The sequence below is a fragment of the Gavia stellata genome, chromosome 8, assembly GCF_030936135.1.
Source record: "Gavia stellata isolate bGavSte3 chromosome 8, bGavSte3.hap2, whole genome shotgun sequence".
NCBI classification, from domain to species: domain Eukaryota; kingdom Metazoa; phylum Chordata; class Aves; order Gaviiformes; family Gaviidae; genus Gavia; species Gavia stellata.
In genome coordinates this window covers 24695568-24839746 of record NC_082601.1, presented here as the reverse complement: position 1 = coordinate 24839746, position 144179 = coordinate 24695568, and the positions used below count along the sequence as shown (strand labels likewise).

Below are 144179 nucleotides of genomic sequence, written 5' to 3'. Positions count from 1 at the left end.
ACCTTAACTTACGTGTGAGTGAAATGTTAACTCAACATTTTAAATATCTTTTACATATATACTGACTTCCACAAAGTGCATCAGAAATTTAAAATAATAATAATAAAAAAAGAACCAAAACCCCAAAACCTCCCTGAATTTCAGGAATTCACCAATTAAAAAAAAAAAAGGAAATCCCCCAACCCCTTATCAGATCAACATTTACAAGAAAAATAAGCGAACACGATCTGGTTTTCTTCCTTTTTTTTTTTCTTTTTTGAACCCTATTTATACAGATGTTTATGAGATACAGAGGAACCGTCTCGGACTTGCAGTTTGATTTCTCACCTTAAGCCTCTCCTAGGATGCTCTCCTCCCAACAGAAGGGGAAGAGAAAAAGGAAACGGAAGAAAGTGTCACTCGGTACCCACTGGCCGGGCGGGACGGGGACGGGGCGGGGGGGGGCCGCGCCTCTCCGGCCCCGCCACCCGCCGTCCGGCCCGCTACCGCTGCGGCCCCGGGCGCCGTCCGCGGCGGGGCGGCTCGCGTCCCTCCGGCCGGCGCGGAGCAGAGTCCGGGCGGCTCCCCGGGGGCTCGCCGGCGGCGCCGGGCCGGGCCGGGCCGCGCTGCCCCTAGGAGTCGCCGGGCCCCGCGGTAGGTTCCTTGCCCGGTCCGCGGGCGGCGGCGCCCACCCCCTCGTGCAAGATGAGGTCGGGGGACTCGGAGCGCGGCGTCTCCAGGTTGCTGGCGTCCGTGTCGCTGTCGCTGCCCTTTTTGCCCCCGCCGCCCCCGTTGTGCGTTTTGATGTGCTTGCTGAGGTGGTCGCTGCGCATGAAGCGCTTGTTGCAGACGGGGCAGGCGAAGCGCTTCTCGCCCGTGTGAGTCCGCAGGTGCCGCTGCAGCTCGTCGGAGCGGGTGAAGCGCTTCCCGCAGAAGAGCCAGTTGCAGACGAAGGGCCGCTCGCCCGTGTGCCAGCGCAGGTGCGCCTTCAGGTGCGAGGTCTTGCCGTACACCTTGCCGCAGCCGGGGATGTGGCAGCTGTGCAGCCCCTTGCGCCGCAGGCTGGCCCCCGCCGGCCCCAGCCGCTCGGCCTCCTGGCAGTTGGGGCAGTCGCAGGTGGCGCGGCCCGAGTAGCGGCGGGCGGAGCGGGCCGAGCCGCCCCCGGCGGCGGCGCCGGAGATCATGGCGCTGGCCGCCGCCACCGCCGCGCTGGAGTCCGTGTAGGAGGGCAGCACGGGCTTGAAGCCCTCCTGGGTGAGCAGGTGCTGGCTGGTGGAGAGCAGGTGCGAGGCGGCCGTGGAGCCCAGGCCGGTGGAGCTGAAGGCGGAGTGGGTGAGGGAGCTGAAGTCGGGGTTGTAGGTGCCCAGCTGGGAGTGCAGCGAGGCCTGGGGGGCGCCCGAGTGCAGCGAGCTCTGCAGCCCCCCCGCCGGGTTCTGCACCTCCAGCCAGGAGCCCGGGTTGGTGTGCACGTCCCACCAGGAGGAGGCCGCCCCGTTGGCCACCTCGCCCGCCGAGAGCGTGGAGTGGAAGCCCGACTTGTACCAGGACTCGTAGGGGTGCGCCATGCCCACCCGCGGGTAGAGGCTCTCGGCCGCCGAGCTGTGCACTTTGGAGATGAAGGCCGACTGCCCGCCGGGCTCCTGCGGGGACACGCCCGCCGCCGCCGCCGAGTTGGAGAAGAGGCCGCCGTAGTCGCTGCTGAAGGCCGAGGAGGTGGGCGAGGTGGAGGCCAGGCAGAAGGCGCTGTTGGCGGTGCCCGTGCCGCTGGCCAGTCCGCTGGAGCCCCTGCTCGTGGCCACCGTGAAGCCCGAGAGGCTGGAGCCCAGGTTGCAGCTGGAGGTGGAGCGTTTCCAGGGGTGGAAGCCCCCTTTGGCGAAGGCGCTGGACTCGGGCAGGGTGGTCAGGGGGCTGGTGTTGCCGATCTTGTTGCAGGTGGCGGCCAGCATGGCCAGGGGAGTAGTTCCAAATCTCGGCTCTTCCTGCGGGAGAGACAAAGCCGGCCCGTCAGCCTCACCCCTGCCGTCTGGCCAGACTCCCGCGGGGACGCGGGTGGAACCGCGGCGCGACGAGCGGCACCGCGGAAAAGTTTTCTCTTATTTTGGAGGGAAGCTCCAGCCCTGCCCCGCTCGGCACAACTCGTTTTCCGCCGGGGACCGGTCTCGGCGCCCGAGCGATTTACATCGGAAGCGGATCCCGGCGGGGACGAGCGACACGCGTGTTCCGAGAGGGCGGCTCGGGACGCCCCGCGCAGCGCCGGGCTGCTGGAGCCTACCGCCGTTAAACCAAAAATCCCGTGGGAACGAAATGCGGCGTCTCCTCGAGCCACCGTGCAGGAGCGGCGGAAAAAGGAGATGGCAGAGAGGCAGGCGGGGTGCAGAGCCTTCCGAGCGGCGCCACTCGCAAAGCCGAGCTCGCAAAAACCTTTGGAAATTTACCGTAGCACTTCGAGTTAAAAAAAAAAAAAAATTAGAAAAGCAAACAAAGCACAAGCAGCCCGACTTCTCTCCGGCCAAGCGAGTTCTCAGACTCAACTCTTTGCGAGCGACCCGACGGGAGACCCGCAGGGCAGCCCCCCGAGGCGGGTCGGGATCACCTCTCGCCCGCGGGTCAGCGCGATTTGCACGAGGGCCAGCCGCGACGCGGCGGCGGCAGCAACAGTTTCCCCGGAGGGCAGAGAAGCCGCCGGGCAGCGCGCGGTGCCGACTTACCCCGAGGATAGACGTAGCCATAGCACGTCGCTGGGCTGGGCGGTGGGGCGGAGGGGGACGGCGCTCGGTGTGCGCCCCGCGCTGCCCGGCGGCACTGAGGACACTCCGGCTCGGCGGGGCTAAACTCTGCCTAAGTGCGGGCAGCGCCCGCTTTGAAGTACCGCTGGCGGCGGCGCTCGCCCAATGAGGGCGCGGGCGGAGCGGGCCGGAGCGGGCCGGCAGCCAATCAGGCTGCGCGGAGGTGCCGGCGCCGGGGCTCGGGGAGCGTGCCACTCAGCGCGCGGGGAGAAAACTCCCCGCTCCGGGCTGCGGCGATTGCGCTGCAATTAACTACCCACCCCGGCTGCCCGCCGGGTTGTGACTCCCGCCGACAGAAGCCGGGAGGCGTGCGGCCGGGGTGGCGCTGCCCCGGCACCGGCCGGCTGCGGGAGGAGCGGGGGGAGCCGCAGAGGGCAGGAGTCGAGAGCGGGGGTCAGCGTCGGCGGAGGGCTGGCGTCACGCCTGCCGCCGCTCCGCCGCCGCCGGTAAACGGCGCAGGAGGTGTTTGATCCCCCGCTGCTTATTCAGTCACCTGCGATCCTCGCGTCCAGTAACCCATACCTGCATTCGCTTCATTCAACAGGCCCTTTGCTTCCTCGACAGGCCACTGGGCAGCTGTCCCTGTTGGACACAAATAACCCAACAGCGCCCAATGACGTTTTATGAAAAGAGGTTAATTTTTTGGTTTTCCTTCGCTAAATACTAGAAGCGATTCCGGGCACGACGTATTTCATACTTTCTTCGCCAAAGGAGCTGAGGAGGCTTTTTAGTTACATAAAGCGGCCAAAAATCCAAAGGCAGGGAACCGACAGGCATCCCTTTGCTCTCGGACCGGGGCGGGAGGGGGGACGAGGGGCATGCGACATCCTGTCTCTTAAGAGAGAAGATTTTATTCTACAGGGTAATCCCGGGCAAAATACTTTGAAAGTCAGATTCGCAGCCTGCAGCACGTTTTTGAAGCCTCACATAGCCCCGTGGAAACAGTGCTGCTGATGGCAGAAGGCTTGCTCCCTGCTAGCAGTGCTAGGGCGCTGCTGGAATAAGCCTCCCCAGCACTTGCCTGTGGCCTCTGCACTGTGCACACTCCACACGCCCAGTGAGCGACAGAGACTTTACCTGCTCTCTGCATGTGCGGAATGTAAGTCCAAACCTCGGCTCCTCAATGTCTTGCGAGCTAGTCCGTTTGATTTGTAATTATTGGAGGCTTCTTAAGTAACTGGCTAGAACTTGCCCGTACCGTGTCCGCGGAAGATCAATAGGCGTGCAACTTTTCATCATTGCGATCGTCTCTGGAAGGTTGGGAAGAGGAGCTTTCTCCCTCAGCTCCTGCCGTCCCCAGTGCAGCTGGGTACAGTTCTGAACCAGAAACACGAGTGCGTTCAAGCAACGCCGGGTGCTTGCTCTGCAGTTGAGTCAATATCTCCTTCTCCTCGGTGCCGCCTCAGCCACCCAGGGTAAAACCTCCTAGCAGATGCAAAATAGGCATCGCTAAGGAGCGAGATGGAGAAACCGCGAATTTGAGGGGATTTCGCTTTTCTGTACTTGTTTTGATATGTTATTTTCGTGCTTAAATAAGGCGGGCACTGCGTTTTGTGGTACGTTGTGTCATGCAATCTGCAGGACGCCTGCATCGCTAGGGAAGGATGTCCCTGGAGATTATCTTTTATTTAAACGTCTAAGGGTATTTTCAAAGGGCGCTCGCCTTTTTGTCGCCGCGTATTAAACAGAGTCGGGGCCGTGGGAGGAAATACTGTTCTGCGCTTAATTCTTTCCACATTGACTCGCAGCCAGCGCAGGGCTCCGGGGAGCGCACTGCAAACCCTTTCTCGGAAAGGTCTGCCTGCAGCAGATCATAAGCGGCGGCTTTACCCAGGGGGGCTGTAGCGCTCGACGGGTGGAGGCGATTGAAAGGCGGTGGCGGGGGGAGCGACGTAACCCCGCGGGCGAGGCGAGGAGTCCGACAGGGGCACCCGGGAGCAATCGCCCAACAGGTGACTCTTCCTTCCTTCCTTCCTTCCTTCCTTCCTTCCTTCCTTCCTTCCTTCCTTCCTTCCTTCCTTCCTTCCTTCCTTCCTTCCTTCCTTCCTTCCTTCCTTCCTTCCTTCCTTCCTTCCCTCCTTCCCTCCTTCTTCCCTCCCTTCTTCCTTCCTTCCCTCCCTCCTTCCTTCCTCCGGGGGGAACCCGCTCCTTCCCAGGAGCCTGCCGAGGTGGTCGTCAAGTGGCAGCGAGGCGCCTCTGGCCAACCCCGGGGCGGCGGGGGGAGAGGGTCTTTCCCCTCTCCTCGGGGAAAGTCATAAATAAAATAAGGCTGGAAGGCAGACCGAGAGCGTGACGTTTAAAAATGTTGCCTCTACATCAGCGAGTAAAGGCATCCGCTGCCCGCTTGCGCTCCCACAGCAAAGTAGGGTTTCTGTTGTGCCTGACGGCAGGCGGATGGCTCTGCCTGCCTTACATCTATCTCCTCGCCCCCTTTGTAACGGGAAAAGTAACTAAAATCCGCAGGAACGAGGCAGGCGGCGGAAAGGCTGAGCGAATGGCGGCGAAAGGGGGAACGCTGCTCAAATCTTTAGGGGGTCAAGTATTTTCTGACAGATTTTTTCAGACTCCAAAAATCGAGTTTTTAAACAAAGATCAATGTGTTATGCTAAAGTGTTGAGCTGACTGTTAAAACATTTGGGGGGATAATGACATTGTAAAAAAGGCCTGGTTTGGAGTGAATCATCACCCTTTTAAAAGTTAAAGCAATTTTCAGGAGAATAGCTTTCAGCAAATGCTTTACATTATTCAAAACGGCCAAATAATGCTCTATTATAGCGCCTGAATGCTGCCAGTCAGCCCATAAGTGCAATTTGTGCAAAGGCTCCGTGCCTTATCTCCACTTCTTTATAAAGAGGTGAATATAAAACAATTTCTTCTAAACCCAGACAGAGAGCACGAAAATTGCTTCCCTTTCTGCAATCAGGGCAATTTAACTGGAGTGCAATTAGCACTATTAAATGTCGATTCTGCATAAACAAATCTGACTAAGAAGCGAAAGTGGGGTGAGAACCTCATATAAACTGAAACTGATTTTTTAAAATTATGTATCCGGGTCCTTTACAATTGATCCGTGACGTTTTCATCTCGGAATATATTTACATCATAAATACATTACGGTTAAATAAACATAAATCTTAAAAAAAAAATCTCAGTGTGAATACTGATAAAGAAGAATAGCCTAATTAAATGCAACAGTTCACTTCCTTTGAACAGTATTGTTTCCCCATCTTCCCTTTACGCCTGTCTTTTGATCTGTGCAACTACTAAAGTTGCTGTCTTTAGGAGGTAAAGCTGGGAAACAATTCGTTCATTCAAGCTGATTGGGAGGCTCCTGGGTTCATACTCAAGAGCCTCAGATGAAATGGCTCTTCTGTTCAAACAGAGCTCTGGGAAAGAGCTGCCAAATATTTTCCAAATAAATCGATTTAACAGCGGTTAAATGTAAGGTTGCTGTACAATTTCCCGTGAATCCTAGGAAGGGCACGGGGTTTTACACATGGATGTTGCGGGTGGGAAAGGGGCAAACCCTTCCAAGTTCCGGAGAAGCAGCCTCATTTTCTGCCAAACAGAAGGGACGTGGGCAGGAATCAGGCAAACTGCTCATCGCCGAGATAAATAATTGCGTCCTGCCAGATTATTTTTTTTTTTTAGCAACAGGACTTCCGTGCGACACCCCCACCCCCCCCCACCCCCCCCGCCCCATTACACTTTTCATTTGCGTGATCTAGCAACCACCATTGATTATCAGAGCAACGCAGAGGGGGACCTGGTGATAAATTAATAACTTCAGTTAAGAAAAGGCTTCCCCACTCTTCTGCCCAAGAGTAGATATTAAAAGGGGGAAGGGTATATAGAGATGGTGCTAAAATACAGACCTTGGTGCCTGTTGAGTCCACTGAATTCTTTCTGACTTTTTCATTTGTGGGTAAAGATGAAGTGCAGCTTTGGCTTAGAAGGCAATCTTTTGTAGTTAATAAAAAGGGAATGAGCACTGGGATCAAATAGATCATGGAAATTAAATGAAAATTATGGCACTCTCCAACAATTTCTGCTTGAGCTTTCACATGATGTTTGTTACAGAATGCGCTCCCCTCTCCTCCTGCCCCCTGCACAGAGCCCCGAGGTGGAGCATCAGACTGGGCTTTCATCCTTTCCTCGGTCTTTAAGGTGACACTGCTCAGGAGTAACACATTACCCCCCGTTTAAAAAATCTGCACGGTTAGTTTTGGAAATCCTCTCGTCTACTGAGCGCAGTCAAAAACGGGTGTGTGGAACTAATTCTCTCCCGGTAAATTTATTTGGACCGTGTATTTTAAACCTCCCTTGTTCTGTTTATCTCAGCCGAAGACACGTTAACAATTCGAGGGAAGACTAGCGTCAAAGGAAGGAAGGTGACTGCAGACTGTATGATGATTTTAATTACTACAATTATTGGAAGCTTATTCAACAGCATCATAGATTTGTTTTCTGCCTTGGTAGGAAAGTCTGAGGAACATTGTACGAGGATTTTCTCTCTCGGTTCACAGGCTTTCCAGTGCTGTCATGATATATAGGTTAGACACGACAAGCTCAGGCTGCAGCAGGGTTTGAAATTCAGCCCGTGCTAGCGTTCATAAAGCTTTCTTGAAGTGAAGGTGTTTCTAAACAGAAGGAGTTTAATTAGTAAACGGTTGGACCCGCGTTTATAGAGCGTAAAACCACCTCTCCAGACAAGCCTATTAAAGCAGCTCTGATGAGTTGGTAATTGGGTCTGTATTTTAAGCAGAGGCGCAGTGGCCGCGGCCGGGCAGCCCCCGGAGCCGTCCCGCCCCGGCAGGTCGCTGCCTGCCCGGCGCCTCAGCTGCCTCCGCTTCCCCCGGCGGGGCCGGCCCGGCCCGGGGCGGAGGCGAGCGGCAGCACCCCGCGGCGGGACAGGAGGGCAGGCGTGTGCCCCGCCGGGGCATCCCGGCGGCGGCGGAGTCCTGGCCCCACCTTGCTCCTAGCAGCCCGCTTCTGGTGCCGTCCTAGCTTTTTAGATCACGTTTTTAGCCAGGCGTGACTCAGAATGTTGGTTGCGGTTAAGCGAGCTGTCTGTCTGCAGATGGAGAGATGTGGGAGCGTAACAGGCAGGATGATTGACGTTACGAAGTTCTCTTCGCTCCACAATGACCAGTAAGTCCTCCTGCGGGTTTCGCCCGTTAATGAGTTGCTGGTTTGGACGAGGAAAAAACGCTGGCCCCCCCATTCGTATGTGCCCCCCTCCCCCTGTCCTGGGATTAGGGCGAGGAAAGACTGGGAGCCGTTCATTGTGCTCCTTCTGTGTTCTGTAATTACTGGAGCTCAGGCTTAAGGTGAATTTCAGCTCAGATCATGAACCATTTCACGTTCAAATGCAAGCTTGCAGTACTTTCCTAGTGGCAATTAGGAGCCTATTACAAGCCATTAGATTGATCAATGTACCTTAAACAATGTGAATGATTTATATGGCAAAGAAAAAAACCTTCTTACATCCATTGTACTGTTCCAGCGACCAACCTGGCCCTGTGTCTCCATTCATCACAGCCTTAAACAACAAAAGCGATTTATTTAGAAAACTTACATGCAAAGAAACAGGCTCAATTCCTTCATCTGGAAGGGCATCCGAGCTTTATCTGCCTTTATTGTCAGGAGATGTAGGCTGGAAGAATTCAGGCATATGGGGGGGGGGGGAGAAGGGGGGGTGGATTTGCTGGTTTCCAAACGGATTAATTCACCTTGTACCTGAAAGAAGGAAACAAAGAGATTCCTGATTGCTTCCTAAACAAGCCCCTAATCTGCTGTGCATATGCAACGCAAGGAGGAAAGCAGTGGTTTACACGTGTGTTTAACAAAGTCTTTGGCTAGCTTTTTGTAGCCTGTTAATGACATCGGGGACACACAACCAGGAGCCCTGGAAGTTCTGAGGCCGTTATGGAGTGGGGAGCAGGCTGGGACGTGCTAGGCGGTGGAGGAAGGGGGTACGCGCAGCCTTCTTCACCATGGATAATTATTCTAACCCTTCTACAATGAAGAAATTGCAAAGTATCAGCTGCTATCAAAGCCAGAGCAGCCACCCTGTAGGCCTTGGGTCTGACTGTGTTGCCTTTTGGAAGACCCTGGGAATCTCTCACGCCTGGGAAATTCCTCCCAGCTCCTGGCAGCCCCGAAGTGAGGGGCTGGGAGAGGCTGGTGGCTTTGCACTTGCCAACGATTTGTTAGGGGTATAGAAATTCAGGTCGGAAGGAACAGGACCATGCTTTGCCATTCATTCAATGGACAGCCTCTGTTTCTCGCATTTTCCTTACCTTTTTGCTAGCCTTATTTACCTTGCTACTTAGCACTGCAAAATTACTGTCTTCTTTATAGCTACAAAGTGAAGGAACGAATCTTTGGCTTAGTGTTAAACAGTGCTGACGTGTTCCAAATTAAAATTACTGAGAAAAAAGCCCATACATGTCAACTAACTGAGTCATTCTTTAAAATGGGGCTTTGATGGGACCAGTGTAACTGGTGACAGTGTTTGTTAGAAAAAAACCCAAAACATTTGTAAGCCTTAGTTCATCTGGAAATTTATTCTGAGATATCACACGAGGGAGAGTGTTATTAATTTAAGATCCCAATTATCATTTGTATTTCAGTAACAATCTGGTCTACTATTTTCTACATTCTGGTCTCTGGAAATCACTGCAACGCTTGTCAAAAGTCACCATTTTATCACGTCATCTTCTGCGAGGAGGTAAGCATGCGGCACATCAATATCTGTACAAAGAAAAGAAACAAGGGATGGTTGTCAAGTCCTAACAAGAGATACGTCCCTTTTGTTAAAAGCGCGGATACAGCCACTTCAGAATCTGATCTTCCAAGTTGTCCATATGGGATTGAGACTGTTCACTTAGTTCTCTAGTTATCAGCTGCTTGCTTTCTTGATAAAAAGGGATTAGTAAAACGCAATGTCTACCATGTAAACGGAATGATAGATGCAATAGGAATAAGAGCTGTCCTCCCCCTTCCCTATAGGGGATCCCATAAGGAGAGGAGGAGTGTTTCTATTGAGCCTGTCACGTACTAAAACCAGTTCTGCCCTTTCTTATAGACCCTACGCCATGAAGAGCTTAACCCATAGAATCAGCAGTGTGTCCTGCTTGCCTTGAACTTGTTCTTTCTCATAGAGGAGACGTGAAAGAAGAATAAAAGATGTGGAGGCATCTTTCAAAGGTTTTGTAGAGATTGTCCCTTTAGTCACATTGTGCTTTAGTCTTTTTCCTTTTCCAGACCTTTGTATTTGTCACTTTGCCCAGGAGAATTGCGGGGCCAGCCTTCTCAGGACAGGTTCTGGCCTTCCTCTACTTTAAGTATCTCTACAAAAACTGTCTACTTGAAGGGCTTTCTGCAAGCCTTAACCTACAGATGTATACCCTCTTGTACAAAAGCAGCCTATGCTTCCTAACATGCTGCTTCAGGCACTCACATTCCATCTGGGTTGCATTGCCCTTTAATTATCAGTCTTCTTATTGTGATCAAGTGAACTTTTACATTTATTGTTAAGGTAAATAGATGCTGCTTTTAATCAATATGGAGGGCCACACCAATGCAGTTCGAAGTAACTTAAGTCAACTGTAAAGAGTTCAATGCGTGTATAATTACAGAGGACGTCAACTATTCACTCCAGCCTAATTCAGTGTCTCTTTAGAGACAGACCTCTTCCTTTTCCCCGGTCCCACTCTCACCTCCTCTGCTCCCCCCCCCCGCCCCACAAAGCAGGCAAGAGGAATACAGCGGAGGCCAAGCAAGCAGCAGCCCTGCTGAACTTCTGGCTGCTAGGCGAATTGAAACTGCTAGGTGAATATAAGCATATGAGTACAATACAACACCTTCTTCCAACAAAAAAGATTGATTGCATCTTGGCCTTGGTATTAAATGTGCTATTATCAGAAGAAGCTGAAATAATGCATACAGTCACTTTAAAAGAAAGCAGGTTTCCTTTGCGAACATACCTATTATTTCAATAGTACTTGAGAACTATTTCAATAGTGGCCAGGTTGTTGCTTACTAAAATACATTTGAATTGAATACGTATGTATCAAGGTTTTTTCTTAATTTTAGTTTGAATTATTCCTGAAGTTCTCATTAAATTTACCATTTGTAAAGGACAGATTAAATGAAAATGGCTTTTAGAAAAATAGAGCTGGAAATTATTTTGGCCTTTCTGACCTGGAAGAGGTGATAATTTGCAGCAGCACTAGATACTGGACATGTCTGACATTTTAGGTATTCCCTCACCGTTTCAGACCTTGGTACAGAAGAACTCCGTCTGGGACAACCCAGCAGTCAACTTTTTGTTACCTTAATGTAAATGAGGAGACTACTGCTGTCTCAAGCAATCTAGCAGACAACACCAATGGAAAATGAAACTCGGGCAAGGGCAATGCGAAGAAAAGAATGTCTATTATGCACAATAATGCTCCTAACATTTTCTAAACAGCTATTACCTGTGTCTGTCCGTAATTGTCCTTGTTACAGTAACGGTGCAATCTTTCTTTCAGAACACTTACAGAAATCTCTCTCCACTGACTTTTCCAAATGTAAACAACCTATACGGCATTTTCTAATGTAAAACAAATGGGGTAAGTAGGTCCCACATTAAAGAATCACTTTGACTGGAATGTCTGAAATGCTCAAGGGATTTTTGGGTGGGTTAGAAAATACCGCCATTCGCATTCAGTTTCCAAACGCAGTCCCATATACACATATGAGTGTTAGTAGTACCCATATTGCACATTGTTGCTGTATTTGTATGGTCGCAGAGGACAGATAGCTCACTTTCTCTTTTGCAAAGTGATGTGAAATAAGCTGTTGTGGATTTTTGCTATCTAATATTTCTCAGGGCTTTTATTGCACCCGAACGTGACCAATTTTCAGCGTTGACACTAATAAACATTTGCCTATTTAGAGAACAACATGACTACAAAATTCCCAGTAACAGCAAAACAACCAGAAGCCAACATCCATATCGCCCCACCCCCCCGTTCGTAATCCTGTTAGATAAACTGTGTTCGCTACTCTCATTAAAATGGGACACTCTGTAAATGCAGACCGTTAAACACCTCTGTGTTTAAAATCATCTCTGTGATTGAAAGCAGTGAAACAAGATGCCAGTTTCACATTTCTAAAATCTCATCTCCGTATTAAGAAATACGATGCTCACAATTCCTATGCAGTACTTATACAGTGTAACTTGATCCGCCATTATGCAGTCTGGAGGAAATTTAGCAAAGCTCCTAGGTTTGTTCAGCCTGAGACAAGTACCACAAAAATGTGTGCTGTTTGTTTTTTTGTAAAGATGATGGCTGAAAGCACAGGTCTAAGAAGAAGAGCTGGCAGTGTCCTCCAGCTCTTTCATATTATCACTGCACATACATCCGTATCTAAAATCAAGTAGCCAGACCTTTCAGTCATTACCCAGGTCATTATGCACTAACTTTAACAGAAGCTTTATCTGAGTGAGGACTACATGTTCCTATTCAAAGTAAGACGTTGAAATGAGTGCATGTAAAAACTTGTGCTCATTCAAAGAAAATTTTCTGAAAAATTGTAAAGTGCAAAATCCGATTGCAGGCTTTGGAAAGGTATGTTGCTGCATTCTGCTTTAACTCCTGAGACTGCTTTGGAACACTGTTTTCCCAGCAGTTGGGAAGGTGCTGATTCCCAGACCGCAGAGACGCGATACTGCACTTTTCCAGGGAGTAGCTGCGGTACCTGCAAAGAGACTAGCCAGATCCTATGAAGCAACAGGAGCGCAGGAACACCTACCTCTTTGTGCCGAATGTGCAGACTGGAAGTGCTACAAAATGTGGTTTTATTGCCACGTGAGGGAGGGACTCAGCCCATATAACACTGGATGTTCTAGTGGACTGGATGTGTAAAAGTCTGTGGTATCTGGAGTTTTGCAGCTTCCAGACTGAAATTCTACAAACACAAACTATTTGCAGGTGGTGCCTTACCTGAGCATGCACACTCACACTTGTGGCTGCATAAGGAAGAGGGAGGGGATCTCTGTAGATAAACTGCTTAAAAAGAAAACCAAATAGTCAAACTAGCAGCTTGGTAGTTTGATATTTGATTGCCTTTTGTTACAGTATTTTTCAAATAGCTGTTACCATAACAACCTAACATATTTTTCTTTTAATTTTTTTTTAGCTGTTTGGAAAAAAAAAATTCTTGCCAGAATTCTTCCATAATAGCTTCCATTAACTGCAGTGACTTCTATTGGGGAGGCCAGTGCTGATGTCTCCTGCTGTCACAAGTCACTCACAAATCTAGCAGATGTTTTGTTTGATAAGGCCAATTTGAGCTTTATAAAACATGTTGTGTTTTTTTTCCCCATCCTCAAAGAGCAAATATCAGTTGGGATGGGATTCAGAACTGGTCATTTGCCAGAAGACACGGCGCTTGATACCTGTCAGCAGAATGTGTCCCACACTTGAAAAACTAGATCAGACTGAACTGTAAAGATTCTTCTTTAACATAGAGATGGAGTACCAAATACCAAGAGATAGACCTTAGAGACACGTGTAACAACAACAACAAAAAAAAAGAGAAGGAGGAAGAAAGGAGGTACAAATCCTTTAGGAGGCCAGTATGTTTTCCCCTATTCTATAGTACGTGTTTTGCTAAACTCTTAAGGTAAATGCTGTAGATGACAGTGGTTTATCACAATCAAACAAAAGTTACTATAAAAACAATTGGAAAAAGCGAAAGAAAAGGCATCCGCTTTAAACATTGATGCTGCCCCAGAAATACTGGCGATTTTATTTTGGATTCAAGTAATTTGCATGACTAAGAAATAATCACTTTTCCAGGCCCTCCACACACTTGACAGTTGCAAACATGTCCAGATTATTATATTTAATAATTTGTCTCCTAATACCATCTTGCTTCTGGAAACAGGGACAAAACTATTTATTTTTGCAAGGCTTATTTTATAATCAGCTTTTTCTTATTATATAATCAGCTAGAACCATGTTTTAGTGTAAGTTGTTTTATTTATTTAAGCAGTTAACATAGAATAAGTAAAGGTTCCATGAATTACTTCAATGCCATTAACTAAAATTTCTCAGAGGAGAAGAAAATTTAACTATTTGTTATTTTTATGTTGATTACCTGGATCAAAATGACTAGCAGCTAGCCAGCCAACACTGGCATACTACTTTTCTAGGGGAGGTGTGCAAGTGTGTACATCCATATGTATGCAAGTGTGCCCATGCTTTCTTTGTACTAGCTAAAAAGAATATTTTTAAATCTTTAAAAGTAAAAAGTGTTGGTAAACAATGTGCTTTAATTTCCATACTCTTTTCTGTATATCTGCATTCACAAGAGTAGTTTAAATTAATTCCAGAGAGGATATTCCAGATTTGCACATGTGTAAATGACATCGTAAAATGAAGTGGTTATCTGGTCATTAAGTCTTCAGTGAGACTACTGCCATAAGATCGAATCTTCTGTTTAGTTTGTGAAGGTATCAAACATTGCAGTGAACCTGAAAACAGCAGTGTTGAAAACAGCATCACAAATCCTGTCGCTCTATTTAAAATTCAGAATAGATAGCATTTTTTCCTGTGTAGTTCAGATTGTTTTTCTAATGTGTAGCTGAAAACATTTCTGTAAGTAAATTAATTTCCCCCTCATTTCAATGTATTTAAAAGCGTACACACATTGATGTATTTCTGCTTTTAAGAATGCTAATTCCACTTTTAAGAATGCAGCAGGTCCAGCATTGGACTGTCTACAGATGCCTGCAGTTTGATTGATAATGTTAAGAATGTTCATCCACAGAACTGTCCACTAGATTTTATTTGCTGCAATGAGGTTGCTCAGTCTGAGATCATTTCATACAGGCAACAAATCCGCAGTTTTGCAATCAAGCGACAAGTACTGCATGCTCCTTTTTTATGCTCCATGTTAGTTATATGTGCATGTAAAAAATGTTAATGAGATGTATTAAATTTATTAACAACTAAAATCTCTTGCATTCACACCACTCTGCTGTAACTGGGATTGAGAAGACAAGCTTTAAACAAAAAGAGCTTTCATACCCCGTTCTGGTGTGACCAGTCATTGTAGGTTGCTCTAGGACTCATAACTACCGAGGGGACTTTTGAAATGGGCACTATTTGAACTTCTGAGCATGGTCTATAATCTTGCTTAATAATTACATCAACTGTGACAGTTTAATTCAGTGTAGGTATCTAAAACTATTTCTGAAATTAATAATAGGCATGCTTTATAGCTTATGCATGTCAAAAGTTGTAAGACAAGTCTCATCATGGAACTTAACTATTTTAACATGACTTCTTAAATAGCCCAACAATTTAGAACAATTACATAACATTTTTTCTTTCCAACTTTTAAAACAAAAAATGTTTCATTGCATTTATAGGGTTGAATATAGTTAAGTGACCTCTACAAAAGGCTTCCTCTTTGAAGTGTTCTCTGAAGAGAGCTTCAAGGCAGCTGAATGTCTCACATTGTGATTTTGCAAGGTTTTGATGCTAGAAAATTGTTTAACAAACAGCTCCAAAATATTTAGATTTTGATTAATAACACACAGTGCTGTGGTATTTAACTAATATAAAGTATGAAATCTAACATATGGCAGAAGAGTATGTGTTCCACATGGTTAGGAGAATAGGAATGGAGGCATACCAATATCTAAGCAGGAGGGAAATAGTTATACAAAGCCAATTAAACTATTCTTTAGGAGTATATTAAATTGTCTCTACTTGTGTCAAAACTTTTTCTCTAACTTTGTGGTTGGAAAGGATGCTCCTTCAGCAGTGTAGGGAGTTCTGGTTACCATTGCTTTGTTCTTCAGATGTCCACATTGTGTATGAGTCTGCAGAACCCTGGGTTTGGTTAACATTGACTTCTCAGCAGAGAACAGTTTGGGGATATTAGCCAAATTTCTTAATACAGTAATATCTGAATAGTACTAAGTGAACTCAGGGAAATTAGTTGTGTACAACCGTCTTGAAGAGCAATGCTCACGCTGAAATCAGTCATAGGGCCTCAGAACCTTTGACTGTAGTTAAATTCCTGTATAGTTTCACAATCTTCTCAAATGTTGAAACTTCACTGATAAAAGAAGCTTTACTCTGCCAAAAGAAGTTTTACTCTGTCTAAGAAAGTAAAATACTCCTGTATTTGGAGTCTTTCCAATGAAAGGACTTGAACTGGCCTACACTGAAGGGTTCATTTAAATATCCCACCTCACTTACACCCTAATTACTACTAGATTAGGATCACATCTAATCTCATAGTAATTATATATTAGCTGTATATATTAGCTCTAGGATGAGATCTGATGTTTGCATACAAGTATTTATTTTATTAAACGAAAAGGAGAAAAGACCTACCCAACTCTGGCATCATCGTCTATACCTCATTTGCATATATATCTTTTAAATTCCAAAACAGGAAAAACTTGTAACTTTAATTTCTATTTGGGGACAAGCCAAAAGGAAAAAAAAAAAATCCAAAAGCATGGATTTTTTAAAAATCAATTTTTCTATGGCGGAAGCAAAATGCAAACTAATTAGCTATTTGCTGTGAATACATTAACATTGTGAATATGCAAGTTGTCATTTAACATGCCAGTGCAATGCTGCAACTGTCCAGACATAACGCTGTCAGAAGATGAGGTTGTACCTGTAATTCTTATTGAGGTCAACATTTTTTTTCATTTATAATGGCTGGAAGTAGTATGTAGCCACAGAGATATATACAACAGAAAAGACTCATAACCTGCATTTGTGAGCAGTTTCACATTTGATCTATCAGTTTGAGGAAAATCCTTCCAAACGTAGTGCTCTATTAGTGATGGGTAGTGGTTACAATATGAATGTGCTTTCAGCGAAGCACTACTATCTGAAATGGACATTGACACTAAAGTGATTCTGTCTTCAGATCAAGATAGCCATGACTGTTAAAAATGTGAAGAAAAGAGCTCATTCAGCAAGCCGTACTAATTATATCTAGCCCACATTTGCAAATTGTTTAACGGTAAGTATTCCTGGATTCGTATTACTAAATCTGAAGGATTATTTTGCAGTTGTTGGTATCAAAATTAAAAACAGTCTCCATTTAATCTCTTTCAGAAGAGCTGAAGCTGGATGTTGTGAAAACAAAATGTAAATAATAAATAAAAGCCTTATAATCAAATGTCTTGATACCTAACCAAATTATTATCTAATGACTGGAATTTAACTTCAGAATCAATTACAGAACTTCTTTTTTTGGTGTTCATTCACCCCACCACAGAGATAATATAACAAAGATTTTAATAGAACATTTTTATAAGCAGGAATGTGACAAATTTTTGTGATTCAAGGTTTTGAGACTTTAGATTACCATCTTCGATCTCAGCTAAACGAAAGAGTCTCTCAAGCTTCTTAAGCACAAACAGATTTTAGTGAGTATCCACAAGAAACAGTATTTAGGGCTTTTTAAATCATGAGATTTTTTTTTTCCAGGTGCTTTCCCTGGGTGAACTCCCAGTCTGTAGATGCACATACCTACCACAGCTCACAATCTATCGCAATTTCACATTTCAAAATTAAGTAGGCTGGTATTTCTCCAGGTAATAATGCTGAAAGGTACATACTGAAAAAGGGAGAAAGACCTTAAAGCCTTAAGATATCAAGTATTTTGAAAATGCTTAACTCTTGCAGTCTCCAGGAATTACAGGAATATAAAACTGCAGTACTGAAGTTGCTGACAAAATGCTAGTGGGCTCTTTGTCAGGTACGGGAAGATGAATCAAAGCCTGAGGCGGCCTCATTGTTGTTGTAATTTCTTCTTTCCAAGAAGGCTGGTCTCTGAGATACTGGAGCATCAGTTTTTCACCTGATGGATTGTTGACTTAACTGACCAGACTTCACAACCAAATCCTTCTTACGGTGCGTGATTTACAGAGTTGGCTCTAGACAACTTCAAGTTAAGCTATTCATATCCATGTCACTTTGGACGTGTCTTGTTTTGTGAGCAATTAAAAAAACAGGTCATGTTTTGTACTCTGGAGATACTGCTGTTTGTGCTTCTCCCCAAATTTAAACATTTTGTATGCCTTGGACCACTTCAGAAAGCTTGCAGGGTAAATGTAGTCCCCTGCTGAGCAGCTAATAGGGGAACTCACACTTTCGGGAAAAGTGTGTCTAATAGCAGGGGATTACTATAAATCTCCTGGTTTCATGTACACCCTCGCTTAAATGTTATGGGAGTGGCTTCAGTATCCTGTGGTTTCTGCATCCCACTTGTAGCTGCAGCCAGGCGTATTTACAAATTTACTGAAGGCTGAAGTTTTTAAAGAGGAGTTATGAGCTCTCCTTAGAGATGCAAAAATCAAAACTTAAGTCATCGGTTTACCTTTCTTCCCTCCTTCAAAATGCTACACGTTCTTATTATATTCAGGTCAAAGTCACAACTTTGGGGGATTTCTGAGTTCTGTGGGGGTTGAACATTGACTGCATACATATTTATTCGACCTTAAGTAGAGAAAATAAAAGAAGTAAAACTACTTTTGAAACTTCTATAAACAATCTCAGTGCATAGCATATAATAGTATGTTGTGTACTAGATAATATTGATATGAAATTGACCTCTGAAGTAAGAAAAAAAGCAAACCAGAAAATATTTATTTTGTAAATGTAATGATTACATTTGTTCACTCTTAGACATATCATCTCCCAGGCAGTGTTTGTGAGTCACAGACTGCTGGGACCTTTGGATTATTTCTAAAGGAATCTGTGGAAAATGGCGAGAAACTAAGTTCATCCACAGAACATCTCCTGTAATTGTGCAATTAATGGTTTTAACCCATCTTGCAGTTTCCTGAAACACTAGAGAAGCTTTCTAGATTTTCTTTTCTAAGCCCTGAGGGTGCCAAAGAGTCCTTGAGCTTTGGCTGTTTCCCAAAAGCCCTTGCTTGGATGTTTCTAAAACAGCTTGATGTTTCTCAGCTGGGCAGAAGGCATTCAAGCAAGTGCTAAGCATAACAAGGCTAGATAAGAGGCCAGTTCAGGATTTTAATTGCCTTATTTCTCTCCTAGCTTTGAGAAGTGGACACTGGATCATGACTGCTCTGTCATTTGTACTTCCAGGTACAGACTGGAGAGGTGGCTGGGATTTGTATATGATCTATATAAACAATGTGGTTTTTTTATCAAGTGCTTTACCAAATTGGGCCATTAAAGATTTTTTTTTGTGGCTAGCACAGCTGATGATCTGACAGCAGACATAACTTCAGCTTCCATGCTGTGGAGGTCATCTAGCCCCTCATGTTATCACATCAGTGAGATGAATTCTGGCACTAGTGATCATCATCTCTTTCCTGACTGAATGCTGTTCTTAGGCATTTTGTGCTTGACAGTACACCTCTCCAGAGAAGTGGGAATCTTAAGCTCAAAAGAATCCTGAGGCAAATGGTATTTCAGTCTCATCTAATTCCAGTGATACACCAAGTGCTGAACAAAAAAACCCAGAAATGACAGAAGAAATAACGGGAGAAACTCAAGATCACCTTTGGCCTGAATCAATTACTCTACCTTGCAGATGAGTTCGCAAGTGTTGCTGCTGTTGTTGCTAATTCCCTTGAATATATGACCCGTGAGATTGGAAGTGAGCTCATAGGAGATCTCCTGTGTTGCCACATGCTAACAGTGCAAAAATATGCAGAAGATATAGGCAGAATGTCATCCCCGACTTCTTACAAGAAAATGTTGTGAGGTGTTAAGTGCATTGAGATTTGCATTGGGGTGGACTTTCAATGACTCGAAATCTTTCTTGATTGTTGAATGCCTTTAAAAGTACCTTGTGTTTCTGCTGGGAACATGCAGAAAGCATTAGCCAACATGGAAAGTATCACAGATAATTGCTGTGAAATTGGTTAACTTTACCTAAGATTCACCTGTGAAGTCATCTGGATTCCCAGTTTTATGCAATGAAATAAGCAATGAACTTGTGGGCTCCTGTTTTTGTTCTAAAGTATAGTGGCTATTGAGGCAAAATTCTTAATAACTTATTTTCTTCATTTTTAACTGCAGTATTTTATACTGTGAGCCTTTTTCTCTTCTGTGTATTTTGATTATCATTTTGCTTTGAAAACAAGATATGACTTTGCTTGGCTCTTTGCGTAACAAAATCAAGACCTTCATCATGAAGTTTCATCCCTGAGTCTGCTGGGTTAGAAAAAATAACTTAAATACATTTGAAACCTTTTATAACTTTGGTGAAATATGTATTGAGATTGATAGGGATAGTAGTCAAATACTAGTTTTGCTAGTACTTCTCTGAAACAAAGAATGATTAGGACTTGCAGATTCAGACTGTGCAAGTATGTTTCCAATCTAAGGGTTAAAAAAGAGGGGCAGTCATTCAAGTTATTATTCAATGATGGACTGAAACTTGCATTTGAGAAGCGACTTCATAACTTACCCCAGCTAAAATGAAAAGGGAAATACCCTTACCTGGAAGATAAAAAATAGTAATATTGTTCTCAACCATCTACTTAGGAAAATTGGGTACAAATTGATGTAAATTGGGTGTTGAAGCAGAAGTATTGCTAAAACTGTGACTGTTTCTATTAAGTCTTCTCCCACTTTGTGCTGCCAAGCAATCTCTATCTTCTTGTTAGAATGGTTGGACTCAGCCCTGTAAGTGACTGTAGATTTCTTTTCCGGAGGCTGTAAATGTTTCAGATGTGTCTGTCAGGCCGTACACCAGTTATGCTTTAGCATTAGCCAAAAATAATGACACTTCATTGTTACTGAACTAACATAACACAGCTATTCAAATTTGTCCACCTACCTACACATTCCAACCTACAGAACACTGTGAGGGAAGAAAATTGGAGTGAGATCATCATTTGGCAGATACATATCATAAATTAGCGATCTTCCCAAGGCTTTTCACTGAACCAGCAGCGCAGATAAATAGCTGTCATTGAGGCACCAAGCTCGCATTGTAAGGGAATGTAGTAAGAAGAAATCATTAATACAAACATTATTAAACAGTCACTGATTCTTTGGAATATAAACTGAATGGGATATATAAACATTCTCAGCTGTGTGTTTCAGGCTAAATCAAGGCACCAAAGGAAGGAGCATCAATTACTGAAAGCTGCTTGAGTCAGGGCCCCAAGTGAAGTGTAAAGGCACTGCAACCTCTTCCCGCTGGCCTGGGGGCTCGGCTGCCCGTGCTCGGGGCAGCTCTCATGCGGTGCAGAGGTGTGACCTGGGCTCGGGGTGCTGAGACTAGAGCTATGACAGAGAGTCTGGCTGGGGGCTTGTTGCCTGTGCTCGAGAGCTACGTTTATGCTCAGGTGTGAGGTTGTAAGTGTGCCTGCCTCTAGTTCTGTGACCTTTCGTAAAGGTCTCGTGATCCAATCTCCAACCTATTTTTATTTGGCTACCTGGCTCGACCACAGAACTGCTTTGTAACTATGGGCTTTTCTGGCAATTACGGGACTTTTGGCTGATCCTGGTTACTGTTACCAAACCTGCTTTGCTCTTCTTGCTCAGGTATTGTGGGGATGCTGCTCCCGCTGGCCTTGCTGTCATGCTGAGTGCCTGGCTGGAGTGCTGCATGTGGCTCACCTGCTCCAGGCCACCAGCTGCCCTGGTGGGAAGGGGCCAGTGTCTCCAGTTTCACGCCCTTAGTTCAAGGCATTTGGAGACTTGTAATTCAAATGGAAGAGAACAGGGTGCATAGGAACCAGGTTTTCTCTAATTAAAACCAAAAGACCCATTTATTTTGGTGGGAAAGACTGTAGCCAACTGTAAATACCATTACAAACTTTTTTGGAAACAATGGTTTACTTCTGCAAACCGCTCCAGATCTTCAAAACCTTTGAGCTTTCCATCTGTCATCTAAAATAAAACATTAATGGACATAATTTAATGAAGGATATTAAAAAAAAAAAACAAAAACCAAACCACCCAAACAAAACAAACAAACAAAAAAAAAAAACCCAAACCACCACAACAAAAAAATACCCCAAACCTCAAAAGTAATGCTAATGTCATTGACATACTGGGTTAATGGTTTGTAATTAACTTTTTTTCCCTTTACAATCAGTAAAGGACATTGAGGACTAAGTTACTGTGCCACTACTATCAAATAAGGTAGGCAATATTTTATCATATTTTGATCCCTATTTTTACCCCAATTTACATTACAGCTTGTTAAAGATTTCCATTCTTCACTCTAAATGTTTTCACACTTTTGGTTTCCATCATGTATTTGACATAACTCAAACATAACTACTTAGTACTGAAGTACAGCTTTTCATTTATCACATTTTTGCAGATAGATTTTTAGAGCATTTATTCTGATTACTTGTTTATTATGATACACTGCTTCAAATTAGAACCTTTACTTATTTTAATAAGGATTCTGAAATCTATTAATACATCCTGCATGTAAAAGAACTAACAAGAATCCTGTTATTTCCATAACATAGTGGTATTGCTGTAAAAAACACAAAGTGATTATGTTTTCAACATTTTATTCAAAGATGCGCAGTACTAATACTTATTCCTCAACTCCAATACAATTTTGGAACCACTATCCTGAGAAGTAGATAACGTTAGAAAGAAGGCGAATTATTAATGCAGAGTGGCATAGTCATCAGTAGGCTACAAAATACACATTTAAAATCATGCTTTTACAAACATGGCACAGACTCTGCTGTAGCACTGTATGCTCTAAAAGCCGCAGATATATTTTAGAAAACACTGATGAAGCCATTACTGCTCCATCCATTTGTTCATAGTATATATCATTATTCAAGAAATTTAAGAACTGTAATGATGGAAAATCACACAGAAAGAAAAGAAAAGGAACATGGACTTTGTCAGAAACAAGGGCTACATTTTTATTCAAGAGGCCCATAATGATGGAAAATCACAGTGAAAGGCAGAGACGAAACAGGGATCCCATAAAGGACTGACACACCACAGTGGCACAAGTAGTAGAACAGTCATAGCAAGTGGATAAAAATAAAGAAAACAAAATTAACTAGAGAAGAGCTGGACTTGGGGATGAAGCACAACACAGGAACAAATCACAGCAAATGCTGAAGATTAATTTCAAAGAATCTGCTGAGAATGAGTGGAGAGACAAGTTGCATCAATATTAATGAAGCTGAAATAGAACTCCAAACGACCACGAGTACAAAATGGCACACAAAGCATTTTCTTTTAAATAGGATGAAGGTTGGATCACGAGACCTTGACAAAAAAGGACAGAATTCACAAAAGACGTTATTATGGGAAATGTGATAAACAATCACAACATAAATCTTAAAAAAGAACTATAGAAATATTAATTACCAGCGCATACATTTATTTTAAAACAATGGTTTATAGATGAGATATTGAAGAAAGTAAGAGAAGAAGAGTATTTTCTGATATCCAATGATCTATAAATGTCTTAAAGGGATCTTATATATCTTCAGGTACCAGTCTTTGATATTTTTTTTTTTCAATCAGTCTAAGAGAGCTAGGCACCTTAAATCCTTAGTAATATATTCCACTTTAAGTTCATATGGTGTGCCCACCTTGAAATGAGAAAGGAATAAATATATGTTATAGAGAGGTTGGCAGTCAGAGCTCTGTGCAGGCAGGAAATAAACTTTTCTTCCCAAATTACTTAAGCTACCCACTCATATTAGACAGCCATGACTACAGGCTATGGAGCTTTCAGGGATTCTCAGATTCTGGATGTTAAAAATTTCTGCCCCACCAGCTGACAACCGTATTCAATTCTCATCAGATAGCCTATGGTTAGAAACAAGGGGTCACACTTTAAGAACCTGATTTCTAAAAAAGACCAACACAAATGTGTAATTTCTCAGATGATGTTGTCAGGAGTCCTGTAAATTGTAACTGGCATGTCAAACATCGTAAGATCTCCCTTAGCGAGAAAGCAGAGCAAGTGAGTACCTTTCCCGATAAAGATCACTCTTCCCTACGAAAATTCCTCTTGACAGGCAAAATTTCGGTGTCGCGGAGATACAATCAATTGATCTGTTTCACTTACGTAACAAATTAAGCTATTAAAGGTTTTGCATCTGACACAAGAGTGGCCGCACGTTTTTCCTTCCTCTCATAGCAGGTCACTGACGTTATTTCAGTGCCTTCCCACAGCTTATCAGCAGTAGTCTTCTCCACTTCAGGGTTCCCATTGTGCTGGCTGTAAGTGCACTAACCTTTCTTTTACATTGTAGTAAAGACGTAATGATCTAAGTAAAGCTATTGAGAGGAATAAAAATACTTTGTAAGTCAAAGTTTTGGTTTAAAAGGGAGATGGGGATATAAAATATTGGCATAAATGTATATAAAGATGTAGATTAGATTTGGCAGAAGAATAGTTATTTGTGGCAGGCCACACTCTTGTGTTTCTTCACGGGGGCAGGAATTACACAGTGGCAGCCCGTAGTTAAACTCTGGCTGAAAATCCCTGTGCAGAATTTATTTGGGTTCTGAAATCCGTATTAGCAAAATCTGTATCGAAGCATCCACACTGTTAAGTCATACTTTGGTTGTACTCACAAAAATATTAGGATTGTGAGGCAACAGGATTTCTGCGATCATGTTTTATTTCTTAACATGGTGATAGTAAACTTTACCACTTGATAAGTAATTTCTCAGTGTTTGGTAATAGGATTTGCCTTTCCAGAACTCCTCCGGGGAGGTGTTCTCAGGCTGTCGGCTGATCAGCGAGCACTTCTGGCGTGCCCCGCTCTGTCCTGCTGTGTGCATCCTCCATCCCAGCCACCAGCAGGGCAGGAGAGTCATCTTTTCCTATTACTGACGTGAATGTAATTCTCATTTTGGGAAAACAGGGCATGGGATACAATGGGAAGGTGACTGCTAAACATAGGTTTGTATTTGGCTGCATTGGCACCTTAACAGTTGTTGCCGGATGATGGTGCTTGCAAGGCTGTGACTGTTACTGACCTGTAGAGAGGTAAGGACTGTTAGGATCTCTGCAATTGCTGTGGACTCTTGGCTTATGCTGGCACCACAGATAGTGTGCATATACAAGTTGTTTCCTAAGTCACAATGTGGCAAATCCCACGTTTACAGATCAGAGTACTGCAGAGTTTGGAATAGAAAGTTAGGAACAACTTTGTAAGTAAATTATGGGGAAAACATTGGTGTTGAGTGAAGCTTTGCTGAGCTGCTAAGCTTTTCCAAGAAGAGAATTATGAAGTTACAAAGTAAGTAAGAGGTCCTCTCCTGAATGCTTAAATAAGGCATAATTGTATTGTGACTTTTTCTTACAAATAAGAACACTACCATGAAATTAAAGAAAAATAATATATCTATGATCCAAGGTTTAAATTGTTTTTTTATTGGACTTTTATAAAATAGTAGCTGAATTACTAGGAATTAATAATTGGTTTCTTGTCATAACCACAAGAATACAATACCAGCAGTTTGCTGTTAGCATTTACAGGTAAACTGAAGCATTCTACAAAATACATCTCCTTTGTATTTACAGAGGTCACTGTAATCTTAATGTTGAACAGAAACTGTCATCCCACCTTCTCTAGGGGTGCGGTGGTACCACAGTATTTCTGAACTGGACTGAGATATACACCCATCTGATCATCCTAACAATGTACGTTCATGAAGCAAAACTTCTAGATGATTGCTGTTGTAAACTCTTGAAATTTTATACATTTTCATATGCAATCTCATCTTGAAGGTGTAGACTATATCCCTGTTATCATCTTTTCTACTTCTGTAGGTATGATGCGCTTCGGTGCTTTAATGAATAAGCCCAGAGGAACACACAGCCCCTCAGCATCCAGCCAGTCACTCTCCATCGTTACTGTAGCTATTGCAATTTCTGGAAGAACTCCAGCTGACCTGATAAAGGTTGCAGATTTTCCAGCGCTTAAAGAATTCTTTGCCATTTTGCAAATGGTGTCCTAACTACTGCCCACTAGTAACTCTTTTTCCCAGCCTCTGGAAATGTAGATGAATAGTATTAATCAGTTTAATCTGAACTCTTCAGGTTATAAAATACTGTATAACCTGAAGTTATAAAGTAAAATAAATAAAATTTAAAACACTTCAAGAATTGCTGTATGATGTCCTCCGAAGTTTTGTTTGCTTTTCATTTTACAGTAATTTTGCAAATTATAGGTAGTGTATAAAAAGTAGAGTTTTAATTTTACTTATGTAGTTCATTAGGTAACTCACAGACTATTCCAATGGAAGAACAAGATATCTTATCAGGCTAGAAAATAACTAGCTTAATGTGCATTAGGCTAGGCCCAGAATGAGGTTTGTGGCTTTTGCTCTGAGAACGCATTTTGGAGTTCAGTTATCCAGATCTCTCAATACATTTTTGTACTGTGTTCAATACAGGAAACAAAATTAAGTCATTGAATCTATCATAAAGATATTACATCACAAACATTTTTGTGCCCTAGAAGAGAAACAAGAAATGTCTTTGAAAGCTAGCAGGAGTCTACTATTTTTGCATGGACATTTAACTGCAGACAGTTAAAAAATCTAGACTAAATGCCAAATACTATCTTATTTTAGCTTGCTGTGTTGTAACTTCAAACTCACGCCTCACACAAACTCTAGGGCTTAGAGACAAGTTATAGAAAAAAAAATACAATTTTCCCTGAAGTTTCTTCCTTGCAGGTATCTTCCAGGCTGCTGAACATGCCCAAAGATTTGTAGAAAACAAGATTCCAGAATAAGTCCTCCTGTGGGCTTATTCCTAGTCAGAATTCTTGCAGGTTTTGTGGTTTTTTAAATAGGTATACAGGCATAGCCCAAATTCAGAGACAGAAGTCTCCCTACTTGTAGGTTAGAGCACCTCCTTCCATGTTCAATAACACTCTTCAAGGCACAAAAAATATTTTACACTCACATTCCTTTCTCATACTTAGTTGTTCACCTGTCAAGCATCTTGATTAATCCTCTCTGCAGTGCTACCATACCCAGCACTAAATAAAATGAAATCGAAACCTTTTTCTTAGACCACTACCATTTCTTTCTTCTAACAGTCCTTTCATGTCTTAGAGTTTCATTTGTAGAAAAAAACCATGTGGTCATGCCAGAATGGTCCTAGCATCTTTGAAGCCTAGAAAAAGCCTAGTATTGCCCACTCCATGATCAGTCCCAATTTAAGATATTTTTCTCTGTTTTTATTAGTAGTAATCATAGGAGTATTTTTATTTTAGATTGGTACTTGCTTTTACACTGTCATTTTGCTAGGCTACTGAAAAGTTCAAAGTAGACCTGTCATTTTTGAACTAAAATTTCATTAATTCCCAGGTAATTTCTCCTACTATAGTACCTCTCTCTTCTTGGCTTTCTCTTTCTTTCAGTGAGTGAATCTGTCTTTCACTATTCTCACTATGAAAATCTCAGTAGGCATTATGCCTGTTAGTGACATCATCCACGTTAAGGTTATGAAATTCAGCTGAAATTTCCAGACTCGTGATCTAGAAATATTATTAACATGTGGCAGATCAGACTGTTCTGTATTATATGTTTCTAGACTGCCAAAGTCTGGGGTATTGCAGAAATGGGTTAGAGATGCTTTATGTACCACAGCAATCCTGACCGACTTTGGAGCAGCACTAACATCATTAACAACCTGTTACCATTCTTAGAACAAGGATAGTTAGAACAACACAAAAGCATGAAAATGAGTAAATACAAAACACAAAGTATAGTCTGAATTTAAGCATATAAAGAGCGGTATAAGGTTAGATTATCTATGAAACTGGATGAATCCACAGTTCGAAGGACAAATCCTATTGAACCCTACCAAACATAACATTTAAAAATACCGTATTAAAGCACAGTTCTGCTGGGTGATGACTGCCTTTAAACTTCACAGAACTCAATGAACACCTTTTAGTTTAGACCGTGCCCTTGAGTAGTGTTTCTTTTTAGCACTGAGTGTATTTATTACTGGGAGCCATCCAGTTCCCTCCAAGTGGCACGGACCCAGGCAATTCGGGAGCGGTGGTGTGCAAAAGCAGCTGTGTTCTTCTCACCCCCTGGGTTGCGCTGAACATTGCCTGGTCACAGCAAGGATCAGGGGCTCTGTCTTTATTCTTTCAGTTCTACAAAACCACTTATTTTTGCAGTTAACGGTGACTTTGCAATAAATATATGTTCTGGGCAGCAAAAAGCAAAGAGTATGTTGGTGGCACAAACCACAAGGTGTGTGTTTTATTACTCTCCCTTAAACATTGTTTTTAATCAGGTAGAGTTGCTCCAGGGCTGTTTGACTTCTGCACGTGTTCCAGCTGTACAATAAGCTGTATTTGTGCAGTACTTCTGTGTTGGAGAGTTGACATTGAGATGACTGCTCTCTAGGTGTCTTTTTCCACTAAACTTATAAAACATTTTGAACGTAATACGGTTAAGATTGTTATGGTTTAAACTATGTATGCCAGTTTAAAATGAGGTTTTCACCTTTATGACAGATTTGGATAGAAACATTCAACCAAAGAAGGCAAACCGTGACTCTAAAAGCGACTTGTAAGTGTTACCTTGCCAAGAGACGATTTCTAGCTGAAAGACTCAAGTGCTTTAAAGTCCTGTATCTGTATTTAGTGAAGTGGCCATGCTAACAGTAAATTAGATATAGAGATTAATGGGGGGAGGCATTACTACAGTATGTTGTATAGAGAGCATAAATTAAAACAATATATTCAAACTTGCAAATTTTTGCACACACAGCACTGACTTTTGTACCATATGTAGACACACTGAAGTGCAGCAACAGAAGTAGTCAGGATCTCAGCAATTTCTTTTTCTCTTCCAGAGTTCAGCTGTTTTCCCAGATAGCTAAAATCAGAATTATACCTATTGCAGGCTCTATTATTTTTATATATATATACACACACGCTCCTTTATTTCATGTAGCAAACTGCTTATGCCTGTATTGTGCTTATGAACTGGTGATAAAAAAAAAGTTAAACTTAACTGGCTGCTAGATAAATACCAACTTTCTGGTCACAGACAAATATTCAGCAGAGTTAAATATTTTTATTTTACGAAGACAGTAATAAAGTTTATCTTCTGAGAGCTCTCATGCCTGCACTAAGAAGATGGACAACAAAATTGTCTGACAAAATGTTAGGATGGTGAGAAAATTTAATGAATGGAAAAGCTCCCCAAAAGTAGCCTTTCAGAAAGTTTGTGGTCTTATTAACAGAGCTAGGCAAATTTTGCTGTTATTGTTGCTGTGAAATAGTCTTGCACAACCCTACTTTCAGGACAAGTTTGGAAAAGGTGGGCTGTCTTGAACTTTAGAAGGGTGGAAAACTAAGATGTTTTTATTCCATTCATGAAAAGAAAACTAATTTTGGTTACTGAAGTTTGTAATTTAGGGATGTGAAGGACGCAGGGGCTGCTCTGCAGTTATTTACAAATATTTTTGGTTAATTTCAATATTTCTGAATGTTTGTTGTAGTGATCCATTAGCTTCATTCAACAGCCAAGTAACTATATTTTAATCTGAATTAGTTGGTTGATATTAATTTTTTTCAGCTTTAAATGTGTAGCGCTAGATTTTAAGACAGTAGAAAGACCATGTAAGCATGTTACCAGCAAGAACTGACTATTATTGATTATCACTATACTAATAGAAAAGCTCTGAACAGATATGGTATTCTTTTCCTCAACCATATTGTTGCAAAAATCTCATGTCACTGAAAAAAAGCCGTTTTTGATGTGTAATTCCAAATTAGGCTTAGTAAAAGTGTTCTTTCTTAGAAAAAAGAAAAAGAAGATTTTTTATTTAATGTTCAAGACTGTATTCCTTTTATTGTGACAGAGATGATATATAATCTGATGATACTCTCACCTTGACTCCTTCACTCTGGTGTTTTTCAAGTTTTGAGAATTTTATTTTATGGACTTAAAATAGGACATGCTATAAGAACAGTTTTTACTGCCTTCTCTCCTTCAATTTTCTTAGCAGGCAAACACTTGACGGTGCCTGCCTTTAATGGTTCAGAGTAGCGGAGCCTGAGTTAAAGAAAATGTCTTTAATTTTTTGAAGAGTCCTCGTCTGAATTCTATAACATTCCGCAATTAATTTTTCATAGATTGTAAATGTTTCAACTTTTCTTCTTGAAATCTCTATTTTATTCCCAGATCATCCTCTCAAGAGGATGATTACTTTACTATTTATTAAATTGCATGTGAATTGTTATAAATAAATCCCAATGTGTTTACAAGGGGCTCCTCTTGACCATACGCCACCTTTATAAATATCTAGACAAGCATGAACAAAAATCTAGTAGTGTGCCCAATCACCAGCGCTCCTTTGAATCCAAAAAGCCTACGGATGCTCAGGGCACTTCTCTGGGCGCTGGGTATTTCACTTTTCCATTGCTTCCCACTCTGATGCAGGATTGCTGGGTCGGGAAACAGAAGACCAGGAAATTTGAGCCCACATCTCTACTTGCAGTGAACAGCGTTACTCTTTGTGCCTTGATGTTTCCCTTTCATTTATGTTATTATTTCCACAAGGGTCCAGGTTCTTGTTCACAGTTTCCTTGCAAGCCATAATCATCTCAGAAAGCTTTTGGAGCTCACGTTCACTAAAAAAGCCTACAGAGAAGGACATCCTAAATAATAGCACCACATATTTTGACAGGGCCAATTTAGGTTGAGAGAATTGTTGTTTTCTTGCTGAAGACTTATTTATTTTTTTTTGGCAAGTTCTTTTAACAGAACTTAGGTGAAGATAGACAAAAAAGGAATTCTTTTTCAGTTAAAATACTTTAAAATGCTCACAAAAGGAAATTGCATGTACAACTAGAGGTAAGTATTTTCATGCTTGGTAGTTTCTGAAGATAACGTTAGCACAGATTTATGACAGAAGAAAAAATTGATCTAGATACAGAATGCAGACAAGGTGTAATGATTATTGACTCAATTTAAAATCTTTTTTTCTGTACAAATTATATAATCAAAATAACGCTACGCAGGGGAATTGGGGATCTTAATGACTCTTACAGCTGGTTAACTATCTTCCTTCTGTTTACAGATTAAAATTATATACCTGTTTGTTTGAGACAGCAAATGGAAAAAAAATCTTTATTCTGAGAACTGTCAGTGTAGCCCTAAATTTACATGCTGTGTTGCCTAATACTGCCCAGAAATACTCACTTCTGAAACCGGTCACTTCTTCCCAGAACTGACCCAAGGGTCAAATCGAGCCTTGCATCTGAAGACTGAATAAACAGGCTTTGCATTCCTGCGTTCTTCTTAGGGAAAGGAAAATTGATTTTGTAGAGCCATTGCTGAAGCAGCAAAAATGCAGGTTATTATAAAAATGATCGCTTATTACGCTAAATGCCTATTTACAGGTTAAATGGAACCCCTGCATGGAGATAATTTTTCTAGCACAATTGTAAACTCTTGCAGACCCCTTTTACTTCCTCCTGCCCATTTTGGCAGATTCTGCTGGACAGAAGAACCACGGGAGGGTTTACTGCTCCTCTTCCAGAGGTGGAGATTAGACTCCTCACCTGCAGCAACTGTCTCTGGGGTTCTGCTCTTGCCTCCAGCTCTGGGTCGCTGGGCCTGGGAAATTAAACGTCTTTTCCTCACATTCCAGTTTTCTGTATAGAAAGGATGCAAATATTCACTTTTGTAAAGTAGCTGGGAGTCCTGACAGCAGGTAACTGGGTAACTCTTACAAGCTGCTACGGGAAACCCCCGACGGCTCATTGCGCCACACGCTTGGGGCTGCAGCGTGCTGCTGCCTGTCCTGGCTGTGGCTTATTCCCACGCCGTGTGCCTGCCGGGGAACTGCGAGGGAACCACCCTTTGGAGAAAGGGTTACATGCAATGGCTAGAGGAGTAAACCTAGGTGAGTTTCGTTGCCCGCAGTCTGGAGATAACCAGCCAGGGAAGACCTTGTCCTACTCCTAGGGCAGGAGAGGGTGAGGAACCCTGGGAGGATGCTTCTTTTCTGCGTGGATTCCTCAGACTGGTTTTGCACCTCACGCAGCCCCAATTTGGGGGTTTTTTTTGCCTCATCGCCTTTCTTTGACTAATTTCACCACTTGGCACTTCTTCCCAGAGGCGTGGCTCTGTGCCTCACTGATTTTTGGGAGGGGTGGATGGAGAGGGGGAACAACTGCTTCTTCCAGGAACGAAGCTCTGGGTGGGTGGTGTTCTTCTCAGGGCTCGCTGCCGTGGCCACCAGCCCTCCCACCGGCCGCAGGCTTTGGGAGCCCAACAGTCGCCAGCGCCGGCCTTGTCCTGAGCCCCGGAGCCGCACGGCACCGAGCTGGGAGCCCGGGGAGGAACCGGCACAGCTCGGGCTTTGGGCCTCTGCAATCACAGCAGACATTGATGTCAGTTCCTACCGCTCCTCTTTCGTACGTCTGTGTTGAGGCTTCTGGTTTTTTAGCCAAGAAGGTAAAATAATAATTTATTATTGATGATGGAAAGATTAACGTTTAAATTACGTTACATTAAGGGATTTGCGTGTATCTTGTGGCACACCGCCGTCTTATCTCTACGTGACTTCTGCAAGTCGCTTTATAGTACACGAGCTGCTGTTCCGTAAGCACTGTCATTTATTAAGTAGCTGCAATTACACTGGGCCGTAGTGCACCTGAATGACGTTTACTCACTTCTTGCAATGACGATCTTCCATGCCCTCAGCCCCAGACCTTGCGTTAAGCCTGTGGATGTCTGGGAATGGGTTTGGAGGAGTTACGGGAGGGAGGGCGGCGCTGGCGAGACGCGGCGGCGCGGAGCGTCCGCTCCGCGCCGCCGCGTCTCGCCAGCGCCGCCCTCCCGGCGCGACCTTTCCCCTCTCGCGCCGCTCCCGACCAATGGGCGGCCTCGGCCCCGCCTGTTCCGCCGGCGTGTCCGCGTGCGAGGGGCCGCTCGCGCCTCTTCCTCTCCGGCGGGGTCCGCGCAGCCCGAGCTCCGCCAGCTGAGGTGAGCCGAGCCCGCCCCTCTCTCCCTCCTCACGTCGCTACCGCCGGGCCGGGCTTGGGGGAGCCGCCGGGGGCCTGGGAGCCGCCGCGCCTCCGTCTGGCAGCGCGGGGCGGGGTGGGGGTGGTGTTTCTCCTCGGCCTTTTCGAGGCGGAGGCCTGGGCTCGGCCGCCGCGCTCTGCCGGCAGCGTCCCTCGCCGGGGTGGAGGGTGCGCGGCGGGACCCGGGGCTGTCGCGGGGCCTTCAGCGCGCCCTGCTCTGTGCTTTCAGATGCCCCCGAAAAAGGGAGGCGACGGGGTTAAATCGCACCCGATCATCGGAAGGTTTGGGACGTCCCTGAAGATCGGGATCGTCGGGCTGCCAAACGTTGGGTAGGTGCTGAGGAGAGCGCGGGGCTGGGGGCCGGCGGAGGGGCGGGCCGGGGCTCTCCGCCCTCCGGGTCTGCTTCCGCTGCAGGTAGAGCGACCTGACACAGTTTCTGGGTGAAGGTAAGTGCCCATAGATGCGTATAGGAGCTGAGGGGTACAACCGAAGTCTTTTTGCTGAGTGATAGACTTACAGCTTTAGCTCGAGCTACTTACAGATGGAGCGGTGCAAAACACTCAGGTAGTGTGAGGCTGGTATGTACGAGCCTGGACATGACAATAGTGAAGAACTAAAAGAACAAAAAGTCTTAGCAACTGCTGAGTTTTATGAAATACTATGTCTTTTGCACTTCCTTACTTCCACTGTTGTGTACGTGTAGTGCATGTTTTTATGCAAATACATACATGCACATGCATACAAATTCCTTTTATGTTTTAAATTTTTGGAGAGGATGATGTGCCCAGGAAGGGGTTAACGATACCATAAGTGTCATTAGCAGTGAAGAGGACTTCTGTTCTTGAAACTTCTTCAGAGTTTGTAATGAAGAAAGTTGTGTAAGTTATAGTTTGGGACACATGATGGAAGATGAATCGTTCTCTGTCATGCTTCTCATCTGTAGTTGTTATGGCTCCTTGAAGGAGCTATACTTAAGGCACTTAAAAAGGATGATGAATTACCTGTAGAATATCTGTGTGGAACTATTGGTATTAATTTGTGTATCATATTTACTAAAAGAAGTTCTCAGCATTCTCAAACTTTATATCTTTAAAATAGAGGAAAAGTCTCTGAGCATGTCTCAGAACCATAGGTACTGCTTTCTTGTCTTCATTATCCTTTATTTTATTTTTCAGGATGTAGGTAAGTTGCACACCAGGAAGGAAATGATTAGCAGTAACATTGTATAACGTGTCAATGGAGAAAAATAGCATTTGCAATTATGTTACGATGTAACTTTTAGAGAAAATTGTGACGACTCTTGAGAGTGTTGGCTTTCAGATTATTTTTCCAATGGCTGAGAAGTTATGTGAAACTCAAAAAACAAAACCAAACCCAGAATATTTATGGTAGAAGATTCAGGAGTTCATTAAGACCCTTCTTTTAGCAATAACTCAAGAATTGCTCTCTTTTGGTTTAATAAATTCCAGCTAACAAAAAAATACGCTCTTTGGTTTGAGTGAAAATATTCTTTTTTCCCTGATACTACTTGCAGTTTTTTTCCATTGATGTTTAACAAGGATGAAAAAGGTAGAACTGTATCTTGGTATGCACAAAAGATTACTTGTAATTGATTAACTGATGGGGTTTGCTTTCTGTGCCCCTTTTTTCTCTTTTGATTGTTGACTTTTATTGCTTAGATACTGAAATTGTATTAATATGTAAATAAATCTGAAGAAACAAGACAGTTGTGGAAAGAGCTGATGAGTCTTGGCAAAACTAGTTCACTCAGAATAAGTTTCAAGCATCCTTACCGGTTTCTCACTTTGTGCTTGAGGAAAATGAGTAGTGGCCAGTAGAGCTGTGCTTTGCTTTTGACTTGAAATTTATTTGCAAACTGACATGTGCAATATAGTCACTTAGGGGAATTTTCAAGAGCAGGGAAGAGAGCCAAACATCGTTGGGTTTCAATGGGTCACTCCGTATGTGTATTTGAAAATGTCTTGTACTAGAATCAGGGCAATGGTCACTGTTGTTGAAGTAAAGGGAAACCAGTATTGTTTTTGGGTTGGAATAAGACCTGTTTCTATCCAGCCCTTTTAAATGCTTCTAATTTGAACTTCCTTAAGAATGTGTGTATTTCGTTTACAGGAAATCTACATTTTTCAATGTGTTAACAAAGAGTCAAGCGGCAGCAGAAAATTTTCCTTTCTGTACTATTGATCCAAATGAGAGTCGAGTACCTGTGCCAGATGACAGATTTGACTTCCTATGCCAGTATCACAAACCTCCAAGGTAACTCAAATTCTTAATCTTTTCTTTTAGTTAAGCAGCTGAAATAGTATTACTGAACCCAAAGTTTTCATAGAAGTTTAATGCAACTATAAAGTCTTTAACCAAGTTTTTACTGACATCTGTTTTAGAATGGGAAATTATGTATGTACCTGGATTATATCTTCCCCCCCGCGCCCCAACATGACCTTTGCGGTATGAGAATGAGAAATCTAGGAGCTGCTAGTCATTGCTCAGCACCATTTGGTGCTTGGTGTTCCTGTCTTTGAAGGTAGTGGTTCCCAGGTGTCTTGGAGGATCTTCTGAAGAGATTTGAAAAATGAACATTAGTAGACATACCTAATGTGTCATGAGGTTGCTCATTTGTAAAATTTCCACCCTGTGTTTTGTATCATTCAGAATATTGTATATGCTGCAGGTAGCCAAACAAATACCTATCAACATCCCTGTGCCCTCAGTCTTTTGACAGTAAGCTTTATGGGCAGCCTTTTTTCCCCTAACTCTTTCTCTCCTTTTTATAGGCTGTGCTGCTTATTACCTGGTATATTCAGGGATGTTCCTACAATAGGTCTCTTCTAATTGTTTCCTTATTCTACGAGTGTATTAATTTTGTCACATCAATGGTTTTTGCTATTGACTGTTTCTGTAATCTGCTCTGTATGTTCAGTGTGGGGACTGGATTTTTGCTTGAACAGCAAAACTTAAGGTGCTTTCAGAAAACAGAAACTTTAAAATAGACACCTGTGACTTGTTAATTTCAGTTTGCAGTTACTTGCAGAGGCATCTTGAATAAAGTGAGTGTACATAAATCATAGGGCAAATTAGCATGCGCGTCTGCTTTTGTTCAGCACTTGGGCCTCAGTTTTAGAGCCAGATCACACCCACAATTAAAAAAAGATTGATTAGTCACTGATCAAAAATCCATCTGTTAACTTAATTTTCAGGTCCAAACAAGTTGCTTCCATCTAATTCCTGTGTACTTCTTAAATACTGAAAAATGCATTGATATGGGGCTGTTTGTTTAGGTGGATTGTTATAACATGTTATCTTGTTTTTCCTGCTCAAGTGAGTATTAAGCATACTCTTTTACTGGATGGATCATAAAACAAAACTGCTGAATTGGAGACTAAACTTTCTGGATGTTGATTGTGCAGAGATAATGGTGTGGCTTTTAAGTTCTGTTGACAAATTTGTTCTAAATTGTAGTCTTACTGCTGCTTTGGCCACATCAATAATATTTTTTTTTTCTTCTCACTTAGCTATGACTGGCTACTTCTAAGTTAATAGTTGAAGTGACACAGAGGTTATTACCTCTTGCCTCATCCATCCCTCATCTATCTTTACACGGAGTGCTAAGATTATAAATACCTGTATGCGCGTTCTCCGACTTGCAAACTCTCTCTCTCTGGAAAAAAGTCACCCTTAAATATTAACGAAAATAGTATATTTACTGACTCTGTATTCAGTAAATGTACTAAATTGGGTAATAAGCTGGATGTAAATAGTAAATCAGCTTTCATTTGAATGGTCTTGACGTTTTTTTAGAGAGTGTTTGTTACTTAAAATCAATGGATATGGGGATTAGTGGGTAGTTACAGCTCCTGAGTTCACTTATGCTGCTTATGATTTTAATATTTCACTGTAACAGTAATAAAGCAGTGATAATTAGTGATAATTCAGTAGCACAGTAGACTGAGGTAACTCTTCTTGGGCTGTTTGTGCTTGTCTGCCTGAGACTAACTCGGGAAAAGAAGGCTATGGTCATGAAGATATACAACGGAATTGTGATTTAAATTCCGTAATTTATCTTGTATAGTCTTGATTTTGTTCTTCATCTTTATGTAATACATTCTGTGTTAATTTTCAGCTTGTTTGGATTAGTAGACATATAATCAATCTGTGCATGCAGAATGTTTTATAAACAGTGAGTTCTCTTTAAATGAGACTCTTGTCTAGCCTCAAGATTTTGTCTTTTAAAATCTAAAGCATTCAGGTTTTTATTTCCCATATGTTACACTTAGTCATCACATAACTGCAGTCATTGTTGGGAGGTGGGAAAAAAAAAAAAAAAGAGGACTTTGTCTTAACTAAAACAATGTATGACAGGCCAAAGTGATCTTTCCTTGATGCCTGCTGTGAGCGAGGGAAGGCAAAAGTGGGACCGGGCCGGGCTGGCAGTGGCTCTCTGTGATGCTGAGCTGAGATTGCTGCTGCTGCAGGGAGACTGACCCTATTGCTGACAATATTGCTGGTATGAGTTTGCGGCTCTTCTGTCATCAGAGGAAGAGTTAGGCTCTTCAGGTACCGTTTATTGCTTGAAGGTCCGTTTCTATCTCCAAAAGAAGAAAGCATCAGCTTGGATGGGACTGGTGTGCAGTTACTGGCTAGCCCATGCTGAAAGCTGACTGGTATTACTTAATTGGAAATGTAGATGTTTGTAAATGAAATCATGTAGGCAACGATTTAGAGACTATTACGTAAAGGTAAGTCTGGATTAAGGTACGCTGCCACTACTTACAACCTGTGCTTTTTTCTTTCTGCAGCGGTGGATGATGTATATGACTGTTTTACAATAAATAGGTTCAGTGATATAGACTGTACACAGAAGGTGGGCTCCAGGAAGTTCCAGTAAAAACTTCTATGTCGCTGCCAAATCGATTAGATGAGCAAATTTCCTTGAGCTTTAATGTTACTTATTGCTCGTTTTCTGGTGTGAATGAAATTGTGGGTATTGAAAAAGGAAGAGACCTTAATATATTAAAAATATTTCTGAATGCTTGTTAATTTAAGATCTTAGTTTATATTCTGTTACTAACTTATTTTATGTATTTAAACTACTTGTTTGTTTGTTTTAAATTTTATACAATATTCAGTGAAAACTCACATTTGTTACATTGTGCCAACATGTAGCTTTTTCAGAAAGGAAGAACTGTTGACTTTTTTTTTTTCCTTTTAACCCTGTTCCCCCAACAGAGGTACTTTCAGGCATGGTTTGACAGACTAATGATTGAATTATTTCCAGTTTAGGAATTGGAAAGAGAGTATTTGCTTTGGACTGATTCACTTCATCAGGAACTAAAGCAGAAAGGTGTATTTCTTCTCCTCCCCCCCCCCCCCCCCCTATGATTCTTAAGCAGCTAGCAGAGGATGAGATCTGCTAACTCTAAAATGAAAAAGAGATGTTCTTCATCTCAGCAGGTAGCTCCTGCCTTGAAAATGGGTACTTAGAAGCCAGAAACAGTTGACCTGTTAACTACAGTTAATATTTTAATGCAACATTTTGTGTTTAGAAGTGATGGGTTTCTTACACAAGAAAAGAACTGTGTGTGTAGCACTTCTAAAGCAATTTTAGTAACTTAGTAAAAGCCTTAATAAAGCTACTCTCGTGCATTTTTTGTTCTAAATTTCATTAAGATGCTGCTTAATCACCTTAAGTCTAAAAATATTTTTTTAGTGCAAGTATGTCAAACTGATGTCACTTGGACAAGCAATTTGTGTCATAACTCACAAATATCTTGAAAGCCTCTGAGTATATATACCCACCAGGCTTAGCCTGTATGGTCCTGCCTGCTGCCGCAGCTGTAGTGTACTGTGCCTGACCACGCGATGTGTCTCAGTGGTGGCATTTGATTCAAGCCTCAAGTGATTGTGAGTGAGGGGGTGGAAGAAACTGCTATTTCCTCTTTTTTTTTTTATTTTGTGCCCCAAATAATCTCCCCACTGCAGTTATTTTTATTCTTTCTTCTTTACTTTGAAATATATGATTAACTAAAAGAAATACTCAGGTAGAAGCAATGTAAGCCTAAGCTGTGTTTTAACTGTAAATAGTTAAAACTGAAGGACTGTATTGGCTGATAGCAATCAACCTGTGTGAAAACTTTAATAAAAAACGTGATTTAAAAGTCTATGTTTCTGCTTCCTCCTCTGGTTAAAATCAAATGAGATTATAAGCAGGGATGAATAAAATGTAAGTAGTTTTGTTCATCCTTTTCTCAAGTTATCAGTATTCATTTAATTCCTTGTTTGCACCTGTAAGCGGGTGTGTTACCTTCCACATACATGTTTACAAAACACAATGCTTACTGCAACAACAGACATTTCTATTTCACTTAGACTGCTTTTAATCTATCTTGGATGTCCTTTTCAAACTTAAATTTTAAGGCAATCCTGGTTATCTCGCAGGAGGCTAATACGTAAAGTGCAACTACTCCTCTTCAGCTCTAGCACTGTCCAGTGTACTTCAGGATCTCTGTCCTTTTTGTCAGCAAATGGCTTTGGTTTGTTCTGTTGCATTGTAGATTGTTAAAATTAATGCATTCAGATCTTTAGTGCTCAAGCACTAAGTTACTGAACTAAATCTGAGTAATTTCCATTCTTGTCTAGGTCATGAAAGTCCTGTGCAATATTAAATAAAAGTTCTATTGAACTTACTGTAGGATAGCATACTCAGATACTTGATGAAATTTTGAAGTCAAAATTATGTAATGAGTTGGTGGAAAGTACTACTTAGAAACCAGATAAGCAGTGGGACTTTTTGAATGACATTATGTGGGACTTACTCTAGGTTTAAAAAGAGCATTTATGTAAATGAAAACCACCTGTAATTCCAGAGTGAAACACAAATATCTTAGCTGGATGTAACTCTGGCATATCAGCATTTGTAAGAGAATCCCATTTTTTACAGGAAACAACTGAAAACTGGCAAGTACATCCTGTTGTTAATGTGCTTCTTCCTTTGGTGTTACTGAGTTTGCCTGCTCTTCAGTTAGTTCTGAGCCTGTGTGAATCAACTTGGCTGTGATGCTTGTTCAAGCATTGCAAAGGAATAATTTGCCAGCAGTGAATGAAAGACCTGAAGTAGTGGTGACTTGAGCCATCTTTTCTGCCTGGTGGGAGAAGGCAAAATTTAATTCATTGTATTTTATTGGTGTAATAACTAACTGAATAGTTTGAGAATGCAGGCATTTGATATACATGGGACATTGAGTATGTGTCTTACTCCACATTGAATCTTTTACCTTTTTATAATTCATGTAAGTGAAATTTAATTAGCAGATTTTTCACTTCAGGTTCATGTGCTATTAGGTTCAAGTCTTGTTTGTCAGTACCATGGATAAAATACTATTAATGAAACTGTTCTTGCATAGAAATGACCAGAGTTCATCTGCAGTACCTAGTTCTTCAGAAGCAGATTCCTTTAATTACCCTGTGAGATATTTTGCTTACATTGGTCAAAACCGCTTGCAAGATTGACTGCAGAAGTTGTAATAGGCAGTATAGTCTCCTGGAAGAAGGCGGGACTGTGAACTGTTCTTTTCTGTTTGGAAACGAGCCAAAAAGAGCATGCAGGGCAGACTGAGAGTTGAATGGCTTTCTAAGAAGTTGTCAAAATATACATGTTCTCCTTTTATGTTGCAACTTTTACTTCAGGTAATTTGTGAACTCTTAACGGATGACTCCTACTTAGGTTATATGAATTTTTGGGAAGGAAGAAGCGTTTCCCTTTTCTAACAGGTTTCAAGTAACAGCTTTTAAAGGAAGAAGAGCCTGTGCTGGAACCAGGAGATGAGTAGCACATTTGGCTTTACCAAGGAGAAAAGGGGAGCTGGACATTTTACCTTATTACTGAAGAATCTGGCCTTTTTGGTATGTGGGACCTAGGATCAGATAGGGTTTGAGTTGAGAGAAGTTTCTTGAACTATTCAAGAAATCAATAAAATGCTACTGTGTTATGAGGGTTATCAGGCAGGCTTACTGGAAAATATCTGCATTTTGAACTTGGTTGAAGCTGTCATGTGGCTTTCCGGGTCTCCTGGTGGATGTGAGATTTCAGTAAACTGTAGTAAATGCTGCAGAGAATTATTGGGGTGTTGTTTTCATTGGAGAAGAGAGATTGTGGAAATGTAGAAGACTAAAAACTGAGGGAGAGGAGCAGCATTTTGGTTATGAAGTTTCAATCTAAGTCGGAGTTTCAGGTGTATGCTGCCTGCAAGGTTTCTCAACTAAACAATTACTTGGGGAAACTTCGAAAAATAAATCTATGCTTCTTCCCCTCAAATCCTGGAAAAAAATATATGCACAACAAATTGCAGATATTGTATGTATGTGCATTTTAAAAGAAGAAAAGGTAACTAGTTGCATTGGACTGTTCAGTACTCCTGTACTGAACAAACAGATCAGGTAAAGAAACTCCTCTTGCCTGTTTAAATAACTGTTTTGGATGGAAGTTTGAAGCAAAGTTGGTGAGAAATAGGCCTCCTTCCCTGCAAAATGTGTAACCCTATGGATGCATAAGTCTCTTATTCCTGAATAAATAACCCTAACCACTACAAAACTGTGCTTTCTTTGGCCCAGTGAGTCTTGTGCTCTTTGTTGCACAGTAGTTTGTTCAGTGAAGGTAGTATGCTAACACAAAACCACTGTTGCTGTATTTCTAAGTGAGGTAAAGAATCCTTGCTCAAGGATTATACCTATGCTTAAAATATAGAGATACTTCTGGATTTGGTAATCTGTTTCATATTATAAATTCCTGTGACATGCTTTATGGTAGATTGGTGTTGCACTGATTTGTACAAATGTTCAGTTGATGCCACCTGTTCCTGATGATCATTTGAGGCTCAGTGACATTATGCTAATGCTGACTAACGAATCTTAAGAAATGGAAATTAATCTGTTTAGAGGAGGGGAAAAAAAAGAACAATCCAGTTAAGTCTTCTACCTTTACAAAGAACCAAACCACATTGGGATATATGGTACTTTTCCCCCATTCTTTGTTTTCTGTTTGTTTAGTTTCATTATGTTTACTCTTTGCCCTTCAGAGCACAGGCAAGTGTGTCTAGTTTGTGCCTTTTTCTGCTTTTCTCTGTATTCATCTTTCTATCATAAAACAGAGATTTAGGCTTAGGAAAGGGGCTGCCAAGAATGGGGATGGTTTTATTTTGCTTGGAATGTTAGCTTTGTGGTACCCAAGGTGAAGGTGAGGAAACATCCTGGAAACCCGGATACTCCTCTTCAAAGGTTTCTTGCTCCTATTAGTCAATTGTGAAATAAATGTGCTGGGATTTTCTTTCCATTGTCTAGCAAATGCGGTTGATTCTGGTGATAGAGTGGTCATCTGCATATGAAGGTATCTGTCTTGCTCTAATGTGGCATCTTTGTAGTGAAAGTGTGAATTCTTCTGATGGCTGGCCAGGAAGTTAATCCTACCAGAATGATGAGAGGGGAGCATAGATGAGAACGTTTCTAACACCACCTTTGTTTTTTTTAAAACACAGTTTAAAATGACAATGGAGAAGTGCTTTAAAGAGTGGCATTTTTCTACCTTGCTGTTGACTTAGTTATGTGTCAAAAAGCAAGGAATTATAACAATTCTGACTGGGAATTGCTGCTGTTTCTTCTGAGGTATGTATTAGCTCTGAGGTTCTGTCAGGCAAAAGGAGTTACTGGGTTAATGTTTTAATAGAGTTACTGGTTTCTGTCTTCTGTCACTTCTGTCTAATGGAGTGTGCATTACTCTTGGTAGTGTGTTAAACTTAAGGATTTGCTGTTTCCATTTGAGTTTGTGTACTGGTAGTTAAAAAAAAGGATAGTTTGCTAAGAAGACTATACTGGGACAAAAATGTGACACTTTCAAAGTTTGTTTACTTCAGAATGTACTTATATTCATGTTCTTTCTACTGCATTCAACAGCATTAACTTGCAGTACACAACAGCTGTCTTCCCAAGGATGGGTCCTTCTTTTCATGGTCCTTGTGAAGTTTAAAGCTAAAAGTCAACATATTGTGTACCTGAATTCAAGTGACTCCTGCTACATTGTAAATATTTTCTTGAATATTTTTTAAACTCACCCTTCTGGGTATTGTGTTCTATTCATGCTTGTTTCTAAGCGCATCACAAAGGTACTAATGACATGAAACTTGTCATTAAGTTCCTAATTTATTACACCTGACAGGTTTAAGTGGTACTTTGAACTTCACCTTGGTAAAGAAAAAGATTTTGTCCAGATCTTGTATTGTGAAACCAGTTTACTTGAAAGAAATATTTTTTCTTGGGAAGTGTTAGAAAAAGATCAAAACCAGGATAAGATCTTTTGCTTTTAGGTCACCACACTTCCAGAAATATTGATGTTGCATACTAAGACAGACTCTAATGGATCATCTCTTCCCACATTACGGAGTTCATTTCAAGTCAGGCAGCGCATCTGCTAATATTAAACTATGTGTTGTGTTATTTGCAGTCAAATGGAAGTGGGATAGCACTAAAAAAAAAAGTTGGAAACTTGTTTTGTTCTCTGTAAGTCCATTGCTCTGAGCAGAGACAATGATCCATAGATTTCCATAACTACAGCTTTTTCTGTCTGGGCCATAGCTGCCATGCCAGGCATCGGGATAAGAAGAGAAGGGTGGTTTTCTGACGGTAATGGAGTTTTCTGCTGTTACAGATTTGACAGCTGTCATGCTGTCAAATATTTCAATATTTGAAAAAACAAATATATTTATCAGCAAGATGTCACACTAATAAAAATAGAGCTCAGTTTGGGTTGTGGACAATAAATACTTCAGAAGTGTAATGCCGTTCAGAGAAGGTTTCTGTATAGGGTTGGCTAGGACGCCACTGGCTAGGTCATCGTTAGCACTCATTCACACCTATGTGGTTGCCTACATCTTTGAGCAGCACTGCAATGGTAGATCTTTGGGAAAGACATCTTAAGGTATATCACAGAATTTATATCTTTAGATTTGAATCTCATGCTGAAGAACACTCACCGTAAAAGAAAGCTTTTCACCGCTTTACAGATTGGCACTGTATGCTCACGCAGCATAGCATAAATCACACGCTTCTCTCACCGTTGTTATTAAAGCTATGGATTTGGGTGTTTTCCGTTATACTTACTGTCAGTAAAATAGTGAACTGTTATATTAATCTTAGCAGAGTGCTAATGAAATATAATGGTGATAATTTAAAGCATTTGATGGAAATTAAGTAGTGTTCCAGTTATTTATTTTGAAGTCATCAAGTTGGAGATCTTGATGACTGTGGTGTGCGGTTTCTGGTCTTTTGCAAGTCAGGAATTTGCAGTATTTCAGCATGGTTCTGTCTCTGCCACTGTTTATGATGGTGTTGTCATTCTCACAGACCATATGAAGGTGCTTTTAGTCAACGCCTTATCACAAATTTTTAGGTTTTTTTTTCTGACTCAGCTGGATTTTGAGAAGTGATTTGGTTTAGAATATACCTGAAAAGATTAATGCCCATTAAGTTATTTGCTCATTTGAAAACAACTTGAGAATCTGCAGAGGATAAAGGCTTGCAGTTTATAAATTGCCATATGCATTTCCCATAGCTCTAAAAGCTTTTTTCCATTTTTTCTAAGCTAATTTGAACTTCATGACTATTCTGTTGTTGCTATGCAATATGTTGTGTAGATACGTTTGCTAACCCTTTGCCGTTAACTATGGTGGAAAACATCACAGCTGTTTACATTATAATGCTAGCTTCATCTTAACTTGTTTTCTACTTGCTTTCAAATCGTTTGCACAATCCTAATTGCTGATAGTTTTAACCACCACTGTATTAAAAAAAAAAAAAGCCCTTGTCTTCTGAGAAAGTTGCTTAACGTACTGAACTAAATGGTAACCTTAGATGTGTGTGATAGCGGAGTGCAATGCCCATTTATGTGTCTCATTCCTTTGGTACTATGAAAACTGCTCATTGCAGATGACTGACTTCATGCCTCAGTGTTCCAGGCCTGGTTGATTATTCATATAGTTGTCAGTATGATTCCACACTTAGAAACTAGTTTACTTCATTTCATGTGACTAATGACAGAGGAATTAAAAAATGTTTGATGTTTTACATGGGAGGGCGGAGTCTTGTCCTTGCACGTCCATTGCACGTTAAGGACAAAAGCTACTGTCATGTAAGACTTGTTCTAGAAAAAAGAAATGTTGGATTTTCATGTTCTGAATTTATTTCTGTGCCAAAAGTTTTGGCTAATATGCTTCAGTAATGAAACTTTAACTTTTATATTTCAGCAAAATTCCAGCCTTTCTGAATGTGGTGGATATTGCTGGCCTTGTGAAAGGAGCCCACACTGGTCAAGGCTTAGGAAATTCCTTCTTGTCTCATATTAACGCCTGTGATGGGATCTTTCATCTGATGCGTATGTAAACTTATTTATGTGTTCTCCCTATAGCTTAAGGGCAGCATTGTTGTACTGTAATTAAGAACTATGGAACAAATATCCGTCACAATTGTTAACCTTTACCATTCAATTCAAAGTCATCAGGTTTTGGGATTTTCCAACCAAGAAAATCCCCGTCCTCTGCTGTATAACAGGTACGTCTGTCTTCATTGGCATTGTGCTGAAGACTTAAAAAGGAACTGTCTGCAGTAATGGTTTGTGGTTTTCTTTTGCCAGCAGTGCATGGCAGTTGATTTGTTTACTTTTATAAAGGAGGAGTGGAATGTGATAATAAAATGCTGAAATGGAAGTAGAAAATTAAAATACGGAGTTAGTAGCAGACTCTGGGATTCTGTTCCTCACAGGGCAAGCCTCACTTCTTTCCTTTTCTTGATTTCTGTGTGACTTATATTGAGTCTTGAACACACCCCTCACCCCCATCTCTGTGAATTCTGAACATTTCTCAATTAGACCAAGGGCTTTGATTCTCTCTTTCATCACTTATTATCACAATACAGAACTGGCCTTCAGAATATTAACAGCACTTACAAACTTGGTACTTAAAAGCTTGTTGAAAGTGTATGTTGGTTTGCAGTACACTTTGAGTGCTGAAAAAGGCTTTGGGTCTGAAAAGATTGAGCTTTATAATGTTAGTGCAGATTTGAGGAAACTGGATACCTTTGTTGCTGTCTTTTGGTTGGCCATTATTATACAGTGAGTGATGAAACAATAGAACAAAATAAAAAAATTAGAAATACTTTTTATTTGGTGATTGGAGCAAAAATTTTTTTGGTGGGCAGAGTACATCTAAAACAAAACTCAAAGGCATGGAATATTACTATCTTATAGTACTGATTTAGATGCTTAGAATCCTTGTTTCCATGAGCTTGTTTTTTGAAGCATATTTATACAGAGCAGTGAACTGATGTGCCTCTACAGTCTGCTTGCTTGGTGAATAGGTAAATAGGCTACCGCAGTCAAATGCAGTTTATCATGCATCAAGAATTACCTAGGCACTGATTTGGCGCAGAGTGCTGGTACTGTGTTTTCAGTTGAGTGAGATGAACTTTGTGGGGAAAGGTATTATGTTCTTGGGCTTATACTGTTGAAAAACAGGACATGCTTTTGGGAACATTGGCCTTTTTTAAGGTTGTCTAGTACCTGGAAGCCATCTATAACTGTTTGTGGAGCATTATTTCTCCTTTGAAAACTTGGCCTTATCTATATTTTATATCCAGTACTATTATTGTCTGTTAAAGTTGTTTGACGCATACTTTCAGTAGAGTAGAAAACTATGGGCTATTGATCGTAGCTAAGCAGTTAATAATATTTAAAACTAAGACATTTTGAAAAGGTGAGGACAGATCCTTACTGGGTAGGGTGAAGTAAGTCTTTTGAACTTGTGCATCATTTTAGGAAATAGTTTGATATCTGAAGGCTGTATATTTTTATATCTGAAGGCGGTATATTTTAAATATTTGTAACTACCCAACAACCATTGCTACAGTATCCTCAGAAAAAGGGGGGATCAGTTTCCCCAAATCCATTGCTATCCTGGGATTGTAATTACTGTTTTGCCTGGTGTCAACTGAGAAGCGATATACTTGCTGTTTTGATACTTGTATCACAAATGCTTGTTAAGGAACAGATTGACAGAATAGCCAGTGGAGGGGATGCTTTTTAATCTATATGTTGAATAATCCTAAGCATTTGTTTCAGGTAGCTATTATAAGGGTTAACAACATTTGTGTTTTTCTTTGGGGATTGAAAGAGGAATGAGACTATTGTGGGTTTTTAAACCATTTGGATACTTAATTTGTATTAACATCTATTTCTTCTAATCTAGTCTTGCATTTACTTGTTACATATTTCAGTTTCTTTCAAGGTTTCTGAAATGTAGTGGTTATGAAATGATTGTTGCTGTTTTTCTTTGGGAGCATAAAAGATAATGGAATCACTTTTTAAATAGCACTTTTTCCTTTTTTCTTTTTAAAATCTTAACCCTGCCTCTTATGCTACTCTTGCTAGATGTTTTAGCTAGAATGCAACCTAGTGATGAACTGAAGCAGAAATTCTGTGTCTTGATTGCCCAATAAACACAAAGCTCTTTCAAAATATTACTTAGGGATAATAATAATAAGCTAATGCAGAATTTTGTAGTTGAGAGATATAAACCTACCTTTTTTTCCCTGCAAAGTGCATATTAGTTCTACTTTCCTTTCCCTGCAGTAGTATAAAAATGAAGATTGGCACTAAAAGCTAGTAATAGCCCCCTAGTAAATTAAAAAAAATAAATAAATCTACTGGTTACACAGCACAAACTCTAGGTAAAACCCGTAACTCACTGAAGTTTTCAACATACCATGCCAACTTATGAAAATGTATAAACCTTTTTTTATATGCTGTAATGTTTTTACACCCACCCACCTGTCAAAATTATTTCCAATCTAAAAATTCCTTTTTATGAGTCTGTGGCATACCTGGAGTTTGCATGGTTTCTATCAGATTACAGAAACTACCTAAACTGTTTTTGTAAATCCTTAAAGTGTGTCTTTAGGAACCAGTGCCCTGAGCCCGGCCATCGGTTTTCAGCTTGGCAGGTAGGCACTGAATCTCTGCAGTTGTGTAGAAGCTGACTTAAAAGGAACCCAGACAAGTTGCTCCTATTAAAGGGGAATAGGTAGTGGACTGGAGGGTGAGGCTTTGTATGCCAGCAAGCTGGAAAGGAGGTGTTGCTGAAGATGAAGAGAAGATGAGAATAAAATCTTAAGAAGAGATGCAGTAGGAAGTGATCTGGGGACCATGCTTTTTCAAAGCATGTAGTATTTAGCGTTTGTTTTTACTCAGGTTTTGAGTTGATCTGGAACAAATTTTCACCTTTGAGCACTGAAACCGTTGCTCCCTGTCTTTATACTGTTGTAGTATGCACTACTGCTGCCCATGTTAATGGCTAGCATGCAAAGCAGAGCCCTTCGGAGAATTGGTCTTTTCTTATTTCTGAATGGCAGGCAGAAAGTCAGAAGCAGGTCATTGTGGGGTTTGTGCTGCAGACTTTGGTCTGCATGCCTGAGTATATTGAAGAAAGGCTTGTTAGGTTTTGACTAAGCTTGGTTCAGTTCAAAAACTATTTTTGCAAAAAGCAGTTTGAGAATTAACTTACTCACGTTGTATTAATTAAGGTAATGATAGGCTAGGAATGGAGAGCTTTTGTTGCGTACGATGAGACAAACTTTGGGAATCTCACTGAACGTATATTATAGTCCTAGGCTAAAGGTTTTGATCCTGTTTTCTTTATTCATTGAGAATGTGTTGAACTGTGTTTTCTTTATGACAAAAGGTTTGTTTGTGTGTTGTTTTTTTTTTCCTGTGCCATAACAGAATTCACTGTTGTTACCTCTTTGTGTTATTAGATGGTTTTTGAAGAAGGTTGTTGCCTATCAGTTTATCCACCACAGGGCACATAGGTGAGCTGCAGCTGTAGTACTCTCAAAGTAATTATAACTACATTTCAGTTGGAACTGTGGAAGTTCTGTGTGGTGGTTATTTCTTACATCACATAAAGGTGAGGAGAAATGAGATTTATTTCTGTCTGGCTAATTCTCTACTTTCCTTACTTCATTTAAAAAAGGAAAGTACCCCCAACTTGAAATGGTTATGGATTTCAGCCTTCAAATTTCCATATCCTAGATACACTGTTACTTTCCGTGGGAGACACAGTGTTCACTAAATAAATGAAAACATTGTTTTTTATGTCTAGGGTATATTTTAATATATCTAAAGAAACAGCAACATGTGTGAGAACAGCATGTGGTAGGGTGGGTAATAGGACAAGTAAAAGGAGAGGTAAGTTTTGTGTTGAGCACCATTGTATTTTTGTACATGATTAGTAACACTATGAAGTAGATTCTCTTAGCTCGGCAAACAAGGTGAATAAGTTTTCCTATACAGAATAGAGCAATACATTCTTGGGTTTTGATACTTCCTATATATTTTTTTTCCTATTGAAGTGCACAAACTGAAAATTAATTACTGATATTTAAAATAAACCATTTGCTCTCAATACACTTAAAAAAAATTATTTCAGAGGTTATCCCAGTTTCTTAGGGATAGGGGTGTATTTTATTTTTGGCCAAATCCAATTATGAAAACCTCAAACAGATATACTTGCTTACTTATTGGCTGAGTGAATGGGGAATTTAATTTTAAAACTCTCTTCTGTCCTGTGCAGGGGTGTCTACAGCATTAGTACCATAGTAACCTGACACATGCTTTAAAGTAGTTACAGCTTTGTTCGTCTTCCAGGTTTCACTGTTTAATTTGAAACATTTCTGACAGTTCTATTTTCCATGTTTCAGGCGTATTATGGTTTTAACTGAGGCAGCAATGTTTTCGTGGTGGCAGAAGGCAGGATGTTTGAAGATTGTAATAGTGTTTCTTCCCAAGTTGCACAGCTTTAACCACCTTTCAACTTTTATGGCAGATCAGTCACAAGTACTTGTAGAAAATTACTTTCTTTGTATGGTGGACTAAAAATGGCAACCTTGTTGCAAGTGTAAATTTACAAATTACTCTTAAATAATGCTTCAGTGAAGAAAATGGTAGATGTCAGTATTTAGTCCCTGCTACAGCTTTGTTGAGTTTTTGAATGTACTGGATGTTAAACAGCCAGAGCTCTTCATGTTTTTGAGTTTCTCTTCCCACTGATATCCCGCAGTCCTAGTGTTCTAGAAAATACGTTCCACGTTTTTCTCTTATTTTTAGTTTCTTTAATGAAATCCAGTCTTTCTCTTCAAAGTTACAGAAATTGGATGGAAGTTTGTCTGTAAAAGTACTTGCTACCAAATGCTCCTTTTTAATAAATAAAAAAACTTAGGGTTCAATGCCCAGTGCTTGAAGTAGGGCAGGCAACATTGGCTTTTGTGGAAGAACTTGAGAGCTCACCTGTGTGCCATTGCCTGGTCTTCCAGTCCTGCAGAGGAACGTGTGAGCCGCCTGCCGTAACACAGTGCTGGAGGAGCGCAGGCAGGTAGGGGTGGGGAGCTCCTGCTTTGCTCCTCTGCCTGGAAGTGCTCTGACTCCATAGCAAAGGAGCTGTAGCTGTCTTTTAGGGGCAGGATGGGGAGTTTGGTAACTGATAATCCATGAAATGTGATTCTTTGTCAAGAGTGAAAGAACCATGAAGCTAGGTAAACATCCCCTGCGGTCTTATAGAAGTGACTGGTGTCACCAATGTGAATTAGTTCCTAAAAAGCTTTAATTGCTTTTACTCCAGTTTTATGTCTGTTATAACTGGAAATGTTTAGTACACCCCCTGGTTCTTCCTCCTTCTGGGTTTTAGGTAACTTTTAAACCAATTTGCCATCATTTAAATCTTGGATAGATAGGAATCATGTGAGCTGAGCGTAGTTTATTCTTGTTTGAGATAAACACTGATCAAAACTGAGTTTGACGATATTCATATTATTTTTTCTCAGCATTTAAAATCAACTTGACTTAGTTTTATTTTTTATCATCATGAGGGTTATTTGGAACGCGCAGTAATGCTGCCAGTGTTTTGATTTGCCTGTAAAAATAAAAGTGGTGATAACAAAGTTATTTAACTGAATAAGATGCATCCTCTGTTCTGACTTAATTTTTTGACTTTCTATAAAAATGTGTGTATTTTCTGTATAAAGATGCTAATCTTTCTGTAGCTTTTATGTACTTGAGGCACTATGCATTTTTTCCCCCCCTCATGTTTTCTAAGAAGAAATCATACCTGCTGATTGCTGCTCTTGGAAGCTGACTGCTACAGAAAGGAGGCATATGATGATATCACTTAGCCACACTCCACTGCACTAGCATTTCAGTGAACAAAGTATAAGTCACAACTCATCCCTTCAGCATGTGTATTCTGTGCATTGGGAATCATAGTGGCTCTGTTTATGCAGCTGTAGCTTGGCTGTGTCACTTCTAATATCTGAAACTGGTTTTTCATCTTCATAATGTGTCAAAATTCACCTCGAAATGATGTAAACATAGCTAACAAAATTTTACTGTCTTCAACATATTTTGTTTCAATTTTTTGAGATGCTTTGTTTTTGTTTTGTATTACTAAATGTAGTTGCCACCTGTTGAAAATGTTAGGGTTCCTCCTTTACAAATACAAACCTTTCACTGCTAAGTTACCAAAGTTTGAAAGTAGTTTGTACATATCAAGCTTGTTAGTGTTACACAATCAAGATGCGTTTGTGTGCTATTGAGTAGATAATAGTTCTTACTGAGATTTTATCTTCCTTCTTATTTGTTGTCAGAGTAACTAATTTAATGTTTAATAAAATATTTGGAGTAGCTTACAGTTCAGCTGAACTTTCAGTTAGCTTTCAGTGACTTCTCCGTATTAAAACCAAAAATTGTGAAAGCTTTCAAATTAAAGTGTGAGACTGTGTGAAACGCTCTATTGTATTAACTAATGCTTGTGTTAAGGCTTTGCATAGGAGATTTTTTGATCACAAAGTTGTGAAAATGGCATTCCTCTACCCCTTTTAGCAAATATTTTTGTATTAGCAAGACTATTTTTGCATTGTATATTGTAATTGCAGAATATCAGGTCACAAAAAACCCCAAACAACCCAGGGTAATTAATCTTAGGCCATGTGTTATCTGTCTTTGAATTTTACCTCTCAGCATTCAGATACTAAGCCCACCACCTTGAAAGGGAAGGGAAGCTAATAACGATATTCCCAGAGATGCATACAAATTTGCTTATCAATAGTTTTTCCTCATATAAAAAGAAAATGCTTTTGCTGCAGGAGAGGAGGATTTTTCAGAGGCTGTTTAGCTTTGTTTTACTTCAGACATTTTGTTTGTGTAGCTGATACGAGCAGAAGCAGTAGAGTACTAGATTTCTCCCTCTTCCTTACAGCATTTGTGTACCTGCAAGCAGAAACAGAATGCACATGTAACGACCACTAGCTGAATCTAGTAAGGCCTTTGGAACCCTCTTGATACTGTACCACATTCTGTGTGGTAATGAACAAGACTGGGGAAAGTGCCTTCTGAAAATAAGTGAAGCTACCTTTTGAAGCAAACAACAATGATGTATAGAGGAATTCTATATGCATACAAGTCGTCTTTCTCCTTTTAAATAATGAGAAGCAGCCAAAAGGATGCACATTTGAATAAAGCTTTTTTTTTTACTTCAGGGCACAGAAGTCAGTTTGAGGCAAACTCCCCACCCCCAAAATGCCCAATAAAAAAGGGATTGGAAGAGGCAATGAGCCATGGAAGACTGATTTTCAAGAAGTGCTGCCTTGACAAAAGATTTGTTGCAGGGAAACACATGCAGTTGTCATTAGTGTTATGTACTAACCTTAAGCCATCTTGGAGAGCTAGTGCTGTCTAGTGTGGTTGGATTTTTCTCTCTGGATCCAAGGATTGGAAGCACAGCAGTCTTTTTGCTCAGAAAAGGTGTTGTAGAGAGAAGAAACATTCATACAGATGTATGCTCAAAGAAGCTCCTTGAGAAATAACCACGTAGGATTGGAGTAAAGCATTTGTGCAGCATCCAGCAGCAGAGACAGTGGTTGTAAGTGAAATTGGGAGTAGATTAGGGGCAAGACCAGGCATCCCATTGTGTGGTACAATGGCTGTTATCTTTCTCATGTGCCTACTCTTCAATATAGTGATATGGGAAGAGGCCCCAGGATGAAGGCTGATACTGCAAAGCAGTTGTCTGTTGATGTAGTCTACTTTGCAGCAGCATCTGAAGAGCAGAAGAGAACCTTGTGTGTGTTTTGGATAGTAGTACATTATTGACCAAGATGTTGGTAGTGGAATTAAAGGACCAGGTTGGAATCCTTGTGAATCTTCTGACATGCAGCTTCAACTAGTGCTACCACGAAACCTAAATCTGTGAGAGGGAGACATTTTGTACACCCGCGCCCCGTTCAACAGATCAGTGTCAGTGCAGGATCAACTAGCTTAGTTTGGCCAGCTGTGGAAAACTTTTAACTACTCAGATTTTTCACTTAGGCAAATAAGATAAATAGAGGAAGGACAATAACCTCCTAAGCTAAACTATTTCAGAAGAATTTTGCAAGACCTATTGTTGTTCTTACTTGAGCATAACATTAGTGTCTCTTGAGATCTAGGAAGTCATACTGTAAAATCACCCTCATGTCCTGTTTTATTGCTGGTGTTTCTTTCCTTTTGGTGTGCATATATGAACAAAACGTACAAGTTTGTACCTCAAAACTGTTTGCAGTATGCTCTTTGCAGCTTTGTCTCCCACAGAGGAGTGGATTTATTTTCCTGGGCACATGGGTGCAGATTGTGGAAATGCTGCTGGTAAATTGTCAGCACTCTAGTGAGTTATCCTTTGTCTTTATTGAACAGTAAATTACATCGCCAGGCTGAGTGAAAGTGATACCTGAGCTTTAATCCATATTCCTCTAAGGTCAGGTGACTACAGTTTAAAGCACAAATAAACTCAGGTAAGGGTTTAAATAGGCTTTATTCTTAAATTTGTCACAAGTAATTGTTATTCTGAGAGCTGAATAAGCCTCCCCAAATGTACGGGTATGAGGAGCAAAAATTTATACGTTTCAGGGTGGTATCATTTTAATCCCTGAAAATTGAATAAATGTCTCTCAAGGATATACTTTACTTCTTCAGAAAGAGTAAGATGAGAGCTGTGAATGTTCAAACGTCTTTATTACTAATCAAAACCTCCAAATTTTGTTTTACATTGAGGTTGCCTTGTGATGTCACAACTTGAATTTTTACATTGAGGTTGCCTCTTGATGTCACAAGTCGAATTTTGATTGTACACTACCTAAGAGGTTTCTTTTCAGTCTCAAATATTCTAAAGTCTGTAATTTTAGTTAATTACTTATGCTCATTGGGAAGGAAAATTATTGTTCTTGCATTATTCTTTAGTGTTTATTGTAGTTTGATAATGCTAGAATTCTAAGTCTGATGCTAATTGAAGTTACAATGGATTTTGGAGCCCACTTTGTCATACATCTTAGAGAGGCACAGGATATTAGCCTATGTCCAATTTCTTTTTCTTATCAGAACAGATCAAAACATAAAATTTCGTGTCTAAAGGCCACCACCCTTGCTAGAGTAGCAGCATCTAATGCCATTCTATTTATAGATGGTACTTGTTAAGTTTCCTCAGCAGGGACTTAAAGCTATGACCTCGTAGGCCAGAAACAGGAGAGCTACCTACTGAGCTACAAGGGCAATGTCTCAATTCTAAAGAAAACACAGAAAATTTCTAATATACTGTACTGTGAGTCATAAAGTACTTGACCAGTAAACCCCCCCCCTCCCCTGAGAATAAAGACCAGGCAGGTTATCTTTACTGAGTCATTGCTATCATTTGACCTGCAACTACTTTTATTATAGTTCTGTGTGTCATATGGCAGTGTATAATTCCTATTTAGGCAATACAGATGAGACTTAAGTTTTTCTCTGTAATACTTTAAAGAAATTATCAGGATGTGTATCAGGATGTGATAGTGTTGGAGGGTGTTCAGGTGACTATTTTTGAAACATGTTTACCTGTTTGAGTGGGTTTCTTTACTGAGGGTGTAGGGTATCCTGGCTTTAAGACAGTGATAGTTTAATACTTCAAAAGTAATTTCTTCTTTGCTATACCATGGACTTTCTTGAAAGCTTGAAGGGAAAAATACTGCAGGTTTTTTTTTTTTTTCCTGGTTGTAATATGAAACGTGAAAGCCTGTTTTCCTTTGGTTGGAGGAAGACTACCTCAGAAAAGGTAAAATCAACAATTCTTCGCAAGAATTTGGGAACAGAAAAAGATAAGTGCCTGACTGTTTGTCAGCACCACTTAAATTAGCTGCAGTGATTGCATCAGAAAGGTGAGTGGTCTGTAGATTGAGAATATTATAGCTTTCCTTTCAGAAAGTTGCTTTCTCAAAAGTGCATTCCTCAAAAAAGACAGGGAGTTAGGTTTTTTTGGTTTGTTGTTGGGTTGATTGTTTTTTTTTTTTTAAATGAAGTATTTTAATGAAAACTTTGAAATAGGCTCTTAGAAGCACTTCTCTGTTTTCTAATTTACACATAGATGGCCATGCTCCCTAGCACAGCTGAGGGCATAGACCTGTGGTGGGTTTGGAAATAGCAGTAGGTGTTAACTGTTAGTGCTCAGGGGCTCTTCATCACTGTCCCTCATTGCTCCAGAGTTGAGTATGGCAAGCAAGTATGTAAGTGTGTCAGTATCAAATTCTTTAATTATTGCTGAGGCTGATGTGAAATCAGGTGACTTCATACTAAAATAGACAAGGAGCACTCACAAAAGTGATTGTGGTGCATCATCTGTGGGAGTGGTGGTCACTTGGAACCAATGCTTCAGCTCCTGCTAGAGGTACAAATAGTATAGCTTTTAGTGCCTTGAGGCAAGAGACCCAGTTACTCTGAAGATTTTTCTCTTCCTCTCTTTAAATAGGAACTAAAGTCTAAGAATTTTAAGTAAAAAATCTGGAATGACAGTAATCTAGTTGAAGAAGGGATAAAATATACTTGAAGTGCTTGTGAAGAAGAGCAGTGGTGAGCACTGTGAGTACTCTTTTGTGCTGGCTTATTTTATTTTGTTAAAAAGAACTTGGCCATGTCATGGGCTTATGTTCAATTCATATTCCTAAAACAAATGTGCACACATCATTGGACATATGTTTGTTGTATTTACAATTATAGTAAGCTTTAAGCTTGCAAGTTATTTTCAATATACTTTATGCGCTGCTAGGTCTTCTGGCCCTCAAAATGTATGAATTGAATTTGTCCCTAATTGTCTGGATTTCTTGTATTGGTATTTCCGCGATGTATGTATGTGATACTTCTGTGTACTGAACAGTGGAGTTAATACTGCAAATGAAGACCAGGAGGTAGCTGGCTCTGGGTTTGGGTTTCTTATTCTTATCCTAGACAAGTTAAGATATGTAATTGTAAGGCTTAATTAAAATATAATTACTTTTTTGTGTGTGTCAAGGAAATCTGCCTGTGATCCTTGGGGTGTCAGAGTACTTCCTTTTTCTTTGCCCATAGTCCCACAAGTGCTTAAAAGTCGCTGGCAGCAGTTACTGCATGTTAGAAAGCCAAAGAGTATATTTACCTGTACCAAAGGAGCTGCTTTAGGAGTCACACCCAAGCAAAAGCTCTGTTCAGTAATCCAATTCAGATGCAACCTTTTTCAGTCTATGAGATTGTTTAATAAACTGACAGAAAAACCTTTGGTTCAGTTTTCTTTCAGAATTGCTATTTATTGGAAGCAGTCCTGGTTTCCACAATGACCAAAATGCCACTTCTAGAAAAATAGGTGTCTGCCCCTTCCCAAGTCATACTTTGTGCCTAACTTGTACTTGGATAAGTATGTCTTTTGGCAGCTGAAGCAGATCCGTGCTCCAACACCTTTTCTCATCTATATGCTGCCGCTTTCTCCTGTGCTGTTGGAACTGATTGTAGAACCATGTAGTAAAAGGGCTTTTGGTTTTTAAAAATAACCATATACTTGCTGGGTTATTTTAAAAACAGGTAATTTCTCTAATCAGATTTAACATGTAATCCAGCAATCAGTTGTGCTGTTCTAGCTGAGGGAGCATTAAGCTGATACAGTAAGTTGAAAAATGTTTGTAAAAAGGCAGCCATAGGAAATATGTGATGCAAATTGCACTCTCTTTTTTTTTTCCTTCCAAGTCTCAAGGCTTAGAGATGTTTTCTTTCAAACAATGCATGTTGTCCACTGGAGTCTGAGGCACACTGACTTTTTCATGACTGTTATGTATGCTGGAGATGTTACTGAGATGCAGGGTTTGGCTGCAGATGTACCTTTATGCTGTTGTTGTAATGATAAAGTATTAATGTGGAAATCGGCTGAATTCTTTTGGTAAGCCTTCAACAAAGGTAGTTGGTATTTTTCTAGTATGCTTTCCAAAACTTCTCTTCCATCCTGATGAAGCCCAGCTTCACATTGGCTAAGGACGAAGTTTTCTTTTCTGCTTGGGTTTACAGGTGATCATTTATTAATCAGTTATCAACGGCATCTGAGCAGAAATTCTGATGGTCTGGGTTTTTTTTCTGTTTGGAAGTTGTCACTCGTGCATTTGCTACTCCCAGGTTTTTCCCAGCTATTTTTTAGTGTATTTCAGGATGTATTTTTATCCTGAAATCTTAGGTGGGAGAACAAAATTAGCATTGGGCTGGATTTAAGTGCTGGATATTTATGTCAGCAGTAGTTACTAGAGATGCTTTGAAAGCTGTTGTTTTAATATTGGTGCCAAGGGGTCTCTAGCCTCAAATGACATCCTGAAGCCTCAGTGCCTGGAGGCAATTAACAAAATGCATTAATTACCAATCCAACCATTTGTTCTTGTGGAATACCTCAGAAATGCTACTTTCAGTCCCTATTTTGAGTTTTGCAGTTAATGTGGGGCTTCATCTGTTGTTGGATACAACAGCAACAAGATTCTTCAGAACCTCAGTGTTTATCCTTAGATGTAGAATTAATTTTCTGAGTATTGAAGCATTACATGATTAATTTCTTTTCTGTTAAAGTTAGTTTAAAAGGCTTTCTTTCTAAAATCAAACACACCACCCCTTTTTCCTTCCTCCTCTCTAACTTCTTCCTTCCCTCCCCCCCTCAACCCCGTCACACAGGTTTTTCTCCCAATAACGGTGATGGCAGATAAGCTTCCATACCTCAAGCTCACTTTTCTAGTTAAACTTTTAAAATATGTTTGAGCATAGGTTTGCATTTCAGTACTTACTGAGATAGCTGTTACTGAGATAACAGTTCCCTGAGGCTTATTGAATATTTTTATGCACCAAGCTTTGGTAATTTGATGTGAAAATTGATGTCTCAAAACTAAATAGCAGTAGGAATGGGAAGTCAAGTGTGTCAAACAGTTGCAAAAGGGGGGAAATTTATAGCTACAAGAATGTAGGCTACCTGAGAGGGATTGCATGCTTTCAGAGAAAATATAGAAAGAAGCAGAGGGACTCTGAAAGATAGGCAGTCTAAGACTCTGGGTTGAGCTGCTCTGCACTGCTCTGAAGTGTCATAAAGCAAACAGATTAATCTAGCGAACATCCCCATAGAAATTCTGTGTGTGTGTATATATATATATCTGTAGTATACAAGACAAAAATACTGATGTGTCGTATTTTTTAATTGTTGGGGATGGTATGGTAAAGTTGCCATGCAGAGGAAGAAGTCTAATATCTTGGTATGTGCGTTTAATCTATCCAAAACAGCAAACACTAAAATGTTTTAATCATAAGCAGATGGTTATTTCATGGTTTAATTACAAGGCAGAATATAAAGATTGTTTTGGTATACTTACTGCATTTTTGCCTTCTCAACTTATCTTCCAATTTTTTTTCAATGTAACTAAATCAGTCAATACCACTCTAACTTATTTTTTTATTATTAAATTTTAACCTGAATTATCTGTGTGTTTATGGTGTCTTTTATTTTGCCTGGAAGTCTTTTGCACTCAAATGTAAGTGTGAAGTATTATTCTGCATTCTGTGTAATGTAGATGTTTTAATTATTTTTTATAATTCTCTGTGTGCTTAAAGAAAACAAAACTGTTCATTGGACTTTGCAGTATTTAGAAGAAAAACAATGCGTTTCTACACTTCATCAAGCAATAAACTACATCAAGCAACAACTGAAACACATCACTCTTTCAGTTGGTTTAAAGACCCAAAGTAAAAACTTCCTTCCAACTGTGCTACAATATACAGCTATTGTTTGAGATGGTTATAGAAAAGACAGTCAGCGAGAAAATAAAAAATTTCTTGTCTTAAATTGATTTAATTTATATATCACAGGGTACAGTTTAAATATCGAGTGCTTTGTGCAATTACAAAACGTTGTGAGTGTAGGCAGAGTTCAAGTCAACGGGACCCAGAACCTTACCTCAGTTTCTGCTTTTATCAAAATAATGCATAATTTTCCCTAAGCCGTAGTTCATCTTTGTAGTTAGTATGTCAAGCTTTTATTTGTAGAGATTGTTTAGTCATTATGATAAAACATATTTAAAAATTTTGATAATCAAGAGTTAAAAAGCTCTCAGTGTTTTCTTTTTATAAGCCACCTGTTGCCTTAGATGCGTAAGTATATAAATTCGAACAAAGTGCTCATCACTTGTCAGCCATCAGTGGCAGCATAAAAATTACTTGTGGTGCTTGCTCTGCAAGAAGTTCTTTTGTGTTTGTGACATCAGCTTTGTTTTATACAATTAAAGTATTACACGCTAGAATAATCTAAATTGCAACCACTAAATGGTGATGTAGTTCTTTTTTCATAGAGCTGAATTTGTTTACTGGTTGTATACAGCTATTGACTACTGTTTAACATGACATGTCCCTTTTGCCTTGAACAATCTTTGGAAAAGGTGTTTTTTTTGTGTCCTGTTCTTCTCTCCCACCCCCTCCATTCCTCCTCCCTCTCCATTATGGAAGGCTTTTCTCACACTTTTTTTAACAAGTTGATATAAATACATGTTAGGCTTCAGTATTTTTTTTTCCAACTAGCAAATTAACGGCACATGATGATATTGCAAGAGAGAAAAAAGCCTTGCAGTAAAATGATCTGGACTGCAGGAGATGTTTTGTTCCATATGAACACATTTTGACATGAATGGAATAGTTTTAGTTTGCATCATTTAAAATAAAACCCAAAAGCAAACCCTGGTTTTGATAACACACACAGGGTTTTCTGATTCTGACCCTACTGTAGTAATGACTGTACAGATACCTACTGAGTGGCTTTCTCTGTCGGAAATACCCAATCTGTGATGTTCTGTTCCTCTGTTATTGCTGTATTTGTCTTTTATTCACATGTCTTTCCACTTCAAAGTGAATGGGAAGAATTTGCATGTGAGTAGGTTATGATTTCTTAATATTAAGTTGTTTTCCTTGTGTTAAAACAGATATTCAGTGCTACAGAAATTCGTGGAAAATACTGCTGTGTCCTCCTCAAATTCTGTAGTCTTGAATAAAGGATGATTTTTGTGGAAAGTTCAATACGGCAGGTAAAATTAGTATAGTTTTTTGTATGTTGGTTGTGTTAAGTATGCAGTAGGCCTGTCTTGTTCCACGTAACATTAGTAAAGGAATAACCTCTTCAAAATTTCCATATACTTTAAGTTATCTGAGGCATAGTTCCCATTTGAAGAAATTAGGCTATAATAAAGCTATATCGTTACTGATTTTTATATTAAATTGCTTTATTTTTGTAGGGAATATATGACAACTGTGTAATTCTGTAGTAATTTGCATGCAGGCATTACTGGCTCTACTGAATCTGTGATAAAATCTCTGTGGCTGCTTTAGAGCAGTAAAGACTGCCTTTAGCAGTCACCCCTCCTGCTTGGGCCAGAAGAACTGAGTCAGGAGCGTATAAGCTCAACTTTCCTATTCTTTCACATAACATTGATCTAGTATCTTACCCTTCTGAAGAATACTGCAATTTAGGGACTACTTGTCCTAGCAACTCCATTTTTTTTCTCAAACCTCCTGCCCCTTGTGCTGATGGTGAAGTGAAATAAATCCAACTCCGTTTGCTCGTGTGTTCTAACCTCTTTGTATGGCCCTGGTGGAGCAAGGAGTCTGTTCATACTGGTTACAACTAGAACAAAAATTACTGAAGCTTGATACTGAATTTCTTAAAAGCAGGTATCATGATGTTGGCAGGTTTCTTGTTTTACTAGTTAAAGCTTTTACAAGGGAAGGGGAAAAATATGCAATGGTATTTCTAGGTAATCCCCCAATCCACAAGTAAAAATAAAGTTAAAAGTAGCTTACAGTCGAATAATGATTACAGCACTGTTCCAACACTAATCCTGTAGTGATGGGATATGAAAAGGATAGAAATGCAAGCTAAAGACCGTCCAAAACAGTATTAAAAAATGCAGTTATACTCTCATAGTCTCTTTTCTTATGCAGTAGCTTTGGTAAGAATATGATTATTTTAATGCTCAAATTTCAGAGTTATGTTTAAACTGTGATAAACCATTAACAACAATCACTTTACCAAGATGATATTTTTTATTTTGTTATTCCAACAGCATTCTAAGCTGCTAACTGGTAAATTACTGATTGTTGCTCTCATCCTTTCACATGTTTTCTTGTTGTTGTTTTTCTTGGAATGTGTATGTAAGCAAGTATGAAGAGAGAACAAAAGTGAATTTTAAAGTACTTCTATATTCTTTCCAAAGGGCGGAATTCTTTATTTAGTCATACTGTGTGATTTAAATTCCGTGAATTGCAGTCAAGTTCTGCTCAGCGTGAATAAAGATGGCTTGGTCTGAACCTAAACTAATCAGTGTATATTTATTAAAAACAACAATAAACACCCTCCCCTCTCCTGTATTGATGACATTTGCAGACTGACATTAACGTGTCTGTGCCACATAGAATGAATAATTTAATGTATGAGTTAATTGATCATTTACAAATACACATTCTTCTTGTGTGGAAAGAGAGAAAATGTTTCCTTGTAGTTGATTTGTCCCATACTGAAATAAAATAATGACATTGGTATGCTAGTTTAAATTAATTTTTTTTTCCTCTCCGTATATTTTCACTCTGAGTAGTTTTGAGTATTAGTGGATGCAGTTGCACTCTCTGAGTAAATAAGTGGGGAGGTGCCTTATGTATGTATATTTTCCTTTATGTGGAAGCGTTACAGTGTCACTGTTGGACTTGCCTTAACCATTGTTAGAACCAGGGAGTGCAGCGTGAGTATGCCTAGCAGAGCAAAAGTACCTGCCAGCTGAATCGGCTACTCAACTTTTCAGGTGTCTTGCTCACTAAACCTCAGCAGGGTTTCAGTTATTAACACAAGAAAAAAACATTCAGAATTATTTAAAATTTGTTTCTAATGAAGCCCTATACTTTTTTTAAAGTGTTAGATATTATTAAGTTTTCATTTTCCTCCCGTGCAGTCAGTGTAATGTTGTCATGCTAAGATATTTTAACTACCTCATTTAAGCATTGTTGTTGAACAATATGATGGACTAGACACTTCAAAAGATAAGTACATCGTAATTCTGATCTTCCTAATCAGCTGCTGTTTCAGACAAATATTTTGCAGCTTTTCCTGGTCTTGCTGCAGATGGGAATGTACAGCTTGCTGCTTAATGAACTAAGGGAACCAATTAGGTCCAGGAGCACAGTGTATACTAGTGGGGTCTGGGTATGTAAACTGTGGTTTTCACACTTGTGCCGCGCAGATGTCTCTGTATCCCCTATAGTAAGGATGATCAGCTTACAGCTTACAAGCCTGTTCTTGTCTGCCCTGCACTTGGTCCTCGCTATTGCAGGCCGGACAGCTTACTCAATTTCTGCTTTGTTGTCGTGTGTCAGGAGCACGTCATGCCATATTCGGGAGAGGGAGAGTGGGGTTCCCACGAAGGGTGATGCTGAGAGCCCGCAGGGGTAGCAGGTGCTACCTGCCTGGAAAGTGCCTTCAGGCTGCCTGAGCTGGCTGCATACCGACAGGTTGTTGCAGACCGCCATCATTTCCAGCTTGTGTGTCGCAGTCACACAGGGAGTCCTTACTTCTTGGTGTCCCTTCATCTGGTTCTCCAAATTACCTCTGTGCTGGAAAGAAACACTGCCTTTGTCAGCTAAAAACCTCGTTACACTTTTCTCTCATCCCTTTCTGTTTCTGGAGGTGGGGTTTTTTTTCAGAATTCCTCAGCACGTGGTAGTAGTTGCTGGTTTGGGGTTTTTTGCCTTCCTACTTTTTGTTTTCTTGCTATGTAACAGCAGGGTGACACTGGTTAACAGGATTTTGTATCTCGGTGATGCTATTTACTAGAATGTTATTAATTTATTGTAGTAGAGCAGGGAAAATATGAGAAACAATAATTTGTTTGCAGTCTCAAAGAGCTAAAAGCTTCTTGACTAGAAAGATATCTTTGGGACCACTGCAGCTATAGGGAAATTGTTTTAAATTGAAGTGTTGAATTTGGTGAAATTTGATAGGTTGAGCCCCAGTTTAACATAAAGAAACTTCAAATCTCACCCATAAAACCAGTGTGAAGTTACTTTTTTTTTTTGTGTTTTAAACTTCGCCTTGGAGAACAAATAGCTGTTCTTTGTTTCAGAACAAGCATAATTATGCAGAAGTGCATTATTTTTGTATTATACAAGCACTGCATAGAAATATTTCCACATAACTAGAATGAAATATTCAGTATGTTTAAGAAGAAAGAGCCTTTTGGAAATCTTTGGTAAGGGAAAAGATTACTCATATGATGCAGTTCGAATACATAAATCAGTTTCATATGTATGGTTTGCCACCAGTTTTAATATCTTGGTGGATTGATGGGTAAGCTGGGCTTACGGATGGCAGTGTGGGGGAGGAAGGCAGATGGAGCTGCATCCTAGAGCAAGGCAGCGTCTTCCAGTGGAATGCAAACAGGCTCTAAAGGCCTCTCTTAGGAGGAGGGGATATTGTAATATTATCAGCAATGTTGTTTGAAAATTGGAAACTGGTAACTGAAAGCACATTGTAAGGAAACAGATGATTTTAATGACTCAGAAAACATTTTTAAGGTTAGTAATCAGCAAACCACAAAGAAAATTATCTTGTGATCAGAGTTCTGATTTTTCACCAAAATCGAGAGCCTAGTCAAAGGTAATCCATCTTCTATTCACTTAACATGTTTTTTCTTAGCTATACTGCCTACCAATTTATTTAAAGAAAAAGATTTTATATATGTATGTACTATTAAATAAATGACAGAACAGAAACTTAACAGCTTTATAGCTCTTTGAAAGTTCCTCTCTTCGGCAATAACATCTCATAAAACTTCAGAAAACTATTGCATAGAAATAAATTGTTCGAAAAATCAGCATTGAGTAAACACTAGCTTGCTGGTAGTAAAATGCAGCCTGTTTTCATACCATTGCAGCAGCTATGCTTTCTTCGAAATTTTTTTTCTAGCAGAAAAGTCTCTTGTTGATTTGTGGTGCGTTTCTACCCTTTTTGAAGTTTCTGCATGATATTTTCATAAGCTCTGAATGTCAGGGTTTTCCTGCCAAATGAAAGGGAAAGAATCTTAGATGGGTAACATTTTCTTTCTGTGTTATGTGATACGGAATTTTTTTATCCCTGATCCAATTTAGGTTAGAACATTTCATTATGTAAAAAGGTATGTATAATATTCTTTGTCAGGGTTGTTACAAAAAGGGAAAAATTGCACAGTGAACTGTGTCTTCATAACAAAGTTAAACTGGTTTGAAATCGTAAGGTTACTGAAAAATAGGATGTAACTTGTAAGAGATCTTCTTTTCTGTCATATTCTCCTCTTATAACTAGCAGGTGATGTGAAGTCTGCTAGGACAGTTCTTCTGGCCTCTGTCTTGCTCTTGTCAGCCCTCTTTCCTGTGGACGAATGGCAAGCAGGCTGCAAGTTGAGTGAAACTTCATGAAGTGATGGTGGTGCTTCACTTGCTGTTCTGCGGAGCTATCTATAGCAGTAGTGTTAGAGGGGTCTGTGTAAATGCTTAAATATTGTATATGCCTTTTTCATGTCCTTTGAAATTTGGGTGTTCTTTTTGTCATCTATCTTTCACCTAATGTGAAAAAGTATAAGTATTGTGGCTCAGCATCTACAGAGAGTCTACTAGTTTTAGAAACCCTAAAATAATGCCGTATATTTTTATAAAAATGATAGCCTCTTCAGGATAGACAAGGTCCAGGACAAATGCTACATGATAGCTTTTGGGGAAAGAATTGCAGGAACCTTGCTACAATAATTCGCTGAAGATTTTTTATAGATTTAAGTGCTGATGAACAAGGACTTTCTTCAGGGACTTAAAAAATTGCCAGAAGTATGATGGCCAGTATGGTCCTTTTCTTCTGGAGAGTTTCTTTGAAAGTGGAATGTTTTGAGATGGAGAGAATCTTCATTCTGTCTAAGAATGATTTTTAGGCTTATTTTATCAGGAAAATAAGACCAATGTCAAACCAGACCTTGAACAAAAGATGTTGCATGCTGGAATTAGCAATTGAGATCGTCTTTTTCAGAGTCCCTTCTGACTGCCTGTGAGTTTGACAGTTTGTATCGCAACCTGTTAAAAAATTTGTGGTAGCCGTAATGTTTAGAAAGGCAGTGGTCAAGTGAAAGATGACAACATTAGTATTGATTATTTTTCATTCTGAAACATTTGAATGTTTGGATTTCAAATGCCTTTTTTTTTTTTTTAATCGGCGAGGGAATGTTTTAAGATAAAGGCAATTTCTGGTGGTCTGCTTGACTTTTTTGCTGCATGATACAAATGTTCATACTGACATTCATATGCAGAGAACTGTGGATATTTACTTTGAGAATTCGAGAGTACCTTTATATAAGCACTTCTTCTAGATTTCAAAATTAAAAAAACGCTGCAAAGACGTACATACTATTGCCAACTTAGAGTAACTAGGAAACAAAGGCAATACTGCTGAGACAGGCAGTCTGCTGTCCGTTCGGTGGTGACCACATGTTTTTGCTTGTGCACTGCCCTGTGCCTATACGTGAGCACAAAACTAATTGTGGTTGTGTGCCAAACTTTATGGAAGGCCTGATCTTGTTTATTACTAACCAACAACTAATTTGCAGCTGTAATCCTTGTGTTTGCTCATCTAGTAATCATGAAACTGGGGGGGAAAGCTAATACACCTTCATACACACTGTGTTTGGAAAGCTTAGCAAAGAATGTGAATGACACAAAGTAATTCCTGATGTTGAAAAATTATGTTAAATAATAAAAACAAATAATAAGAGATAAGCACATATAGAAGCTGGTGAATAATGGTGGGATACAAATAGTGGGGAAAAAATACCAGAAGGTATTTTCGTATGAAAGTGTTTGTCTCCAAAGAGACTACTTGCTAGGGCTGTGTGCGCGCACACAGTTTTACCTAGCAAGCATTTTTAGGTGTTGCTGTTAATACAGACAAATATGAAATACAAAATATGATGTGATAAATAGACAGGTTTAAAAATAGCATGTAAAGATAAAATATTGCCACTATTTTAAATTTAATTGCAAAACATAAAACAATTATCTAACGAAGTACGCTGCTGAACTGACGTTGTAAACCAGTGCATTTAAAAGAACACAGCGGCGGTCTTGGCAGCCGTCCCCTAACTCCAGCTCAGGGTGCCATCGTCACAGCTCGAGTTGTTCTTTGCTGTTTGTCCCTAGCTGCAGTTCAGGTGCTGTGATGATGGCAAAATAAGTCTTGACTGCCATGAAAATATTGAAACTGTATTAGTTCTTTAACTCTGCATGAATAAGGATAATACAGAGGTTGGGTGTGTTTGCAAATGCTGAGCCGTCCTGAGGGTTGCAGCAATTTGTATTAATGGCGCTTACCCTACATGAACCACGTGGTGAAGGGGTAGTCCCTAAACCATGTACATAACCGTGCATAACTTGGGTTGACATTTTTAATTCATTAAGTACTGTAATTTCAGATTCCTAAGTTGAAGTTTTTTATCTTTTAAACAAAAAGGTTTCTAACAAACTGTTCCTTATGCTACAGTACTTTATAACATCTTTGTCTTTTTCTATCATTAAGAAAAGTGTTTCTGTAATGTTAATTAGCTAGTAACTGCTGTTTTCAGTGTGCTTTAATTACCGTATGTTGCTTGATTATATGTTATGAAATAAACTTAAGGTTATTCTAGATTGTTAAACGGTGAGCTAATATATAACTACTGTGCTTAAGACGAGGTTTTTCAGATACGGTGGCGGGGATACTGGGAGGAGGAAAAGCTAAAAATGCAGTCTCAGTATATGAAGACAATTTTAAGAATTGCCTCATAGATTTTAAAATTACTATTTACAAGAAATATCTGGTAAAATACCATGAAAATACTTTGAATCATAACTATGCATAATCATAGAATAGATTGTAAAGATGTAACTCTCGGATGATTTGCGTGTGTGTTACTAATAGGCATCCTTTGCTGACAGTCTAATTGTACAATGCAAGATACTTATCATTTACTATCACTTAAGAATTTTTTAAAAATGCTCCTGTTCAAATTACATTTAGTAATAGCTACGTGACTAATAGAAAAATTACATGTAGTTCTGTCTGTGCATGTAAGTAAGCATTGCTGCAGTGACAGTGGTACTTTTAAATCAGCAAAATGTTTAAATAACTTGGTGCTCATGGGCAGTTTTATTTTCAATTTCAGCTAGAACAATGCTAAATAAAAGGTTGTGCTTAATTGTTATGTTTGGTCAACACACAAAAAAAAGTAAGCTAAGCTTTATAGATGAGTTAAAGCTTCTGATAACAAATATATTTGATTACCTTCCATCAAAAAAGTTGAAAAAGTGTTTTGAGCAAAATTTTTGAGTATTGTAAAATGTATCCTGTAGCTTCTTTGTCTTATTTAGGAAGATATTTGCAGTAGTTTTTATATTAGCTATTGATGTAACTGATCTAACACTGGAAACCACTAAGAATTTTAATATTGTTCATGTATAATTGCCTTCATCTCTGGTCTTTGCAGGAGATGTTGCTTTAAATACTCAAGAGGTTTTTTCCATGGTGTTTCTTTCTCAGATTGCTAGCATAAAGTCCGCATTTGTTTTAGTTGATTGTACATAGAAATAAACAGTTTACATTTTCAGCTGATGCATAACTTTTTCATTTGCTTTACTATATTTTAAATTCTAGCTTCATCCCTAGTTAAATTTTGTGGTTATATTCACATACCTCCCCTCAGATCTTCAAGAAGTTCAGTGTAAGCAGCTGTATAGCTCTGATCATGAGCTAACTTTGTAAAATGGTGCAAAATATATGGAGAGAAATCCTGTATTGTGCCAGTTTATTCCCCCAAAGATTTTCGTCATCATTTCTTTTACAGAAATGTTTTCAAAATGACTTCACCAAAAATATTAACTCTCAATAAACCACCAGTCAATAAATCATTGTAGTCAAGATCTTTTAGTTTTGTGAGGTTTTTTTAATAAGTTTCTCTTTTTAAAGAGTTTTTCTTTGAAGTAGAGCAAGAGTATGGCTGAACAATGTCGATACCTAGAAGGATAAGGTCAGCTGGGGGGTTGGTTGGTTGTTTTTTCCCTGTAGCCTAATAAAATGTGGCATTTTAAGTGCTATAGAGAGGGTCGCAATTGTGGCCACTCTCGCGGTTAAGTAACTGCTTAGGGACACTGAAGACACATTTTTTTCATTCAAAGAAAATAAAACAATTAAGTGTTCCTGCCTCTACAAATGTTATAAAATGTAACATACCTGTTAATTTCCCTTATTTCACTATTCATAGTGGACACTGGGGCTTTGGTACAGATCGGTCCTGTTTCTTTTAAGTTTGATACATTTTACAGCAGTTGTTGTTTTAAGTTTTTTAACTTAAAACTTAAGTTGTTTAAGTCTCACTGTCAAGTCTTCAAATGGTAGTATTTTTTTCTTGTTTTTTACTAAACTTACTGTTGATAGTGTTAAATGCTATTGGTGGCATTTTTTTATGGAAAGTTGCAAGTCTTCTGGATTCTTTGGTCACCAGATGACTTGTGTTTATGTAGTTAGTGATTATACACTACTGCATTTTGATGCTTTGTACTTTGATGAAAATGTAGTAACAAGAATACAGTATTTCTAGAGTTAACCTTACAGAGTTGTTTGGGGTGGGGAAGAGTATCTTTTTTTTTTTGAGGGGTGGAAATTTGATGAACCACCATTATTAATACAGTAGACAGTGTATAACTGATATTTTAAAACATTTCAATTTAACTTGTATTTAAGGTTGATAAAAAATATGAATTAATCCACCTGGGCTTTAGGTGAAAAGGTTTTCAAATTTAAAGCTTTTGTGTCCCTGATGGGATTATTTCAGTGGTTGACTGAAACATTTATGAGAAGGAAAATGTTTCTTTAACTCTAAACAGAGGGAATTGAGTTGGGAATTGGGAACAGAGGGGAAAAAAAACCTTTTAAACCCCCCTCTGATTATGATTATAATGAAACTGAGCTTTGCTTCGAGATTTTAACCAATGCTATGTTTTCATAATTTAATTGGTATTTATTTTCTCAGATGTAACTGATCTGGATTTCTTAGAAGATGCCTATAACAAACTGGATCCATCAATAAGTAACTCATTTACAGCATTATTGTACTCCATTGTGAGAAGTTTAATTGCAGTTTGCTTCCATCATTTTTCTTGACAGTTGTTGAAAATAATGTGGTAGAATTGGATTTATACCGACTTTTAGGAGGCAGATATTTGTTCAAAAGCAGTCGGGGAGTGCAAAGATCCATGCCAATATTCAGAATTCATATTTCCCTTGAATGGAAGGTTGTGATAAAATGGTACATGGTGTGTTTTCATTGCCTGTTGAAAGACTTTCATGCAGTTAAAATAAGCATTTTGATGGTGGTTGAATTAAGAGTTTTTGTCAGTCTCTTCTCATCATGGATGATTAGACTAAAACGTCTGCTTGTCTTGACTTGAGATCACCACAGCTTCAGATAACATGCTTTGTGATTGAAGGTCGAAATATTTTGAATTCTAATAGGCTGCCAGATGAATTGCTTGAAATAGACTGTAAAATTTCAAGGCTTCCTTTTCCATCTGCTGTGAAAAGAACCATTGGGAATGGTTGAGCTTGATGATCATAGAATTACGGGATGGTGATTCTAAAACCCTCAAAGGGAAGTTGCTATGGAGATCTAGTTCCAAACTGTGAAATGATTCACCTCTGAAAGGCTTCAGGGTCTGAGAAGCTGAACACATCATTGTTCAGGTGGTCATTGGTTAGGAAATTGCTGGTGCCTGTGTAATCAGCACTCCTGTGGTAGTTAACGATCTAAAAAGGTTTGTTCTGAATGATGTGGGACAACAGCAATGTGCATAAGATGGCTTCTCTCAATCATAGTTTGCTCAGCCTGGTGCTTGTAAAAATACAGTGAGCTAAATGGCAGAGAAATGAACTGCTTCATTGAGGAAGTCTTTTAAAAACAAAATTCTTTTCTGTGATGGATTTGACATCGAAAGTAAAAGGAGAAGAACTGTTTCAGCTTAAAGCTGTGGTTAGATGTTGCAGTAGTATCACATTTATATATTTATTTTGCAAGGAGCAGAATGGTCGGGCTGTGTATTTGTGTTTGCTCGCAGGCTAAAGGAGTAGAACTGTTGGAAATGAAGTTTTCTACCCAGTCACACCTCCGGAACCTAACAAAGTAGCCTCAAGAGTCTCATATTGCTGCCCCCCTGCTTCCCAGTTTTAGGGCCTGCCAGACACTGTGCTTTGACAGTCATGGAGAAACCCCACCCTGTATATCCAGGATTCAAGTTAATCAAAGCATATGCTTTCTTCCTTAGTTTCTAACTTACTTATGTGTTTTCAGGGTAGTGAAAGGGAATAAATGGAAACTGTTTGCATACATACATAAAGCAATGCATTTTGTCAACCATTGCTAAAATTTGCCAGCAGATTCTTAAATTACTTGGAAACTTGAATGTACACAGAAGTATTTAACATGCTTTTTCAAGGAAGGCAGAAGGTATTTGCTTAGTGTACAAGTAGCTACTGACTATAGCTGTCCGTACCTAATTCAACGTAAAACATTTGTTTGACTGTATGAGATTCGGATAAAGAAGTTTGTGTTATTATTTCATCCGTATCTGTTCAGTATCACTGTTGTCACAGGTTCTATTAATGGGATTTAGTAAAGAAGATGCTACTTGCTACTAGATGGTGCCAGATAGTTACAGAGCACAACTGACATGTTCCATGATGTAGTTGTCATTGAAGTAAAATGTTACTAGAAAGAAAAGTAAATCCCTGAGTGTTAGGGATTCCTTCACTGAAATAATGTGCAAAATAGTGAGTTCTTCCCATTTAACTGTTCAGCCGATCTATTGCAAGTAATATGCTTAGTTTTCTGTTGGGATGCTGTTATGAGTTTTATAAGGAAGAGGAAGGGATTAACATCCAAAATAAAATATTAGTATTGAGTTTTGTCTGCTTAACTGTTACATTAAGATTTGAACATTGAACAGGAAATATTGCAAACCGTCTTTATCAGGTCTAGCATCTCAAATAAGATGCAAATTATATATAACCTTTTGTTTTCAGTATTTCAGGTGCTGTTCTAGAAAGATAATTTGATATTTCTTGTGATTCCAAGCCTGTACCATTATGTGAGGTCCTAAGAACTGTGACATCATCTTTAATTTGTTGAAGAGTAATCATTGCATGTATGAAGAACAAACTGTCTCTTAACCAGCTGATGATTTAATTTTTATTATTATTAACAGGATTTCTATTAATAGAAACCAGATAGGCAGCACTTTTATAAAACTTGAATTGATTTGCAAAGGATATATGTGGATGAACTTTATTGCTACTTTTGCATAAGTTTATGTATTATGTTATGAATGGGGGCGAGAATGTCCAGAGGGAAGGTTGTATGATGAGGTACATTTTTATAAGGTAAATTTACTTGAGAGGCTTTTTGCTTTTGTTTTTAAAGATATTTTATTCACTTAGCAACACAGCACTTCATTACAAACTTATGTAGGCCATATACATACATAACGGCACTTATCAAACAATTTTTGCTTCTTTAAGTCTTCATCAACTCTCATTTTTGTTACACGTTGGCTGGTCTTTCCTCGAGGATGTTTATTCCTCCTCACCTCCATTGTGTCATGAAGTAGATCCTTAAAGGGGAAACATTCAGATGTGGAGAATAAGGTTCTTTGTTAACACGTGTTGAGCTGAGTTTACAACTCCTTATAAATACCTTTCTTCTAAAAAAACTCAGTTACTCTTTTTGTAAACAATGACTGATCTGTAAACATAAGGGTTCCCCCCCCCCCCCCCCAATTCCATAATCCATTTTTATAGCATTTTTTGTAAGACACTGCAACAAGAAGTTTGGCAGTTTTGTAGTGCTCTTGCTTTATCGTAACAGCAATACAATTTTAAGTTTCAGAATATTTGGGAACTGCTTAGATAACTAGCCTCTTGAAGCTGAAAGCTAGTCATTACTGAGTTTTGTCTAGGTATTTATATAGCTTAAGACTGCTTTAAATGTTTTTGAAGAGAAGTTGCCTCATTGAAACAATTTTATACCCTTTGTTGTGGGTTTCAGGAGGGTTGTAATTTTGCATCCTGTGCTGAACTGAACTGTTCATTCTCTTCATTATTTTACAAAGACTAATAACCCTCCAAGGTGTTGAAGAATGCGGAACAGAGAGTTGAACTGGCTCTGCACAGGAGCCAAGGTGGGCTCAGCAGAGTTTAATGGCTTGGACTTTGTTGCAGCATTAGGTATCCAAAGTGGTTCAGTAGGAATACAGTCATGGTAGCTGCTATGCAGTGCTATGTCAGACCCCATAAAAACTTCAGGGCTCAGGTGATTCTTTTTTGATATTTCTGCATCTGTGGCATAGTCAATCTGTGACCCAGATAAATTGTCCGTGAATAATTAAAATGTTTCCTGTGTATCTGGTCATTCCAGGCCAGATAGAACTGCCCTGTGGGTTTCTGCTGATGGCTGCTAGTTGATATTCATGATCTGTGTAAATATATTGTCTTAAAACCACAGTTATTGTTAGCAATTGTATTTTGTTGTGGTGACTCTCAGAGATTCCAGTTAAGACTGACACCGTACAGCTTGGCACCGAGTATTCCTGAAGAGAAGACCTTGATGACTGACCTTCAGAAAGAAGGGGTAAAATGCACAACGGAGATGGTGATGGTGAAAGTAATATCAATACACAGTTATACATATAGGCATATTTCTAATTTTCAAACACTTTCTGCTTAGGAACCATGTTTTTGTACAGTGTAGATGCCATCAGATTGCAAATATGAGTTCCAGTCACGTTTGAGTAGGAACGTTGTCTTCTGTGAACAGTCCAGAAATGTGGTACACGGCGGCATGTTAAAAGTTACCCACTGATGTTTGTGGCCAGGCCTTCCTGTGTGCACTATCCTTTATGCAGGCAGTGCTACTATGAGAGCGCTCACCAGGGAGGGTGATACTGCGGAGACTCTCCCTTGTTCCTGTTCGCTTCTCTTTTAATGAATTAAATTCACAAAGGAAGGTTTTCAGTCGTCAGAACAGAAAGTAACATAAAGCAGAGTGTAGCTGAGCTCAGGTTGACAAGGGCACTTGTCTCTGAAGCCAACGTTCGCGTTCTTCAGCCTTTTTGTCTTTTGGACACTTTCACACAGAATCATTAAGGTTGGAAAAGACCTGTAAGATCGTCAAGTCCAACCGTTTTACAGTGGCCCAGGGTAGGTTCCAAATGCCCCTTCTTCTTCCAGTTAACACAATTGTATTTTGGAAAACTCTGAACAGAGAGGCTAGTTTTTCCTAGGGAATTCTTATTTTAAACAATTTATGTGGTATGCCAGCCATGTCAAAAAGCTTTACATTGAGTGCCACCCTTCCTAGTGTCTTCTTATAGCGAGTCCATGCAAATTACCATGTGCTGTGATCGTGGGTAAAGTGTGTTGCATGAAGAGTAACCAAGGAGTTTGTCCCAAGCACTATTTGGTGGGCAGTGCAGTGATAGTACTTCAAATATATGATCAAGGGCAGTCAGAGTGAGCCCTCTGTAAATGGAGGCCTGAAGGGCTCAAAGATTTATTCCTTCAGCTGTCAAATAACGTCCTTTACCCAGTGTGACCACCTTGATAGCAAATCTCAGCAGGTAGAAGGTTTTGCCTGCAGAGTGTTGACTACATCCCAGTGGTGCTAGGATGAAAGAGCAATGGCAAGTAAACACGTTTTACATCTGAAATAAATCACTAATATTTGTCAGAGAGACTCTGTAAGGGTAAGGGCTCTGGAACAGGATATTACAGATAAGCTCATTGGAGCGACTGTCTTCGTAACAACTTTTCCCTGTTAAGACTGCATCCACCAGGAACAGAATAGTGGTTTCTTCTGCCGACTTACGTGTCCTGAAGTGAATGAATTGCTTTGCCTCACTGTTTCCCGGGGAGGTTATAATTCTCATCTCTGACCTTGTGCAGTACTCGCTTGATGAGTACTTTTATGCAAATGTAAATTCTTTGTATGCTCAAGAAGTTGATACTACAGTCATTTAAAATCCTGTATTGCTGCTACATGCTCTCATTGTGTGTCTGCCGGTGCAGAAATAAGACTTGCCCTTTTTTGTCAAATAATCCCAATAGATTTGATATTGAAAGGACTGCCATTCAGCCACTATTTCAGACTTTTGGGGAGGGGTGCTTGATTTGCGCTCTCTTGACTGGTGCAGTATTAGGACTCAGCAAGGTGAATGTAGCTGCTTATCTTTTATGTAGGTAAGTAATGAATTTGAGTCCTAATACTGCACCAGTCAAGACAGCCTAAAGCAGCTGCTTTTACTATCCTGTGTCTGTAGAGCCATATGGTACGCATAAACTGTAACGTTGTGTTCAAAGTAATTAATGCTGCAACTAATATTCTGAACTGTTTTTCTGTTGCTAAAAATCAGCTAAACTTGAGAATAAAAACAAGTGTTTTTAATGGGAATTAAAACCTTTTCTTATATTTCTATGATGCAGGTAAAACAAAATAATTATTGCCACAGTGACTGCTTGCATTTTAAATAAATTTATACATATTATTTAAAAAAAATCTAGTTAACTTTAAAATATGTAAGTTTTCTTGTCATTTAGGGTTCTGTGAAGCTGATCATCAAGAGGGTTGCAAATCATTGGCGGTTTCTATTTTCAGAGTTCCACATCCCAGAGTAATTTGCTTTAATTTCACCCAATTTAACCTATACTTCACACCATCACCATTCAGCTTTAATAGCTATGTTCTATGCATAAGAAAAGCAGATAAATGTCCACAATTAGACTGCGAGTGATTACAACTAGTTAGGGCTTTATGAAGACAAAACTTAAAGGGCTGTAGCACAAAACAAAGCCACAAAAGACATCTGAAAAAATTCTTTCTTCAGAAGTCAAGGTTTACTACAGCATTATATTTAATGTTTTTTGTACTTGATTTTGCTTATGTTGAAGATGTAGACAGGTGCACCTTCTTCAACTGAAAATTACTCTGCTTAAAGAATATTAGGTTTGTGTTACAGGTGATTAATTTCACTTGAAATTAACTTGCAAGGGAAAACATGCTAAACCTACTTTATTTGTTGGTTCTTTGTTAACACGTGCTACATTTAAGAAGCTGTAAAATGTTGACTCTGACAGTATTCTTTTGCCCTTTTAATCATGAGTATGCATAGTAAAATGTACCACCATCAAAGTTTAATACATTCTATAATGTTAAATGTACTTGTACCTCAGTCAGAAATAGCGGTATCTTTTACCATTTAAATCTTTATAATACTGATGATAGCATGTCAAGCCAGTCTAAGTACAGATATTATTTATAATTTAATGTTTTTTGACACGTAGTCTTGTTTCTTTTGATAGCTCAAAGAAATACCCTGCTTCTAGCCCCCCACCCAAGTTACCCTATTTTATTTCTTTTTGTTCTCTCCCTTGTTCCCACCCCAGTAAGTGTCCAGATAGATATTATTGCTCATCTATTTCGGGGCTTATAACAGGGTACGTATGTGTATTGTGATGTGCCGTATCAGTCTGTGACGAGCAGCTTTTTTTGATAATAGTCGTTGAATGTATGCTGGAGAGGAAGTGCAAGTATCAATTATTCTCTAGGTCTGGTTTTTGGTGGTGTTATTAAACATTCTCTTATAGCTTATTGACAAAAAAGACTGGTCATTACCCTAAATACCAATGGGAGTTTCAGCTTGTGATGCAGTTTGGATTCTGATCAAATTGTAAATATCCCTCTTAATTACAGCATAAAATATACCAACATATACCAAGCAGTTGCTTATCTTTTGTAAATGAATATGAGATGCCAAAATGCTATTATGTGGAGCTTTCTATTACCCAAATATTTTGTTCTGTTTTACTTTAAGGATAAGAATAGTTAAAGAAATGAAGCAACTGATATATCAAATATAAATTAATCTTGAAGATACTAATTAATTTTGATAATTGCAATTAGAAGCAGAATAAGTTAAGTCTAGTAGTATTATTTTGATTTGGTTTTTAGCATTTTGGTGGCAGCTTGGAGCAGCTAGAAACAATAAAGTTTAGGCTATAGGCAGCTTCGTTTTTGTGTCAAACTAGTTTTATATGCTATATCATAAAACTTTCAGTCCAATCAGCAACTACATTTAAATACTGCAAATTGTGGCAGCAAAACAATAATTCTGCTGATTAGCCCCTTTCCATTTCTTGTAAGTGAACTGTTTATGCTGTTGAGTACCTTTTGAAAAAAGAAAAAGCCAAAACAGCCTTGATTAGTCAAGGAGTAATTGGATGACTTGATTTTAGCAAGAGAATGAATTGGTTGATGATAGCCTGTAACTAAGTGTAGTGGTTCTGTTCAGATGAATACATAACATACAGTCATCAGATCTTGACAGGTATAACATAAGCAATGCAAAAATTTCTGGAGGCTGAGAGGTAAATTTTGTCAAAGAATTTTGAAGCTGATTCTTGAAAGAAATGGAAAGAAACGTGCATGCCATTAGATGATACTGTTTAAAATGTGGCATTTGTTACTGCTGTGCTGTATACATATTTATCTGCTATTACTTTTGCATGTGAAAAAAAGATGTAGTCTGTGTGTCCTGGTTGCCATCAAGACCTGACAAATAGACAGTTCCTGCTCTTCCTCAGGGAAAAAACAGAGTCAGGTTTCACATCTTTTCCAGCCAGTCGTTCCGTTTTCTGGATCTTTTTTTACATAGTATCACTTGAAAGCAGAATGCAGAATCAGCTATCACCGTGTTACTACTTTAATCCCGCTTTTAAAATATTTTTGGGCCCACCACACTTGGACCCAAACAGCCCAGATAAAGTGCTCTGCCGAAGATAAATCCTTCCCTGAAACTGAAGAATCCTTTAGGTTTGGGCCCAATGGCAACCGAAGAGCTCCTCATTTCTAGTAATTTCAGGTTAAGTCATTACTTTTGGTGCTGTTAGATGGCAAAATGAATTCTGTTGCTATGTTATGCTTTACTATTTTCCTATCTAATTACTTGCCTTGTTTTAATAGCAATATCTGCATGCCACTAAAACATTATGGGAATTTACCACAGCAGATTTGTTTACTTACAGCAAGCTTGATGTTTCTGACTCTGTAATCTTTGTTGTTCTACACTAAAGGAAGTGGCAGGGGTATGTCTTTCAAGCTAGAGTGCAAATCCATCAGCATTTTCTGGGAGATTATTTGAAAAAAAAGCTTATGGCTAGGATACTTAGAAAGAGATGGATTCCATTCAAATTCCTTTTGACTAACTTCTGCTAAAATTATACTTTACCTCTGGTGGGATATGTGAGACACCAGAGAAGTTGTAATCAGTTTTTTAAATAATTAAATTACTGCTAAGGGTTTCCTAGCTGACCTTCCTATATTGCTGTATGCTTAGCTTAGTTGTGAACAAAGAGATGTTTCTTTGGGGGTATTCTTGAGTAAGTCTATTTTATGTATATATTTTTTTCCTCCCCATATGGTAACTGATTCCTTTTTTCTCTTATAGTAGTATGCTATAGTTTCCTGTAGTAGAAGGAGGGCAGTTTTGGAGCACAGACAGTATAACTTTAGAAAGTAGGCAAAAGGAAGATGCCGTAGTTTGGGGTAATGTTTGAGAAATGCCAAGTCCTTCTGTTCTAAAAGCAAATGTAGTTGATGAAGACATGGGAAGAACAATAGATTTTCATTATATTCATTGGAGAAGGTCATTGTCCATAGGTCATACTGTCTTGAGAGTGCAGTGGTATGGCTAGTTTTGGAGAAGTTCATATTAAATATATTTTTAAATTAGTATTATTTCTTTTTCTGGAAATAATAAGTAAATAAATAAAATGGCAGAGTTAGATCAGTGTATTGTGTGATGAAATTCCAGAATATCACATCATCTTTTTTTAGCACAAGTTTGAAAAAAAATGATTTTTTTAATGAAAACTTTGGAAGCTAGACCACAGAGCTCAGCAGCCAGTAGCCTGGCAGGTGTGACTATGCTGCAGAGGATAGTGTGTAGACGAGGTTCTAAGCTTGGAAAGGTCCCTCATAGTTACAGAAGTTGAACCCTCACTATGTCAATAAGAAGACAGACATTGTTTTTGAAGTTCACCATATTTAAATACAGTTCATAATCAGAACGGGTTTTACCTCTGACAGACGACCGTGTTTGCTCTCTCCGTTCTTCTGCAACTATCCCATTCTAGTCCTTTCCTTCCTCACCTGGATGCCCTGTTAGTATGATTTCAGGGAACGTTTCCTCCCTCATTTTTCTACCAAGCTCTCTCGAGCTAGTAATCAGCTTGAGATCAAAATAAGACTACAAGATCTCCTTTTCTCCCTCTTCCCATTATTTTTACTCATTGATTCTGTTGTAATCAGTGATCAGTATCAGCCAAGCCAATATCAACATTTCTTTGTCAATGTTTATTTTTCATTTGTCGTCTTCGGAGAGCTACATGCCTGAAAACTAACTAGTATTCTTTTTCTGCGTGATACCCAAGATAAGCTTAGCTGTTCCTTCAGAAAACTGAAATTCTTACCCGTTTACTGTCATCTTGCATCTCAAGACCTACCTCCCATCCTCCCTGCTTCTTCCAATTCAGCATATTTTAGTGGGTCTTTTTTATTTTCAACAGACTGCTCTTCTACATAGTGCTCGATATCAACTACTTTTCCTACTGCTTACTCAAGGTTCATGGCCTGTGTCCACCTTGTGCATCTTGTTCATCATACAGGTGTTGCACCATCTTTAATTAGACAGTGATGTCATTCTTAGTCTCTTATTTGTGGTATTTTAAAATAGAGCCTTTGAGCTTTCTGTTTTGCTGCTGTTTATGCTAGGGAGAGGAGGGTTTTCATATCATCTTCCCTAACAAAAGAGAGTTAAAGACCTTGCTTAACAGAGGAGTTTCACTCACTAATAAAGCAGAGCCAGAGAGACATATTAATAAATAGCAATAAACTGTTAACAATCTGTATCAGGTAAGATTTGTAGATTAATATTATAGTTCTTATTTTTATCTTTGTAAGTTGCAAATAATACACACATTTTCTGGTATGTCCTATTTCTTGAATCAGTTTTACAAGTCCATTTTTTCCTACTACTTTACATTTTTATATAGACTGTTTTTTAAACCAGGGACTGGGTAAAACATTTCTCTAATAGTTTAACTGTTTAATTTCTCACAGTTGTACTTTTTCCAAGAGATCTCATCTCTTGCACAGAACCTAATTCCTAAGGTTACCACCAGTTCTTGCTTGCTAAGTCTGCGTTCAGCTCTGCAGACCAAAATTGAATTCCCTACAATGCTCAGTGTGATTTGTGCTAGACCATCATTACAAAGCAGGCTTGAGGCTGGCATAACGGATTGCCCAAGATACATCCCACATGGATATTGAGACGAAGTTATAACTAAGGCTCTTTTATCATAGCAGCGTCCCTCTCCCTTTTGCTTTCTTCTTTGACCATCCCATCATCTTGCTTCTGGCTTCAGAGGCTGATGTGTTTTAGGTTGATGGCTGAAGTTGGCATTGACAAACCCTGAACAAGAGATTCGCAACTAAAGCTCAGTGCCTGTTGCATATCAAGAAGAGCCTCTCAGTTTATCAGTTTATGCCAAAATTTGGACATTAATGCCAGTTTGGCCTTTTGTTTATACAAAATCTTATACCTACCACTTCCTTATGGACTGTGGCTGTCTCAATGGGAAGAGATTTAAATTTCTCTCCTCTAAGTATTCTTGATAACTTAAGGGGAAAAAAAAGTCTGCCATGATTAATTTAATCAATTTCCTATCTATTTAGAAGGGAATTGTATGACCTTTCTCAGCACACCTGTTGATAGGTTTTCTCCTTTCCAAGTTAGGAAAATGCACTTTTCCTCTAAATGTAGAACTGAAAATTTAAGCTCAAAATCCAATGTTTTAATGGAGTATGCAACTAGTGTCCATTTCTTCCATGAGAAGAGTCAAGCAACCTGGAGGAGAGAAGGCTAAATTGTTGCCTTGAATGGGAAATCATCAGCTCAGTAGAGGGGCTCCTTACCTGACCAAGCAACCGCCTGTTGCCAGCCATGGGTCTCTTGTCATCGATGTTGCCTAAATGAGCTGCAGGATGGCTGCTGGCACAGGTATGAGAATGGCTGATGGGAGGAGGAGACTTGAAGAAAACTGGCAGAAAGTTGAAGTGTCCATAGGTTAAAGCATTTAGTGGACTGAGAAGAGAGCGAAGTTGAAATGCATAGATTCAGTTTTATAGGGGTGGAATTACACTGAATTAATTGGGTTTGGATGAATAAAGAACTGGATTTTTTTTTTTTGTGAAAAGGAATGGGAAGATGTGAAGAAATGAAGATCATTGCTGGAGAAGTATTTTACTGTTGCTGAAGAAAATGGAAAAATATAACTAATAGATAAGCTGTGTTTTGTTATTACTGACTAATTCATCTTACAGTTGCTTTTTCAGAAAAACTTCATTCTTCCTTAAGATCAAAACAAACTGTTTACTTTACTGTTTATTTTTATGTTCTAAATGCGAGATCTTTATAGTCATGGAGCTTTTCTCCTGACTTTAACAGTTTGGGGGTTTTTGTTGTTTTTTAAACCCATGGACACCAAATGCAGAAGGAAAATGTAAACAACTTGAGAATGCATTATATAGATGGTAATGGACACTTTTTTTCTTGATACAAGGAAGAAAGATACACTTCTTTTTAGCTGCATAAATACTACTCATCTGTTGAGAAGGCTGGGCAGGTAGACTTTTCTTTGATCTGTATGGTGACATCTTCCTACTCCCCCCCCCCCCCCCATTCAGTTTTTTCCTTGTAAATCAGAGCAGAGCTGTTAAATTATGTTTTCTAGTATTTATTCATCCAAACAGCCCATGTCCCATTGAGTCAGGTGCGCAGATACGGATTTACGGAAGGCAAAGGCTACAGTATCTCTTCCTTAATTGCCTGGCATTAGTGTTGGGTTAGTGTAGTGAGTTTCCATCTGGCAGAGCAGCCTGTTCTCCCGTCACAGCCAGCATCAGTGTTGGATCTATTGCTGAGGTGATTTTCCTTGTACCAGGGGAGCTCATTGATGATCTGTGGAGAGAGACAGCTGATGGGAGAGGAGGCAACTTCTGGTAACCACTGTTCTAAAGACTTTTCATAGGTTTATGTGAAAATGATTTTGACATTTGGCTGTCAACAACATTTTAAACGTGTGAACCATGTGTTTTGATGTAAAATCTTTATTGCTAAAACTACTGTTTTCAGTAAGTTAAAAGATGAAGTTTAAGATGTGCATGACAACAAAGGACTCCAACTTACTCTGTATCAGTTAAGGAATTGTTTGTAGTTTACTCTGTTTCCCATCTTATTTTTAGTACAAGAAATGCCTTGGGGTATTTCTCCCTGTGTAAAAAATCAGTTGATTCTCCTTTTGGTAATATTAAAATTATTTTCGTGGTTGATTTCTCAGCCATATTTTTAATGTTACAGGGCAGGCATGCAAATACTCTGAAAATTGATCCAGGAATAAGTAATAAACTGTTTTTAATTGTTAATATTTTTTATTTTTAAAATATGTATTGATTTTGGCGTGGGTGGGGTTTTTTGGTGATGGTGCTTATCTGATAATTTAAATCCTAGCTGAATTATGTTGCCAGATTGTCTTCAGAAGGGCATGAAGTCAGCACACATGCTTCAGTAATATCTGGTTGTTTTACCCTTATGTTTCCAGTTGGCAATTTGAAATTATGGCTTCAACTGCACTTTAAATATGTGATAATAGCATGTGTTTCTAATAAGGGCCAGCACCATTTTGTTCAGATAGTGTGAATGGTTGTCACTCATATATGACAAATGCACCTTCATCTGCTTCTTTGATGGCCCCCTAAAAACCATACCCTCAAATCAGGCCGATGAAATTAGCTGCTGTGTAAATTGTGTGTCTGAGTGGTTCATTATCTAATCACCGTCAGAACCATAGTGATAAAGTAGATTGAAACAGGGACGAGGTCTGCCAGATGATTTCAGGCCTTTTTTTCTAAGCCCTGTTTCCCTTGGAAACACTAAGAGTCGTTCAGAACTTCAGAATTCTTTGTCTAGAACTTCTTTTTTTTCTTAACGCATTAAATTGGTCAGCCAGTGAGGGCTGCCAGGGTGATTTGTAAGGTTTTCTTGCCATAAGTCTTTTAGTCATTACTGCATGTATTAAAATGTTCTGTGATGTTCAATTTAGCTACTATGTTTGCTACTGCTAGGTTAGATACTGTTAAATACAGTGGTACCTATTTTCAGGAAAGTGCTCTAGCCTGTTCCTATTTAGAAGAAACTCTTAAAGATGTGTTAAGTGCTCTCCTGAAATGGAAAAGCGCTATGCTTTGTATGTATCTGTATAAAGCTTTGGATTCAGGAGTTGATACATAAATTAACAGACTAAACTAGTATGATACAAAAGATTGCAGGTGACACTTGTATACGGGCGGTATGACAGACCTACTGACTTTTTCATCTCAAACTCTTGTGACTCTTAATGGTTCGTTGTAAATATATATTTCTTGTCTTTTTAGCATAGTATGTAATTTAAGTGTTCTTTTGTTTTAGGAGCATTTGAAGACGATGATATCACTCATGTTGAAGGAAGTGTAGATCCTGTTCGTGACATTGAAATAATACATGAGGAACTTAGACTTAAAGATGAGGAGCTGATCATGCAGAGTATAGACAAGCTTGAAAAAGTAGCTGTAAGAGGAGGAGACAAGAAGTTAAAACCTGAATATGTAAGTATATGACCTATAAAAGTAGATCATAAAGTACTCTCTGTATTGAATAGAAATCTTTGTATTGTTGGGTTTTGTTATTGATCTTCCTCATGTATAATATGAAACACTACTACTATTTTTATGTATATTTTAAAGTAGATATTATTATGAGTTGAAAAATTATTAGAGTGAATTATTTGCTGTGTTGACAGTGTAAGATTTCACTGATAAAGCTAATTGTAATTTTAAAAATTTAACTGTTATTTTCTTGCTGACAAGCTTTATATGAGAATTGCCAATGCTTCGTCAAACTTACGTCAGTGTTTAGTTATAATTCAAAGTCCAGCAGTCACTTCTGAATTATTCTTGCTGTTAAGTTCTACTCTGATGTTGATAGTAGTATTCCTGTAGCCACCAAGTGAATGTATTTTCTTCGTGTTGTTCCACTTTGTGTCTTTTAGTGCATGTTAAATAAAAAGTGCTGGTTGAAATTAATTTTAGAATGTTGTTGTGAAAAGCTGCTTAAATTAGCTCAATTATCACAGGGTAGTAGTGGTGTTTCTTAGTAAATTAGAAATGTATAATAATTATCAAATTCAAAGTGTATTTTTGTAAATGATTATTTTACTGCCACTTGACTTTGGAGTCTGCTACACTTTGCCAGTAGTCTAGTTATTAATTTTTCTTTATTTCATTAGTATTCTATAAATATTTCAGGTGGTATATAAAGTGCATTCTCTAATTGTTACAGCAGTGTATCAGTGTGGAAATAGACTATTTATGCTTAACAATTAAGTAGTAAAAAATACTGTTTTCTTCCATGGCTTTTTAGATAGCAAGTAGTAAGAAAAACATTGTCGTATCAGTGTTGGTGTTTTAGTTTATCAGCATTGAAGTGCAATGAAATTTGTTGGCCCTGCCTAGTGTTTGGAAGTGAATAGGAACTGAAAGTGAACACACCTCTCCAAAATACTGATCTTCATGATGCAGTGTTAAAAGCACTTCTTTGGTAGCTTCTGTTGGTGAAAAGCTAGTCTTCATCTGGCTTGAAAAGTATTTTATTCCCTGATGGGTCTAAGCCAGAAAAAATAGCTATTGTGGTATGGTTTGAAGGCTTTCACATAAGCCCAGAGAGAGGGAAGCAGGTATGCTTCATTTAAGGTCTTATCTGATGTGTCAATCCAACCTTGGGTACATGTGGGCGATGATTGTTATCTTTTACCAAAAGTTGCACCTGCTTAGAGGAACAGTGCAGCTTATGCCTGGTTTTAAATAGCACCCACACAGTCTTTCACCTTTTAATTCATCTTAAAGAAAGGGGCAAGCAAAAATTCTGTCCATAGCAAATTTGAAGTTCAGCCTAAGGCTAAATTTTACATTGGTATGAAATGATGAAAATGAGGAGTGTTGTGCTGCTGTTCTGCCCAGTCTTGAGCTCTTTTTGCTTACTTTCTTGTGTGACTGCCTTTGGAAACAGCTTTGCTCGGCTCCTCATGATGGCGATGTTCTTGTCCAGTTTTTGAGTGTACCTTTCTGGATGCTTTGAGGGTTTCATATCATACTCTATGTTCTTCTTGTGTTAAGGAAGAAGTCAACGCTTTTGTGATTGTGAAGAGACATAACTGAAGTGTGTTTTAAATAAAATTCTTAGTAGTCATCATGTACCTGTAATGGGTTGTAGGTACCGTTACTGTTGTATGACAGAGCTGCTCTTACTCATTTTTTAACTATAGGAAGTTGGTATGTGTTTGAAAACAGAAAATGTCAGATTATTCTCAAGTCAAGGGAGACAGTAAATAAAAATTCCAATCTAGAAATGCGATTTAAATTTATTAAAGAAAACTTTAAAATCTGCATTATTAATCTGTCTTTACCCAGCTTCAGTTTCTCTTCCTTCTCTTTGCCTCTTCCTTCAGTCTCCTAATGACTACTTCATCTGTAGTTCACCCGTCAAAATGACTGTCATCTTGTGCTTGTAACTTACACTTCCTGTCATTCCTTGTTTTTTTTTATCCTTTCTTTATGAACACATGCACAGAAAACACCAGGTTCTTGAAGTCGTGTTGCTGTGCCAGTTCTGTTCTTAGTAACAGCTGTTACACTTGACCAGTCTCAGCTGAGTTTGTCAACAACAGAGATTTCAAAGGCATTAAATCTTTTGTTTCATGGAAAGGGGTGGGTGAACAGAGCAGAGAGGCACAAATTAATGCTCCCCTTGAGACAAAGGCCAAACGTAGGAACTACAGTCACTAGGGAATCTCTTCAGGGAAGTGCTGTGGGGCATCACGTCTTTGAGTCCTGCTGATCTTGGACCTTCTTGCTTGTCTTCCTTTGTGACTTGTATGCTTGAATTGTAAGGTAGACGGTAGACCTTAATGAAGTGGACTTTTTTAATGGTAAAGGGCTGTGAAAGCTCTGCCTGGTTTCTTTTCTTTTCCTGGTAAATTAATCCTTAGGCCTAGTGACATAGCTTCTACAAAGAGATTTGTGTAGTTGTAAGACTGTAACAGCAATTCTTGGGCTTTTCCAGCCACTGGATGGGTTTATTTAGATGTTCAGCCACTGGATTGTGAGGCAGTCCTGCAGAGTTTGCTTTGTGTCTTTTCCTTTAACATTTTGTGTTGCAGAGCAGGCCTATGGTTGCATTTATATAGCATACTGCGTGATTAACTGTGCAGTAAATGACTTATGGGTCTAGGAGAGAAACCATACGGGATTGGTGAAAAAAACAGTTAAAGATTATGCCTTCCTAAAGCAGTAGCCAAATGTTAGGAGTGTCTTTCGGCTGTTTGATCATTCTGTACTCCCTGAATCTGTTGTATTTTGCAGTTAGCTTGCTGGGCACAGAGTGAGTTCCCTGTCCAGCACCATTTATAATGTTATTTCTATGTGGCTTGTTGCTGCTGTTCAAGGCTTCCTCTTTCCAGGGCAGAAGAGTCATTAAGAGGCAGTATAGACTGCCTCTTAATTTTTTTTTTAAACAGGTTGTCTTAAAAAGATGGGGGGGAGGGGAGGGACTGGGAGAGAACTTCTCAGGATTTGCCTTTTTAAGTTATTTACCAGTATAATACATAGCCATTGCTATAGCACAAGTTGCCCTTAGTGAAGCCACGACAGCCAATCGTGCCTGATAAATTTGGTGGCCTTCTATGATGGGATTACAGTGTTGGTGGATAAGGGAAGAGCAACTGATGTTATCTACCTGGACTTGTGCAAAGCATTTGACACTGTCCCACACGACATCTTTATCTCTAAATTGGAGAGACATGGATTTGATGGATGGACCACTCAGTGGATAAAGAATGGGCTGGATGGTCGCACTCAAAGAGTTGCAGTCAGCGGGTCGATGTCCAAGTGGCGACCAGTGATGAGTGGCATTCCTCAGGGGCTGGTATTGGGACCAGTGCTGTTTAACATCTTTGTTGGCGACATGGACAGTGGGATTGAATGCACGCTCGGCAAGTTTGCTGGCAACACCAAGCTGTGGGGTACAGTCGACACGCTGGAGGAAAGGGATGCGATCCAGAGAGACCTTGACAGGCTTGAGAGGTGGGCCCATGCAAACCTCATGAAGTTCAACAAGGCCAAGTGCAAGGTCCTGCACGTGGGTCAGGGCAATCCCAAGCACAAATACAGCCTGGGCAGAGAATGGATTGAGAGAAGCCCAGAGGAGAAGGACTTGGGGGTTGTTGGTTGATGAGAAGCTCAGCATGAGCTGGCAGTGCACACCTGCAGCCCAGAAAGCCAACTGTATCCTGGGCTGCATCAAAAGAAGAGTTGAGGGAGGTGATTCTCCTCCCCCTCTACTCCGCTCTCGTGAGACCCCACCTGGAGTACTGCGTTCAGCTCTGGGCCCCCAACATAGGAAGGACATGGACCTGTTGGAGGGAGTCCAGAGGAGGGCCATGAAGATCATCAGAGGGCTGGAGCACCTCTCCTATGAGGACAGGCCGAGAGAGTTGGGGTTGTTCAGCCTGGAGAAGAGAAAGCTCTGGGAGACCTTATAGCAGCCTCCAAGTACCTGAAGGGGGGCCTACAGGAAAGCTGGAGAGGGACTTTTTACGTGGGCATGTGGTGATAGGACAAGGGGGAATGGCTTTAAACTGGAAGAGGTTAGATTTAGATTAGGTATTAGGAAGAAATTCTTCACGATGAGGGTGGTGAGGCACTGGATCAGGTTGCCCAGAGAAATTGTGGATGCCCCAACCCTGGCAGTGTTCAAGGCCAGGTTGGACGGGGCTTTGAGCAACCTGGTCTAGTGGAAGGTGTCCCTGCCCATGGCAGGGGGATTGGAACTAGGTGATCTTTAAGGTCCCTTCCAACTCAAACCATTCTATGATTGCTAATGTTCTGTTCTTTCCATAGCAGAGGTGTGCAACAGATGGCTCTTGCCTGTGCCCTGAGTGTTCCCAGTCATTTTCCCTTTCAGGAAAACTAGGAGGTTATAAGGGAAAAAACAGTATTTGTAGGTTGTTTTTGGTTTTGTTTTGGTTTTAAGGCACAATGTTAAATTTTTAATATCTCTCTTTTTCATTGTTTTCCTTTTCCCATCCTTTTGGGAGTAATTTAAGGTAAAGACACTTGAGAATTTCTAAAGAGTTTTAACTGGTTGAGAGTTGTGAAAGTTCTGTGGTTCATTCAGAGCAATGCTATCAATGCAAGCTATCTTACCTGTATCACTTTCAGACCTTTCACTGGCTTGCTTTCCTGTGCTGAAGAAAAACATCTAGCACTTGAATTGCATTTTTCATTTCTTTCCACTTTTTTTGAGAGTACTTTGAGATATATTGAGGAGGAACACTATATAAGGTTAGGGAAAGAAGAAGAAGGTGAGGAAAGAAAAGAAGTAATATTGATCTTAGTCAAGTATGTTTTTTCTTTGGTAGTTTGCTGAGTATAACAAATAACCTTAATATGAAAGCTAAGGGAAAGTTACTGATTTCAGAGAGGCTATAATCTCTGTGTGACCTGTGTAAACTTATTTTTGGCATCAAAGGGGATTTCACTGTGTGTTCATGGAACCTAATTGAAAGTAGAAGTCACTTTTTCTTATTTCATAAATATGAATTGTCTGCTTTTGAGGATTTTTTTATCAGTAAGCCTCCACAACTGTAACTGGATAGTCTGAAATCTCCAAAACATTTAGGAGGAGAAAAAAAGAGAATTGTCAGTCTGTATCAGTCAACAGTTCTTAAATCTGAGATTTGTATTTGATTGCCCGCCTTCTCGGACCTGTGTTCTGACTTGTTAATTGTATTTTTTCCTTCGCGTAAGCCCACATTGCATACAGGTGGTAAGTTCACCTTTGTGCAGTGACCTGGCTTTGCAGTTGAATACAGTGTTAACTGTTCGTCCTGTCTCTCAGAGAATTGATTTCTCAGTCCCCTGTCAGCAGAAATAAAATAGCCAACTGCTGTTAAGGAGCCATCAATGAAATAATTTTCAAGTTCTACTTAAAAATCAATGACACCATATGGTCCAAGATCAGCAACATGTAATGTTGACATAGGCTTGGAATAGCTTCCTTTACACGTATATTTTTGTCTGTTTTGCAAGTGTTCTCACTGCTTTCTTAGAAATAATTGTCTGCTTTTACTAAGGGTACTATTCTTTCAGACTCAGTATACCTTTAAATATTATTTTGGCTACAACCTTCTAAAGAGATATTATAGAATAAAAATACCTCTGTTATTTGCATGTATTAACGCAAATAAAATTCCAGAAAGCAATCAGAGTAATTTTGATTTTATATTTTAAATCTGACTGGTGCTGGTATCTGCAGAGACATGAGAAAGATATTGGGTTAAACTTTATTATTAGCTTATTATTCATCTGTCATTTTGGGTAGCAGAAGATTTCAAAGTAAAGTTTTGAATATGTATGAATTTATAGATCAGAATGTACAAATTTTAAAACTTGTTTTAAAAATATGTATTTTTTAATTTATGGGATTTTTGGTCCTGGAGACAGAAGTCTTCAAGTTAATACTATATAATATAGTTAAGTGAACATTATTGCAGGATTCTCTTCCATTACCCTTCCTGTGTGATTCAGTTCTAGTCCTTAGAGATTGACCCTCTGCAGTAGACTGCTATTTCTTCCACCCATTGTTAGTGCGCCGAATCTTGAATTCCAGCACAGAATAATTCTTAGTGGTAAAGGTATTGTGATTTATATATCTGACCACAAGAATATTATTTGTAGTTGTGTTCTTGCAGATTATTGATGTTAGTGGTATGAAGACAGAATCTTTAGGTCCATATCAATTGCAATTATGAAAAGAACCATTAGAGACTCCTTTTCAATGTAATAGTACCAGAACCATCTAGTGCATATTTAACTTCCAAGAAAGGCATCAAGCTTTGTTTTGTTACTGCAATGGGCAATGAACTAATAATTGGTACAATGACCGTAGGCATAGAATATAAGTATCTGTTGGCAGAGATGTACTATGAGGAGTAAAGCAAAATCTTCCTAATGATGTTTTAAGTAACTTTAATCCCTTCCTTCTCCCTTCCATTTAACGTCTTGGTCCTGTCCTGATAATACAGTAACTGTTTGAAAGATGTTTTTTTGTTAATTTAAAAATTACTGATATGGTGTGGGAGATACTTTACAAACAGCAAAGAGCTGGTAGATTCAGTTTCTTCTCATTACCAATATATACTAGGTGAAAACAGGGTGAACATTTTTCCTTCTGATGAATGGGATGGCACTGAGCAGAATTCGCTGACCTCGTGCTGCAAGCGCTCGCCAGAGTTCTCACGGATGGATGAACTCTTATTTCCTCTAACTGATGATGTCAGTTGGGAATTTTCACCTTTCTGTCGTTCCAAGTTGAAGATAAATACAGCAGTGAACTGTTTTGGTTTTTTTTTGCCAGTTTCTTTGGCCTCCTTTTGTGAGGAGTGTTTGAGAGGCCAGTTTCTTTCACTGGAGATGGAAGGAAAGGAGCAGCATACGCTGTTGACATACTTTCTGCTGATGGCTGTTACAATTAGTAACTTAAATGTTAAATCATAGTGAATCGAGAAAATATTTATATTCTTAATGCATATAATTATGCCTAAAATCTTTAGTGGACCATTTACTGTGCTTAATGTGGTATTTAGAGGAAATTAAAGTTCATTCTGGAGAACATTTTGAATGTAACAGGAAAATATTCATGGCAGATGTTTGTGAATTAATCGGTAGTAAAGCCTGACTTAAAAGTACATAATGTATAAATACATGTTTGGATTTCTTTTGGTATTACCAGTAGACAAAAAGAAGTCAATGCTTAAATACTTTCTGTCAAGACTAGTCTTTCCTGTGTAGATTTGAACAGTGACTTAAAGTAATTACTTTTGTAAATAATGCCCATCTGGGTATGTCTAGATGCAAGCCGTGGTGTAATTTTTAAATAGTATATACTTATGCCAAAATAACTCCATACATTAATTAATTGTATTCTGAAAAAGACACCTTTTTCAGCTGGCTTAATTCACATCTAGAACAAATGCATTCACACATGGATTTATTTGGAAATAAGTGTGTGTAGACTAATGCAGTAAGAAAAGTTTAGTGGAACTCTATGGAAGATGTTTCATTTTACTTTTCAGTGCAGTTTCCCTAATTTCTGAACTGCTAGAAATTGTAGATAGACTGCTTCCTGTATTCTTGCCTGCTTTTTTCTTTGAGAAGCTACAGGTGACTATATCGTTTGATGTATAATGCCTTATAACCCACAAGGATGACTCACACAGGAGAATTTGGGGATTATTGACATGAATTATATTGCCTGGAATGCTTGTAGGATGTTTTGAGTGAAAGTACTTGCTGTGGCTCATAAACATTATTGGCATCTAGCTCTGAGTAAATCTTATATCATGTACAGCTTGTACTGGCTCTGTTAGAAGGTATTGAATAGAAGAAAGGATAATACACTTGTCCTAAATCCATTACTTCTCCCATTGTATTTTTATTAAAGTCAGCGAGCAAGGGAATTGTAAGAGATTAGACATTGTTTTGTACCACAGAGGAGCTCACTGTCACTCCAGTTGATGCAATACCTGACTTGTTCTCTTTCTTGCACCCAGCTGCTACAGCTTATTTAATCACTTAACACAATTGAAAAATACGATCTAGCCTTTTTTTAAACTGCCAAATTTGTCTTAATTGTCCTTTAAAAATACCACTGTTTCTAAACATTGTTTTTGCAGCCTCACTCTTTTAGACCACCAGAAAACCTCCAGGAAAAGCAGAGAGCTGAGGCTATGCTAAATAGAACTGAAGAAGGTTTCCAAGGAAAGCCATGAATGGAAGGACTGTGGGCACAGTGCACACCATACACCTTGTTGCACACCTTGGTGCAGCACAGTTTAACTAGTTATAATACTCTACCTCAAATACCATAGTTTTCTATCTGTATCTGAAAAACCATCATGGCTATTTGGAAGGCCAGATGGTGGAACACTAATTACTATCTAGTTTGATCTCTTGCATATCCCAGTTTAATTCTCACAATTGTTGTTAAAATAGAATGTATCTCTTAGGAGAAAAAATTAACCTTTATTTAAATATTTTCTAGCTAGAGATAAATTACTGTAACTTGTGTAAGCTGTGCCAGTGATTAATTATCTTTACTGTTTAGAAATAAGACACAGTTTTAGTCTGTATTTGTCAAGCTTCAACTTTCAGCCATTTGATTTCTGTATGCTAGTGTGAAAAACCCTGTACTATGTGAGTTTTTTGTTAATTATATATATATATGAAATGCAATAAGAATAAAAGCATAAGATTTAAGCACACTGAGTCTTCATGTGTAAGAACTTTTTCAAAACCTCTTATTTTTCCAGTATTTCAACAGAGATAAGTGTATAATTATTCACATTGGACATTAGCCTATTTATATACTCAAAGATTGTATTACTCTTTTAGTTACAGTACAGTTCATTTGCTTGCGACCCTCAAGTCTTTTCAGTCACTCTCACAAGGGGAAAGTCCTCTACCTGGTAAATACTGTATCCACACTCCCTTGTCCCTCACCCAGCAAGTGTATGAACTTGGATTTATTGTATTGAAAAACACTGTTTACTTTCACTAAATCTGTCTAGCAGTTCTGGTCACTATACACATGATTCACATTGTTAGTAATTTACTATTCTCAGAATCCGTGCCATTAACTTGGTCATTTTTAAGCTGTTGATGAAAGATGATAACTAGCGAAATGCAAATAATTTATTTGGAGTGCCACCAGAAACACAGTCATTGCATTTTCTATTTACAGTTACATTCTGAGCCTACTGGTTAGGTGGTGTTGACTCCATTTAGTGTATGCAGTGCTTTTTGAATTAAATACCTTACAACACTGAGCCAGATTCCTTAGGGAAGTCTGAATACAGTAATTATACACTACTACCTTCATTATTGCTATCCTATGCTGTTGGACTTCTGTATGAAATAAGAGGAGCTAACTAAGAGCTACAGGTAATGTTTCAGATACTCCTTATAGCTTTTCTGAGGAGCAAAGTAGTGAAAATGATAGAATTTTGGATAACTGAAACATTTTAATAAAAAGTATTTAACTGCTTTTGAGGTGTTGACAGGGAGCTGGTCAGTTATTACATCTTGGAAGTTTTGAAGGGAAAAACACTCCATACTTCCCAGAAATATCTCCCTTGGTGGGGGGAAAAAAGCCTACTGTACTCACAGTTACTCTCTGTGGTAGTGGAGACTTTTGCACTGCCTGCAGGATCACAGAGAATTCACTTGCACTTTGAAGTGTGAAGTGATAATCCTCACAACTGCTTACTTCTTTATTAAATTTGCGGAAGTTAATTACATGCCCTGCTAATTTACAACAAAAACCTCACAATTCTCTGATGCCAAGTAGGCAAGTGAGTTTTCCAAGCTTCAGTTTAGTCCCTCATGCTGTAAGAAGAATTTGGCATTGGCACACATTGTTACTATCATCCATCCAGAGAGTTTATTAATGTATGCATATTTTTCTACACAGTAGTGTCTCATGAGCATGTCTTGATAAATCTCCTAAATGCAATTTAAATTTATTTCTTTATAGTATTTTATACTGTTGAGACTTATTATTAAAAGTCCTGCTTAGCATTTGTGGGTTGACTACTTGCTACCTTTGGAAAATGAGAGCAGGACATAAATTAAAATCACTGTATTGCATATGGCTAAATATACTAGGTATTCACATGTGCCAAATATATTGTCAAGGATATAGTCAGAAATTAACTGATGTTTAAACCAGTGGTATTTGATATTCATGAAGTTTGCTCTATTTCATATGCCCTGACAACTGTAAGTAAATTGGATTTTGGAGGGTTTTTTGGTGACTTTTTAAATGGTGCTTGCTATAATGTTGCTAGCTGAAGAACAGAACAAGAATAACCCTCTCATCAAACAAGGGGAAGTGGATCATTCTGCTGGTGACAGATTGACCTCGAAGTGTGCAACTGGGGAGGCCAGATCTAATGAAACAAAGTGGATCATTGCTCTGTATTCTGTTATTAAGCATCTCGGAGTTAACTAGAGTAGTGATTAAATGTGTTTAAATGACTGTTACAGTGATAGTGAAGATAAAAAGGTCAGTTCATACTCTTTCACCAGGCCTAAACAGAAGCAATTGATAAAACTAAAAATGGTGCTACATGAGATATAACCTGAAAGTGTGTGTTTTGCTTTTTGTGTGTTTGTTTAGAGTATTGGGGCAGCTGAGTGAAAAAGAAATACGTGAAAATAGTTGCCTTTCTTCATATTGTCATTAGTATTTAATGATTTCTTGTTAAGGGATCATATTAAATCTCATTTACATGGGACACCACCATTGATGCAGGGGAATCTGAGTTCATCAGTCCCTTTTTTTTTTTTTGTTTCTTGACTGTCTGCCTTAGGTTCTGCATGGTGCGACTGCCCAAATAGTCCATCAGAGAAAATTTGACTTTGACTGAATAATTATTTCCAAATCTTTTCTTTGTGTCTTACTGCCTCACCAGCTTCAGACATAAATGCTGTATTTGCTTATAAGTTTCCATGCTTTTATCTAAAGAAAGTTTTGCAACACTTTGCCACCTTCTCTGTAAAACCAAAATGAAATTGCAAGTATACAGCTGTCAGTTCTCCCCAGCATATTCTGTTGTTGGTCAGCCTTCCCCGCAGAAGTTAGCCATGTAATTACTCCTTTAGAACAACAATTGCAAACAGCATCAAGTCAGGTACCTAAATGAGAACTCTGAAAAATCAGGTCTGTGCCAAAATGGGTTTAGTGTGTCACTGTAGGTAGCAGGTGAATGTGGAAGAGAAGTTCTGACTGGCAACTATGTGCTTAGATAGGCTGTAGAAAGAGCAAACTTTATTTGCTGCATTGATGCTTGAAATTTTCTGGAGGTTCCGTGTTATGTAGCTACCCTTACAGTGTGGTTAAAAAACATTTCATTGCTGCTTAAGCCTAAAAGATTGGCTTTGATAACTTGTGCTATAATGTTTTTTCTGTCAGTTTTTTATCGACTGCAATTTATATGCAATAATGCATTGCTGTTGAGGGGGAACTGTAATGCTGAAAGCCACTGAAAGCCACGTGGTAGGTGCCTACAGAATTAGTTTAAAACCCGAAATGGTGTGTAATCGGAATTCCTTCACTACTGAACAGGAATCTTGGAGGTTGTGTTGATTTTTTATATACCTATTTAAACGAAAGCTGAGGATAAAGATGTTAAATGAAAAGTGCCTATTGTTAGAATTGCTTCCCTTATCTTGTTTATACCGATTAATTAAAAAATAAAAAGCACATAGGGTTAAAGATAAGATGGTACCACTGTTTTCTTCTTTATGTGTAATCTTGTTGCATGTCTCTACATAAGCTGTTCTGGCCACTCATCATAGTAACCAGCTGGGCCATTTCACCTGCTGGAGCCATTAAAGAGGACTCTCTCCCCCTAGATTAATCCCCTCCGACATTAGTTTTTTGCTCTGACAACTGGAGCAGGCATTCAGAATTTGCAGGTGGCCAGTGTGACGCACATAATTGCCTACAATTTTAGGCAATGAATAAAAATGGTCTACATTACTTGTCAAAGGTTGTATATGCAGTGCCAAGTGAGATCTATGGGAAGCCTTTTAGGGTTTAAAGAACAGTTAATAGCAAAGCTGCACAGTGCTTTTTTAATCATAATGCATTTGTAATATAGCACTTTGATCTTCTCCTTGTAGGAAATGGTGTTATATTAGCCACTTTTAAACATTTATGAGTGAAATTCAGTTATAGGAGAGTAAAAGTGATTATTCTTAGGCAGAACATGTTAGATTTCATTAAAAGTTTTAGCTTGCCCCTTCCTTGTTAAAATCTGTGGGGAGTCCTGTTCCTGGAGGGTTTCAAATCAGGATCTGAAGATTCAGAAGAGCTTTTTCTTTGTTTTTCACTAAAGCAACTGCAAGACTAGAAAAGACTGTAGTAAATACTGATGTTATTTGTGGTTGTTTATAAATGTACTTTAACTGCATAGCATTAAGTGCAAAAAATGTTGCGTGCTCAATGGTGTAGGGAATGTTTCCTTGTATTTTAAAGATCTTAATTCTCAGTTGCGTCAATTATAATCTTAAAAATGCATTATTTAAAGCATGATTATAAATTATCTACAACAAAAAATAGGCGACTCTAAAATGTACTACTCCTAGAAGAGCTGAGTTTGACCTTTCAGACCCAAGAGCCTTTTATTAACACCTGCCTGTAAGGGGAACCGTGCCACACGCAGCTTTCGGATTCACGACCACAAAACTGATGAGGAAAGGCTTGAAGGGTTCAGTTTGTGTCACTTGCTGTTTGCCGTTTCCATTTCACAGATGATTAATCTTTCTGTGAAGAAAGGCCAGAGAAACAAAGCACATTGGGCTCTTCCTGCAGTTACTCCTTCTGAATGCACACTAGCTTGCTAACTAAAAGGCCTTTAGATTTCCTGCCGAGAGAGATGTTCTGAAAGTGAATGCAGCTGGTTGGAGGTCACCAGTGCAAGGCTCTTGCCATTGTGTAATGGAGGCTTTGGCAGGTTTCATTTTGGGGGGGAGGGAGAAGGTGTTGGCGAAAAATTAATGCGGAATAAAAAGGGCTTTGGCCATTTGAATTAATTTCTTGAAGGGTGGATCATCAATAATAGGCTCAATTTCTTTGCTCACAATTAAAAAAAAAAAAAAAATTTGCTGTGTTTTTTCCCACCCATTCCCTTTTCTTAATGGCATGTTTATATTGTACATGGTCTCTCTGGCTGGATGCTGCAATGTTGTGTCTTACTGAGTTTGAAAAGCACTCTAAAATGTACTGATTTTTACATATATTTTATGAGCTCTGCTAATTTTCATGGTGGCAAGAGATGATACTTGAGTATTGTGTATTTAACTTCCGAGTTATGGGATTTGTATCGGTATTAATCACCGATTTTAATAATCGATACTGCTCTCTAGTGACTTTTAAAGCTGCAATTTCTGTTTTTCTGGGAGAGTAAAAATTTGTTTTTAAAAGGTATTATCTAATTTTTAATTTGTGTGTATGTTTTGAATCTTAATATATACATGCCTTGTTTATGGAAGAGAATGGTCTGATATCCAGCTGAGTTTTTGACTTTGTTTTTTCTTGGTCTTGCATAGGATGTAATGTGCAAAATCAAGACATGGGTAATAGATGAAAAGAAAGCTGTCCGCTTCTATCATGATTGGAATGACAAAGAGGTAGGCTATAAATATTATCCCATGAATTGACTTCTAATTTTGCTACCTGTTACTGTCTTTTTTTAAATGGGTTTTTTTTAGATTTCATATTCATAGTGTATTGAATGTTAAATTTATCAGCCAATTCTGTGTTTATCAGTGATCTATATATGACACTTTAATTCTGTTGCCTTCTCAGACATGTCGTGAGGAAAATGGTCATAAAATTAACTCAAGTTGTTATAACTTGTTTTTAAAATTCTCCTCCTGTATTTTCACTTCTAGATTGATGTTTTGAACAAACATTTGTTTTTTACTTCAAAACCGATGATCTACTTGGTTAACCTCTCCGAAAAAGACTACATTAGAAAGAAAAACAAGTGGTGAGTGTGTTCAGGTTAAATATCTAAATTAATGTTTCTATTTCACATTTTTCAGTGGTGAACAATTCCTTGCACATTAAGATCGGGATATTAATTAAAATAGGAATAAAAACTAATGTTGCACTTTCGTTACTTCTTGTGCTCCCATTGACATGCTGCTTGAGTACAATGCATATGGCAAAACCCCGAATGAAAGTGCAGAATAGTAAAGAATGTGCTTTCCTTCCTTACATTTTGACATGAATCCATTAACTGTTGGAAAAAAAAAAGATTTGGCTTAGAATTACTGATTTAAATAAACATATGGTTTTATCATTGTATATAATGCTGATTGTCTGAACAGTATCTTTTTCATTCCAAAGGAATGAATTGAATACCAGAGGACTAAAGTTATGTGAGTTGCACAGAAATCTTTCAAACTGTGGCAAAATTGCACATTTTAACAGTAGTATTCTGTTTGCAGTTGGGTGCCTGGCTTCCTTGCCACTGCTTATACTTTGCTTACGGTTTACAGGCCTGTTCTGATGGGCATTAGTGCCAAACAGCGCAGGTTTTAGTCAAGTATTCCTGACATCAATATTATGACTTAAGTACATGATGGTTACAAAATCAATCTATCAGACATTCAATGAACTGGATGAAGATCCAGTCCTAACACGGTAGACATATGGTGGGAATCCACTGTTGAGAAGTACAGCATTTAGCATGTCATTGGAAGCTCTAGATGGGATAAATACTTGGTTTGGGGAGGAGGGAACAGATTAAGTAGTATATGACAAAGCAAAATCTATAGCAGTATATTTAGTTTAAAAAAAACAACGAAGCAACAAACCTTTTCTTAGTATTCCTATCTTTAAACACTGTACTTGTGAGGTACTTCGAAGATGTATAAACCTATGTTTGTGAACAGATATATGCATATAACTCATCCAAACAAATCAAAAGTATCTAAAGCGGAATATCTGAATTCTCCTAAAGTACACCCTCTGTTTCTCCCTGTACTTCATTAAGTACTTAGATGCACATGGTTTCAATTTTCCATTAAAAATTCTCATTTCCATATGATATCAAAGAGTGAGAAGGCTTTAAACTGAAAAATAAACATTCATAGACTGGAAGCCAAAACAATAATTAATGTCAGATGGTTAACTCCAATAAATCATTAGAATAAATTCTGTGAAATTACTGCAACTAAAATTGTCCTTTTGATACTCCAAGACATTTTGTGTTAGTATTCAAGAACAAAATTTAACCTATATAACAGCAAACCCTCTCAGCCCAAAACACAGACTTTGGAATAAACTTGACAACCGATGTAATAATTCAAGCTTTTAGTATTTGGCCAAATTTTATAATTTTAAATTAATTTGTTCCGTCTTTGATTGTTATTTGGGTATGACGATTTAAACATTAAAAGTGGTTCTACCCAAGGGAGTCAGGATAGTAGTATTTGCTCTGTTGTTGTCAGGTGGTATTTTTTTCAAAGTACAAATGTTGAGGTTTCCTAAGGTTCGCTATAACAGTGCAGACGTGGAAGTTTATGTGAAAATGGATGAGTTGGTTTCCCTGTCCGAAAAAGGATCCTCGCACCTGTATTTGGATGATTACAGGTAGAGCTCACTGGCTCTAATTGTACAGTAAATACCATTTCCCAGACCCTAATGGTAGACAGACTACTTAGGAGACGCCAGTCTGTGATTTAGCTGTCGCCAGTCACCCCATGTTTTTTGTGAGACTGGTTGTGATGATGACATAGTTAAACCCAATTGTAAGCAAGTCTTTGTATAAATCGCAATTTTTAATTTGTAAAAAATCAGATGTTTGAGTTGAGGAATCATATAATGAAATGGGTTAACTGTTTCCATTACAATTAATGATTTAGTTTTTTAAAAAGTATACCCAGATCTCATGGATGTGAGTGTAATTGTAGCTGAAAGATCAAAGCCTGGGTAGCTGAGTGATGTTCCAGAAGAGAATTTACCACATAGCCATTTTCAGTACAGTTTCTGCCTCCTGCTGTTCCTATTTTCCCTCAAGCTAGCCATTGACTACCCCCTGTGCATCCCTGCTCGTAAAAAATGATTGAGGAAGTATTTGTCATGTATTTATGAGTGGGAAACATTGTGTGATAGGGAAAGGCATCTACTAGAACCAGAAAGATTGCCATTTTCTTTCATTCAGCCACTCTGCCACAGCTTTAAATCCTCTGTTTATGCAACATAGCTTTTATATTTAAGAGCAGAATAAATGTTTTCTGTGAAGGATGCTAACGGTAGGCTTTTGTCATTTGTGTGGTGCAAGCAGATGCAAATGATTAGAATATATTTTACTGTTAGATGCCACTTAATTTGTGATTTTTGTTATTATTTTGAGGGGTAGAGGTTCATATTTGAAATGCAAGCCACATTTAGACTAGTCGTTCAACTTGAAAAAGTTTGATTCAGAGCTTAATTCATGGTATTACTATAACAAAAGTAAGGTTAATGCAGGAAACGCTCAGCAGTAAAATGTTTTCATAAGACTTCTACAACTATAAAAGTGTTTAAAACAGCAAAGGAGAGGAGAGGCTTTTTGATTGTGGGTAGAGAGGAAAACTAAAATTGTCTTTGCTTTACTGGGTCACTCTTTCAGAATTAATGAACATTTTGTTAGTTAAAACACGCTTACATTTAAGCACTAACGTGTTATTTTTCAATCCAAGAAAAGAAGAAAACACTGTGAAAGATAGGAGTATTGTGTGTTTGAGTAGGTGTATTGACCTTTTGAAAGATGTAAAAACTGGAATGGCTCCAAGCGGTTACTTGCTGGTTTTAACAATGTTGAATTAGTCATTCAGTTGATTTATGATTAAGACCTAGCCCCTGAAGAGAAGCTGACATGGCAGCTGTGTTAGTCGCACTTGTGTTATGATCAGATGACAGTAATCATGATGTTGTATCGGGGAATCCACCGAAACCATTCTTACTACATATTGCTGTGCTCTAAATGAGTACTTAAACTCTTCTTTTAATAATTCCTAATGGTTTTTATATGGATCTAGTACCTCCACATGGTATACATGTATTTGAGTTTTACCGTGCAAGTATTCTAAATAAGCCTATTAATTTTCAGTTAAAACTGCTTTCTGAGTCACAGGATGTCACATAAATGCAGGACATGAGATTTATCAGCCCTTCACCTAATTAAGGATTTACACTTTAATGTTGCTAAAGAGGGTGCTTTTGGTGGGTCATAATATGGATTCCAATTATGAAATATATTGATGTAATTAATGAGTGGATGTAGTGGACCATGCTTAGCATACTGTTCGGCTCAGTATTTTGGGCTTATTCTTTGTAGTGAGCAGGAGGAATACTGCATGTGTCAAAACTGCATAGACTGATCTTTTGACTCAACTTCTCAGGTCTAAACAAGTGAATTTTTTCATTCTTTGCATATACCGTGGTTTAAAGAGCTGATTATGGTGCTAAAGATTTTCCAACATCTATAGCATCGTAACTGAGTTGCCTGAGATTTGATATGGATTTTTTTGAACATTGTTTTCTCTAATATAATTCAGATTTGTTGAGCATCCAAATGTGTGTTAACATTATTTTCAAGGGGTTGTTTTTCAAAAATGTTATGGTAGACATTCTGTTAACAAAAATAAGTTGGGTGTTGATGGGATAGGGTACCTCTCTTGAAGTATCTTACTCCTGTGTATTTAGAAAGGTGGCATATATGTCATAATAAATAACATTTTCCCCATTAATTTTATAGTATGTTTAATGTTCTTAAGCTAGAAGAGGCATAATTAGGTCAGATGAAAGGTCTATCTTTTCTGGTATCATGTTTCTGACAGGGCGCTAACAGATGTCCAGGGAAGATTATAGGAACAGATGAAGCAAACAGAGTGTATGTGTCCAGCTTCTCGCAATCTGTTATTGTGGAACTGACTAAGCCAGATATGATATACTTGTGGTTAATAATTTTTGACTGATTTTTATTTTATGAATTTAGCCATTGACCTTTTGAACCCAAGTATGCTTTTGGCATCCCAATATCCTGGAGCAGGGACTTCTACAGTTTAACTATGTGCTATATGGAGAAGTACTTCCTTATGCTTGTTTTGGATCTGCCACATCATAATTTCATTTGATGCTCCTTAGATCTTGTAGTATGAGAGTGAATAATCCTTTTCTATTCATCTTTTCCATATTGCTTCAGATGTTCCAAATATTTAAAAAAAAAAAAAAAGTGGGGGGGAATCTGACCTGAAGAAAGAAATATCAAGGGTAAAGTATAAGGAAGACTCAATAGGCTTGAGTTGAGTATGAATTAATCTGCTTCACTCAGTCTTTCATTTTCAAACTACTTAGGAAAGAAAGTTTTTGTCTGGTGGTAAATGGAGACTTGGTGTTCTTGGTTGTATTTCTGCAGGTATGTGCCCAGTGGTAGAATAGATCTAATAGTTGTGTGTTCACCGTCTTAGCAAAAGAGCAAGGCAATGTCATGTGCTGGTAGAGCAAGAGGATGGTGACAGGAGAAGAAATGCTATCCAGAAGGTTTTCATTGCTTCAGTACGCCTGTTAAAAACAAGAAAAGAAAAGAAAACTTAAAAGAAACTCAACAACAAAAAAATCCTATGTTCCCAAACCTCCCCTTCCACCCTTAAATAATGTCTGATTTTAGAGAAGTCCTGGAGGTACTATTTTTGTACAGACTCTTTCTTAAATTGGTTAGCAATAAATATTTGATCTCTATCTAAAAAAAATTAAGAGTGAAACTTCTTGCTTAGCATTTTACCTGCATTTTGGTTTGAGACCTTTCAAAAAGACATTTTGAAAACCAAAAGAAACGTGACATACCTTGAAGCAAAACGTGATTTAAAGAGCAGTATAAGGATATGTATATTTAAGAATCTTAGTAAATATATTCACAGGAAATAAGGGAAAGAACAGCTGCAGGCCAGCTCCATCTCTTTTACAACTAGAAATATGGTGACTCAATAAAAGTGGGAAACATCTCCATCTTAGTCCCACAGAAACACAGTCGCCTTTCACTGTCCAAGTTTCAGCCCTTTTCAAATGCTGTCGGAAATGGATGAACTTCCCAAATTTTGCTAAAAAGAAAAAAAAGTCCCATTTGGACCATATGCTGAAAAGTCGTTCCTCTTTTAAAAGGAGGGGTGCTGCTGTTAATGAAACTCTGCAGTGCAGAGACAATCAGAATTACATCACTTAGAGCAAACAGTTATTTGCAAATACCAGCATATTAGTCAGGTAGCAAGATAAATAAATATAAATATTATAAATATATTTGAGAATGTATTTGATGTAGAGTTCTTTAAATCATAAGTTGTAATGCCATCGTGGTATTGAGATGTTTTCTTGATATAACTGCTTAATGATTTTAAGGCTGTCTTTTATGCTGACAGATTTTGAAAATTATGATTTTTTTAAGTACGTTGCACTTCTTGTCCCTGCCTTACAACTGAAATGGTTTTAAAAAATATTAAAAGGTTACGTATATTACCTGTTTTGCACACAGAAGTTGTGAAGTGAGATACTCAGAGTTAACAAGATCCAGAATTCAGGCTTCCTGCTGCACCTTTACTGCCTGATTGAGAGAGAGAGGGTAGCTTACAGCTCAGGTTGTTTTAACTAGAGGATGGCATATGTTTTCCATAGAGCACTTATCTACTGTAGTAGGGGATAGTGCATGCTGTTTGCTTAATGAACAGTTATTCTTTATTATGTCTTATACAAATTAATTAATGAATATGAATTAATTTATCATCCGTCAACCTAATAGCAGTCTCTTTTCTTTCCAGCACCTTTGCCTGACATTGCCAGTTGGCTTCTTGTAGTCTTCTGTCTTACCAATTCCAGTGACTTTTCATTCAGTTGTTCTGTGTATCCCAAACTTTTTTCCCCACCCTTTTCCTAGCTGATGTGTTCTCTGTGGGTCTTTGCCAGATTATCTCTCCCTCTTGTCTGATTTCATCTCATTCTTGCTGGCTTAGTTCCAGTCCAGTCCTTTGGTCTGGGTGACTTCTTTCAGCAGACTTCCTGCTTTGCTTTCCTTTGCCTCCCACTCTGGAGTCCCCCGTCTGTTTGAATGTGAATGCATATTGTTTGGGTAACAGCAGGCGTTGGGGAGGTGTGTCTCAGCATGGGGAATATGGGTCTCTGCTCTCAGCTCCAGTGCGTAACCTCACCTCAGACACCAAAACACCTTCCAGGAAATGTCTATCTTCACTCCAGTGCTCTGCTTGCACACAGGTGCTGCGGATTATAGGAAGAGATTAAATTGCTGAGATTCTTCAGTGTTAAATTCGAGCAGTTTTGCTACTGAGGACATGAATTTCTGATTTGGATGGACTTTCACACAAGTGTGGTGGTTTATCTCTGATACTGAGTTTGCTCTGTGCCAGATGTAAAGTCTTGGCTTCTAAGCATTAGGACAGTAACATTTTTCAAATGAAATGTTTCTGGGATGTTTCAAAAATGGGCAATGCTGTATGGTGAAGCTGTTTTTGAAAATTTCAGTCCACCTGGTTACAACATGGCACTTATAAATAGCTGAAGTGTAGGTTGCAAAGTCAGGAAATGAAGCCTCAGTAATTTACTTTGGATATATTGGGTCTTGAAACTGGTAAAAAGGGGGGTGGTGGTGGAGGGGAGCCTCCTGGTTTTTGGGAAGGCCTGTCCTGGGCAGATATTACAACTCATCAAAGGCTGCAGACTGTAGAGAGCAGAATGACCAGAGTAATGAAGAACTGTTTCTGCAATGTTGTGAGTGATACTTGACAGTCCAGCATACCGCAACACCAAACACCAGCCCAACACAGCCATACCCCAGCGAGCCGCTCGTATTTTCTGACAGCATCCATGTGCATCAGGCTGATTATACTATCAGAGTAATGCAAAAGAACTAAGTATTAACACTTCATATCAGTAAGGCTGTGCTGAGTGAAAGCAGCTATAAAAAACTTTTCAACTGCATTGCTGTGTGTATGATCCCTGTCTTACCAGCTGCATGTCATACCAAACCTCCCTTTGAACAATTCAGCTTTGCTTCCCATCTTCTGTTCCTTTTCTTCTTCTCTCTCCAGATGGTCTTCTCGGGGTTTGTTTTAGCTGTCATCACCACAGTTTCTGAGCTGTTTATACACAAGTCTGTGGGTGCAATGTTGAACAACAGCAGCTTTGAGTTTGGATGCTCCACCAGTTTTATAGTTGGCTAGTGTAGTCTTATGTATTGCTACCTGCTAACGATACTTTTTTTATCTGCCGTGGCAGTTTGGAGAATCAAGTAATTTGTGTGATATTTTATTTAAATGCTTGGATTTTCATAGGCAAAATCTAAAGCAATAGATGCTAGCTTTCAACAAGCAAAAACTCAATTGCTTATAAAGTTATCCAAACCTGTGCAGGGTAAGAAGGGGCATCTTTCTTTGTGCGTACTGTCAGAATACTTTAGAAACTTTGTTTCTTCCTGATCTTCATTGGAATTGGGACCTTTCAATAAATATTTTTGTCACCTTTATAAACACATGCTACTTAAGATGTATAGTACTAGGGGAGAGAATAATGTGGCACTAGATTTCAGATCAAATAATTACACAACTTTGCTTCGTTCAGTGTATAGATAATGTGAGCAGTAAAGAGAGGGACTTCCACAGAAAAATGGTATCTGGTGACATTGTCAAAGACAATGATGTAAACTTTGTTGCAAAATCATTGCAGTGCAACATGGATGCATCATGAGGTGCAACATCCTTTTCAAAATTCAGTCTCTTTAAAACTGAAGAATGCTTAAACTGCTCAGAAACAAACCTGAGATGCAAAGACATGTCTGAGTATAGATTTCATTACTGCATAGTGGATGTGGAGAAAGCAGACACTAATAAATAACTGCTCTTCTTTCTTCCCAGTATGGTGTGTAAAGGGCTTGCTTCAATTTTCTGCTACTTACTTTCCACTGTTTGGGAATCTTGTCCTTTATGCCTCAGTTTTCCTTACTGTTTCCCTAAAAGTGTTGGTGCTGTTGAAATCATAGACAAAATGTTTTGGGGAAATGTTCTCTACTTTTAAAATAAGGTTACCCAATAAAAATATTGATATCTTCTAGTAATTACATTTTTTTTTTTCTGGAATTGGATCAGTGATTTATCTCCTGAATGATTTCTGCAAAGAAACTACGTGTTCTGTCAGGACTCTTTTTCAAAGGCTTTCCAAATGTGCTTGGAGTGATTTAAGTGTACGTTGTATGTAGTTGTGGTCCTTCACTGAATGCCACTGTCACAGACTTAGCTGGCTAAACAATGTGCTGCTTACTTGCCTGATTGCAGATTTCTATTTTTTTGAATCAATTCTTCTTTAGAATGCTTCCCTCTTATTTATTGTAGGTTAGAGCACAGCTTTTGACAATGTATGGTAAAGCAACCTGTAATAGTTTTGCTGGCAACTAAATGAGTTTGGGAATTTTCAGTAGCTTGGTACCTTTTTTGATACTCTAAAGTGAGTGTCTCATCTTGCTTTTTATGGCTTATGTTTTTACATTCAGACTAGCTTCTCTTTTGGAGAACAGGCATCTCTGTTTTGTAGTACTCCGAGCCAGTGAAGTCTTAAACACTGAAATGGAAAAAGTGAAGGAGAAACAATGTTTTTCTTGTCCTTGTTACAAAATGGAAGAAGGGGGAAGGGTAAGCAATTTTAAACCCCAGCTTTTATATTGAGGACCAGATTCTGTAATTTACAGTATGTTCCAGTCCAGGGTTGTTAGTCCTGAGCATCATCAACGCAACCCCATCAACAGGTCCTCGGGGATTTTGGAGGAGACTAGGGTACTAACCACCATATCAGTGCTGTCATCTCTCTACAATATCATTACCTCAAATGCAGATTTCAAATCCTACTTCCAATGGTAAATAGTTCAGTAGTGATTTCACTCTTACTCATTTTAGAGTAAAGCAATTTGACTGTGCATGTAGGCTTGTAGATGTTTGTGTCAAAATCCCTTTCACATTTCAAGTTCCTGATGAGAAACAGTTACTAATGAAGAAGTAGAATACTTTTTGTTTCCTTACTCTTTTGTATCGTGCGTATTACAAGCACAGCCACCTTCACTGCAGTGATTTTTGGATGTAATAATATTGATGAGAGAAAGAGAAGGAAGTAAGGTGAAATGGTCTACTCAATTAAATTTCTCAGCCATAAAGATTATTCTTTGATTGAAAATTAGTGTCGAAATCTACTTGGAAAAGACAAGCTCTGTTCTGCTGCATTTTTCTGTTTATTGTTGACTTATAAAAATATTTTTATATCTCCTTTGTGACACAAGTTACAAAGGTCCAGTTACGCTTCTCTCATTGCAGTTAAAATGCTATCTGCTAATATGCTGTAGCTGAATCAAGTTACCTTTTTCTGTGTATTTGAACCTCAGGAGAGTTTTGACAGGGAAAGAGGGGTAGAGACTGATCTACATATGCCATGGTTTGGTTTATGAGCTCAAAGAATAACTTGAATTTGTCCCATTAATGAGCAGGTCTTATCCTAGAAAGTAGGATTTTATTGTTGGGGGTTTTTTTAAATAAAGGTTTTTTCCCTTTTTTGCTTTACAAATCAGCTAATAGAGAATTGTGCAAGAGATTGTTATTCTTGATAGTAGTTGTTTATTCTTAAGTTATTGTATATGAAGTTATTTATTATTAATTTATTGAGCCCTGTGCCTTTCAGAATGAATGAGCATTGTTAGCCTGTCTTTGTCAACTAGACAACGTAGAAACAGAAGTTGTGCATAGTCCATGAAGCAAATAAATTATTCTCTGAAATCAAGGGGAATATAGATACTACGGGTATGTGTCCCCAGCTTTTAGCATCTGTTGTGTCATTATTATTACATCTGACGTGGCATTTAAAAACCACCAGTTATTTTTGTGTGGGTCCTATTGAGAATTTGGAAGGTGGAGAGTAAGGCTGTTGAATGACTGTAGAGAGGTGAGTGGCTGTGTTCTCCCACCAAATGAGCAATGGGTAGCTCCTTCTCTATGTTAGGATCTGATACCTCCTTGCTTGCTTGTAACTGGTGGTTTTTGAGAGGAAGGACAGTTGTAAAAACTGACAGATAAACTTTCATGTCAGAATTTTTTTTTTAAGCAAAAAGCCCACTGATAATATTGTCTCCTATCCTGAAATTACTTATATTGCTTTTGCAAAAACATCTGTATGGGGAAATTTGGATTGGGCATTGCAAGCAGTATCGCTATAATAATATCTCTTAAAGAATTTCCAAATGAGTAAGTAACTTTCTTTCGTAATCTGTTACTCAGTATTGGTGTATCTGATTTGCAAACAAGTATATGTATGCACCTCTAAAATTCTGCTTATTGAATTTGTCTGGATCACGTCTTGAAACGTTTCGTGCCATCACATGCTACAGAGTTCTGTTACTTTCTTTAAGTTCTCGTAGTTGATGAAGTTAATTTTATTTCACTTACCATTCTTTATCTCACTGCAGTTGATATTTGAGATATTTATGGGTTCTGGGAACAATACTCATCTTGAAGTTGTTCTTCATGAATGGTCTGCAGCATCTCTATTATCTGGGGGAGTGTTTTATGGATTATTTTTCCGTTTTCTACAAATATGGGCTAAATGGGAACATCAGCCAATCAAAAGTAATTTATTATAAATAGAAAAATAATGTTTAAAAAGGAAAATTCTTTTATATAATTGCAAATGTAGGCTGCTGTGGCTTTGGCACCCATTTTTCAAGTTTACTTTTGCTGTGAAGTAAATTATTTGTTTCACAATTGACAGACATATTTTTCATTAATGATTATTTTGAAAATCTGATGCATTTTTTAATAGTTTTCTTTTTAATTTTATGGTTATTTACAGCTCAATTTTATGTATTAAGTATATGGAAATATGTTTTCATTTAACTGCTTGTTTTTTCCGAGAAAGATTACTTACCTTCTAAAGTTTTGGCAGAGTATTTTATTTTCACAACTTGAGTTTCTTCTAATGACTAATACTAATGGCTAATGTTCAAATATTGACAGTCATTAGTTTTACAATGACTAGAACTACATATCCTTGTTCTGAAACCAGGAATAGATGCTTCTTCATGTTTAAATTGGAGAGGAAGGTTTGTAGGTTATATATGTTTAATGAAGAACTGTCAAATGATACATTTGATATGGGTATCTTATTATCCTTTATAACCAATGTTTGACCTTAATTATTGTTAATTTGGAGAGAAGTTAAATAAAATAATGTTTGGCAATAGTTTCTAAGGCCTGAAGAGATCACAGAATCACTAAGGCTGGAAAAGACCTGTAAGATCATCAAGTCCAACCATCAACCAACACCACCATGCCCATTAAACCACGTCCCACAATGTTTAGATGATAAATATTTGAAAGCGAGTAAGTGCATATGCTGGTTTTGTACTTCATTGAGTTGAACAATGAAAATGCATTAATCAGATTCACTGTATATCAACTCTCACTCTTGTTCTCGTGCACTGGCACAGTGTTACACTTCTGAAGTGAAAATGTATTTAAATCCAAACAAATGGCTTTTATTAAAAAAAAAAAAAGAAAATCTTACACCTAATACATTGAAAACCTGCACAGTGTTGTCAATCTAAAACATGTGATAGTTCTCCAGCTTATGTTTTATTTCAGAGGCTCATTAAATCCATACCTGTTTTTATTTAGTAAAATCTTTATGTCCCAGAATACTCAGATTAATGATGTGTGTGTGCATGTGCATGCGTGTTCAGTTTCCCATAGGATTTTTAAATTATTATTATTATTTTAAAATAACTTTATAGAGGGTAAATGTTTGTCTTTGGCTCCCTCTATCTGCCTGTCTCTACTTGTCCTTGTGAATTAATGCTTTTTCATAACTCAATCCATTAGATAGATTGGAATCAGTAGATAAGATGTCTGCAAGTATTCCATATAGGTGTTCGGTAAAATAACTAAATAAAAGTATGGTAAAGAGACATGGAGGACTAGTAAGGAATTCACTTATTCAAGCTTAAAAAACAAAGTTAATGTCTTTGTGCTCAGACAGTATATTTCTGAAATATTTTTCCATTCCGGTCGAAGTCTAATTTCTGTATTAGGTTTTCCATAAAGATACAGCTATATGCTCAAACTTTATTAAACAGAAACGTGGTTTTAGCTGCCTGTCTTGCAGTACTGTGTGGTTGTGTGATAGCCTTTTGTTTCTGATTTCTAGTTCTGTTAGTACCCTATTGACATAGAAGGTAACTAGATTGTTCTATTAGTGATTTCTGACAAACAGAAATGATTTGATATGCTGAAGCTATTTCTGACAGAAGATATAAAGTTTTGACAAACATGCATGGCACAGCAAGTGTCCAATTCTAAAGAGCAAAATAAATGCAAACCACCATTATGGGGAACACAAACAGCCTGAAAGCAAGTTATCAGTAAGCAAATAATTGTTGAACTGTTATGAATGGAATAGGATGTTGAAATAGGGCATGATTGGCTGATGTTACATATGTCCTTGATTACCTTCCTTGTGCTTTTATCCTAATAAGTGACATTCTTTGTATTCCCTTGGACGGCTAGACAGTCTGACACTGAAGAAGAATAAATATTGCATGTGGTACACATTAAGCTGTCATCTAGGACAGCATTTATAAAAAGTAACTAGAAAAATTCATAAGAAATTCTGCAGTGCTACAGTTTCCTGGCTCTAGTCATAATTGTCAAAGTTCTTGACACATTCAGGTCTTCTGAAATGATTTGGGTTTACAGTTACTTGGTGTATGAATAATTATTAAGGATTCATTTTCTCTGATGATGCAGACTGTTAATGTTAGTTCTCAAAATGTTGCATTTTCATTAAAGGCCATGTAGTAATAAAAAAAATGCAAGTGTGGTGTGTGTAGCTAGTTTTCTTGCAGAAATCAGAACCAGGAGATGTATATGTATAAAATAAAAGTAACTGATAAAATTAAAAAGCTCTTTTTCAAATGTTGTCTTTGAATCTTGGTGGAAAATGCATTTTGAGCCTGCATTGTTACTATTACTGTACTTTGGAAATAGAGCTAATTTTTTATGTAAAATATCAGTCTTCTGTTTTTCTTCACTGACTTGAAATTAAGACTCAAAAGCAACATAGCAAGTTATCATCTCTGCAAGGGCAATGGAGAAAAACCCTTCTGAACTATCTAAGCTGACGAGTTAGTGTTTGAATGATAATTATTTTAATCTTTAATTTTGAGAAGAGGGAAGTGTAGTAGTTACATTCTCCATACTCTTAAGTCTCTGAATTTCTTGTGACGACTTGTATATTGACCAAGAATTATTCAATGGCTGCTTTGTCTTTCCATGCATTTATCTATTGCCTAACACAATACCATGATAATCTTTGGAGTTTGACACAAGATTTCACTATACATATTTTAAGGATTCTTACAGCTCTGTGACTGACCATGTCAGTGGAACATTCTCACTGTATACTGTATTCATGGTATAATCTGGTTTTGCTGCATATGAAAACGCAGCCTTCTTCTGTTTATGGGTTACATGTCTCTCCATTTGTGACAGTATTGTCTAACTCATGTGATAGGTTTTTTTTTTTTATTATTTTAAGAATACCCTGTAAGGAAAAATAGCCTGTTACCACCTCATCAAGTTAATTGAGGACTAACATAATTTTATAGGTGACATTGTGCCTATTCTCGTCCCTCTTCCAAGTAGCCTATAACTTACAAGACCTCATTGTGAGTAGCTTGGAATGGGAAAATAGAGCCATTGGCTCTTTCATAAATTTGCATTTAATGTTAATTGAAAAGACTTAAAACAGAGTTGGGAAAAAAAAAGTGTATTCATGGGAACAGATAAATCTGAAAGACCTGTTTGGGTTGAAGAAAGTTTTCTCCAAGTATAACACTGCTCAAATGTTACAGGTAACTGTTAACTCTGTAGACCACTACAGAGCACAAAATACTTGCCCAACTGGTAAATTGAACTGTAAGTCCCACTGCGGGAAATTGCTTTGCTGTGCTCCAAACAGCAGTTATCTTAGTAATTGTACCTGAATTCTTTTGTGGCTAATAGGCAGTTGATGTTCCTCTTACCATGACAGAATTATTTTATTGCAATATTATTAATTGTAAAAATTCCAGGTAAGATGTGTTAGTGTAGTTTGTGTAGTGGGCTGAGTGTGATGTTTAATTGATGTTCTGAGGGCACAGGTTTTTGAGTTGAGAATGTGCATAACCCCACATTTCACATTCTAAACTGGCGCTCACAACAAGGAGCTTATCAGAGCAAATTGTCTAGTCCATCCCCTTCCTCACTCAAAACCTAATGACCCTTTATCATCATGGTTTAGATTGCTGGACACAGATGTGAGAAAATACAAGTAATCTACAGGTAACTACAGTAGCTGCACTGATGTTCTCAGAGAACTGACTGCTGGGAAGATAAAAAGCTTCCCACAGAGCCTGTGACTTTCCAGCAGCAAAGCACATCATGAGCTCATACATGAAGTTTTATTTGCTGAAGATTCACAATAAGATGCATTAGGACATTCAGCAGGGTCCCTTCTTAGATGAGCACAAGAATTCAGTGAGGTTGTTAGCTGATGCACTAGTGCATGGTTTCAAACTAAATCTAGGAAGTCCAACAATATCAATAATGTTTCTTTTTGAGAACATCACAAACTACAGCTGTAATATGATATTGGTGTTAATGTAGTTTGTTCCTTGATAGTAAATGACCTAATGTCGTTGGACTTTTTTTTTTCTTGTTATGGAAAGTATTCAGGCAGGAAGCAAATGTTCTTTAGGAAAAAAAGCTGCTGGCTGTTGAAATACAGAGTTAGCAGTACATCCTAGATACGAAGGTAGAAGTAAAGTCTTACATGAAAAGACTTGCGTATGGTTAATTACCGTCTTTTTTCACAGCATTTTTTGTTGTAATCATGAAGTAGATCTAAAAATCTCTGTGTATGTGATTGGATACTTTGCCAAGGAATGGGAAGGAAATAAAATATTTTTCAGATAAATTTCACCTACCTTAAGGTTAAGAAGGTAATGATCTTGTTTACTATTTTTTTAAAATGTTTTTTGTAATTCAAGAAGCTGCTGTAATACAGTTTTTATTTTTAGTGATTGAGTAAAGTTAAAATGTATCTATTAAATCAGATGGGAAATGATCAATGTGAATCGGTCTGTCTGCACTTTCATTCTCTTCTAAAGAAACTTAAGTATAAACACACATAAAAAAATACGTGTTTATACACATAGAAACACATAGAAAAATGAATTTGGATGCTGAAATGCTTTTTTTTTTTTTTTAATTATCTGTAAGTTTTGGGTTTGTGAGGAGAGAGATAACATGGCATGAGAGGTATAGGCCCTCCAGAAATGAGGATCCACAGAGGGTGGTGGTATTAAATATTAAGCAGGCAATAAGCATTACAGTGGTGGTCTTTACAGAAGATGCTAATCCTGCAAAAAGCCTAAACCCCAAGCCAAACAAAAGCTCTGAACAGCCTCCTCCCACACAGAAAGAAGCAAAAAAATAATCCCCCAAACAACATCCGCCCTCCTCTGGTAGTGCAAATGAGACAAACTTATGTCCGTTTTTTAATTTAAGTCCTGCCACCCTCTTTGATCACCCTCAAGACTTCTGTGTTCTGTTACTGATCTTGGGGAGTTGCTCCATGGGGATTCAGTGTTGTTGTCAGTGACAGACCTTTGAGCAAGAGTAGGCATGGCTGGCTCTAAGGCTGGTGGCTCTCAAGCTGAGCCAGTGACCATAGCAGCAGTCTCCTTAATTTTCTGTTCCTTTGTTGATCCTCCATGACAGGAAACTATAAGATGCTGTGAAAACTATATACTCTTTGCTCTTAATCATTGCCACTTGCCTCTGTTCCACTTTTTTACACCCATTTTCCAGCTTATGCCAACTGAAATGGTAACAAGCAGAACTCCATATTGCAGAGACCAACAGACACTTTCTAGGAAATTATTTTCAGTGATTACATGTACCTTTTGATTCACAGTGAAGACATGCAGAAATATTTTTCTCTTTTTCACTAGCAAATAGGATGTACAGGAAAAGAGATACATATTCTCTGGTTCTATTTTGTCTTTTGATTGAGGAAGACAAAAGAAGTAAAAGGGTATACATATTGTAAGACTGGTTCCCCCCCCCCTTCTTTTTTTAATCTTTAGATTTATTATAATGAAATCTATGTACAAATTGCTGAAAACACTTGATATAGCCTTTTCATGATACATACTGTGTTTCATATTCTGTAGTGTCTTTAATTCTCAACTACAGTAGACATACGGAAAAAACAGAAAAAACGTTGGCTGTTACAAAGTTTTGTTTGAGCTTTTTAAACTGAGTGATTAGCAGAAATAATGACCCTGTCAGCCTTAATCACATTAAAATGTGGTTAACATCATTTAATTTTTTCCACTTAATATGCGAAAATTTCCAGTAGATTTGCAGTGAAGGCCATTGAAATTCCATTAGAACAAGAATAAAAATTTCAGGCATCATTTATTCAGAGAGGGAATAAAGGTCTCGACTGAAAACTGCTGAATCTTTCTATTAGGGAAACTATGAATCATTGCATTGAGCAGTACCTTCAGCTTCTATAGTACTGAATCTGTGTTGCTTCTGAATGAATGGAATGCATTTGTAGTGTGATGCTTTTCTAAAAATTGCAGCATATAAGTTTTGCACAAATTAAGTAAGTGCTTTCTCCGTAAAGGATTATTCCATAGTATTTTATAACTGCTGGGGAAATACTTCTGTTTTAGGCATCTCATCACTGTGAAGTTCCATACTTTGCATTATTTTCATTAAAACATTAAAAAATGTATCCTCTTTCTGATTGATATGTAATGTATAGTTGTGGTTTCTTTGTGGTAAATAGCAAAATGAGGACATGTGCAGCTATGACTAGAATATTAAGTCATATCAAGTCTCCTGCACTCTTGGCATTTCTTGTTGCATGCTCCACAGGTATGTACCAAAAGTACAGCATACAATAACTATATGAACGTACTAGAGAAACTATCAACTGCATCTTTTTCTGAAAGAAATTTCTCTTTCTAGGAAAGATACAATGTTTGTTAGCTTTACCATGTTTCAGTCTGCTCTATTTAGGTTCCCATTTTTTGTCCTTTGCCTGTGTAAAAAGAAGATTTCATCTGATCAGTGGGGACACTAGAAATACAACAGTATGTTCTGTGCTTTTCTAGACTCTACCGAAGGACTTTCATTGAATATTTCTTTAAAGCAAATATTACTGTATGTATCTGATAAGATGTAATACCTTTATTGAATTGTTTTTGTGTCTCTGGTACTTAAGTAACTATACAGTGGATTGGTGTTTTTTTTTGTTTTTTAAGTTGGTATTTTGTTCCTGAGCCTAGTTCATTTCAGCCTATTACATAATTACTTTGCCCTCTTTCTGGTGGGAAGAAGCGTTAAAATGCATTGGATTTGTGCAGAACACAAATTTTAGAATTCAGTATTTGTGTGATTTATTTTTAAACAAAATGTAAGAAAGTGCAGTGGTAAATATTTAATGTAGTGCTAAATACTGTGAGATACACAGCGGCTAGGGAATCTTTCTTTGAAATAGCTGTTACTAAACTTAAGAATTGAGCAGACCTAACAGGAATTTGGAAGAGCTTCTGATCCAAATGTACCTCTGTATGTTGAGGAACAAAGGAAACTGAGTAGGAGGTGGGTCCCTGGCCAGGACCAGAACTACTAACCCTGCAAATGAGATAAAAGGAAGTAGGAGTGTGGGAGTGACCAAAAGCTGGGCTAGGAGGGAGGTGCTAATTGAATGAAGAGGTGTAAGTTTTGGGGGTCGCATTTGGAAGCATCTTGCTAAAGAGCTGTTGGACCAGGATGAAAAGTTTTGAAGATTGGAGAATGACACTGGGAAAAGAAACCAGAGTGAGCAACAGAATGCGAAGAACTGTTGGATGGGATGGGAAAGTGGCCGTATTTTAGGAAGAAGGGTCAGAAGAGACTGTACTTACTTGATTTCTCTCCTTACAAAGCACGGCATGAAATTCACAGGTACTATGTCTTTTTGTTTCTCTGCTCTTAGCAAGTATCTGTGACATCTTATAGCAGAACACTTTAACCTCTTCCCAGCTTTTAGGCTGTTGAGGAGCGAATACTCACTGTAGCTCCATTAGCTTAAAGATAGGTTTGTGTAATGGGTATGTAATGAGTACATTCAGTTTAGAATTTAACATGTTTGTTGGTTGCTTTTTTAGAAACTGGAAATGACGTACAGCTATATTAAGTGTTTTAATGTTGTAATGGGAAACACTTCGAAGTAAGAAAGTGTTGGAATGAAGGTTTCCAATGCATTTCAGAATCCATGTCCCGCCCCAAAGGGTTGTCTGCTCATGGGTGTACCAAATGGCTCCCTTTTCTTTACAGCCAACCTTGTCTTGCTCTGTGCAAAGGACAAGCTTGCTCTTGAGGATGCAGTAGGGTAGGATAGGAGACTGCTGATGATGGGATTCTTCTTTTGCTTCTTCTGGAGCAAAACTTGATACTGATGTGGAACTGGAGGAGGACAAGGGATGGCTTTATGTTAAAGGCTTTTTACATGCCTGGAGATTTGGAGATGGAGAACTGGATTTTACTTCTGTGTCTTTTAGATTTCTGTTTGTGATGCCAAGTAAGAAAATTCCATTAAAATTTTCACACATTTTTAAATAATCATGCTCTTAATTTTCTTCATTTGACCAGTTAGGATAATGAAGTCCAGTGTTCTCATTGGTGCTATTTTAAAAATGTGTACCTTGCCCAAATTTTGAAATGACTTACTGCTAAGCTATTAGACAAGTACTGCAGCCACCTCTCTTGCCTTGCCCGTGCTGGCCTCATGAGTGGTACTGGTAACTATACATCGTGCTATGGGCTACTTTTGACTTCTATTACGTTTTATTTTGGGAGAGCAGAACTCGTGAATTCTAGTTTTCCAAGAAGTTGACTTCTGAAGTCTAGTTTTCCAAGAGTTTGAGTCCTGTTTCCTTACAACAGTGATTCCTAATCTATCCTCATTCTTTAAAAAGCAGTGACATGGTGCACTGAACAGCAGGTAGCATCATATTCTGTGGCTCGGGAGGACTTTCTGCATGATCAGTCTGCCAGCCTACTGCTGCTGGCTGGCTAGCTCCAGTCAAGTCAAATATGTGGTGGTTGAGTTCTTTGTGCCTTTTCCCCAGTGGAGGCATTGGTTTTTATAAAATGTGTAGGAACTTGATTTGTATGAGATTGAGACCTCTTTGTCCCCCTTTTGCATTTCTGCATAGCCTTTATGTTCTTCTGAATTCACAAAGTGTAGTACTTCCTTGTAACTATATGTTAATCCCTAAATTACTGTAATCCCTCCTCTGCATTCAGTACAGAACCAATTATTGTTGGTAGCTACACAGTATAATGACTTTCATAAATTAATTAAAGTTTTTTTAACAGTAGCTGATTGTTTTGCACTTAGTACTGGGAGGCTGTTCACAGAACCTCGCTGCTGCCTTGGGTTGAAAATGTTCTGCTAATTTCCAGCCTATGTTTTTCCATGGCTGACTTACTTCATTGGTGGTTCTGGCAGCTTTGTCCTGTAGATTAAATAGTATCTTATCTAATTGGTGTTTACCTTCAGTACTTATTTAAAGCAGGCATTATCAATTTTGTCTCTGTCTCTGTCATTTATGTGAGGTTCCCATTCCTCTAATGATCTTAGACCTGTTCTGAATTTAACTGACCACAGCTGCACATAGTACTCCACATGCTTTCATGAATACCTTATATGCAGATGTAATGCATCCTGTTAAACTAAGGGAAGCATTTCCAGCAGGAGCTGTAGATTACTTTTTCCCTGTTGCATTGTCTTGGTGGCTTAGAGTTGCTCTGAAGAAGACTCACCTATCGTGAATCCTCCTTCTATGTCACTTGGAATTGATGATGAGAATGATCACTTCCCTTGAGAGAAAAAAGTCTCCTGCTCTTGTATCGAAAGTAAACTTCGCATGCAACTAATGTTTGTGTCAAGGTCATTAATGTATTTAAACAAGACCAGTCCTAAGTTTGATCCGTGTGAAACTTGATTAACAATATCCTTAACCACCAATTTGTTCCTCTGTTAACAGATCCAGTGCATTACTCAGTACATGGTCTGTACAAATCCACTTCCCCCTCTTCTCCGGCTGAATGAGTGGTTTCACACACAGCACACTACCAAATACTTTATAGTTGTATTTCTTCTGCATAGAAAATCATATGTCATTATCAATGAGAGAATAAATTTATCAGGGCGTGCTTTATTTTTTCCTTTAAACCAAATTACTTGTGTTTACCAAGGTTATTTTCTGTGATCATTTCTTCTTTGATAGTGTCATTGCTCAACCAAACTAAGTCTAAAATAGCATTGTATCTGTTGATTAAGTGGTGGAGAAATGGATAGACTATCATGTCCCAGAATAACTGCCCACTATGTTTTTTTAGTATTTTTCCTTAGGCTAGGTCTGCTTTTAACCATATATTACTTACTAGGGCTCTTGCCTGTTGAGCCAGCCTTTTCCGAACTTAAATTCTACGGCACTTCTAAAATAGAAGAATCCATTTGAGCATTAAAATAGGAATGGTGCTTTTCATTGCTTACTGAAATTTTTCTTACAACTCACGTGCCAAAAGAGTGTAAGTGATTGCTTTAAGCAAATAAACAGTGTTTCTAATGATAAAAAACATCTGGATGCAAGTTGAATAATTCACAACTTCAGTATTGCTTTGGGTGGATGTGTTATTTTAGTCTTCAATTGCGTGATTGGGTGAAGTGTTTTCAACTGCTGTTTTGGATAGAAGGGATGAATATACAAAAAGTAGAAATCATTTTATAGAGGCTGTTAGAAGTCTAGAAATTTTTTTTTTTTACTTGGGAGCTGATTAATATTTAAAATTATTTTTAATGACAATGCACACTTATGTCATAGGTTTTTTCCTCTTTCAGTGTAACTGTAGGTCAGACCACATTCCTTATAGTATATCCCGTGCATATTTGAACTACTTTGAAAAAGTGAAATGATGTGATGTTTAGCTACAGAGAAATGTCAAAAACAATGCATTTATATGATATGAAAGATTTGCAAGCGCAAGCTAGCAATTGATAGTAATATTGTAATTAGCTCTTTATACAGCCTGTTTTCTATTCATGAACATTTTCATTTATGTTGACAACTATCATGTATGCCACCTCACATTGAGCCTTTTCTTTACTCAGAAGAGACTGAACATAAATTAGTATGTTTTTGGGCTTATGTTCTGACTTTCTATTGAAAAATGGTTTCTGGGCCAAATCATAAAAATTAAAGTACCTTGCATTTTAGGTTTGGCTTTTTGATCCTATTGTTGTTAGGGCTAGTGTTTGTAAGGGTGAAACATACCACAGAGCGCTGTAACTTCAAGGTGGAACTTCTTTTCAGTCAGATAATTTTTTGTTGTTAAAATTGCTGAGGGCGTTGAATGCATCCTAATTCCATAATCAATAAGAAAATGAAGGTAGGTAAACTAGTAGTTTTATAATAAATCAAATTTTAGTTTTGTGTTTGCAAATAAAAATGTTTTGTACACACCCACCCACAGAATAAGAGTATTTATTTCTGACAGAAATTTACTTTGTCATTCCATTTTCAGCCATAAAATCTTTGTGTCTAACAGATCCTTTACAGTCCATCAGATAAATGGAGTGTAATTTCAGACACTGATCCAGATACTTATTCCTGCTTCTGAAAAAAATCAAAGTTAGTGTTCCCCTAGGACAAGTATGTTTTAGTAGATGATTCAGATATTGTTAATTTTTTTCTGTTTCACCATAGTTTAGACAGGTAAACAGACAGTCTGTAGAATTGAATATTTTTGTGACAGCTTTTCAAATTAGTGAAGTGCATTTCATACAAGGCATGTCTGCACACTGTGAAAATCCCTAATTCATTTAGTGTTTTACTTGGACATGGACATGTTCATATGACAGTACAGTATATGCTGTTGTATTTATTAGACAGTATTTTGGGGAAATGTATCAGCAGGAGGTAAGACTGAGGCACACCACATAATTGTACGTAAGCATCTTAGGCACTTAAGGTCAGGGTTAGCTTCTAAAGCTGCCTATGAAAAGGGGAGAGGGAAGATGCTGTAAGAAGAAAGTGAGAACAGGAGCCCTAATTTAAGTGCTCTGAATTGCCCTCGGAAGAGCCTCCTGCTTCATTGATTATATAGGGAGCAGAGTGAGATTAGGTATCTAAATCAGGTGTCTGAAATTAAGCCTTGTATTCTTTGAGTTGCTGTAGTTTGAATATTAACCATTCATCTAAATAACTCTTTCATTTTTATACTGAGAGCTTAGATGATGTTCTTTCTCTGGATAAATATCAAAGTTAATTTCTGATTTATTGAGTAGCATATTCCAGCCTAACAACAAGTTTGAGCTTTTCTTCATCAGACCCCCACCCCCCGCAACTTAGTCCAGTATTGCCAGCTTCTATGATTCTTATTACTAGTCTCATTAAAATGGTTTCTTAAAACGCTGCTCGTAGTATCGTGTGATCACAAAATGTTAGTACTTAGTAATGGTCCAAGGGGTTGAGGGGAATAAGCAGGGTTTATTATTTTAAATCTAATGCTCTTATTGTGGTAATATTTGACTCTTGCAATTTTAATACTTACATAGTTTTTAACAACTGATGGAGGGAGGAAGAGAACATTCATGTGAATTCTGTGGTCTGGAGAGGCTCTGCAATTAACATCCCACAGACTAATTCTGGAGAAGCGAGGAAGGTGTCTATCATATGTGAACAGGAGAGAATATTTCGTTAAGAGAACTGGGGGGGGGAATATTCTGACCCAGTTTGTTTAGGTTTCATTAAATTGTTGTGTGACATCAGTGAAAGCCAAAACTAACACATGTCTGCATTTGTGTTACTCATTGCAGGATTTTTAATTAGCACTAGTGGAATATATTCCCAATTACTCTTTATAGTTTCTTATTTCAAATGTTGTTAGTTTGTATTTATTTCATTACACAGGAGTTTTATGTAGATGATATTTTTTGTTTGGGAGTATGGCTTTGTGCTTGTGTGCACACAGTACATAGAAGAATTGAAGAATATAAATTTAAAACGGTGTTGTCCGTCGTGCATTTCATGTAAAGTTTCTCTTGTTAAGGCATCACATGTTTTTTTTTTAATCAAATATTCTATTTATGGATAGCTTATAATTTTTATGGGATTACATATTTGAGACTTTGCTATAATAGCGTTGATATGAATTGTCCTACTTCTTTTGTACAGAACCCTTAAGAACACAGTTTTCCATGTGACATAACAAGCCCTGTCAAGAGACAAAAGTTAAAATTATCATGCCATAATGTAAACCTGACTATGGAATAGGGATTATTTCTACTGATCTGTAGTAGTATCTCAATCACCATCATGTTGCACATAAGTCTTGTGACTGAGATCTGCTCCTTTTGCTATAATTTATGAATGAGCATTTGTTATATTATTTTGTTACAGTTTTCAGTTAACCATTCAAAACTCTGCGTTTTATAAATTATAGCAGAAAGAACAACAAGATGTGACTTTCCAAAGGCATCTTTTCTGTCCAAAGTATATGTGCTGCAAGTGGAGCCTGTTATGCCTATAACTATGAAATGTAATGTGCGGGATTGATTGCAGTCTGCATTGTTATGCAGTTTCATCAGTAGTTCACTCTTGACTGTGCCTGATCCTTGCTGATAGCAACAGGCATGTCTTTTTTTTTTTTTTTTTTTTTTGAGTTAAGACAGAATTAATTTTCAGAATTGGCAGACCAAGGAGAACTAGAGACTGTAAGCCTTCCACGTACCAGCAGGTGCTACAGCAGCAGTGTAGTACCATTTTCATTATTGTTTAAGCCATAATTAGTTTTGATCACTTTAATGGGGACCATAATTTGGATAAAGAGATATTACTGAAGTCTTGAAAATTAGATCAGAAATGAATGTTTTAAGAATGGATTTCAACATCTTTATTCTTCACGAATGATGCTTCTTACAAATGTTTAAAATAGGGTTACCTTGACTGACCTTTTGTTAGATGGAATTTGCTGTATAAGGTACTGAAAAATCTTTTCTTACCTCTATACAGATTAGCAGAAAAAGTAATTCTGGATTATTTTACCTCTTTCTCTGTGTCTTTCTACCATCTTGATACTTTTATTTCAAACTTGGTTGTAGGTCATCAACTTGATTTTTCTATTATGCATGCTTTATTCTCCTAGTTATAAAAGTATTTTGTCTATTAACTACTGTCTGTACTCGATTTGCAGGTAATATCGTGTTCTCTGGTAGTATTTCTTTCACAGTTCCAACATCTTGCAAATCCAAATCAGCTAAACAAGTTTCGTGTCAGTTAAGTCAAATCTTTATATGAAATATGTTCAAAAAGTGGTCAGTAGTATAAAGTTGTAAGTGAAGTGTCATGTCCCTATGTGTTTTTAACATACCATTAAGCAGCGAAGATCTCTAGGTAGCTTTCTAGACCAGATAAACTGAGAACTGTATACTACTACCGTATTATGTTAGACAATTTGATAACAGAATTGTATCTTGAGGGCATGAAGTGCTTTCATATGAATTTCCCGAATATTGCCTTGATTTTTTTCCCCTGTCAACTAATATTATTTTCTGCCTTGAAGAATCTGTTTTTAAGTGATCTCATATGGGATAATTTTTACTTAGGAGTCATGCCATACACAAGCATACAATAAACACAAAAATTCCTGATTGAACTTGGCTTCATGGCATTGCTCTTTTTTAGGTGGTAGGCTAACTTAAGGCACTCCCATCCTTGACAGTCTTCATTTGTTCCTGCATCAGCCTTCAGCTGCATTGGCACAACCAGTTCTAAGGATACATGGGAAAGTGAATTGGTCCAGCTTAAAAGAAGAGGGGTGGGGAGGCGGGGGTATGAAAGAAATAAATTCTCCCTCCCTCCCCAAACTGCTTTGTGCCAGATTATTTTTGTTGGTGAACAGCTTGACTATGTCTGCAGGGAGTGCTGGTAGGGTCCGTGCTCCATGTGCAGCTGGTAGCAGAAAAGCAAGTGTAACATCTGGATGGATAAGGAATGGGATGAGAAACTCATGTCCAGATTATGAAGATGTGTCTTTAGAATCTGGGATTCAACATGAACTAAAATAGTAGGTGCAATACTGGTCACCCCATCTAACAAATGATTTTGCAGAATTATGGGGGATTTAAGATAATGGCCATGATAGAGGTCAAGGCCCTGGAAAAACTTGCTTTGACACACGAGACAGAGAGCCTGGGATTACTTTCATTTCAAAGGAGAATGTTAAGGAAAGTTATAAATCCATCTATAATAAATGGCAAATGACAGTGTTGATCAAGAACTTTTATTCTTCTTTTCTTGATACAGTACCAGTTGAAATTACAATGAAGTTAAAAAGTGTGAAATCCAGATTTGGTAGAATGAAATACTTTATATACCTATTCTGTCATAAGATTCCTGAGATCATGGGATGTGTTGCAAGTCCCCGAAAATGTTGCGTAAAGAATTTAAGGGCTATCCACTGCGTGTTTCAAGGCTCAAGACAATCTGTGTTGGAGATGTGAGTGACATCTAATGTGTGAGATAGGTTCTCCGTGTTGGTCTCTTGTAAGGTTTATCTGGACACAGTGACTAAATACTGAAGGGAATACGGACATTGGACTCTAGGAAGGTATCAAGAAACTTAAAGCATTCAGGATGCACAGGATAAATGAAGCTCTGAGTTCCTGAAGCTCTTGTCCTGAGGGGCTGAGAGGAGGCTTTTGGCCAGGGAGCAGCCCAGTGTGTGGAGGCAGTGCTTTTGTTCTGAAGTGTTACTAGAAACTATTTGCAGGTGAGGGGTGGGGGTGGGAAAGGGCCTTTTGAAATCTAAGGATTGCTGTGTTCCTCCTGACCATATGGGCACGGGGAATAAAAAAATAAATTCGTAAATGTCACTGATGATTTGAAACAGGATTGCCTAGGTCAGTAAACAGGTACTCCCAAACCTCCTGTAGCTTTGTCTTCATAAAAAGCAAACTGTCATGGTGGGGAAGAAAGTACCTTTTTATTCTTTAATGTTTTCCTGTTTAGTCTTCCTTTCTCTTTAGGTAATGCAAGAAGAAAGGGATACCCTAAAAAAGGCAGGTAGCAATAAGAGTTACAGCGTGTTAATCTGTTACGGCAGAGTACCACCTGTGCTTTCTGCTTCCCAACCTGTGCTTTCTGCTTCCTGTTCGTAACTTCTGCCACTGACCTATTTTGTGATACAAAATTATTATATACATTGGTTTCATCATTTTCACCATTCCATTCTTTGTTGATTATATAAATTTGGAATGAAAGCTTACTGAGGCTGTGAATGTTTCTTATTTATATAAGAATACATAGACATATACATCTATATATATACACAGCACTGAGAACAGTGGGACCTGATCTTTGTGGAGTCTGTGCATGCTAACAGAACAGAATGGAAGGACATCACTTATGAACCGTGTCACCCAATATTGGTACTTAGGTAAATTAGATCTTCCTCTCCCATCCCACCAAATCAACTAAACCTAGTGGTACACATAGTAGAATGTTTTGGGACCTGGCAAAAAACCCAGTTGTTGCCTAATTTATCATAGTTTTCAATAACTTGTGGATAATGGGTGAGACTTTAAAAGAAAGCCACAAAGAGGAAAGAAGAAACAAGACATTTTTAAGTCAATGAATTTTCCTTTAATTTCAAGAAGAATGTTGGAACAATTCAACTGGTTTTAGTCACCTAGAAGCAACACAATTGTCTTCACAAATTCATGTTGGCTATTGCTTGTCTAAATTGTCAGATGACTCTACTATTTTCTTTGTGATAAATTTAATGGTCTTGCATATAGTGAAAAAATGTACTTTACTACATATTGGGATTTTTATTAAGCCTTTAAAGGTTTCAATGCCTTACAACATTCTCATAAACAAGATAGGAAATATTGGCTAGGTGGAAACTACTGGAAGTTGAGTGTGCAAGACTGGTTGGAAGATAATACACAGAGCATAGTTATCAGTGGTTCACTTTCCAAATGGAAGAATATCTCATTATGAGATCTGCAGAAGTGGTTGCTGGTTGAATACTCTTACGTATTTTCATTAATGAGCTGGATGATGAGCATTCTTGTTAAATCTGTAGATGACTCCAAACTAGGAGATGTCCAGGTGTGTATAGAACAAAATTAGAATTTAGGAGCATCTCAAGAAATAGAAATCATTAGGAAAAAAAGAGCTAGGGTGCAACTTCTGAGAAGGATTTTATGCAGGAATAATCAGCTATGCAAATACAGTATTAAAAACAGCTAGTTAAGCAGGGTCATACAATAAGTTATAAACTGAGCATGAGATAATGTTGCAGCACTGTCACAAAAAAGCAAATGCTATACTGGGTTTTATAAACAGGAGAATCACCTGAAAAATGTGTGAGTTAATCCTTTAGCTATTTTTAATGCTTATAAGACATTATTATTGAGAGCTCTGAGGAGTGTATTAGCTACTGTGTGCTTCCAGGAACTTTTAGACCAATTGGGGAGAGTCCAGAAAAATGTTCAAAGTTAGAAGTACTACGTGGATTACAAGGAAAGCTCAAAATAGATAAGAAAGACCTCAGTTTTTAAGTATGTAAAACACTGCTGTAAAGAAATAGGGAGTATGTATTCCCAGTTTCCCAGTCCATAGTGTATAGGCTCAGTTAAACTAATGCATTTAAATTGAAATAAAGGTGGCTTAGGCTACACATGTGGAAAACTTTTCAAAAGTGAGGAACAAAGCACTAAACAGATTGAGTTTGGAAGGTTTTAAAAATCCAGGGCTGCTCAGAACTGCCAAGAACAGCCTGTTGGAATCGCTAGGTCCTCTTATTCTCACTCCTGTCTGTAGATCTTTTTTCAGTCTTTTGTATGTTTTGGTCACTTAGTTTGGTCTTCTCTCATTATCTACATTTTTTTCTTCCCTTCTTGTGGTGCTGCCTGGTATTTTCTTCTTCCCTGTCATGCTCTTTTGTTTCTGCTGATTTCCACTTGTAGTAGGTGTAGAACAGAAAAACAATGAGTTAGATGGGGGTTTTTTGGTCTTGCTTGTACAAAAGCATACTTTCACAAATCACCTTTCTTCTCAGGGGTCAGTTTTTCAGATCATCTTGTCTTGCAGGTGTCCGCTGAGCTTAAGTTCTCTCTGCAGCTTCTCTCTTCCATCACTACTTCTGATTTACATCTGAACTCTGTCTCTGTTCCCAGCTGGATCTCTCATGTGAAACTCTGTCAAATATCAATTTATAGTTAATGTACATTCTGCAACTTTTGTACCTCTTTATTTTGGTTATCTGCAGGTTTGGGTTTCTTCTTCCTCAGGAACCATCACCATTTTAAAGTGAAGGCACTCCCTTCTACACAACTCCCCTTTCTGGTGCTCTTTGCTTATTGGCCTTCTCAGTGAGTGCCCTCATTTTTAAACCTTTCTCCGAGGTCTGTTCCGCATCCTGATTTAATACCAGGAGTTAACTCTGGTAGTTGCGCTGATCCTTCTGCACGTGAAGTCACTGGCTTCTTTCGTTTACTTTTTCCTCGTCAGGCTGATGCAAAGTTAAAAACTGGAATGCCCTTAAATGATGCCTTCATCAAATTTTGGAATCTAGTCGTGTCAAGTAAACATCTTGGTCTTCACAGCTTTTCTGAGTTAGTAGTAGAAATACTGACGTGCTTTTGTCCTCCCTTAACTCCTCATCAGCCAACAGTAACAGCGTTAAGTGGAATTGGGCATCTTAATTCCTCTTGGCCGTTTTTCCTGGTCAGAATTTTGAGTGCTGCCTTCACTTGCAAGTCGTTCAGATCTGGTTTTGTTCTTGTCTCGGTTTTGTTCTTGTGTCAGGTTTTTACACAGTTGTCTTTTTAATTCAGTTTTCAAATCAACTTTTATTTAAGATTTTCTTTTTGCTATCCCAGAATGAGTGGTTGTCTTACTGTCCCTTGGGTCTATATTTTTTTCCAGAAAGGATATTTTGTCCATTTGTGGCAAATAGAATCAAATTTCAATTCAGGAACGCTCTGTAGTTGCTGTTGGCACACTCCTCCTCTCCACAGAGCTACCTGGAGGGAAGAACCAAGCCGCCTCAATAGGGGAAGGCTGTTGGATGTCCAGAAATGCCTCAAGAGATCCCTTGCTGTTATTACTGAGTAGTACTAGAATAAGCCTTTCTTCTTTCTGCTGTACGTTTTATATATAATCAGAATTTAGTTTTAACTCTACTAATAAGGGCAGTTTTAGAAACCTAATTAGGAAAGAGGATATTTTTAATTGCTTTTAGTGTGTGCACTGCTTTCACATAGTTTTCAGTTTACTTTGTCAAGAAGAGTTTTCATCTTGAGCACTTTCTTCTTTCTTAAAGTAGTTTCAGCTGTTAATCGTGGTCACTGGTTCTGCCAGTTCTTTTTCAGGGTGGGTTTTTTTACTTTTCATTTTGTTACATTTTAGTGTTCTTTTTTGTAAATTGATATTTTCTTAAGTGTTAATAGTCTTTTCTCTCAGCCTAAAATCCAATACCATTCATCATTTATTATCAAGTATAGCACGAAATAATGGAGATATGCTCCAGGACTTGCTTATCTTAACAAAGGCCCAGATGAGTGTACTAATGCTGTCTTTTTACAGACATACAGCATTTCAATGGAAAAATTAGGTGCTTAAATAAAACAGACTTTGACATTAATTGTTACCATTTGTTAAGAGAATCTTCTTCTGTTTAGGACACTTGGTTATCCCTAACAGAAAAGCAAACTTGCACTATTACTTCATCGATTATTAGTCAAGCATTTTTGCTTTGGGGAAAATTTCATTTAGAAATATAACAGTGTTTATATTTGAGTATTTACTTTTTTTGTTTTCTTTATTTTGATCACCATTGGGGGAATTCCTTGGTACTTTTTAGTAATTCCTGTGACATTGAAAGTCACAAAAGTGAAAGACTCAGGCAGAGAATCTGACTGTCTGTACAGAGTGGGATGTAGTACCTTATTCTTTTAGTGAGGCTGTAGCAGGTCTGATGTCAGTCACTTCAGAGACCTTTAGACCTCAGTGCTCATTTATTGCTAAAATGTACCAGCTCTGCTCCTGCATTATGAAGATCATCTGTCAACACTTTGAGATATTCTCCTTTGTTATTAAGCTTGTGATGCTCTACACTGTCAGGTTTTTTGCCAATTATAGTTAAGGTACAATGGTGTATTCACTGGATCAAAGTCTCACACTGGCGGTAGAGGAATGATTTGTAAGTCTTTATTCATCTGAATTGTACAATAGAATACCTGAGGAATGCAAATAATCCCTCTAAGGACTCAATAGAAAAGCTGTTAAAATGACAGTCTAAGACTATTATTATTCTGAATTGGTGTTTTAGCCAAAGTAATTATTTCTTATCTTGTTGTTCCACAATAGTTCTTAGTTTATTAGTTACGATGACCATATTTACCAAACAGAATTTGAATCCAATTTTTGACATTACTTTCATGCTCATTTTACTTTTTCAAGTTTCATTCTGTCTTTCACTTGGTACGTTATTTAATTAGTCTAGAGATCAGTGTTAGACACTTTCTTAAAAAAAGAAAAAATAAAGAAGATGTATGCACAGATGTTGAAGTACACTTATGAATAGCAGATCCATTTCTAGATACGTTTTCTGTAAAAGATTGGCTTTTATAAGCTCCGAACTTTGATATCCAGTTTGTTAGCCAAAATAAATTAGTTAACTACAAATGTCAGTTTTAGAAGTGCTGTTAAATGTCACATGTCACATTCAGAAATGCACCTTAATTGTGATTTTCAGTTCAGACGTTTCTGAAGGCAATAGTGTTTCAGTATCAGTCCTGGATACCAGACTATATTTTCATTGGATAACTGGAGGAAAAAAAGATTAGTATAATGAGGATTGAAAACCACTGACGGGGTATTTACATAAGTAAATGATAGAAGACCAGCCTTATATAACAAACGTGTGAAAACTGTTGAGTGAACTTTTATATTCTTTGTCCCATCTAAAACCCTACTCAGTGGGCCATGCACTTAATCTCATAATAGCTCTGATCCCCTGCTATTTTCTTTGACAAATGTGTGTTGATGAACTTGTGGTTCAGTTCATTTTTTTCTGAAGTGACATTTGCATTGATTATTTAAAGGTTTGCAGGCCACAGTTTCAAAGCACTTTAGTATAATAGCAGTTAAAACCTTAGTCTAAATCGTGGAGATTAGCAGGACTAAGAAAAAGAACTCAGCAAGCATAAAACCCTGTGCTGTATGGTGGGTGCTTCAGGTCTGAAACATCTACAGCACCCAAAGTACTGTATCTTGTACTTTGTGTCTTAGTGTACAGAAAATATTCCCATGCCTCTTGAGTTTTCTTGCTGAGCATACAGAGTTGTCATTCTTGCCATTCACACCTGTTCAGAAATAGTGCCCTGTAAATAACATTGAACTCCTTACAGGTAATTTATGAACGTCTCCCTTAAATTTGAAATAAATAGTATTTGCAGTCATGAATGTGATGCCTGTGTTTAAAGATTTTTTAAACATCAGCTATTGCTGCAAAGATTTTCTTAATTTTTGATATGATATTGAACATTCAAAAACTAGCACCATAAATCTGTAGCTCTAAATTCGTAGTTTTGTTCAACTAAAAAAAAATGTTAGGTGTACAGCAAACTATTACTGATGCTGCCAGTTATTGAAGATGAAGAGAAGTAGGAAATTTGATTCTTTATATAAAAATAATAGTAGTATAATATCTAGAAGCTTTGTCCTGGGGAGATGGTAGAAAGGTGGGAGAAACTGGTAGAAACATGGCCCTGTATTTATTAGCTATGGCATACTCCAAGATCAATAGCCAGAAAAAACAGAATGCTGCTTGCTATCTAGGAGTTTATAGAGTGTAGTGTTCTTTTCTGTCTGCTGATACCAGGTGCCCTAGCCACTGAGATGCTTTTAAAAAGAAAAAACGTCAGAGGAAAAATTGAAGACCCCCAGTTTGCCGCGTTTGATAAATATCACTCCTGGAAGTCTCAGAAAAATGTACACCTACAGATCTACAAAGTTTTATTCAGTTAGCATTTTAGGTAGCGAGTATTTAACCTTCACCAAAACCCTAGTTATTGTCTCAAATTATGCCTATTTCTGATAGATGAAATGCCAAACAGAAACCAAGAAACAGTGAAATGTTAATGGAGTACACCTGAAGCAATTGCTGCCTGTTAATGCCTTGACCTTGGAAAGCAATACACAAAAAGATGGCATCATAAAACCGTGCAATTCTTATGAATATGTATGTGCTACTTGATAATAATGAATGTGGTACAGCCATGCATGCACTACAAGATAATGTTGTGCCCTTTGTTGTCTACAGGTTGATAAAAATTAAAGAGTGGGTGGACAAGCACGACCCGGGTGCTTTGGTCATTCCTTTTAGTGGGGCCTTGGAACTCAAGTTGCAAGATATGAGTGCTGAGGAGAAACAGAAGTATCTGGAAGAGAACATGACACAAAGGTTAATTAGCATTCATTTTCCCTACACTTTATTATCAACTATTTCCTTGCAGTAATTTAATTGCTTGCGCTGATAGAATAATAAATGACAGAGTAATTACCATTATAAAGAGAGAATCTTCTCCTTTCTTTACCATGAGACAGAGTGAAAAGATTTATTTTAAATTAAGTTTTTAACTGTCATCTGTCATCTCTGTACAGTGTTTTAATTATAACATAGGTATTAGTTATGTATATTTTTGAGAAGGAATGATCACCAAAACTGTTTCGTCACCCATGGGGAATAGGGACAGTGGAGAAAATTTTGCCATAATTTTTCTGAAGAACTATAATAAATTGTTTCAATATTGAATTTCAGTCAAACGGTTATGCTTTCATGACCTGGAGTCCTGAAAATTGCATGAGACCAAAAGTGCTGCCTGATAGGGTGATTTAAATTTATCCCATATTTCTGTATCCTGCCGAATAAACAAATCAAAATACTGTCTTTATGATGCTGCAGTAAAAAAAGTAGTTCTTCTGAAGAGAGTTCAAAGAAAAAGGCTACTGCGATTATTGCTGTGTTTAAAAGTAGACCCAGTGTCTTCAAAATATGTGATATCTTTCCACATAAATTGATTACTTGGGGCATTTAGCTGTTTTATGTGTATATGTTGAATGAATTGGATTCTTTTTTTTTTTTTTTCCAGTGCTTTAGCAAAGATCATTAAGGCTGGATATGCAGCACTCCAACTAGAATACTTTTTCACTGCAGGCCCAGATGAAGTGCGTGCATGGACCATCAGGGTAAGATTCATACTTATTCATCAGCTATATCCAGTTCCACACTATTGAATTCAGATTGATATCACTGACTTTGAAGTTTGTCATGGTGGCGGTTAGCTAGTCATTACAGATGAGGTTTTTGTCCAGGATAACTTTAATTATTTGTGAGCTGCTGAACAGTGAAAGTGGAGCTGCATTGATTGAGGCAGGTAACAATTGATTCTGCCTATTACATAGTCTGAATTTCTTCATCCTGTAGAATCTGTCTACCCTCCTCCTGTGGTCAGAGATAAGACGTACCAGTATTGTGCTTGCTTAATCTGTGTGACTGGGTTTGTCTGCAGTGAAATTGATGTTGCTTTTCATTTTGTATTCACTAAGTTTGTTTGGGTTGCGGGTGGTTCATTCCTCCTTTGCTTTGCTCGGATTACATTTTCAGCAATAAAAGCAATATAACATCATTATATTTCTCATGGATACACAGTTGGGCTCAAAAACCTAAAATCAGTGTGCAGTAATTCAGGTGTTTTACTGACTTTAATATTTAGACCTAGTTTGTTTTGGTAGTTTTATATGTTTATCTGGGAACTTGTGTAATACCTAAAATTATATTATGAATTTTAAATATTGGTGTAGAATGATTATAGCCATAGAGATCGACTAATTTATTCCCAGAGGACAGCAAAAGCTGAGCTGTAGTGGTTTGCCTTTGAATGTAAATATGTTATAATATAAAGATTAGTATTGAAAAATATTTTGAAATGCATGTAGTTACAAACTCTATCTTAAAAATTATAAAAATGTCAACTTTTGGAGGTGCAAATCCATTACGGAGCTGTTATTTTTTGCATCAGTTTATTTAGTGCTGTGCAGTGAATTTCAGTGCTGTATTTAATTTCATTCCATGGAATTAATTTGTTTTCATTAATCAACATAATTTCCAGTAAATGTATATTTTTATTAATACTGCTACAGATGTTTGTGTATGTTTTAGCATGTTAAACTTATTTTCCTAAAAGCACTTTTTTTTTTTTTAGTCTTTTAATCTCATCTCCTTTTACATGATAACTGCTAGCTGAAGTCCCTAAAATAGCTGCCAAAATAATATAAAAGCAGAAGTTTTGTTGTTCTGATTCTTGCCATAGCTTGTAAAAGCACATTCTGGAACTCCACTGTTTTCAGTAGGAGAAATGCTTGCTCTTTATTCGAAAATTTGAAAGCTGGTTTATCTTAAGACTGATTGTAAGTATCTTTGATTTAATGTGCAAAGATATTTAGTCAGGTAAGCATCAGTGAGTAGCCATATTAACCCAATACATCTTTTATTGTAAAAACTGTGCTTTACACTGTCAGACTCCTTAGCACTTTAACATGCTTTATTAAGCAGCCTTTAGGTCACCATTATTTCTCAGATTTCTCTCCATGGTTGTATGTGCACAGAATGTATGTCCTTGTAATTTAAAGCATGCAGTTATAATGCATTCTCCTCTATTGCATAAACTTAAATTATCTTACAATAGTTGCCTGTGGTTTTTTTTTTTATTTTTTAGTGATTCAATTGTTGATAATTTGGTAAGAATACTCATTTTGTTATTTTGTTCTATATTAGACTTACTAAAATTATTCTGAAATAAAAATAAGGTAATATGTGGGACTTGAGATCCATAAACCATTTTTGATTACAAATGTGATTTGCCAATGAATGTTATCATTTAATTGAAATTATTTGGATGGAAGTAAAAGTCTTGAGTAATTTAGATTTTAAAGTTATTTAAAAATCTTTATTTTCCTCACTTTCTGTGTGGAGAGCTAGGGATCGAAGTGAATCCCACAACAAAACACAATCATAGCTTCTAAAATCAATACTGCTGTTGATACCTATTAGGAAAAACAAAGCTGCTCTTCTTTAATATCAGTTGGTTTATCTGTGGCGAAAGCATCTGTCTGTATGTCCTAATATTGAGAATTACCCGGCTGTATGCGTGACATTTTAACTGATATGAAACGAAGTTTCAGCAGATCCTGAAAGCATATCAAAAAGGAGAAACCTCTTTGCTGCAATCAGTCTTCTTAAATGCAATTAATTTTGTTCTGGTCTTTCCTTTGACAGAAAGGGACGAAGGCTCCTCAGGCAGCAGGGAAGATTCACACAGATTTTGAAAAGGGATTCATTATGGCTGAAGTAATGAAATATGAAGATTTTAAAGAAGGAGGTTCAGAAGCTGCTGTCAAGGTGAGCTCCCCATCTTTTTCTTCTCCCTTCCTCCATATGTGCCATTTTTGCATTTCAAGTCTATTTTTCACTGGGAAGAAGTTCTTGATGCTAAGCGAATCTTAACAGTTACCTCTAGCAATAGACCAAAATCTGTTTTCATTTTTTACTTAGGAAAGAAATCAAATGCACCAACTTACTGAACAGGAATGCAACTATGTCAGTATCCAAGATATGACAGTTTATGGACTAAATGTCAACCCTAAGACCAAATGCTATGCTAATTTTTTTTTTCTCTATTTACATGTTAGTGTTCAGAATTTAATAGGCTTTAAAATTAACTTGGTTTTGAAAAATCAAATTTTTAAGATGAGTTAGCAGATTTTTGAATCACCTCTAAAAGGAAATGCAAGAAATGCAGAATATCTGTTTCTTCTAATAATGTGTCATCTTGTTTTGAGTTTGCAGTGGAGATATTACAAGTGTCAGATGCCAATGGTTAAGAAAATATTGTATTATAAAAATGCACCATTTTTTTTTCAGGGTTAGTAGATTCCACTCCTAGACTCTGATAGGCGTAATTAGAATCTTAAAATTTACCATTTCAGTATTTAATTCGATCGCTCTTTGATGTCTTCTTCAAAAATGCCATGCCTTAGTTTGATTGCTCAGGGTGCCAGTACTAGTTGTATGTAGTCCACAAAAATAGATTACAATAGATGAAGTTTCCTAGCTACTATCTACTGAACAGGCAGTGAAGATATTTAATGAAAAACTTTTTTCTTGAGCTCACGCTTCTTTGTAGTGACACTTCTATTAAGAACAGTTTTATTTGCTTTCTCAACACTAGAGGGCAGAGACTGATTGGGTGCCCAAAGTTGTGCCCTTCTTATAGCTGACAAATTATATCTGGTTTGAAGTTATTAAATATGAAATGAACTTGTACATGGCAAATAAATGCCATAAGAAAAGCTGTTGTTCTCTGCATTGCTATTGCATTATTTCCACTTCCTTTAAGCAGAGAAACTTCCCTTTGTTTCATACACATTTGATTTCTCGTTTGACATTTTTGATGTCTTATTAAGATTTGTATTTTATAAAATTGCAATTACAAAGCACATTAGTTTGATTTAATCAATCTCAGTATTTGAAGGTTCCTACATCTATACTGTGTTAAAGAATTTAAAAGGTTCAGCTTTATTGTTTGCTATTTGATAGCTTGAAAGGTATGCAAAACTATGATTTCAGATTCAGCTTATTCTCAGTGGTATCACTAAGGAAGATCATACTGAGCAGCAGGACTTTAATAGGTTTGTTTGAACCCCAGGAAGTGAGGGGAAAAAAATCCCAGTATAATTGGTTCGTTGCGGCATGTGAACTGCCTTATGAAAAGGGAAGTAGAGTTGTAGTTGTAAAGTGAAACCACAGCTATAAATAAATCTAATATTCTGCAGTCAGAAACCACTTTATGTAACCAAGATTCAAATTTTGCCAGCAACAGTTTTTGAAGCTCAAATCTGTTTTCCCTGAGAAGCTGCATCAGTTAATACCTATAAAATTAATCTATAAGTATTTTTCTTATATATTTTTATTTGCTTTTCACAATGTAAGATTCTAGACATCAAGCTTCTGTGTTCAAATTATATTTCATGATTAAATTTTTATTGTTTTGAAGTACCTGTAAAGCAAACATATTTGCATTTGTTACTCAGTTTTAATTTAAATCAAGATTAGAAAAAAATCCTTGCTTTTAGAAAAATGCGTTATATTACTCTAGTCTTTTCTAATTTGCATTTAATACAATGTTTCATGCCATACACAATACTAATTACTTTTATATTGCTGGTAAATTTCAAAATTAAGTTTGGGAGCTCTTAGGAGTCAACTGAAATAACAGTGGTAATGGGAGTTTCTTGCTTTGTATGTTATCAAGTTGATCGATTTTTAAGTTTGATTTTGTGTGTGTCTAACACCAGTACGGCATAACTAATTTAATGCCAGTGCTGTGAACTATACACTGAATAGCTCTGTGTGGGCTTTGTAGTCTACAGGGATATCACATTATTAGCAATCATATCTGCTTAGGCAAAGCTGGCTTCTACAGATGGCTGCTTTCAAGTGCAAATGAACTGGTTAGACGTGTCTTGTTTAATACATACTCAAGATTCACAAATGGGTATTGATTTTTTCAACCAGTGTTTCTGATAGCAATGGAAATGGATTAAATGGTCTCTAGAGAATTTAAAGGAACACTGTCACTTTTAATTAACTGTAAACTGGCAACAAAAATACATAAACTTGCATTAGTGTGTCAAAATCTATTTAATTAAAGAAGTCTATGCCACTTTGACAGTGTGCAATAGTGTGCTAAAAGAAATCCACATTGTTACTTTGTGGAGGTCAGTTTTTTCTACAAATATTTGTGAGTAATAAATGTATTAGACTGTAAAATGTCTCTGTACCTGTGCCTGCAGCTTACGCTTGCTGATGATTTTTACAGCACTGTTTTATTAGTGTTTATGCCATCAATTAGTCTAATTACTCTTGACTTTGAGCATTATTAGGATCTTCAAAGGAAAGAACTACTAAGTCTACTTGAAAGTAAACCTTTTACAATCTAAACAAATTTCCAGAGAGGGCTGGAATACAAAAACATTTGCAAAGTCTTATTTATTATTTATCGATAGTGTCATATGGGGTAAGGTCAATTACTATTGCACTATATATTTATTGTCGAGGCTATTTCATCTGCAGTTTTCTGTAAGCTAGCATCACTGATGACAACATTTAAATAAGGAATGACAGCAACAAGGTTATCAAGCCTGTAAATTCCTAGACAGCAATATGGGGAAATACGTTGCTTTACAGAGCAGGTTTTGTGAAAGAAAGGTGTCTAAGTTAACTATGTACCATTAATCTGATCTGTTCTACTGCAACTAAGGTCATTAGTTAACAGCTTTCCTGTAATGGGATCTTAGCATGCCACCACTGTGATAGTGTCATTGAGAATAATGGCACAGCGAGGTCTTGCATGGAAGCACTTTCTCCTGCAAGAGAAAACTTCAAAACAGGAATGGTTATTGAACTAAAGCAGAAGCTCTCAACTTTTCCATATTGTAGATCACTTTTCAAGATAAATGCTTCTGCAGACCACCTCCCGCCCAGTCTGTCAGTCCTAATGCCACAGCTTCTCTGTAGCCTCTATAATACTAGGTTTAATTATGATGAGATAAGGGTAGAAAAATACAATAATAAATTCTAATGCGGAGAGTAGTGATATTTAATAGGTTCCTTGCCTATTTGCTACTCTCCTCAAGTACAGCATTTTCACAATGAATTTCCTTTTCACGTCTTTGGTCTATATGACTTCTTCTGTATCCTGGTTTTACAGCCTATTTGCTCTTCTGTCTGTCCTTCTGAAGCAAATCCCTTCTGAAGGAAATTTCTGACAGAAAAACTGAGCCTGTATTTTGTGCTCCTCAGTCCTTCGTGATCTGGGCACAAGCAGACAAGAGAGCCCCGCTCGAAGCACGAGGCTTGTACAGTTGTGACTTTTGCATAGTGCTCCCATCTTTAGTTTTGACAACACTCGCTTGTCCTTTGCTGGAGCTGCTCAGAAGTAGTTCATACACCAGTTTAATAGCCGTGCAGCCATGGTGCAAACTGTTGCCGATCGCCCTTTCCAGCAATACTGTTTTAGATTCCTGCCGGCAGTGTTTGCCATCTGCAGGTTTTTTAGATGAAGAAAAATAAAGCCTCAAAGCTGGGGGAAAAAAAAAATCAGTTGTTTTAGTGTTCTTTATCTTAAGACTTGCCAGGGTTTACAGATTACCACTATATAATGCTGATGGCATTTAAGGACCACCGATTCAGTGGAGGTTAAATTATTTTTGTATATATTTTATATGTATGTAAAGCCAAATTAAGTCAAACTGAGGAGTATTGTGGCTGTCAAACTCCAAAACTAAAGTAGTACCATTTCTTTACCAAAATGTATTTAAATAATTACAATTTGAAAATAGTATAAAATGTCTAATGAAATAACCCATTTTCCTTTTGTCTGTTCTATTTACAGGCTGCTGGAAAATACAGACAACAAGGCAGAAATTACATAGTGGAGGATGGAGATATTATCTTCTTTAAATTTAATACACCTCAACAACCCAAGAAGAAATGAATATCAGATGTTCATTGCTCAGAAATAAACTGTGCTGCTTCAAAAAGCATATGAATGTTTATTTAGGATGGAATATCTGGAAACAAAAAGCATACAGTTTCTACCTAGGGAACTTCCCCTCCCCCCAGTGAAATTATTCTTGTTTGTTTTGAATTAAAATATGGCACCTCCAGCAAACATGCAAGTTCACTAAATGTGAACAGCTTTGCATTTCAAACGATTAAGACCCTACTCCAAATTGTAGAAGCTTTTCAGGAACCATATTACTCTCATGATACTTCATTAATCTCCATCATGTATGCCAAGCCTGACACGTTTGACAGTGAGGACAATGTGGCTTGCTCCTTTTTGAATCTACAGATAATGCATGTTTTACAGTACTCCAGATGTCTACACTCAATAAAACATTTGACAAAACCAGCCTTGGTGTGTTTGGGGATGTCTGTATTGACTGACTGTGGTGTGCTGAATGCGATACGGCACCTGGTGGATGCTGATTACAGAATTTTAAGACGTGTATGATACAGTAACTGGCAGTGTGGGGCAGCTGCAATTGTATCTCGAAAGTGGGTCTTTCATGGGAATCAGAAGATTAGGATGCCAATGATTTGTCTCAAAAAAGTTAATGAATTTGTAGATGGACATGCACTGAAAGATGATAGCAAGGATAATAAGAATGATGCAGCGTAAATGATTTTTACCGGAGAGAGGAAATATATGTAGAAAAATCATGTTATCTTTGAGACTGAAGCTTTTTCGTTCAAATCATTTTGAAAAAGTATTTCATTCTTGCCTTGAAATGATTAAATTGTGGAGGCTAGAGCAGCGGTGCCTGGTGTTGTGTGTTGTCCTCTCAGGTCTGGTTTTCAGGCCAGCGGAGGGTGACACAGTGGTGTGAAGGAAGAGGTCACGCTGTTCTGGATAGGTAAGTCCTTCTGCTGAAATAAGGCTGCAGCTGTTGAGTACTTTTTAACCCCTTTAACCATGAGGGAGAGCTAGTCTCTTTGGCTAACACAGAAGAATAAGTTGTTACCAAAACTAAAACCAAATTTTTACTTTTAATGCAAGCTGTAGATTTGCCCTTACTTGCAGTATGTTTAATGTATTGAAAACAGCCTGCCTTTTTCTGAAGTGCCTGTGTGTGCCCGTGGTTTCAGCTACAGATTCAGCGGGGTAGTGGCTGCGAGAGATGCTGATGTTACCTGTGGCTTGTTGGTGTGCCAGACATCTCATGTCGCTGTGATAAATTTGCTTGCTATCAACTTTGAAAAGGCAACTTATCACTGGCTAACCTCCCCTCTGTGTTTAAGATATTGGGAGCGCTGGTCATGTCCTGCTCCGAGGCTTCCCTTGAGATGCCGCCTTTGAGCTTCATTGCTTGCTTCTGAAAGAGTAAGACATGGGTCAGCCAGAGCCACGAGGCTCATTGTTGGAAAGTTGGCATCATGCCTTTAATTGCACTGAGGAGAAAGAGGGAGGGCAGATGACTTCAATACATAGTTGTTGATTTTGTTTTAAAGAGTGCCTCCTTTTTTCATGGTGGCAGGAGCGGGGAGAGTATTGTAAAGCAGGGAAATTAGGACTTCAGATGTTTTGGAACTCCTGAAATTCTCTTTTGTGTCATCTCCCTGGTACAGCTCGTATTTGTTCTTGGCATTATTTTGATGTTACATAATTGAGAAAAGATTAGGACCACCAAATCTTGTGTTAAAAGTCAAACCCAAAAGAAAACAGAGCCTAGCTGTTTCTCTTGGAAGTCAGCAAGGTGCTAGTAATGGAGAAGGGCTCATGCTGGGTCTTAGACGCAATGAAAGGTGAGTGAGACGTGGAGTATTTGTGTTGGTGAAAGAGAAGTAACCTCTTTACTGCACTGATACCCGCTGAAATGTGTTCGTGTGTCCTGTCTGAAATTTGTTCTGATTTCCAAAATATTCCCATGCTCCCTAATTATTAAATGTCAGTGAAAAAGTTTTAGAAAGAACAGCACAATTAATGGATTGCTTTGTATTTTTGCATCTCTTAGTTACATTTAATAAGCCATATTTGTTTAGATTTGAATGTGTGTACTTCATGATACCTCCCTGTTCTAAAAATAAAAATAATTAAAAATTGAACTAAGCTGTTCTTGATAAACAGGGTTTTAAGTTATTACAGTATTCTGAAAAGAGAAAATGAACTTAAAATATTTGCCACATCTTTAAAAATACATATTCTATAAAGTTTTATGTTTCAGCTTATTAACTTGCCTGAATAGTTTATCTCTTCAGCTATTTTAACTAATGTTCTTTTAACTACTGAATCTAATCAATTATTCCAGAATAAAAGCAAGTTTTATTAAAAGAAAGAATAATCTGATAAGCTCTGTTACTCCTATCACTGGTGACTTGTGGCAACTACCACATTAAATATGTGCAGCCTGTGTTTCTCCTCAGTGGGTCTATGCATTTAAGATGTACAACTCCTAAAAACTTGTAGATAAATGTAGCAAGTTTCAAGCACTCTGTTTTAAATAGAATTGTGATTTAATTTAAGCCAAGCACACATTATTTATGCATTTCAACCTGCACAGGTGACTCCAGGTGCAATGTATCCATCCTACTCACATTTACTGTTTAAGAAAAAAGTGAAATCTGCCTGTGTGCTCTTCACTCTCAGTGACCTGTACTCACTGGGGATGATGATGGTGAGTAGGAGGAGACATTTTGTTTCTCCAGCTGGAGCAGGGTAAGAAAATACTGTAGGCACTGCTCTTCCAAAATACGGAAAGTAGGGAATTTTGCAAAGGGGGAGGAGTACTAACCCTTCCTCTTAACTTGCATTCCTCAGTGCCTGATAGCCATGGTGCTGATGGCATGTTTCTGGGATTAAACAAATGCTAGTGGAACAGGGAAATCACTGCTACCTGCCTCCAAACTGACCAAAAGAGAGTGCCTGAAAGTGATGTGGGGATGTCAGTGCAAGCAGCTGTGCCTGCACTGGCATGTGGGGTGCCTTTAGGAGTAGATCTGGAGAGCAAAATGGTTGGCACGGAGGACTTGATGTTCCCACAGCAAGTATTTGCGAGGCTACCTCAGACTAGTTGCAGGCTGGTCCCAAGAGGAGTTAGAGTGCGGTTTTCACTTCAGTCTCAAGAGAGAACCAGTTTGCCATAAGATACCCAAGGGATAACCACTTTGCCTGCTGTGAGACTCCTGTGCAATGCAGAGCAAAGCGGGGTGGGTGGGGAGAGGGGGTAGAGAGAGTGCGTGCGTGTGTGTGTGAAGAGGTGTGATCAGGAGATTCACTTTTAAAAGTATGCTACTGGTCAAATAAAAACATTGCTGTAGACAAGTAAGGGCTTACTGCTGTCTGTTGGCAGCATCAGTAGCAATATCCAGGTGACGTGCTTGGGCACCCCAATACGTGACACTTCAGACCATTAAGAAGCACAAAGAAGAATGGAAATTTAACTTGTGAAGACTATTTATACCCACAGATACCTCTCACGTAGGATATAGTTTTCTGTCCTAATCAGTGTTTCCCAGAACAGCACAAGGGGAGCAGGCTTGGGCTTTCTGTGTGGATTAATATATCAGATAAAACATACTATTGTTTCCATAGTATGTTACCTAAAGTAAAACGGGTAGTGAGGGTGCTCAGTGGTCGGTGATGAACTAGAAATAGCCACCTAACTGCCTGAAACTCAGGTGTGTTCATCCAGCTATTTGAAAATTGAACTGAAAATTTTAGTAGGATAAGAGCCACCAAGATGTAGCTGGCCATCTCTCAGCTGCCATTTGAGCATCTTCGGGGTCAGAATATTCCACAGAGGAATTGAAGGATTTCTTGTCTTCATAAATTCAGTGCTCAGGCTAGTGTGGTTAAAACAAATACTTACTTTACATGGTTTCAGCTGTGCACTTCTTGCCGTAAGATGATGTGGATGCTCAAGGTTCACAAGGGTTCAAAATGCTTGGACAAAGCCGTGGGGGAAGAAAAAGGGGGTTGATTGGGGAAAAAAAACCCTGTTAAAACCAAATGTGTCACCTCTGCACTGGGAGTGTACTAAAGTCACAAATTGCTGGATGCTGGGAAAAAAACTGGTATGTATACTTTGTCTTTGTCAGGAAGCTGCTTGCCACTGTCAAACACCAGGATGCTGGACTGGTTGGGCCTCTGGTCTGACCCAGTACCACCATTCTTGCCTCCTCTTCCAAAGCAACTTTTCTTCAAAGGCTATCCCCAAACACCAGTAAAGAGCACGATCTTTTTAATGTCCTTCCCAGTTCTGCATTTTGATTGAAATCTTTATTAAAAAAAAAGAATTGTCTTAATTTCATGTTTATTTGCTCTTTCATTGACCGTCCAGCCCTATAGAGGTGGTAGCATTATCGTAATTTTTAAAAATTATTTACCTTTCCTCAAGGATCCTTTCTTACCTGCTGCAGGTCTCCATCTACCTTCTCCCCTTCATCGCCCAAGTTCTCCCTGATCTCTTCCCAGACCACATGGTCTGCTTGGTCAAGGAGTCTGTATGCCAGAGTGCCTGCTTCGGAAACACCATGTTGTAAGCCGTATTTTTCTTCCTCATCTCCCACGGAACAAGTTTCTGGCTGGAGTGGCTGCACTGTAGCTGGGATTGCTTAGCTGAACACCTCCCGGCACTTTACTGATGCTGCCCGTGATTGCCCAGCAGTGCCTGCCATGGGCAGGGCTCCCGGCTGGACAGCATTCAGCCACTCCCCCCATACTAATTCCATACGTTTGATTATGCTAATCCACCATTTCACTTCAATTAAACCAGGAAAACCACTGGAGGCTTTGAAAAAAATAACAATAGTAATCAAAGTAATGGCACACATCACAGTATCCCAATGGATTGGAATAGTGGTGTGCTGGTTGGGCTTTGAAAGTTTTCAAGTAAATTCTGTATTTCAAGGCTGTCTTTGAAGCAGTTATTTCTTGGCTTCTATCTACAGGTAGTGCCCATTCCTGATCTATGGGAATAGACACATATGGCAGCGTGTTGCATATTGTGAAATGAGTTACACGTGTGTGCTTGCCTTCATAAACCGGTGATTTGGTAGGTGCCTGCTCATCGGAGCTCATTACAGCTCTGCGCAGTTACAGAATGCCTGTAGCGTTTTATTTTCTACATGCAAAATGTACGCGCTCAGCACAGCAAAACTTTATAAACCATATAGAACATAAAATCTGCGGCTGTTGCAAGAGCACATGCGATGTGTAAGTTAACAAAATACATTCACCCGAGTCTTGGAAAGTACATGGGCTGGCAGATCCAGGCTGGCTGAACAGGAACACGGGGGTTTCCCTGCCCTTCGTGGCCCCGTCGCTGCTGCTGCGGGAGGGGAAGGTCTTTGGCTTCGGCGCTGCTGGGCCCTGCGGGGCAGGAACTGCACAACAAGGGGAATTGACAAGGCTAAGGCTGTATCTGGGGTATGTCCAAGCACAGATATATAACACGCTAAGGGCTATTTTGGTGAGGGTAGGGATGGAAGAAGTACTGCTCCGTGTTGACGATGTTTTTACCCCCGGTGACCCAGACCCTTCAGCTCAAGCAGAGCCAAGTGCGGTGTGCACCGGCTGCACTGCCTGCACACCCGCCGCGGCCGCGGCAGCGATCCCCCAGCTCGCCCATGGCAGCGCCTCCAGGTCCGATGTTACGGCTAATTTAAGCCTGGACTGGAAAGCACAGTTAAGTTCCTGCACTGCTTGTGCTTCTTATACTGAGTTCACTTGCTGCATTTTGGTGAGCCTAATGATCATGGCAGTATGCAAGGAGGAGGAAAGGTTTGTGAGGGGGATTCGGGAAACCCGTTTGTGAGGACCTTCACCACCTCGCAGCCAGGGATGCACAGAGAAGCTGCCTGCACCCGAAGTACCGCCTGAGGTAAGTGCATGTGGCCCCAAGTTTGGTACCTACTCCAACAACAAAGAAAGAGCGTTAGATTGCGCAAAGGGGTCCATAAAGTTTGGTTTACGGTAAACATGTGATAATTTAAAGGTTAATAAAGTCTGCGTTCAGTAATGAGGAAGGCTGTTCCCCACATAAAAAGGTTCCCAGGAGCGAGCCGGAGCAGCAGGACGGGCTCTGAGGGAGGACACCATGGCTTGGCGTGTGAACGCCAGCGTGAGGGTTTAACCGCACCCAAGCGCTGCAGCCTGCCTGAAGTGCAGACGGGGACGGAGGTGATGCAGGTGCCCCAGCCCAGGACGGGGACCCACTCCCCTCTCTCTTCCTCTGCTAGGAAAACTCACCCGTGCCATGCAATGACAGAACTAGCTCTTACCAATGGCTCTGATGCTGCTGAAGGGCCACCTCGCCAAATTTGTCAGCAGGAGATGCAACATTTGCTCTCCTTTGAAAATTGCACACAAAACCTTTTAGCTGCCAAAGAGTTAAATTTCTCCGAAATCTGAATTGTGTGCGAAGTATCCAAATTTGGTTATAAATCCTGTTTAAGTTTCAAAGCACAACATTATTGGAGGTAGCAATAGTAGCATCAAACAGCCTTGATAAGATCAACAAATTACTAAGTATAATTGTTTGTGCTGGGGTGTGTGCAAGGAGATAAATAGCTCATAAATTAAACACCAGTGCCTGAGGGTGAGTCATTCATGGATTCAGAGCTGTCCTGACACTCACAAGCAAAAAGTAATTTTCTCTTAGTTCAGTAATTATGCAATTCAAGATCTAAGATCAGCAATCAATGCTAGGTGTGCTTGCAAAGGTGGAAGGGTACTTCAGCTATTGGAGTTTCCCATACGTTGATTAACAGGAGAAGTCTGTTGCTTGTCTCTGTAGTGGGGAATATTCTGACTGAGGTACAATTCTTCAATAAGATAATGAAGACTTGCATAAAAAAGGGATTAAAAATAGACTAAGGGTCAGTTTTTGCAGATATAAATTAGCAGCACTCTCTTGGCTTCAGTAGAGCAGTACTAGTTTATACTAGCAGAAAATCTGGCCCAAATTATTAAAGAAAATCCACAAACCCCCTGTGATAACTGCTGTTAGTCATCCAGGCTAGTGCCTGTTTCTGAGAGGCACCTGGCACCTCGCTGGCTGCGCTGCAGCTTGTACGCTCTCACGCGGGGTCATTAGAGCCCCTTCCTGACTTATTCATAAGACCCCGTGAGGATCTTGGTCTAATCAGGGTT

General features: G+C 38.5%; 2 protein-coding genes across 3 annotated transcripts; one reads left to right on the top strand and one right to left on the bottom strand.

The window, feature by feature from the left end:
* Positions 1-611: 611 nt before the first annotated feature.
* On the bottom strand, positions 612-2708 carry SP9 (Sp9 transcription factor). The gene is made up of 2 exons (XM_059820663.1): positions 2688-2708; positions 612-1958 (listed from the first exon to the last, which is right to left on the bottom strand). The coding sequence occupies exons 1-2, from the start codon at positions 2706-2708 to the stop codon at positions 612-614; spliced, it is 1368 nt and encodes a 455-aa protein (XP_059676646.1).
* Positions 2709-32723: 30015 nt separating this feature from the next.
* On the top strand, positions 32724-137438 carry OLA1 (Obg like ATPase 1). 2 transcript variants are annotated; one of them, XM_059820405.1, is made up of 11 exons: positions 32724-32776; positions 33044-33144; positions 34946-35089; positions 45121-45248; positions 82947-83122; positions 96746-96826; positions 97091-97188; positions 129725-129865; positions 130554-130650; positions 132740-132862; positions 136917-137438. In XM_059820405.1, exons 2-11 carry the CDS (start codon positions 33044-33046, stop codon positions 137016-137018), a joined length of 1191 nt encoding a protein of 396 aa, XP_059676388.1. In that variant the 5' UTR covers positions 32724-32776; the 3' UTR covers positions 137019-137438. The 2 variants fall into 2 exon arrangements, with proteins under 2 accessions (XP_059676388.1, XP_059676389.1); XM_059820406.1 differs by lacking the exons at positions 32724-32776; positions 33044-33144; positions 45121-45248 and having other exon boundaries at positions 34972-35089.
* The last annotated feature ends 6741 nt before the right edge of the window (positions 137439-144179 follow it).

Excerpts from the sequence above, each read along its gene's own strand:
- OLA1 (XM_059820405.1), top strand. The coding sequence starts at position 33,044 with ATGCCCCCGAAAAAGGGAGGCGACGGGGTTAAATCGCACCCGATCATC. Across the intron at positions 83,123-96,745 it reads AGAAGTTAAAACCTGAATAT|GATGTAATGTGCAAAATCAA; the intron begins GTAAGTATATGA and ends GGTCTTGCATAG. Across the intron at positions 130,651-132,739 it reads TGCGTGCATGGACCATCAGG|AAAGGGACGAAGGCTCCTCA; the intron begins GTAAGATTCATA and ends TTCCTTTGACAG.
- SP9 (XM_059820663.1), bottom strand. The coding sequence starts at position 2,708 with ATGGCTACGTCTATCCTCGGG. Across the intron at positions 1,959-2,687 it reads TGGCTACGTCTATCCTCGGG|GAAGAGCCGAGATTTGGAAC; the intron begins GTAAGTCGGCAC and ends TCTCTCCCGCAG.